Genomic DNA, 144179 nt, shown 5'->3' with positions numbered 1-144179 from the left:
AGGACAGAGCTTCCTGGGCCTTTCAGATCATAAGACCACAAATTATGCTTTTTCATCACTTAAACTCAAGCACATAATAGATAATTTGTAAGTTTTCTTTTAATTTGGGTATTAGTGGAAATTATTTAAAATTTTATTATGAATGAGTCCTCATATTAATGCTGACCATTTACTCTCTACATATCTAGTTTATATGTAATTATTTATGTTATTTTCTCCATTAGAATAGATACTCCTCAGGTATAGGTACTGGTTTTTGCCCTTTTTTTTTTCTATGGCTAATACTTAGCATAATGTTTGATTCATAGTAAGTGCTTAGTAAATCTTTTTTGACTAAGTGACATTGAATTCTCTCTCTCTCATATACATACATATGTGTGTGAGCTGTCTGTTTCTGTCCCTTTCTCTGTTTCTCTCAATTATTTTTTATTTATAATAGCCTTTTATTTTTGAAGATACATGCAAAGATAGTTTTCAACATTCATTCACCCTTGTGAAAAAAAAACTTTGTGTTCCAAATTTTCTTCCTCCCTTTCCCTCTCCCCTCCCCTCCTAGGTAGCAAGTAATCCAATATAGGTTAAACATGTGCAATTCTTCTAATTGTATCTCCACATTTATCATGCTGAACAAGAAAAATCAAATCAGGAAAGGAAAATATGAGAAAGAAAAAACAAGTAAACAAACAATAACAATAATAAAGGTGAAAATACTATGTTGTGATCCACATTCAGTCCCCATAGTCCTCTCTCTGGATGCAGATGGCTCTCTCCATCACAAGTCTATTGGAATTGGTCTGAATCACCTCATTATTTAAAAGAGTTGATCACAGTTGATCATTACATAATCTTGTTGTTGCTGTGTATTTTGTTCTCGTTTCTACTCACTGATTAGCATCGGTTCATGTAAGTATCTCCAGATCTTTCTGAAATCAATCTGCTCATCATTTCTTATAGAACAAAAATATTCCATTACATTCATAAACCATAACTTATTCAGCCATTCTCCAATTTATGGGCATGCACTCAATTTCCAATTTTTTGCCATCACAAAAAGAGCTGCCACAAACATTTTTGCACATGTAGGTCCTTTCCCCTCTTTCATGGACTCTTTGCCATACAGACCCAGAAGTGACACTGCTGGATATGCACAGTTTGATAGCCCTTTGGACATAGTTTCAAATTGCTCTCCAGAATAGCTAGATCAGGTCACAACTCCATCAACAATGCATTAGTGTCCAAGTTTTCTCACATCCCCTCCAACATTCAACCTCTTCCAAACAATCTGAACAAATCCCCTTGATACCATATGAATGAACAAAGGTTCCAGAGACAGCTGCCTATCCCAACTGCTATTTACTTCACAAAGCTTTTTTCACTGAGCAAATGCCCAACTGCACCATAGGTAAATTTAAAATAGAAAACAAAACAGCCCTTTTTTTAGTGGCAAGGAACTAAAAATTGAATGGATGCCATCATTTAGGGAATGGTTCAATAAGTTATGGTATATGAATATAATGAAATATTATTGTTCTATTAAAAAATAATGAGCAGGCTAATTTCAGAAAAGCCTGAATAGACTTAACATCAACTGATGCTAAGTGAAGTGAGTAGAACCAAGAAAATATTGTACAAAGCAACAACAAGATTATGTGATGATTAATTATGTTGGACTTGGCTCTTTTCAAGTGATTCAAGACAATTTCAATAGACTTGTGATGGAGAGAACCAGCAGCATCCAGAGAGAGGATTGTGGACACTGAAGGTAGGTCACAACATGGTATTTTACCTTTGTTGTTGTTTGTTTGTCTGCTTGTTTTTTCCTTTCTCACTTTTTCCCTTCTGATCTGATTTTTCTTGTGTAACATGATAAATATGAAAATATGTTTAGAAGAATTGCACATAGTTAACCTTTATTAAATTATTTGCTATCTGGGGAGGGGAGAAATGGGGAGAGAGGGAGAAAAATTTTGAACATAAGGTTTTGCAAAGATGAATTTTGAAAACTATTTTTGCATGTACTTTGAAAACTAAAAAGCTATTGCTATAAAAAAGAAATTATTGGAAAAAAAGGAAAAAAGAAAGAAAAAGAACATTCTGGTTTTAAATGATTTCTAGAAATGAAAATAAAGCTATCAATAGTAAAAAAAAAAAAAAAAAAAAAAAAAAAAAAAAGAAAGAAAGAAAAGAAAAGAAAAAAAAATAATTTTCCTCCTTAAATGATAAATGTTGGAGATGTGAGAATATAGGGACACTAATGGATTGCTGATGAAGTTGTGAAATGAATTGCTGTTCCCCATTTGGGGGAACAATTTGGAACTTTGATTTCCAAAGGGGAATAAAACTATGCATACCCAGTTATATCACTCTTAAATCTGTATCCTAAAGGGATCATTAAAGAGGGGGAAAGGATTTATTATGTACAGAAATATTTATTACAGATATTTTTGTGCTGGCAAAGAATTGGAAATTGAAAAAGTCCATCCATTGGGTAATGGCTGAACAGGTTGTGGTATATGAATATAATGAAATACTATTGTGCTGTAAGAAATGATGAGCAGAATGATTTCAGAAAAACCTGGAAAGACTTACATGAACTAATGCCAAGGGAATTGAGCAGAACCAGAAGAACATTGTACACAGTAACAGCAACATTGTGCAATGATCAACTACAATTGGCTTAGCTTTTCATAGCAATGCAATGATCCAAGACAATTCCAAAAGGTTTATGATGAAAACTGCTATCCACAGCCAGAAAAAGAGCCATGGAACCTGAATGAAGACTGAAGCACATCATTTTCACTTTCTAACATTTTGTTTTTCCTTTTGTATAGGGTGGCCCACAGAACAGTGTATGGATTAATGGGAGTGGGTAATTAGGAATAGGATAAAAAGGGAGGGAAAAAGTGGAGAGAGAAGATAAGGGAGAGGTCCATGGGGGGAGGGGAGTGGTTAAGTAATATCAAGGGAAATTAAGGAGTAGAATTAAAGTAAAGAGTTAGAAAGAAAATAATAGATATATACTCTTAGGGGGCAGGTTAATTCTCCAAGAGCCTCCACAGTTGTGGATCGTAACATCTGAAGACAGCCTTTGCTGACACAGGTGTTGCGCACTGGGAATGAGACAAATTGGAGGCAGAGGGAAGAGGGGGAGAAGTCAGACAACACAATGGCCTTTCAGTTGAGAGGTCAGAGAACAGCAACTGCCTCTCAGTCTTCTTGTTTCATCCCTTCACAAGAGGAGATCCATTCTGGGTTGGATCTCCAGCAGCCACTGCCAGGTGGCTCCGGTGTATTTCCAACAACTCCCGTATTCCAATACACAAATACCATAACAAGGATCAGAAAGAGAATTCCTTTAGGAAAAAAAGTTGGGTTAAGCAATCCTTGATCTGAGACAAAGTCACACTTAGATTCAATCTAAGAGACTGAAATTTATATTATATATAATAAGAGAGAGAAATTTACATTGTATGTCAGGCATATTAATATTATTTTAAATGCATGTCTACATATTTATAAGTGTATATGTATATATGTGTGTAGATCTGCATGTAGGTGTATGTATATGTGTATAGATACATGTATGTGGGGGGTTGGGCATTAATATAGACACACACACACATACATAATATAAACATACCCATATGTAACCATGGGGAATGTGGGAAGGGTAATGGAAAAGGGGTTAAAAAAAATAAAGTAAAAAGTACTCAGCACAGAACAAAAGAACATTCTACAAGGAAGCAAAGAAAAGATGGATGGTCATGAATATAAACTCTCCTCTATAATTATATATGTTTTTTGAAATGGAAATTTATTGTTACAGATTTTGAATGCTCCTTGATGTCCTCCTGGACATATGACAATGTTTTGTTTTGTTTTCCTTTTCTGTCTTTTTCTATTTTGTTTGTTTGTTTTTTTTTTATTTTGCATTTAGTTTTAGATTTTTTTTTAAATTCTCCTTATTCACAGTGATTAAAGATAATTTATCCACTCCTCTCTGTTTTTTTATGATGAGACTTTTTATATTCAGGTTTTTGGGTCATTTATTGTAACACATGGTATAGAAAAATGGGCTAATCTTTTTTTTTTTTCCCTTTTTCTGAGACTGGGGTTAAGTGACTTGCCCAGGGTCACACAGCTAGGAAGTGTTAAGTGTCTGAGACCAAATTTGAACTCGGGTCCTCCTGAATTCAAGGCTGGTGCTCTATCCATTGCGCCACCTAGCTGCCCCGCTGAGCTAACCTTAATTTCTGTCAAACTACTCTCCAGTTTTTCCAGCAGGTCTTACCAAACAAGTCATTCTGGAATTTACATTCTTGGATTAATTAATACTGGTCTAGTATTTGCTATTACTTCTGGGTCTTATTTATCTGGCATATCCCACTTGTCTACTTTTAAAATTTTTTCTAACCAGTACTAAATAGTTTTTGTGGTTAGTCTTTAACAGTATCTTCATTCTTACTTTTTTCCATTAGGTCCCTTGAGATTCTTTCCTTTTGTTGCTCCAAATGAATTTTGTTATTAATTTGCTTAGCTCTATCAATCCCCTTGGTAGTTTGATTGGTATAGCACTAAAGCTATAAATTAATTTAGGTAGCATAATTTTTATTACCTGGACATGTCCTATTATGAGCATTGAATCTTACCAATTATTATCCTCCTTTATTTTCGTAAATTGTGTTTTGAGGCTATTTTTAATCTTAATCTTGTAAATATGTTGATAAATCAACATCATATCCATTATTATCAATATCATTATCAATTATCAATTATTATTATCAATAATTTTGAATGAAATTTCTATCATTATTATTTCCTCTTCTATCATAAAGAAATACTGATGATTTTATACATTTCTTTTGTGTCTCTTAGGTTAGATTTTAATATTTTTGTTCTGTTGTTTCCACAATCAGTAAATAATACATTCTAAGTATTAGTCCTTTTTCAGGGGCTCCCTAACCATGTTTATAACTAGTGGTCTGCAATAACTAATAATCTAACGGGGGTTTCGATGCCCTCCATGATCTCAGAGGGCAACTGAGACAAACAGAGAGATTTTTAGCTAAATGTAGGCAAAATTCCTATCCTCAATCATATCCTTTGAGGGCAATTTAATTATTACCAGTAAATTTTCTCTTCATCATGGGCCAATAAATTGAAGGAATAATTAATTGGTATAATGTTGAGAACATAAGAATTGGAGTTCAAAGACCTTAGATCAAAACCTGCCTTCGTTATTTACTAGCTATAAGATGATGGATAAGTTATTTAACCTTTTTTAAGCCTCAGTTTCCTAACCTGTAAATTGGAAATAATAACAGTACCTACTTCATAGGTTTGTTGTAAAGATCAAATTATATAAAGGCAATTTGCAAGTTTTAAAAAGTTTTAGATATTAGCTTTTATCATTATTACTTCTAATAATGCCCTCACCATTACATAATTTGCAATATGTGCTAGAAACTGTTAGGGATGTATTTTACAATTTATATATTTTCTTTTTTTCCTCAATAGTATTTTATTCTTCCAAATACATGTTAAGATAATTTTCAACATTCATTTTTAAAAACTTTTAACTCCAATTTTTCTCCTTTCTTCCCCCCCCCCCAAAGATAGTAAGCAATCTGAAATAGGTTAAATATATGATATCCTATTTATGTATTTTCTAAACTCTAGATTTTTTATCATCTTCATTTGTTCACCAGCTGTTTTTTTTTGTGTTTTTTTTTTAGGGGATGTATACAAGGATGTGCTGGAATGAATTCTAAGTGGATATGGAAAGCCAAGGATTAATTTTTAGAGTAAGCATTTTCTATGAAAATGAGCTAACATTACAAACTAAGGCTTAATGTATTGTTTTGTTGATTGTACAGGCCTAATAATGTAATGGAGAAAAATTCAATAATGGAGATCAAACTTTTCAAGGAACTGGCTTTTTAATTTATCATATTCTTGGATTATGATAAATCAAGGAGATGAAACATAAATCTTATTGAAATACAAAGTATAATTGTTGACAGCTTAAAAGATGTGTATGTTTCTGGTGGCGTTGTCATGTATTTCTGTCTTCTTTTCCCTGTTTAAATTTTAAACTTCTTGAGGAGAGAGAGCATAATTGTTTGCTTCTTTTCTGATTACTCAATAAATTTTGCTACCTAACAAACTGACATTATTCACTTTTCCAATGATAGGACAGGTGAAGAGAGAAAATGAGATTTGGGATTTTCTGTGGATTTTAAGTATACCTATAATCCACTTCTCATTGCCATGGAGACCTGAAAGTTGAATATAAATTAATACACATTCCAAATTGATTGTTTTCATTTAATTTTTATTAACCTGATGGTTGGGGGAGAGGGAAATAACCAAGACATACTTTCCTTAAAGAACTAAATGAGAACAGTTGTTCTAAAAAAGAAAAAGAAATCCAATACTTTTTCTTCCCTCCCCTCTCCAAGAACACTGATTCAGAACTGGTGTTTTATAATCTAATTAGGTAGAGACATCTATGGATTAATTTAAGGTTTGAATTATAATCTCTATGTGTGTCTCTCTCTCCTTCCTTCTCCCCCTCCCTCTCTTCCCCCCACTTCTGTCTGTCTCTGTCTCTGTCTCTGTCTCTGTCTCTGTCTCTCTCTCTCTCTCTCTGTCTCTCTCTCTCTCTCTCTGTCTCTCTCTCTCTCTCTCTCTTTAGTTTTCTTCTCTGCTACCTCTGGTTGAACCTAGCTCTGCTTCTCCAAATTCAATGTTGTCAAACCAAGGGGGAATAGGTCAGAGACACTGCTGTCCCTAACAACTACTAGCTAGGGAGGCTTTAGGTCTCCAAAGACTAAGTTCAATTCTAAAGGGTATATTCTCGTCTCTGCATGTGATTAACTGCTATTAACACTAATGGGAGTTACGCATGAGCATGCAGAGAAGTCTATACCCTTAAGATTTGCCCAAGCATGACTTTCATGGTGCCAAAGTAAACATATTTTTTCTCTGGCATTATTATCCTTTCTTTGTGAGCTGGGAATGCTCATACTTGAATAAGACAAAATGTCAATGGTTGCTCCTTCTGCCTGGGTCACCCAGAAAGTGGATTTGGACATGGGAGTTTTCTTTACCTATTTGACTTTCAGACATAGATGTTTTCCCTTCATGAGAGATGTAGAAACAGTTTCAGACCGCAGGGGTTTTCTCCAGATTCCTATTACCCTCAATTTTTAAATAGGTGGAGAACTTAGTGGGTGTGTTCCAGAGTTGGTGGTTGATAGATTTTTCTAATGTTAAATCTAGGACTGAGTTACAATCATTCCAGATCTGGAGAACTCAAGTTCTGGGAATGCCAGAAATTGGCAATGCAGTCAATGTCAAGTATCTACCTTAAATCATGACTTGGGAGGACACTAGGTATAAAAAATCTTAAACTCTTCAAAACAAAACAGCAAGCTCTAAATGATTGACTCCATCTACCCAAAAAGTTGTATTAACCTTAGCTTCAGACAGCCTTGTTTGTGCAGCATTTAATGGGCCCCAGTGGGAAATAGGGCAGCTGTTTAATATGGGGATGCCTATCCAATTTTTTTTCTTCAAACTGCCTGCTCTATTCATCAATACCAAGGCTCAGAAGGATTGAAAATGTTTGGTGTGATGGTAGTAAAGGCTCTAGCATAGTCAGGCTCTCAAAATAAGTTTCAATAATCCCTATTCTGTTATGTAAGCAGCCATTAGTAGTAATAACAACATTTCCCATTTCATTGAACTTAGTCATGACTATTATCAAGTAAAGGACTCCTATATACTTAAAAAAAAAATCTTCACTTCAACTAGGATTGGAAAGCATAGACATAATGGTAGAGAGTTGTTTTTAATTCCTTTTACATATTTAATGATTTCTAAAATCACCTAATTCTCTATTTTGGAAGAATGTAATATATCCACTACCACTGAAGACTAACAATAATCTGTGAACTTAACAAAGTCACATGAAATAGTGAGGACTTACCCCAAGCTCTACAAATGAGTCAGAACAAAGTTTTGAACTCAAGACTCCCAATACGTAAGTGCAACCACTGACTAGAGCCACACTTCCTCTTTTCTGTTTATTTTGACATGCAAAGTACACAAGACAAGCTTGTACTTTCCTTTTGAATACTGTTATACTTGGCCCAAGTAGTAATATAAAGCAGTTCAACAGGTTTTACCATTTGAAAAATTAAAACTTTCTAAATAAAAAGTATCTACTAAATCTAAAGCTAGGAAATAAAAGCACACAAAAAACCAACCATAACAATAAAATTACCCCTAATCACAAGCTCCCAATTTTTTGAAAGAAAATATTCTCTATGCATCTTCTCATTGCAATTAGAAATTTTTCTTTCTATTCATTTCTGTGGAACACTGTGGCTCGTGGCATAATCCTTTTGCCTAAATAAACTGAATCTACAGAATTTGGGGTGAAAAGAAATAGCTTTAGAGCTAGATAAGACCTTAGGAGAAGTTTACTGAAGCATATAACTTTTCTTCTTTCCTGGCCACCTCTTCCACTGCCCATTGCCGACGCATCATAGGTCATGCTTTGAAGGAACTTCTATTGCCCATCCCATTCTCAATTAGTGATTTCTGCTCTCTGGAAAACTCTGTTTCTTTTCACTCCTTCCTCTCCAAACCAATCCCTTATAGTCTCATCAACCATTTTGGACCCTTACTTCTCCCTTTACGATGTCCTCTTTCAATTCTAATATCAAGAACCATGATTGGATCAGCTTTTCAAACTTACTCATTTCACATGACCTACTCCTCCACCCACTGTCAGCCACACACAAAGGTGGTTATATTCTTGTCTTGCCATCACCCACACTTCCATGTTTATGAATTCTGAACGTCCCTTATTTGATCACAATCTATTTTCATTGTGTCTCTCCTAGCTTGTTCTTTGTCTACATCGTGATCTGTAATCTGTGAATCCTCAGTTCTTTCCCAGACTATCATCCTTCCAATGGTAACATTCTCTTCCCTTCCTCATCTTAACTACGTGGTGAAACATTTTAACTTTACATTGTTCTCTTCTCTTGAGTCCCTTGCCTCCTTATCATTTTTCTACTTTTTAAAGTCAAGCCTCAGCTTTGGATCATTCCCATCATATGCTGCCTTTGCTCCCTACACATGTGCTACTAAAGGAAGCTGAAAAAAATTACAAAATCCTGCTGATTTGATCCATTATCAGTTTCTTACAAAAAAAATTCTATTAGATCCTCACTATTGCAGAGCAAATCTTTTACACCTACTTAATTAAACTCACCATCCCACTTAGTACAGTGGCTCTTTCAATTTTTTCATCCCTCCTGAAATATTCTATAACTCTAATACTCCCATTCTCTAAGCTAAGAAATTTGCCTCATGTTTTACTGGGAAAAAATTTGCTTAGAGCTCCCTTTTCTTTCCACCTTCACATCTCACATCACTAAATATTGTATGCCATCATATTCTTCATTCTTGTCTCAGATGAAAAGGTGGCCTTTCTCTTATTAAGGCAAACTTATTACATACACAAGAGGTCCTGTTCTATTTTATCTTCCTGATAAATTACTTCTTCCTTTATCCTGCTTCTCTCATTTAATTTCAATTTCTCCTTTTCTACTGGCTGCTTTCCAAATATCTATGAAATCATACCCATGTCTCCCCCACCCTCAAAAATCCTTCACTTCACCTATCCATCTACATTAGTTAGCACTCCATAGCTGCTTCTCCCCTTTGTGGCTAAATTCCTTGAGAATGTTGTTTATAATCAATGCCTTCACTCCCTTTCTTCTCAATCTCTTTTAATTCTCTATGGCTTATGCCTCATCATTTAACAAAAACTGCTGCTACTTAGCATGGTGCCTTGTACAAAGTAGAATCTTAGAAAATGTTTATGACTAACTAACCTATAAGCAGATATACCCAATAATTTCTTAATTACCAAACCTACTGATCTTTCTTCAATTTTCATCCTTCTTGATCTATTTGAAGTTTTTCACTATTGACAACTCTCTCCCTCTTTGTATCTTCTTTCTAAATTTCTATGACACTACCCTAGGCTGTTTCTCCAACTCTGTCTCACCTCAATCTCTTTTGCTTAGCTTTCAACTAAGTCACACGTGCTAAAGATTGGTGATCCCAGGGCTCTGTCCTGAGTCCTTTCCCCCCTTTTTTCTTTTTTCCCATTATATCATTTTATTTGATGATCTCATTAATTTCTATGGTATTCATTATCAACTCTGCTAGTAATTCTCAGATCTACTTATCCTAATCTCTCTCCTAATATCCAAATTCACATTTCCAATTGTCTATTAAATCTATCAAATCAGGAATTCCATTGAGATCTTAAATTCAACATGTCCCCATCAATCCTTCCTATTTCCAAATTTCCCTATTATCCAAAGCACCACTATGCACCCAGTCTTCCAAATTTGCAACCTAAGTGTCAGATTTGAATCTTGACTTTCATTTTCCACATCTAATCTGTTGCCAGGTCTTGTCAATTTTACCAGCCCTTACATGCTTCCTATTCTCTCCTTTGATGCTGTCTCCATTCTGGTGCAGGCCCTCATCACTTCATGCTAGATTACTGTAAGAGCCTGTTGTTAGTTTACACTTACTATAGTCTGTTCTTAGCTGCTAAAATGATCTTCCTAAAGTACAGAAATTGCCCCTCTGTTCAATAAACTCCACTGGTTTCTTGTCACCTCCATGATGACATGTAAAAATCTATAAAATTCTCCTATCTTTTCAGTCTTCCTCCATCTTATTCTCATTCGCAGTCCTAGAAACACAGTCCTCAAACATGACAATCCATCTCTAGACTCTAGATGTTTTCACTGGGTGTTCCTCTTCCTAGAATATTCTCCCTCCTTGTCACTACAATGTGGCTTCCTTCAAGTCCCAGCTAAAATCCTATCTTCTATAAGAAGCTTTTCTTGAACCCTCTTAATGCTAGTGCTTTCCCTATTTTGATTGTATTCAATTTATTATACTAGATCATATAGATATTAGATATCTGTGTAATATATGTGTGTATATATGTATATTTGTATATTGTTACTTTCATTTTGTCTCTTCCATTAGATTGTGAACTCCTCAAAGGAAGAAACTTTGTTCCTTTCCTTTTTTGCCTATTATTTAGCTTATGCATTGCACACATTAGGAGCTTAGGAAATATTTATGTCTGACTGACTTATAAGCAGGTATGGCCCAAATCCCTGAGAATAGCAGTGCTGTTCTGGGTTCAAAACAAAAATCAATTTTTCCAGACCACTCTTGAGGGGAAGATAGTGGCCCTGATCTTCACCTACTGGTTTGGTTCCTTCTCATCAATGCTGATCACCATCACAAGTAACAAATAAATTCACTTATCCAACAAAGGGCAAACAAATTAGAGAAGTAATACAAATTCATATATATTAGAATATACACAAAGTAAAAGAACTATTAAGATGGGAGCAAGAGGAAAACTCAGCTCAACCAAGAGAGAAGTCCCAATCTCACCCAAGGGAAAACTACCTAAAGAGAAGTCCCAATCTCATCCAAGGGAAAACTACCTAAAGTCTCCAGAGAGCCATACTGAAAGTCAGGGATGTGCTAAAGAACCAGCTTCTCCTAATGTCTACAATTCTAAAGTTTTTCTTTTCTTTCTTTCTCTCTCCATATGTCTGGAGTCATTCCAAAAGAGAGTTGGGAACAATGCATGTTTCTCTTTTGAAGAAAAAGAATATTTCTTCTTTCCAAAGCTCTCATTCTAACTCTACCTTTCAAATAGACATGCAATTTGGGTCACATCAGCATTTTCTCTAACAATTAGGAGAGTTTTATGCAAAATGTCCCAGGCTTTGTTAGAAACTCACATTATTCTTCCATATGAAATATCTTCCTCTAGTAGAATATGAGCTTTCTTAATTAGAAATGAATGGATAAGGAGAAAGCTGAAGCAATAAATGTGAACAATTCTTTCCAGGAGTTTGATAATATCCCTTTATTATATTTATCTATGCATATATCTACATATTATAGAGATATAAAGGTATTTTTGTCAGTTTGATAAACACACTTCCAAGTTGTGTCCTAAAAAGAGGGTGAGAGTTCCTTTATTGTATCTCCAATCCTTTGGCCATAGGAAATGCTTAATAAGTTATTTTTCATTCATATATTAAAATTACATTCAGTGATTACATTCAGTGGCAGAGTGGACTAAATATCATAAAACATCAAAGTAGAAAAAAGTCACATTCTTCTCAATTCAGGGGGCTCCCCTAATGCTACCTGAAACAGAAACATGCACCATCATGATGCTGCTCAAGACAGGGAATTCTCTGCACAGCAACAAACACCTCAAAGAAGTTGCTCTGGATGTGATGCATACCTCAGGGAAAATACCCAAAGGTAAAGAGCTGTTCTTGCAGTTACTTGCACCACTCTCCACTGGGAATGAAGGGAAGGACAACCTCTGTGGCATCTTTTAACTTCTGTGAAAGAAATCCAAAGGGGATGATGGACTCTGAGGAAGATCATCCACATTGAAGAAGTAGTTTATTGGTCTACAGAGGTCAGGCTGTAGCTTCTTTTTGTGCATGTAAACAATAAAACCATTTCTTAATGTACTTGAAGAATGGAACAAGTCTGAGCCCCAATCTCAATTCCAATATCTATTAAAGCAGGGCACACTCTCACTAACTGCTTGGGGATTATTACTGAGCTATGAGATTCTAGCCTTGTCCATTGGGTTTTGTTGTCATTAGAAAGCTTTTCAGGAGTCTCCCTGAGGGATTGAACTCAGTGCTTTAATCTGCTGCTGCTGAAAAATGCATTTCTACTTCAAAATTCCCTTAAGATTTTCCCTACGGAATTACAGAATGTAAAACTAGTCCAATTTGAAGAACAACTTAATCACATGTAGAAGTAAATGTTACTTTATAAACTCACTTTCACATATTAGTAGTTTCCATTGTAAGTTATTCTCTAAAATTTATTTAATTCAATTGCTTCCTTATCATGTTGGAGCTCTCTGCTTTCCATTCAAATCTTCTTGACTTTGGGTAAATCATTTGAGAATTTTCTGGGCTTCATTTTCTTCATTTGCAAAATGAAGAAGTTGAACTGAATGATCTCTAAAGTCTCTCCCAGATTTAGGGACTATAATTTTATTCCAAGTTTCAGAAGATAATTCAGCTTTTAAAGAGATTATAAAACATAAATGCACTTATCACCAAAATAGCAAAAATTTCTTCCATGAAAACTCCCATTTTTAAACTTAGTTTTATTTTTCTGTGAAATTAAGGGCATTCTTTGCATGAACAAAAATTATGTACCTAGGATACAAAGAGGGAAAAAAATCTTTCCATCAGGAACATGAACAAATATATAAAGCCAAGAGTCATTTTCCAATGAACAAATGGTCAAAAATATGAAAAAATTTTTTCAAAAGAATTGTAAACTATTTACAATCATATGAAAGATATCTTCATGTCATTAATAATATACAAATCAATGTAACTCTGAGGTTTTACCTCCCACAAAGCAAATTGGCAAAATGACAAAAGATGGAAATAGTTTGGAAATTAGTATGGCAGAAATTAGATATGGATCCACACTTAACACCATATACCAAGATAAGATCAAAATGGGTCCATGATTTAGGCATAAAGAGGGAGATAATAAATAGATTAGAGGAACAGAGGATAGTCTACCTCTCAGACCTGTGGAGGAGGAAGGAATTTATGACCAGAGGAGAACTAGAGATCATTGATCACAAAATAGAAGATTTTGATTACATCAAACTAAAAAGTTTCTGTACAAATAATACTAATGCAAACAAGATTAGAAGGGAAGTAACAAATTGGGAAAATATTTTTAAAAACAAAGGTTCTGACAAAGGTCTCATTTCCAAAATATATAGAGAACTGACCCTAATTTATAAGAACCATTCTCCAATTGATAAATGGTCAAAGGATATGAACAGACAATTCTCAGATGAAGAAATTGAAACTATATCCACTCACATGAAAGAGTGTTCCAAATCACTACTGATCAGAGAAATGCAAATTAAGACAACTCTGAGATATCATTACATACCTGTCAGATTGGCTAAGATGACAGGAACAAATAATGATGAATGTTGGAGGGGATGTGGGGAAATTGGGACACTAATACATTGCTGGTGGAGTTGCGAAAGAATCCAGCCATTCTGGAGAACAATCTGGAATTATGCCCAAAAAGTTATCAAACTGTGCATACCCTTTGACCCAGCAGCGCTACTACTGGGATTAATTATATCCCAAAGAAATACTAAAGAGCGGAAAGAGACATATATGTGCCAAAATGTTTGTGGCAGCTCTTTTTGTTGTAGCTAGAAACTGGAAGATGAATGGATGTCCATCAGTTGGAGAATGGTTGGGTAAATTGTGGTATATGAAGGTTATGGAATATTATTGCTCTGTAAGAAATGACCAGCAGGAGGAATACAGAGAGGCCTGGAGAGACTTACATCAACTGATGCTGAGTGAAATGAGCAGAACCAGAAGATCACTGTACACTTCAACAACAATACTGTATGAGGATGTATTCTGATGGAAGTGGAAATCTTCAACATAAAGAAGAGCCAACTCACTTCCAGTTGATCAATGATGGACAGAGGTAGCTACACCCAGAGAAGAAACACTGGGAAGTGAATGTAAATTGTTAACACTAATATCTGTCTGCCCAGGTTGCATGTACCTTCGGATTCTAATGTTTATTGTGCAACAAGAAAATGATATTCACACACATGTATTGTACCTAGACTATATTGTAACACATGTAAAATGTATGGGATTGCCTGTCATTGGGGGGAGGGAATAGAGGGAGGGGAGGATAATTTGGAAAAATTAATACAAGGGATAATATTATAAAAAATATATATATATAATAAAAAATTAAAAAAAAAAAGATGGAAATAGTTTTAGTGAGCTGTGGAAAAACAACATACTAACACACCATTTGGTTAAGTTTTAAATTGTTCCAGTCATTCTGGAAAGATATTAGGAATTACTGTATACTAAAATGAGAAAATGACTAAAATATCTGTATGCTTTGACGTAGATATACTGTTTCCTGGAATATACCTCAAGGAAAGCAAAGACAAAATATTCATGACACCATTTTTATGATTGCAAAGAACTAGAAACATCTATTGGGAAATGGCTAAACAAATCATGGTATGTGAAAGTAATTACTTCATCATGAGAAATGATAAATTTGTTTAGTTAACAAAAGATTGGGAAGATTTAAATGAACTGATCCAGAATGAAACATTTAAAAAACCCAGGAAAACGCAAATGATTGTAATTACGTAAGTAGAAAGAAAAAAAAAAAGAAGAAGAAGAAATGAATGCTGTATAATTATAATGACCAAGTGTGGCCTTGGAGAAAAGATGAAAAAATCACCCCCTTTCACTATACATAATGTCAGATTTGGTTGTGTTGTGTTTAGTTTTGAAGAGCTGTTGTTTTCTCTTTTTAAAAAATTTATTTGTTTCAAGAAATTTGCTAGATAGAGAAGAAAGTTGAAATATATTCAGAAATGAATGTGAATATTTTTAAAAGATATTATTATTTTAAAAGAAATTATGAATGACTTACATTAAAACAAAGAAATTAAAGAAGGTTTTTCAGGATTTCCTTGGAGAAATATAAGATACTAAAGATAGTCTTTCAAAAAATTCATCACTGAGCTGAAATAAAATCCTATTATTAATTCAAGATTTTAGGATATTGACTTGGAAAGAGATATTTCCAAAGAAGGACGACCCATTCATATTTGTAATTGGGAACTTTTGCCCATCAGCAAGTCAGTTTGATATAAGACAACACATTATTTCTAAATCTACATTATAAAAAATCTGTTGTAGTTTTCCACAGAAAGGTGAACATATTTTTCTTTGGGGCTAAAGTTTTGCATTACATATTTGTAATAATTATTATATGCTAGTATAAAAATACTATTTTCCTATTGTAAAAGCATTTCAAAGTCATTGAACTTAAAAAAATAAGGAAATGATACTGGACCATTGGGCATTTAATCCAAGTATCCAGACTCTAGGCCAGTCAGAGAGATAGCTATCTTGTTTTTAAAGCACTTCAAGGAAAGAGATTCTACAATTTCCTCTAAGTATCCATTATGACATTTAGCTTTCTTATTTAAAATTTTCTTCCAAATTATGCCCAAAGGGCTATCTATCAAAGTGTGCATACCCTTTACTCTAGCAATGTCTCTATTGGGCCTGTATCCTAAAGAGATCATCAAAAAAGAAAAAAAAGACCCACATGTGCAAAAATGTTTATAGCAGCTCTTTTTGTGTAACTGGAAATTGAATGGATTCCCATTAGTTGGGGAATGGCTGAATATGAATAGACGTAATGTATGCATGTACATGGAATGGAATATTATGTTCTATACGAAACATCAGCAGGATGATTTCATAAAGACCTGGTAAGAGTTACATGAACTGATGCCAAGTGAAGTGAGTAGAACCAAGAACATTATACACAGCAACAACACTAGTATTTACACCTTTTTGTTATTGTTCACTTGCTTTTTTTCTCTTTTTTTCTTTTTTGAACTGATTTTTCTTGTGCAGCATGATAAATGCAGAAATATATTTAAGACTGCACATGTTTTACCTACGTTGGATTACTTGCTGTCTAGGGGAGAGAAGGAAGAAAGAGAGGAAAATTTTGGAATACAAGGTTTTTGCAAGGATGAATATTGAAACTATCTTTACATGTACTTTGAAAATAAAAAGCTATTATTAATTTTTTATATATAAAGTAGAAAGATACCCAAAAAAAGTTTCCCATGGTGTTTCCAGGTATTGCCTTGACTCCACTAGTATAAATCCCAATCCCTCTATACCTTAACAGATTGTGACAGTCTTGCCCATGTTTTACCATAAATCACTTTTGTTGCTAAAAATATGGGAATAAAAATGTCTGGAGTACTGGAGATTACACAGTCCAATCAAGAAATATTTATTAAGTACTTACTATATGCCAGGCTCTAGGTGCTAGTAATACAAAGGCAAAAATTAAACAGTCTCTGGCTCACAGAGCTCATATTCTACAAAAGAAGAAATATTATTATATACAAAATCCATACAATTTTCTGGAAGAAGAGTTATTAGGAATCTGTAAATCAGAAAAGATTCAAACATCAAATGTTTATCATTTAAAGGAAATCAGATTATAAGAGGCAAGGATAAAAATATAGTACATTTTATGTATAGAAGAGCAGCTAATGATAAGATGTGAAAACAGGACATCAAATGTTAAATGAAGAATAGAAAAAAAAAGAACAAATTAGCTGGACCATCCAGTGAACAAAAAGAAGTAATATATAGTAATAAAGTTATAAAGATAAATTGGAACCAGATTGTGAAGGGCTTTAAATGTCAAGCAGAAGACTTTGTATTTAACCATAGAAGGGAATAAGAAGTTTCTGGGATTTATTGCAAAGAGTGACATGGACAGACTATGTTTTAAGAATAAATCTTTTAACACTGCAAGAACAATAATGAAGTATAAATCATCTACCTGTTATCCATTGTTGTTGTTATATGATTAATTCATTAGTAATAATAATGAGGTAGTAATAAAATCCATTTTAATTTGGTCTATTTCACAGGTTTTTTTATTTGTATCAAGTGAAAATTAATGAGCTTTATAAAGCAGAAATACTGCATATGCCTAATCCAGAGAAAAAGAACTTCTTGACATTCAGAAAAGTAGAGATCCCCATGCTAGACTTCCATAACTTCTCCAGTTACATAACTGTTTCTGTGGCTTGTAAACAAACAATCCCACTGCTTGACAATTCTGGGAGCTGTGCAGTTTTGTGCTGCCACAGATTTCTCTGAGGAGGTTGAGTTGCTGAGTATTTTATTCCTTCCCCACCCCCTCCATTCGTTTTCCTTTTTTTTTTCCTCTTTCTTCTTATGTGTAAGTGGGTTTGGTGAAAAGAAAATTAAAAAGGGAATTAAATGAAAAAAAGAAAACTACTGTGAATATAAGAACTGAGACTACCAATTTATACACCATAGGGACACAAATATAAAAATCAAAGATCTCATTGTAGCATTAATTCGCCCACATTGCACATATATTGTTGGGTTTTCCCCCAAGACCCTTTACATTCTTAAGTATATGCTTTCATATAAAGTAAGCTTTGGTTCTCATCTTTCTCCCACACAAGTAGCTCTCATTGACTTCAAAGAGAGCTCAGTATGCAAAAGACATGGGGGTGTAGTAAGGGATGAGAATCAGGGGTAGTAGGCAGAATGTGGGTGAGTTAACATTAGAGGCAGTACCTTCAGAGTTACCTTTTTCTGGCATATTAATATTTATAACCTGCACTGCAGGCAATTATAAGTTTTCTGTATTGGTAACTGTGTCTAGTAGATAACCTAGTTTAAAACAAATCTGATCCTTTTTTACAGAAATAAGTTAAAAGATTGAAGATTGTTATTATGAGTTTCTTAGCTAATATTTCTAAAAAGAAGAATTGATTTGTTCTTGGAGGGAATATCTATATTGACAATATCAATAATCCATTGGAATATTTAAAGTATAGGTTTTTAGATATGTATTTGGGCTGTAGAAAGCAAAGGATAGAGTTTAGTTCAGAGAAATGCCTGTGTGGAAAATTTCCTCCAAATGAAGACTGGAAAATGCTCTACAACTTAGAATCTTTGTGATTTACCAGAGTTACTGAGAAGGAAAGCAATTTACCCCTAATTAGTATAAGTCCAAGGCAGGACTCTTTCTCCAAGGTCAGTTGTCAATCTACTATAACAGATTGCCTCTCCAACAACCTGTTATAACACGTGTGTTGTATTATAAGTGTACTAGGATTTTTGTATTGCTGATGAAACTTCTAAAAATGTCTTAATCATTTCATGAAGCAACTAACACAACCTTAAACAATACTAAGCAACAATGAGTTGAGGTCCATAGCACTCCATATCATACTATTCTTTTTTCACCCTCCAGAAAGTTCTAGAATGAAAGTCAAGAGAATTGGTTTTGAATCCTAGTTCTGTCACCAAATGCCTTCTGAGTCCATTTCTTTATGTGTAAAAAAAAATTGGGAGAAAAATAATAGGATTTGTATAGCCTCTTCTACAAGGCTGTTCTGAGTAGAGTGTTTTGTAATTGCAAAAGCTTTATAAAAAGTTACTATTATTATTAACAGTATTATTACAGTTTCTAGAAGGAAATTTAAAACTGGAAGCAAGTTTATATTTTAAGTATCTCATTTTTAAAAATGAAATATGTAGACAAGACAGGTTAATGACTTATATGAGGTCACACAGATATTAGGGAGCTGGAGAAGGCATCAAACTCAGGTTGTCAAACTTCAAATCCAGCCTGCTATTTACTATAAACCCCTTTGTAATCTACCCCTCTCATTCTAGGCAGGAGGTATCCTTTGACAAAACTATAGGTGGTTAAGACATTCAAAAACCCATTTCCCTCTTCTGTATCTCTGGATCCCCGAGTTCCTAGTCTTGACAGATATAACAATTTGAGCAATCCAAAAATGGAAAAACCTTCCTAAGAGAATCAAGTGAGTCTCTGTCATTAGAGATACTTAAGAAGACAATTGATAACTACTTGGTATCCCTGATTTGAATTGAATTTAAATCAAAAGATTTTTTGAGGTCCCTACCATTTTTTCTCAAGTGTCTGTAATCCATAATAATTTTCCAAACTCCTAGTTTCACAATTGTTCTTTGAGACAAATAAATGTTGGTTCATATAGTACATAAAATTTTCTTCTCTTCCTCCCAATGCCTCCCATTCCTCCCATCAAAACAAGATCCTATCATTACACTAATTCCTATTTGTTGTCTGGCAAAATAAATAGTGCTGTTAAAGTAAGAAAATATAGTTCTGTAGAGAGTAGTTTTTAAGAGTTTAACATCATTACACATTTTCAAAGTCTTAGTAAGGCAAAGAAATACAAAAAAGCCTTTAAATATATTTTTGGAATTATATATTTCAGTTGACACTCATATTTTTTTTCATTTCAGATAAAAGAGGGTTCCTTTTTTCTTCTAATGTTTTTAGGCTATATTTCTTTTAATTCCTTGTCCCCTGGAATCCTTTATGCAATCTTGATACAAAAGGATGTTCAGCACCATAAGAGTTTTAGTGTCCTAGTGGCCTTTTGCTTGTTCTGCTGAGTGTAGTAGCTATATCTCCTGATCAGGAAGTGAAAGCAGCTTGCAATTGCATGAAGATAAGTGTAGTCTTTTAAACATATAATCTGAGCATCCCTTTTCCATATGTCGAATGTAAACTGTATCTCTAATATTGCTTCACATGATCCTAATTTGAGAACAAGAGCTGTTTCAACTTCTGGATACTCAGAAGGTTAAACTTGGGGGTGTGGGGTAAGAAAAACTATTTATTAAGAAACAACCATCTGCCAGGCCACAAATTCCCTACAAAGATAAAAAGGACTCAGGAGTTTATGAAGTAAGTTAGTTTATTTACAATTCTTACAAGAAGCAGACGATTGTCCAAGGGGAAAGTCACTGGAAAGATCTTCCAATACACAAGAAAATGAAACTTTCCAGAAACCCAAGACCCCTTCCTCATCACCTCACTGGCTGAGGATGGTAAAGTTAACAGACTTCTTGGCCCACTTGTCTCTCCTTAACTTGATCCACCTCCTTCATCATACAACAACATGCTCAAAAATGGCAGAAAGCTCTCTTTTTGGGGAAAAGTTAACATGCTTAACTCATTAAGCATGCTCAGTCAGTGTTTGCAATTATCTTTCACACCCTTGTTTTTGCTTGATTTTTATTGGTTTATCAGTTTAGTGGATCAATATCTCATTTTGTACAACTAGGTCAGCAGACATCACCTTTCTTGAAGTCTTTGTCCCAATATGGAAATACAATCCTATAAATTGCTCACACTAAGTGCTTTATAAATATTATCTCATGGATCCTTACAATAATCCTGTGAGATAGGTGGTATTATTACTTCTATTTTACAAGTAATGAAATTGAGGCAAATTTGCAATAGTTACATAGCTGAGTAAATGTCACCCTGGATTTAAAATCCAGTCTTGGCTGACTCCAAGCACAGGGTTTTATCCACTCTGGCTCTGTCACCTGGCTAGCTGAGATAGGATCAGGCTTTCTCTGACCAGACAGTCAGAAGTAGGAAGGCCATTCCCAAATTGATCCTTACCTTTGTGCACCACATCAGTCACATCTTTTCCTGCTCCACTTCCTTCCTTTCAAGATTATCTTCCATGATAGACAGACAGATATATGATAGATAGATAGATAGATAGATAGATAGATAGATAGATAGATATATAGCCATGCATATATTTATAAGTATATAATTATAATATGTACATTGTGTATATATAGTTATTTGCATATTATTTTTCCTACTCCAACCCCAATCCCACACAACTTGCCAAGAATATAGGCTGCATAAAAGCAAAAATATTTGTTTTTGCCTTTCTATCTCTAGTAATTAACATGGTGCCTGGCACATAGTAAACACTTTAAAAATTGTTTGTCAACTGACAAGAAAGAAAGAAAGAAAAAGTCTCTCTGACACAAACTACTTTCAAGTTCAAATTTATAGTCTTTTCAAAGAATAGAAAAAATTCACAAGAAGATAAAAAAATAAAACAGTAACAAGTTCAGGTAATAGTTTGATTCATCAGACAGAACATTAGTCATTTAAAATGTCGGCATGCTCTAAAGAAATATTTTCCTAAACTATTCAATCCCTCCAAAGATTATTTTGTCTGTCTATTCAAAAATGAACTTAGGAAATATTTCCATTAAATGAATTAGTCAAAAATATATTCCTTTTCTTATTCTAATCAGTTGTAGATCTCTGAAATAATGACCGTGCAGATACTGATAGTGTTGGAATCCCCACAGATGTTATGCTTGCCTAACTTTGGGGGCAGTTAGTCTTACCTGTTTAGTTACCAAAAGAATCTATAAACCAAGTTTATATCTAATAACCAACATGGCAGCATTTGGGACTATGGTAACAATAGCTCTGGACAGATTTGTTTGTCAAGTTGATAAAGTTCTAAGTCTCTAATATAGAGAAATGGGAAATTAACTGAAAAAACATCTATTGTTATTAATAGTATTTCTATCATAGCCCCAGGTCATTCAGGATACATGGATATAGATATAGATATATTCCATTCTTAAAATGTTATTTCTTATAATGCACCATATAAATGAACAGTTGCTAGGATTATTATTTAAGCTACATCAGAGTTTACTGACCTGGGCTGTAGATTCACTTTGACTATATATTGGAGCTACAAACCTGAGACCAGAACCTCTAGTTTTGGTTCACAAAATAATAAGGTAATCTGCAACAAACCAGGACAACAAAATTTTGAAGTCTTATACTTGATTTTCAGTGATTATATAGATCTTGATTTTGTGTAAGTGACAGGATATCATTGTTTTAAAAAAAAGTTTTTGACTCATTTGCCATGAAATGCTTCTATGGTGACAGACAGCCTGTTCCCTTTTTCATTTCACAAATCTTATTGTACTGTTTCTGATCCTTATTAAAACAGAACTGTACTATCTAGGAAAAGGTCAACAAAATTTTTTTTCTTTGCAAATATGTCTGTTTATTGATGTTTGTGAGGTAACAAAAACAAAAAAGGGAACTTCCCCTCTGGGTTGTCATGGATCACTTTTTGAGTTAGGTTGGCTGATTAAGTAGAATTCCATCTAATTATATACAGCCAGATTTTTCTATTTTATCTTCAAAAGTGTCAAAAAGAAATATTTCAATGCAAGCATAAAATCAGGGCCTCCACTTTTCATTATTTTATTTTGCCATAATGAAATTTACTTTGCTGACCAAAATTACATTGTAATTTTATTCAAATGAAATTAATTTTTATTGAATTTAATAATCTTTTGCTGAAATGGAAAATATTGTATGAAATGAAGCAGCATGAATAAAGTAGAGCCAAAGAAAATAATAGATACAATCATAGCTTTAATTATAGTGGAGCCACTACAATTTGCCCTGAGAACTGAAATTTAGAGAGTGCTAATGGTGCCTGTACTCTTTCTTAGGAAGGAAATTATTAGATGGTGCAGTTTCTTTCTAACCAGTTTCACCCTAGGTGAACTCCTATTGCTCCATCCCCTGAAAGTAGTTTTACCAAAAGACCTTTAAAGAGATTTTAGGTCTCCTCCTCACCTCAACTGAGTTTTTTTAAAGTTAATCTGACAACATCTTCCAGACACATCTTTTGGTCCTTTTTCCATATTTAAGAAGTTAGTTATCTGTTCAATAAGTGTCATAATGCAAATGAAGAATATAACAGAAAACAAAACACATTTTAAAAATGGATAAAGCAGTGCATATTTGAATGTTTGTTGGGCTATGTCAACTAGATGAATTGATAATTCTTTTTAAAAAAACAATTTTTATCATAAACTTGAAAACAATTTTAAAATTTACAGAAGCCTCTATTTAAAATAATTATAAAAGAAACATACCTGATCACCTTCAAAATTCTAAACTTAGAAATTTGTGGTTTTCAGTGGTCTAAGGATTTAATGAGCAGGTAGGTCACCCAGTGGATAGTGTCAGGTCTAGAGTCAGGGCTCAAATCCAATCCCCCAAATTTACTTGTTGTATGAACCTGGACAAGTCACTTAATCCCAGTTTCCTCAGCTATAAAATGAACTGGAGAAGTAAATGGCAACCTATTCCACTATATTTGCCAAGAAAACCACAAATGGGATAATCAAAAGTCAAATCCAGCTGAAATAACTGAACAACAAAATGGATTTAATACTAACCAAAAGAATACTTTCTTCTGCCTTGGAATTGTTAATGATAAATCTGTGTTTAAAAGAGATTGGATTTTTCTGGATAAGTATGAGGTTTACTCATAGGTTTACTTGGGAAGTAGATAATAGATAATATTAATTTCAGAGTTTGCATTTTTTTTCTATTTGAAATAACAGAATGGAAACTAAGTAGAAAATAATGTTTCAGATTTGCAAAAATCAGATGTCAATTTTCTGTAGTAAATGATGAACTTTGTGAACATTAAATATTAAGTAAACATACAATAGTGTGAAAAAGGTCTTAACCAATATTAATTCCAGATTTTTAACATAAATTTGAATTCAAGTGGATTGTTCAAAAAGTAAAACTACTTTCATGAAGAGCTCTAAAAGCAACTTTTCCACTGTTACTTTTACCAGGCACACATTATAACTTCTCCTTTCCCCATCCTATACCCATATTTGATGGAATATTGTGCTACCTACTCCCTGATACATTTGTATCTATTTGTTAATCATTCATAAAATTAAGCAAATATTCTTTAAAAGATAAAAAAAAGATCAGAGGAGATTATATAAGAATAAATATATGTTCTCCTCCAGGATGTCTCAAAAGTCTCAGTGCAGTTTTAAACTTTGATAACTTCAGAAATATAAATGCCACACAATTGCAAAAGTATTATAGGACTCTAGAGAGAAACATCAATAATTTTAAATTTTTAAATAATTAAACTTTTTAATATTTTTAACATTTGTGGCATACTCTAAACTTATTAAAGCATTAAACTATAAAGATATCTGGGATATCTTGAAATTTAAAGCCAGATACCTTAAATACAGATTTTATTCAAATGGTATTGTAGTTCAAAATTTTGTGTTATTTCTGCAGATCATCATAACTATCCACCATAAAATATAAATATAAAATGTAAAGCAGCATTTTGGTGGCCAGTGAGCTTAAGCAAGGAAAGAATATAATTAGAGTTTTTTAAAACAGTGGTATATATAATAGCCACATTCTTACTCTGCCTAGCTACTTCCTTTGTGTCATGGAGGCATATTTCTTAATTTTTTTTAATTTATATTTTAAAAAATTGTTTAAACTTGAAATTACTCATCTGACAATTCAGGTTTACTAAAAATAATATGAAAAGAATGGCTAGTATAATAGCAATGTGACACAGCAAAAAGAATCTAGCTCAGGAATCAAAGAAGCTATCTGTAATGCTTGCTCCTTATATTATTTTGAGTAACAAATCACTCAGTTCTTCAACTCAACTCAACAGTTTCCTCAGCTATCATATGAAGGAGACAGACAAGATGATCTCTAAATTCCCTTCAATCTTTAAATATATAATCCCATGATTGCTGAGTCAAATATCCAATAGCAATGACTAAGAATTTGATTCAAAAGAGCAATATGGCACCTTTCTATCTATATATCAAGATGAATAATTCTAAAATAAGTCACCTTGAAAAAAACTCAGCAATATCTGTGTTCAACAATCTGCTGATCATAAATTTCAGTTGAGGCAAAGAGTAAGTTAAAACTTAAATCCGTGAAGTCACAAATACATTTGAATAAGAACTTTACCTATTCTTGAGATACATTCTAAGAACCTTTCCTGTACCTTTTGAATCTCCTTACTGTTACAGCTTTTCCCTTCTTGATTATCTTTGTGTATGTTTTGTCATATATATATATATATATATATATATATATATATATATATATATATATATATATATACATATTAAGTGCTATCATTGGACTGTTAGCTCCTTAAGAGCAGGGATTGTTGTTTACTTCTTAGTGTGTTCATTTGACTCCAGGAAATCTAAGTATTATCCTGTGTGAAACTATTCTCTATATATGTTCAACGAACTTTATTAAATTGAACAATTTACATTCGTCTTAGGCTCTAGCTACATGAGGAAAAGAAGAAGTTAGACTAATGTTGGGAACTTACAAAGTTCTTTAAATGACTCCAACCTTCTTCTGAAACAAAGGACTACATTTTTAATATTGATATTTTACTGGTGGTATATGGCTGCAAATTATGTCTGAAAAACTGGAAATTAGTAGGACTCAGAAAACAAAGGAGAGGTAAATTATGTTAACAAGCTATGGCATATTACAAACAAGGAATTATTAGGGAAAATCAAAAATAAAAAGCTGTCAACTAAAAAACATGGTGTTGCAGAAAGAGTGTTGCATTTGGATTCAGAGGCCCTGAGTTTAAATTGGTTCCTCTGTCACTTATTATCTATGTGACACTAAACAAGCACTTAACCTCCTAAGATATCAGTTTTCCCCAATCTCAGCTTCTCCCAAACCATTGACTACATGGCTTCAGAGATTCTTTTCATCTCTAAATTTAATTGATTCTATGACATTGTAGGGGTGAGGATTCATGGATGAACATGGATTATGCTTTACCAGTATCTTTACAATGTCAAGAGAAAGCAACAAAAGCTGGCAGCTTTTGGATGGAGTCTCTGCAGTCATTGCCAGGGAACATGAGAAAGAGTGCCCAAAAAGTAGCAGTAGCATTAGAAGAAATATCCATGGATGAGATAGAAGAGCTCCCAGATTCTGTGCATTGGAATACTGTAAGATTAATCTAAATTTGGAATTTACATTTCAACAGGTTTAATCTTAAAGAGGGTGGGTACAAGATTACTACTCAGAATCTTGATTTAAATAAGACCTAAGAGAAGAGGAAACTCAAAGCATGAAAATAACACACAATTAACAAACAGAGTGGCCACTATAACAAAAAAAAAAAAAAGAAAGAAAGAAAGAAAGAAAGAAAGAAAGAAAGAAAGAAAGAAAGAAAGAAAGAAAGAAAGAAAGAAAGAAAGAAAGAAAGAAAGAAAGAAAGAAAGAAAGAAAGAAAGAAAGAAAGAAAGAAAGAAAGAAAGAAAGAAAGAAAGAAAAAGAAATAAGATACAATATATATCATTACTATCCTGAGGAAACACCAACATCTGAATTCCTTAGCTGGGAGGATGGTCACAGCTATTCAGAGTCTAGAGTGGGAGCCATTGCTAGGCTAGCTGTATAGGACATCCTAACCCAAATCCTTAAAATCCCTTTCCACTAAGGGCTTTTTATAGGCTAAGAACAAAGAAGGCACTATGCTAAGTATTCTCATTTGATACATGACTCTTGAGATGTAACAATCTGCCAAGTATAGGATACTGCATCACAAGAGGTCCACCAAGGAGAATATTTGTTCATCCCTATAGGAGGACTGTGTTTACTCAGGAACTAGCCAAGTTTCTGGAATAAACACAGGCCTGCAATAAAGGGCACTCATTGATTAATGCACAAAAAAAAGATGGTCTTCCTTTCTTTATGCTTTCCTGGCATTCTATCAGATAACTGCAAATATATTCTCATGTTCTCAGCATAAAGAAGTTACACAAAAGATATGGCCGAAACTTACTTAAGGCTCCTTATTTACCAGGATTCCTTACAATTTGACTCTACGATTGGACTTGTCTCCAAGGTGATCAAATAAAACAAGAGGGCTTCAATTGATCAGGAGCATTTATTTATACATAGAAAAAGCTTTTGTCTAGAAGAAACCATAGTTGAAAAGACAATTCATTATAGAAGGTCCAAAACAGAGAACAAAAATTTTAAAATGACAGGGTATAGACATGATAAGTACTTCCATATTGAGTCCCGTACTGACACTGAAGGAAACAATTGTTCTCAAGTTTCATGTATCCATGTGCAATATTGTGAATATTATGTATGTTGGTTTCAATGATACTTGATTTATTAATGTAAACACAACATGAGGTATTTATGATCAGGCACACTCCTCTTTCTGAAGCTAATAAATAATCTAAGATTATTTGATTCTTAAGGATGACATAATGCCTGTTCTGACTACAATCCTCTTCTCCGTTTGAAAGTTTGCCTTGATCAACACCTGCTACAACTCTCCAGAGATGATAGTACTACTTGCATTCCTCAGTGTGTAGACCATGCTATGGTGGGGAAGAGGGGGGAAGGAAATAACAGCAAAAAATGAGGAATTGTTAAGGGACAAGTCAATTCTACGAGAGCCTCCACAGCTGTGGATCATAACATCTGCAGGAACTGCAGGGCAGCCTTTGCTGACACAGGTATTGCGAACTGGGAATGAGGCAAATTGGAGGCAGAGGGAAGAGGAAAGAGGTCAGACAACACAATGGCGTCTCAGAGAGGTCAGAGAACAGCAACTGCTTCTCAGTCTCCTTGTATCATCTTCTCACAAGAGGAGATCCATTCTGAGTTGGATCTTCAGCAGCCACTGTCAGGTGGCTCCTGAGTATTCCAATAGTTCTCCCATGTATTCCAACAATGTTGACCATGGATTCTCAAAGCATGCTAGTGAAGAAAAGATTTTTGTATGACCCTGAAAAGTTTTAAGTATGATAATATAAAAGTTTCAAGTATAGACAATACATGTCCTTCAAGAAAAGAAGAGCCTCACTAAATCTGAAACAAAAGTCAAATACCAAATAATGAATCTTTTCAGAAATGTCATTTCTTGAGCATTCCATCTACCATCTTCCAAAGTTTTGAAAACTATCAGTAAGGGATTATAAGCACTGGTGAAATAAATTATAGATCCACGAATAAAAGAAAAATAAGGTATGGTTAGTCCCAGCAAGTACTTACACAAGTGATATCATAATTTCCAAAATTGTTCACATTTACTTGACACCTTAAAGTTTACACTATGCTTTTGAAAACTAATTAATTTTTATTAGCTTAGGATGTATACAATGCAATTAATGTGAATTATTCTTTGTGAAATCAGTTTCCTGGTCCAAAACCTGTTTATGACTATTAAGCATATCCACTTTTGATCACTGATTTCAACATTGTGCAGGGTTACAGAAAAGAAAGGAAACAAGGCAACCCAGACATTGAGGATGGGAGTATGAAATTTGGTTTAAAGAGGTATCTTTACAGATTAAATCTGAAAAGTGATCTAGGAGCAGAATATGAAAAGATAGAGGAGAATGGATAGAAGAGAATGGACTGAATCTGTTCCTTTAAGGTAATGGAGAAATTAATCTTTGAGCCTTTTCTAACAGACGAGCTCTTTCTATTCAACTATATGTATTATTTCTTTTCCCTCACTTTCTAAAGCTCCAGCTTGAATGACAGAACATCCTTTTGTTTGACAATCTGGGATTTTAAATTATTGAGATAAAACTTACTGGTGTTAGAGAAGACATTTCTGCTAATGACCTAGTGACTGTAAATGCTTTTTTGGTCATTATGATGCCTAACAGCATTTTATTTTCCTGACTTAGCCTCCTTAGGTTAAGTAAACAATGAATATGTTACTGACTTTGGACAAAGAACATATGCCTAGAAATGCTTTCCAAATGCCTGGTAGACATCAGCCTGAGAGAAACAGTTCTGGCATATAACAACTATCAAGGCTAATCAAACTGAATCTCCACCTGCTTGTCTTGGAGCTAAGGCTTAATATTTTCTCCCCGTGTATTGGCTCTGCACAAAAGTACTCTGCTAAAGAAAAACCTAGGATTTTTACTTTGGGGTTGCCATGTGTCAATTAGAGCATTTAGCAATATCTTAGGTAACTGAACTGTTTTATTGAGAATCCTGCTACTCACTACATGGAAAAGGGGGCTAGAAAATATGCTTTAAATATTTCCCATTTTAACCTGTTAAAGATCATGCCTGGGTATAAGGGGCAGGTCAATTCTCCTAGAGCCTCCACAGCTATGGATTGTGATACATGAGGGAATTGCAGGGCAGCCTTTACTGACACAAGTGTTGCTTGTGGACTGGGAATGAAATAAATTGGAGGCAGAAGGAAGAGGAGAGAGGTCAGACAAAGCAACTTCCTCTCAGTCTCCTTGTATCATCATCATAGGAAGAAATCCATTCTACAGATCTGAGTTAGACCTCCAGCAGCCACTGGCAAATGGCTCCTGTGTATCACAACATCAACCAAACAAAAGTTATTAAGCCAACATAACCCAGTGAAGTAACATACCAAGAATAACCATCAATAGGATGATCTTTACAAAGGAAGATGAAATGCACGTCTTTATGTAACTATAGGAAGGATATATTATATATACATTGAAGGATCTATATCACATCATGTGATTACTCCCTTTAGTAGTACCAATTGTAGTTCATTCACACCTTCATATGTTGTGGGACTCTTCCATATCCTTCTATGAATCCTCTAAAAGGAGTCCTCCAAAATATTATAGGATTAGATCTCTAGGTGGCACAATGTAAAAATACTGGGCTTAGATATAGTCTCAGATACTTCCAGCTGTGCAACACTGAGTAAATCATTTAACCTTTGTCTCCCTTAAGTTTCTTCAAATGTAAAATGGGGAGTGACCATATCATATCCCTATTCAATAAACTCTAGTGTCTTCCTATTCCATCTAGGATCAAATATGAAATCCTTCATTTAGCTTTCAAAGTCTTTTATAACTTAGCTCCTTCCTACTTTTCTAGTCTTCTTATATCTTCTTTCTCCATCAAATACTCTGCAAGCCAGTGACATTGGCCTCTCTATTGTTCATCATACAGAACAATATATCTCATATATCTATGTGTATATATATATGTGTGTGTGTGTGTGTGTGTGTGTATATATATATATATATACATTCATGCATATATATATATATATATATACACAGCTATAGACATAGATATAGATATGGATATAGTTATAGATATAGATACCATCTATACCCCAGACTTGGGAAAACTCTCCCTTCTCATTGTTACTTCCTAGTTTCCCTGATTTCCTTACAGTCCCAGCTAAAAACCCCATTTTCTGCCTTCCTTCTCTTCATTAAATTAGATTTACCCTTTTTATATCTTGTTTGAATGTAGTTGTTTGCATATTGTTTCCTTAATTAGACTGTTATCTTCTTGAAAGAGGGGATTGCTTTTTGCTTTTCTTTGTGCCCTCAGTGCTTAGCATTGTGCCTGACACATAGTAGGCACTTAACAAATAAAGGCTAGTTGACAACCAATAGCTCCACTGCCTTGTATTCAATTCTAATCCTAGTTCATTGACTTCTTCAATGTCTGTCCAAAATCTATATTTTAGACCTCAGATATGTCTTCACTGTCATCAGTCAAAAATGATGGAAGATTTCATAGGCTAATAAGCTCTTGAATTTAAAACCAGAAGGTCTTTAAGTAGCCATTATGTAATGCCAGAGAAAGTGAAGCAAGATAGAGATTAGAGAGTTTTTAATATTTTATTTGAAAGGGAGAGATTTACTGGGACCAAATGGATCCATGGTTTGGTCCCAGGGTTGAATGAGACTATTGTCTTCCAGAATCTAGCATCCAGCCAGCATCCAGCAGCCAATTGGAGTTCTCAATGATGTATTTATACACAGTAGCTAAACAAAGGCAGGGGGGTGGAGTCCAAACTCTGGTGAGTGGGAATCTCCAGGCAGGAACCATAAATACAGTTCTGACAGGTTGGGGGGGGGAGGGGAGCATAAATTCTAACAAACTGGGAGTTAAGAAAGTGTCTGACTACGACACTAAGTCTGGAGTCCCCTTTTCTGAGTTTACACATTGACAATTTATAACCTTAGAGCAAATAAACCCAAGTTATATCAGTCTTCATGAACCAGTGTGGGGGGGGTTGTAAGTAAGGAGATTGAGGCAGAACAATTAGGGAAACTAGGTCAGGATAATAAGAGAACTGTGGCACAAAAATTATAGTTGAACCTCCTCACTTAACAGATGAGGAAATTGAGGCTCAAAGAAGTTAAGTAATTTTCCCACAATTACAGAGCAATAAACGTCAGATCTGAGGTTCAAACCCAAGTCCTTTGTACATCACACATGGTACATACATATAGTATTGTGTCATCTTTCAAAATAATATACTCATTAAAATAATAATTTATACTAAACACATGGTAATGAATAAGTACAGTACATATGCTGAATATTCATAGTTTTGTTTCTACATTTAATAGACCTCATACTGGACTTATGTTTCTCATATTAGGTTCATTGTAGGTGAAATATATTATTTGAGCCACATCCAATGCAGATTCTATTTCACAGACCAGGCAGGAACTATTAATTAAACAGTAAAACATTTAATTGACACATACTAGAAAAGTAATTAAGGGAAAACCCAATAAGATCATTCATAGCAATGCCCCCCTCTGAGCCTTTCTTTTTTTTAAGTTAATTTAAAAAAATTTTTTATTAATTTTATAATTATAACATTTTTTGACAGTACATATGCATAGGTAATTTTTTACAACATTATCCCTTGTACTCCCTTCTGTTCCGAATTTTCCCCTCCTTCCCTCCACCCCCTCCCCTAGATGGCAGGCATTTCCATACATATTAAATATGTTATAGTATATCCTAGATACAATATATATGTGCAGAACCGAATTTTGTTGTTGTTGTTGTTGTTGTTGTTGCAAAGGAAGAATTGGATTCTGAAGGTAAAAATAACCTGGGGAGAAAAACAAAAAATGCTAACAGTTTACACTCATTTCCCAGTGTTCCTTCTCTGGGTGAGGCTGATTCTGTCCATCATTGATCAATTGGAATTGGATTAGCTCTTCTCTATGTTGAAGATTTCCACTTCCATCAGAATACATCCTCATACAGTATCATTGTTGAAGTGTATAATGATCTCCTGGTTCTGCTCATTTCACTCAGCATCAGTTCATGTAAGTCTCTCCAAGCCTCTCTGTATTCATCCTGCTGGTCATTTCTTACAGAGCAATAATATTCCATAACATTCATATAACATAATTTACCCAATCATTCTCCAATTGATGGACATCCATTCATCTTCCAGTTTCTAGCCACTACAAAAAATTTTGGCACATACAGTCCCTTTCCCTTCTTTAGTATTTCCTTGGGATATAAGCCCAGTAGTAGCACTGCTAGATCAAAGGGTATGCACAGTTTGATAACTTTTGAGTTAATTTTTTAAATTAAATTAAGTTTAAGTTAATTGTGAACAATTTTCACAATTGCATCAATGGGAAAAAGAAAAAAATGTGTAAAAATTCATATTCTGAGGCAAGGAATGACTACCTTTCATGGACGCTTTTGCTAACAATTGGCCTCTGATGCTATCACACTCAAAAGTCTTGCATATATTGATGTTCACAATAAGCAAAGACATTTGTGGTCCATAGTTTCCCAAGTTTATCTGCAATCATTTTATTGTTTAGTCACTGTTACTTTTAGTAAGTGGTACTGTTCTTTTATACTCTTTCTGTAGGGATATAGGTAACATTTAGACTAGAGTCAAGAAGACACAAACTCAGGGGGCAGCTAGGTGGTACAGTGGATGGAGTGCCAGCCCTGAAGACCTGAGTTCAGATCAACTCTAAGACACTTAACACTTCCTAGCTGTGTGACCCTGGGAAAGTCATTTAACCCCAATTACCTCAGCAAAAAAAAAAAAAAAAAGAAGAAGAAGAAGAAGAAGAAGAAGAAGAAGAAGAAGAAGAAGAAGAAGAAGAAGAAGAAGAAGAAGAAGAAGAAGAAGAAGAAGAAGAAGAAGAAGAAGAAGAAGAAGAAGAAGAAGAAGAAGAAGAAGAAGAAGAAGAAGAAGAAGAAGAAGAAGAAGAAGAAGAAAAAAAAAAAAAAAAAAAAAAAAAAAAAGAAGATCCAAATTCAGATCTGGTGTTACACTCTTACTAGTTTTATGACCCTGGGAAAGTCATTTAATCCTATTTGCTTCCATCTGTCATCTGTAAAATAAGAATAACAATAGACCCTATATTATGGGATTATTAAAAGAATTAAATGAGTTAACATTTGTAAAGTGTGTGCCAAAGTGCCTGACATATAGCAGGTTTAACACAAATGCTTATTCTCTTTCCTTCTCTGACCAAAGCCTTTATTAAAAACGGAGCCAGACTCCCTAGGCCTTGTGCTTGGGAATTATTCACAAGATTCTTAGACAGTCTTTTTTACCTGCTTTCTGTTAATTGGTTCTTTTCCTACCTATCTAGCTCCTCCTCCTCAGTCTCTTGAAGGCTCTTCATCAATGTCCTGACCGCACACTGTGAGTGCCCCACAGAGCTTTCTTGAGCCCTCTTATCTTCTCCCTTCAAACTATTTCATTTAGTGATGTCATCAGCTCCTGGATTTATTATTATCTTTATGCTGATGATTCTTAGATCTACTCACCCAGCCCTGAATTCTCTACTGACCTGTAGACTCACATCTCCAACTGCCCATTGTACATCTCAAACTGAATGTCTCATATGGGTCTTAAACTCAACATGTACATATCTGAATTTCTTATCTTTTCCCCCTACATCCTTCTCTCTTCATAATTTTTTTTGATAATGTTGACAGTATCTAAATAACTTCCTACCAGTTATTTAGGCTTACAACCTAGGTGTTTACTTTGTCACCTCTCTATATTTTATCTGTAACCAATGTTTCTACTTTTATCCTAATGTTTCTATTTTTATATGATCTCTCCCATATGTATTTGCCTCTTCTCTGATATAGCTACCACTGTGGTGCAAGCCCCCATCACTTTGTACCTAAACTATTACAATAGCTTTCTGATTAGTCTTCTTTGTTCAATTCTCTTCCTATTCTAATCAGTTATCAAATTGATCTTTCTAAAGCACAGGTCTGATCATACCACTCTCTTATTCAATTAACTCTTGTTGTTCCCTATTACCTGCAGGATTAATTACAAAATCCATATATGAGATGTATGGCACTTAAAGATCTTCATAACCTGAATCCTTCTTTATGTCTCCCTCTCCATACCTACAAACTTTGAGATCCATTGAAATTGATGTCCTTACTGTTCTTCACACAAGAACTCTATACTCTGCTCTACATATTTTCACTGACTATCTCCTATGTTTGGAATGTTCACCTCTTTATTTCCTTCACAGTCCAGCTAAAATCTTACCTTCTCTAGGAAGCCTTACTGAATCTTTTAAAAGTTAGTTATTTTCCCTCTGTTTATTGTTTCTAATTGATCTTATACGGTTATCTTTTTGGTATATGGAAATGTACATGTCTCCACTAGATTGAGTTTCTTAAGAAGAGAAACTTAAGAGTGAAGAAAGAAAAGAAAGAGAATTCTTTTCTTTTTATTCCTAGTGTTTAACAGAGTTCCTATCACATAGCAGGTACTTAATTCTTGACTTGTTGATTTAATTAGGCTTGATTTTTCACTCAGCTGATGCTCCCAAAAGGACATTCAGATGACAGAAAGACACTTTCCTAACCCCCATGAACAGAGGAGTCCCTACCTTCAAAAGTGACTTTGTTTTACTTCTTCCCAACTACCTGATGCAGACAATATGATTCCCCCCACTTCGCTTTTCATACTGCATTTTTAAGGATAAACATATACTTCTCTTCACTGTTTTTTTTCAATAACCTGTTTTTTTTTTTGTTTGCTTGATTTTACCTTTTAATTGAATATTAACTGTGTAGAAAACATGGTCAATGTTCCTGTGTTACAGAGAGCTTTGGACCCAATTTATTTCTACAACCATATGTATTGTTAAATAAATCATTATTTTGCTTACATTATATAATGTCTTTATTTCAGCCTAACAAATATGTGATCAAAGATTGAGAAGAAGAAAATGTAGTGGGCAGAATTTATAACATATGGGGTAGCTAGATTGCACAATGAATAGAGCACTAGCCCTGGAGTCAAGAGGACCTTAGTTCAGATCAGGTCTCAGACACTTAACACTGGCTAACTATATAATTCTGAACAAGTCACTTAACTTCAATTGTCTCACAAAAGAAAAAAAAAAAGATTAAAAAGTTTATAAGATGAAGATAATTTGGCATGAATAACTTTCACAAATTAGTAAAGATTCAATATTGTTGTGACACTAAACACTTTACAAATATTATTTTATTTGAATGTTACAACAATCCTTGAAGGGAGATGCTATTAGTATCCATATTTTACAATTGAGGAAACTGAGACAAATACAGGTTAACTGACATAATAATTTATAATAATAATAATAATTGACATTTATATAGGGTTTTTTGTATATGCTAAGCATATTATCACTTCATTTGATCCTCACAAGAACCCTGGGAGGCATATGATATTATTACCTCCATTTAATCAATGAAGAAATGAGTTAGGTGATTTGCCCAAGGTAGGGCATTTAGGTAATACAAGCAAGTATCTGAGGTCACATTTGGACCCAGGCCTTCCTGACTCCAAGTTCAGCTCTTTATCTGCTGCACCATTTAGATTATAGGGAAACAGTTGCTGATAAAATCAAAATGAAGCATGATCATATATAAATTTACCTTATAATGAAGTTCCCCTTTACCAGATAACTCCACAATAGCATTGTTAATACATTATTTTCCATCTTTGTCTCACAAATCTCAACTGTATTGTTGTTTCAGGAGCATTTATTTATAATATTTTTATAACATGGTGATACAGTGGGAAAAGTGCTGGACCTGGATTTAGGAAGAATTAAATTCAAATACAGCCTCATACCCTCCCTGTGAGACTCTAGGCAAGTCACTTAAATTCTGTTTGCCTTAGTTTCCTCATGGGAATAATAATAGTATCTGCCTTCTAAGGTTGTTGTTTAAATAAATTGGGATAATATTTGTATAGCACTTTGCACACCTTAAAGTGCTGTTCAAAAGCAAGTTATCACCATCATCATTTCTATGAAATTAATTTTCCACTTTAAAGAATGGAGTACTGAATTTTGAACCAGGAAAGATTTGAGATTACAACCTGCCTCTTGCATTTACTAATTGTAAGGCCACAGTCTTGTCTAAACCTCAATATCCTCTTCTATAAAATAAAGATAATAATATCTATGATACTTTAACTGTTAAAAGGATCAAATTAGATAGTATCTGTAAAATGATTTGTAAATACTACATATCTGAAACTGTGCATACCCTTTGACCCAGAAGTGTTTCTATACTGAAATTACATCCCAAAGAGATCTTAAAGGAGGGAAAGGGAACCACATGTGCAAAAATGTTTGTGGCAGCTCTTTTTTTATAGTGGCAAGAAACTGGAAAGTGAGTAGATGCCCAGCAACTGGAGAATGGCTGAATAAACTATGATATAGGAATGTTAAGGAATATTATTATTCAGTAAGAAACGACTACCAGAATGATTTCAGAAAGGTCTGGAGAGACTTATATGAACTGATGCTAAATGAAATGAGCAGAACCAGGAGATCATTATACACAGCAACAACAAGACATATGATGATCAATTCTGATGGACGTGGCCCTCTTCAACAATGAGATGATTCAAACCAGTTCCACTTGTTCAATAATGAAGAGAGCCATCTGCACCCAGAGAGAAGACCATGGGAACTGAATGTGGACCACTACATACTACTCTCTCTGTTGTTGTTTGCTTGCATTTTGTTTTCTTTTGCAATTTTTTTCCTTCCTTCTGAATCTGATTTTTCTTGTGCAGCAAGATAACTGAATAAATATGTATACATGTATTGGATTTAACATATATTTTTATCATATTTAACATGTATTGGATACCTGCCATCCAGAGGAGAGGGTGAGGGGAAGGAGGGGAAAATCTGGAACAGAAGGTTTTGCAAGGCCCAATGTTTTAAAATTATATATATATATATACAATAGATAAAAAGCTTTAATAAAAAAAATATGACTATTAGCTATTATTACTTCATCTATCATCAAATTATCCCAGAAACATTCAAATAATTGAGATGCAGTATTCCTGTGTTCTATGGGCTACTTACAATTATAGTATTAAAAAATGAAAATATAAATGGAAAAATTATGAAAACTTAAGTTTTCACACACAGGCCCATAGATATAGAGCTGGTAAGCACGTTATAAGGCCACCCAGGCCAACTGCTTAGCCCAATAAAAACTCATTCTGTGGCTCATTCATTCTTTGTAGGGCAGCTAGGAGCAACAAGACATGACTACCTGTTCACTATGCTTTCCAGAAAATCTCAATATAAAATCAAACATAAAGCTTGGAGAGACAATTTGGTCCAATATTCCCAAGCCTACAAAGGCTTGAAATGGCTCATTTAATATCACACAGGTAAGAAATAATGCTGGTATTTCAACTTAAGACTTCCAACTCTGAGTCCAGGTATTTTTCCATTACATTACACTGGAAGGAAGAAAGAAAACAAATATTTATTAAGTATTTAACCATGGTCTACTCACTTGAAGATTCAAATATAAGAAAAAAAAATCAGTCCCTACCCTTGAAGGGTTTACATTATAAAATATGGGAGTAAGAAGATAGTAGGTATTAAAAATTGGCCTTTTTACAGCCCATGAATTAAGTGATATAGTACATCTACTTATGTAGTGCCTTAAGGTTTACAGAGATTTACAAAAATGATCTCATTTGATCCTTACAACAACCCTATGAGGAAGGTGCTATAATTACTGTAGTCCCACGGGTATGCTCCAACTTGGAGAATGGATTTCTAAGAGCCAGTTGCACCAGGCTCAAGTTACCCTGTGGATTTATATTCACTACAAACCATATACTTTTTTGAACTCTAACAGTTACTTTTAATAGTCAGCCAGAGGAAATAATTAATTCAAAGTAAAGACATTTAGTGAAAAGCAAAGGAAAAGATCAATGAATACTTTTCCGTAAACCTAAAGTATTTTCTAACACAAATACATCCTCACCATCAACAAGAAGAAAGAACATCGGTAGAAAATGTTCATGGAGAAGCACATCTTGGTTGTTGTCCTTTGTTCATGAAGAAGACAAAAATAATGTTGGAGTTGGAGTTAATAGTGTGTCTAACTAGATGATCAATACAGCTCAGAAGGCTCTTCCATAGATCAGGAACAAATAGTTCACATGAACATTTGGAGTAGAAATATCTCTGAATTTGTGCATCTCACATTTCTTTTGAACTACTGCAATTCTGCTTTGTTCATAGAGCATAATATTTGCACTACACTAGGGGCATCCTTTGTAAGTGTCACTTATGGCACTCATGGCATCGATTTCAAAGTTCTTCAGAGAGACCTTGAGAGTGGACTTCTGACTTGCCTTGTGAGCACTTGTCCCTTGTGTGAATTCTCTGTAAAATTATCTTTCCGGCAAATGAATGTTTGGCGTCTAAACAACATGGCTAGCCCATCAGAGTTGTGCTCTCTGCAGTACAATTTGAATGCTTAGCAGTTTAGTTCGAGAAAGGACCTCAGTTCTGGTAGCTTGTCTTGCCAGGTGATTTTGAGAATTTTCCTAAGACAATTCATATGGAAGTGATTCAGTTTCTTAGCATAAAGCTGGTATATTACTTAGGTTTCATAGGCATTTGGCAATGAGGTCAGCACAACAGCTCATAGGCAGTTTAATACTTCTCTCTCACACTTTTCTTTGGAGCCTCCCAAACACTGAGCTAGCTCTGGCAGTGTGTGCATCAATTTTATCATTTATGCATACATCCCTGGAAAGTAAACTGCCAAGGTAAGTGAATTTATCCACAGTATTCAAATTTTCTCCATTTGCTGTAACAGATGGTTCCACATATAGATGGCATGGTACTGACTGGTGAAGTCTGTGTTTTCTTAGTGTTAATTGTTAGACCAAAATTAGCACAAGGAGCAGAGAATCAACCCATGCTTTGTTGCATTTCAGCCTCAGAGGCTATATTCAATGCACATGGCACATGTATGGGTCACATATCAGCAGGGTGGATAGTGCATATGCTCAGATGGACTATACATATATATATATATATATATATATATACATATATATATATATATATATATATATATATATATATATATATATATATATATATATATATATATCCTCAATGTGGTAAGGCCAGCAATATCTTGTGGATGTGTTATCATGTACTCTTATCAGGCTTCTATTTTCTGGTAACTGTTAGATCTGATTCCAATAGACAGGTAGTCTGTTGAATGCTGCTCTGCCAAACAAATCTCCACTGGATATATGTAATCTCATGTAGACTTGAATATTGACATGGTATATGCCAATCAGAACTCTCCTTATGCTTTCTTTTATTCAGTTGAAATCCTACAATCCTATCTCTATCTTTTAACACAATGTCTTTTATGTATATATATATATATACATATATATATGTACATATATATATATGTATGTATGTATATATACATAGAGGGAGAGAGGCTTATATATGTATATATATTTATCTCCTTAAGAGAGTAATTAACACACAGCAAATCTACTGAAATCTTGCCATTTCCCCCCATTATGAATGAATTTTCTTGCTCTCTCAGAGACTTGATTAAAAGGCAAACAGGAGATTCTCAATATCAAATGCCAAACTAAGAACTATTGTTCTAAGTCTCATATCTGTCTTTTTTTTGGGGCACCCTAATCATGGAGCTTGGGGTCTCTATGCACTTTAGCTCATGGTGTTTCCCATGTATATCCTGATTTTCATTCCTAAAGGCTACACTATGACCCGTGTTAGGACTCTTTGCATAATCACTACCAAAGAGCATTGGGATTCAGGGTTCCCTATTTTCCAACTCAAAACCTCTTAGTTCTTTCATATAGATAAAGGGGAGAAAAAAGCCTTACAGATAAAAATACTCTCCAGAGGCAAGGCCAAGGTCATTGCCTCCTCTATCTGCCAAGTCACACTCTTGGCCTACCACATTCAGATGCTGCCAGCAAAGTTCCAATAGGCTTTGGGCTCATTTTTGTAACATTATCAATTAATCAAAAGGCATTTCCTAAGCACTCACTCTATGCTCAGCACTGAAGATAAGAACAAAAAAATGTCACCGTCCCCAAGGTTATTTTCTAAAATAGACCATAACCACATTTACACAAATTAGTATGAAGGGACTCCTGCAGGAGGTGGCACAGAGCTGACTTTTAAAGCAAGCCAAAGATTCTAAGAGTCAAAAGTCAGGAGGAAGAGCATTCCAGGCACACTGACTTGGGATGAAGTATGATTTGTGGGAAAATGAAATAGTCCAGTATGGCAGACTACAGTGTGTATGGAAAAGAATGTGTTAAAATACTAGAGAGATAAGAGGAGGCCAAGTTGCAAAGAGATTTAAATCCAAGAGAGAAGAGTTTATATTCGATCTTAGAGAAAACATTTTTTAAGCACAGAAGAGAACAGAAGGAAGACCAGAAGGAATCACAGACAAATAGAACAATTTAGAAAGTTATATGTTAAACTTTTTATATACTTGTAAAGAAAGCTGTACATAATAGAGGTTCACAGTTTCTTGTAAAACTTGTTTTATTATATAAATGGAAATTTTTCTGTTTGTTTAGGTTCAGAATTTTTAAAAATTGAAAAAGAATAGGGAGTCATTGGAATTTATTCAGTAAGGGAGTGACATGGTGAGACTCATTCTTTAGGGTTCAGTTTCTTAAACTATGAGTCACAACCTCATATAAGGTCTCATAACTGAATGCAGGAATAACAAAATTATGATTTAGCATCAGTAAGTTTTGGTATGTAAATCTATTTTGTATACCTAAATATTCAGGGTCATGTAAAAATTTCTATAGAGAAAAGAATTCCTGCTTTAGGAAACCCAATTTAGTAAATGAATGAAATATAAATTAAAGTAAGGAAGGTTTTTGAAATGGGGAGTCCAACCAGAAAGCTATTATAAAAGCCTATGCAACATGGAATAAATGTTGAAATAGGATAGGGGCTATGTGAGTGGAAAGCACATGTGACAGAAGTTATAAGAGAAAGAAATTATAAGGACTGGTGTTTCATTGGATATGTGGGAAGAGTGAGAGAAAGTAGCTAAGGCTAATACCAAAATTGAGAATCTGATTGACTGAAAGGATAATGGGTTATCCTTGATAATTATATGGAAGTTCAAACAAGCAGTCATAGTTATCATCACTGACATTTATATACCTCTTTAAAATTTGCAAAGCAGTTTAGTACATTTCATGTGTGATTCACAACCCTATGTTATGGCTTCTACATAAGGACATTGAGTCCTTTGGAGACTGACTATTTTGCACATCTAATACTTGGAGATGAGACTTAATTCCAAATCTAACACTCTAAACTCAAAAGAAATAGGGGCCACTAAATCGTATATAAGGATCCCTTCGGGCCACATATTGACTTAGAAAAACACATATTGATATATTTCATTTTTTTTAATTTATCAACAAATTAAAATCAGAGATGATCTATTTTAATTTTGTTCTGGCCATATGCAGGTATGTTGTGTACTACATACTTCCCATGGGCTGTGTTTTTTACACTTTTTTTTCTACACTATGCCTCTGAATAACAATACTTTCTTCCATTTATAATTTAATAAGATAGAGCAACATTGTTTCATATTTCTAAAGTTAGATTTTTTAAGTTTATTTTTATGAGAAAAAGCCAAATCACAGATGAACAAGCTATTTCTATAGCATATTATTTATTAGGTCTGTATAGATTAAATTGAATTTTTAAAATACTCTGCATCTGTATAACTATAAATTATATTTATAGTCAATATCTCAAGTTACTGTAAAATAATAAAGTGCCATTGGAGATATCAAAAAATTTCAAATAATTTCCAGTATATTGTTTTATGAGGCAGTATTTAGAATGATGGTTTTAGGACTAGGACGATTCAAGCTCAAGTCTCATTTCTGACATACACTATGTTGTATAAAACAGCTAAGTGACTCAGTACACAGACTGAATTCATATCCAACTAAAGACACCATGCAATCCTGGACAAGTTAGTTAACTGATGTTTCAGTTTTCCCATCTGTAAAATGGGGATATTGTAAAATGGGGAATTGTACCTACCTCCCAGGGCAATTGGATTTTATGTTTGTTTTGTTTTTTAATTATAGTAGGTTTATTTATTTTTAATGCACATTGCTTTATGAATCATGTTGGGGGACAAAAATCAGAGCAAAAAGGAAAAACCATGGGAGAAAAAAAAACATAGAAAAAAGAAATGAACATAGCATATACTGATTTACATTCAATCTCCTTAGATCTTTTTCTGGATGCAGATGGCATTGTCTGTCCAAAGCCTATTGGGGTTACTTTAGATCACTGAACTGCTGAGAAAAATCAAGCCTTTCATAGCTGATCATTTCACATTCTTGCTGTTATTGTGTATAGTGTATTCCTGGTTCTGCTTATTTCACTCAGCATCAGTTCATGCTCCCAGGGTAATTATGAAGATCACATGAAATATTTGTAAAGCACTTTGCAAACCTTTAAAGCATTATACAAAGGATAACTACTACAATTATTATTATATGTTTATATAATGTACATTTTCATGCATGTGTATGTCATTAAGGCTGTAATACTGTATGGCTCTTTTCTCCACTATAGGGAGACTTTGCTAGGGCCTAAGGAACATAGTTGGGTTTTTTTTCATGTTAAACATGGCAAAATATGTATGTTAAGTCCAATATATGCATGCACATTTATACAAATATCTTTCTGCACAAAAAAATCAAATCAAAAAGGAAAAAAAATGAGAAAAAATAAAATGCAATCAAACAACAAAAAGAGGGAGAATGCTGTGTTGTGATCCACACTTAGTTCCCACAGTCCTCTCCCTAGGTGTACGTAGATGGCTCTCTTTACCACAAGGTCATTGGAATTGGTCTGAATCATCTCATTGTTGAAGAGAGCCATGTCCATCAGAATTGATCATCATATAACCTTGCTCTTGCTGTGTACCATGATCTCTTGATTTTGCTCATTTCACTTAGCATCGGTTCATATATGTCTCTCTAGGCTTCTCTGAAATCCTCCTGCTACTAATTTCTTAAAGAACAATAATAGTCTATAACATTCATATACCATAATTATTCAGCCATTCTCCAACTGATGGGCAGCCACTCAATTTCCAGTTTCTTGCCACTACAAAAAGGGCTGCTACAAACATTTTTTGCATATGTGGGTCCCTTTCCTTCCTTTAAGATCTCTTTAGGATATAAGTCCAGTAGAAACACTGCTGGATCAAAAATATGCAGTTTGCTAGCCCTTTAGGCATAGTTCCAAATTGCTCTACAGAATTATTAGATCAGTTCACAACTCCACCAACAATATATTAGTGTAAGGAACATAGTTTGGACCAAATTCAATCTTAGATAAGCCTAATAAGAAACGTTAGAGTCCTGTTTTTTTTTTTTTTGTTGTTGTTGTTGTTGTTGTTGTTGTTGTTTTTAACACTTTCTAACTCATTAAATCTCCTGGTTCTGGGAACAAGTTTACTTACAGTTCACGTTATGACTCATGACTAAGATTTTCCTAATAGGAAGAAAAGAAAAGGACTCAATGTATAATATAAATCAAGTATGGGACTGGTATTTATTTCTTACTCATAAAAGAAATGTTAAACAAAGCAAAAAAAAAAAAAGTACAATATACCTTTGACAAAAATAAGCTTAAAGCAGGATACAGTGACTTTACTTATAACTTGTTACAGTCTACTGGGAAGTTAATACTTAAATATCAGCAGAATATATTGCAATCAGTAGAACTATTAACAGGCATTTTACATTTCACTTTGACTCTGAACTATTCAAATGATAACCTGTATGTTTTTATTGTTAAAATAGCAGGCTTGGGCCAACCCTCTTCTCAATGTCTTTCTTTTCAATGTATAAGATTAATTGCAAGGGATTCTTTTTTTTTTCCCCCCTGAGGCTGGGGTTAAGTGACTTGCCCAAGGTCACACAGCTAGGAAGTGTTAAGTGTCTGAGACCAGATTTGAACTCTGGTCCTCCTGAATTCAAGGCTGGTACTCTATCCACTGTACCACCTAGCTGCCCCTGGGATTCTTTCCTAACACCATCCAACTCCCACTCCAAGGTACCTACCTAGAACCCCTGGATCCCCTGACCTATCATATTTGTCTCCAAGCTGGAATGGATTCATCTCAGGATATATATAAACTGACAGGAAATACAAAAGAGGCAGACCAAACTTGAGTTTAGGCTTGTCTACACTAATCTTAGTGATTCAGATAGATGCTATATGCTTGCAGTTGCATGGAGGTCAAGTTGAGGAACACAGAAATTCCTTTCTCCACCCCCATCTTAAGAAGTGGCTAAAAACAGTCCTGACATGATTCTCAGCCAGAAAGAAAAAGCAGAATATGAGGGTGAGATTACATTCTTTTAGATTAAGCTTAACAACCAATAAAAGGCTACTTTAACATCTCAAAGTGCAAATGAGCTCTCTAGCTGTGGCTCACCTATGACTAGAAAGAGACCCCAAAGCTTCCATGAGACTCATTGGAATCTGTAAGAGAAATAATTCTAAATTTAATCTATATAGGAAATATAATAGATTTCATACAAAATTAGGACAGAGCTTGAGTGAATGACAGGCAGCAACATTAGAATGAGTTAGAATGGGTTATTGTTGACATTCACAGCCAAGTACAGGTAGGGAGGTATAAACAGATGTATTCAGAGAGAGGTCTCTTTTGTCTTCACTCCAAAGGCAGGTGAAGGTGATGGGCCTTTCCACATCTGGCAGCTTCAACTGCCTTTCAAACATCTTGAATCAGATATCTAGTAGACATCTTAAACTCAAGAAGTCCAAAACAGAACTCATCTTTCCATCCCAACCTTCCCTATTAGTGTAGATGGCAACATCATCCTCCTAGTCCCTCAGCATCTCCTCACTATCTCTCACCCCACAGATGCAATGTAGTACCACAATCTCATTTCATCTTTGTAAAATCTCTCCAATACGCTCCCTTATCTCCTCTGACACTGACTCTACTTTGGTGGACCCCATGTTTTCCTGGACTGTTGTAAGAGAAATCACTTTAGTAGGTGAATGGTAGATGGGCCAAAGAGGGCAGAGATTGAAGACAAGGAAGACTCACCAGCTATTAAACAATAGTAAAAATCACTAAAGTAATTTCCCTCCCTCTCTCCCTCCCTCCTTCCCTCCCTCTCCCCCCCCCCTCTCTCTCTGTCAGTGTCTTTCCTGATTCCAGGCTCAGCACTCTATCTACTGCACCACCTAGCAGCTCTGATAATGCCTCCATAAAAGTCCAATTTTCATGCCTCATTATGGCATGGAGGTAATAAAGGCAATATAATCAGTTAAAATGTATGTCATGTCTTCTTGTTCAAAGAGATGTTAGACAAGATGACCACTGAAGTCCCTTCCAATACTTGGATTCTGTGAAAAGACAAGAAGGAAATAGTAGGCAGGCTTTCAAAAGAAAATTTCTACATAAACCACATTTTAAGAGTTACACAATTGATTAAAAGATATAGCAAATATAAGATCTCACATATATCTGTTCACCAATTAAGTTTGTCACTGTTACAGAGATATCTGGAACAGATTCCAAGTCAAAGATAAAGATCCCACATAGATAATGAAGTTTTCCAGATACCTCTCTTTATGAATGATATTGTGCTGGTTATTATAAGTCCTAAAACAGTGTGGAGACTTTTAGATGAGAGTCATAACTCAAAAGAGTTTGGCTTAACAATCTATACAAGCAAAGCCATGTGTATAAAGAATGCTTATTGTCAAAACTATAACATCTAGTATGATGGACAACCTATAAAGGTCATTCATCCGTATATATAACTTGGACAGACTTTAAATGGATGAAGAATTGGGCCCAGAATTCAACAGCAGAAAGAAAGTGGGCTAAATTACCTATGAGAACCTACAGAGCTCTTTTGATGAGACCAAACTTTTCCCTAAAAGGAAGACCCATCTTTTTAATATCAATAGTCTATGGGTATAGTGTGACTATGAGTTATGAAATACTGTAGTCAAAAAGAATTTATAATTAATATTATGCAAAGGACAATGAAAAGATACATGCTAAGTGTGAATAGGCTACAACATAAATAAGGAACTATGGATAATGCATTTATTATGAACGAAATATATAACTGAAAAGGAAAATGGGTTGGTCATGTAGCAAGAATGGTAGATAACTATTATATAACTAAAATATATAGATAACTAACCAATAGACTTGAGTGTTATCCTCATAATATCAAGAAAATGTGAGGAGAGTCCCCAGTTCATTGAGTAAAACTTCCAACTGCCTCTCAGTCTCCTTGTATCATCCTCTCACAAGAAGAGATCCATTCTGCAGGTCTGGGTTGAATCTCCAGCAGCCACTGTCAGGTGTCTCCCTTGTATTTCAACAGCTCTCCTGATTCCAACAATGATGATCTTACAGTAAGAAACATACAACATTGTAAAGGGCTGAAACTCTGAATAAATGCATTGGAATCAGACAATCGAGCACTTAAGGCTAATTACCAATTGGACAATACTGTATTAGAATATGCTTGGAAAATGGCCCTTCTCACAATTCTGCTGGCTACATCTTTTGGTGTATACAGAGAATTGTAGGAGGGATTAGGGGGTGGAGTAAGACAAGCCAGAGTCAGTTTGGAGGAGGACAATGAGAAGGGAGGTCGATCAGTGAAAAACATGTGGCAGTTTGTCAATCCCCTTCACTTTTCCCCCTAAAGACCAAAGACTTTTGCTTATCCTGACTCAGTTGATTCTGGGGCCTCCAGGGGGCTAACTTGGTCTTCACACAACAGTAATACAGGAAGTAAAGAAATAAATGGAAGGCTATACTCTTCATCATTTAAGAAAATGTCACTTACACCTGTAACAAACTCCATCCATAACTCCACTTGAAATATTGCCCTTTTGGGGCAGCTAGGTGATGCAGTGGATAGAACACCAGCCCTGAATTCAGGAGGACCCGAGTTCAAATTTGGTCTCAGACACTTAACACTTCCTAGCTGTGTGACCCTGGGCAAGTTACTTAACCCCAGCCTCAGAAAAAAAGAAAAAAAAAAGAAATATTGCCCTTTCTTTGAGGGGTTCAAATGCCACCAGTGCTAAATAGCCTCCTCTGATACCTTGAAGATACTTAATGAAGGATGGTAATAAAGAATCAAAGATACTGCTAGGATTTGGAGTCTCTGTGATTAAAAGAAAAGTGGTACTTTCAAAAGAAAAAGGGGTAGATGCAAGTTTCTTAAAAGGAAGATGATGGACTCAGTTTTGTACATTTTGTGTTTGAGGTAGTTATGCCTTCAGATGGAGAGGTACACAAATAATTGAATATGTGGGATTGGAGATTAGAGGGTAGAACTAAAGATAGATTTGGTAATCGAGTGAATAGTGGTAAAAACTGAAATTATAGGGTTTAAGGAGATTTCTCAGAGAGACAGAAATGAGATCAAGGACAGAGTTTTAGGGGATATTCACACTTAAGAGTAAGAGGAAGAGAAAATGAATTTTTGAAAACTACAGAGGAGTGGTCAGAGGCATCAGGAAAAAGGAGTGTCATAGAAGACAAGGTAAGAAAGAATAAGCAAGTAGAAAGAAATAAAAATATATTAAATGTTATAGAAAGTTCAAAAAATATGAAGACTGGCAAAAGGAATACAGAATATGGCAATTTAATCCATAAGGTAGCTGAAATACTATATGTTTCTGTTTCTAGATATATTCTAGATAACTAATCAGAATTTGCAACATAGTTTCTAGGAGATAATGTTCTGAATTCCAACTTGGAACTTGGGATGTTGGTAACTCTTCACCGTTGCCTAGCAAAAAAAGGATTACCCTATCTCCCCTTCCCTTCCTGGTCCTAGTGACAACTTGCCTTCCCCTTTCCCTTCCCCACCCCAACCTTTTTTCCCTACTGTTGAAAAGGGAAGAGCTGAGGTCTAGGAATCACCTGGTTATCACTTTCCCATCATTCCTCATGGCGAAGGCTCACAGTTCGCAAACCTATAAGGTTGGTTATTTATGGGACCCACCTATATTTTATATATTAGAAAAGGGCAATAATTTCTTTCAAGAGCTATAAAAGATATCTATTTTGTACATTTGGATTTTTTTTTTAAGCTGGAGTACTCCTTTTAAGGGCAGCTAAGTGAACACCAGGCCTGGAGTCAGAAAGATCTGAGTTCAAATCCAACCCTAGACTCTTATTAGCCATGTGACTCTGAGCAAGTCACTTAATCCCTGTTGGCCTCAGTTCCTCATCTGTAAAATGGAGACACAGTGGAGAAAGAATTGGCAAACTGCTCCAATATCTTTGCCAAGAAAACTTCACGGACAAAGTTCATGTGATCACATAGAGTTGTAGATGATTAAATGACAACTGCTCCTGTATTAAGGATCAACAAATAATATCATCAAAAAAAAAAATACGGCATTATTCAACTTAATAAGCATTTATTAAGATCTGTACCAAATATAGTGGAAAATACAATAGAAATGTTGATGAGACTAAAAGTTTTGATAAAGAGATTTAATTGTACTTCAGTAAATTAAATTATAAATACAGGACCATAAATAGAGGCAGAAGGATGGTACACTAACCAGAGCACTAAACTTTGAGTCAAAAAGATGTGAGTTCAAATCATGCCTTATACACTTACTCTTTTTTTTTTTTTTTTATTCATTTTTCCAAATTATCCCCTCCCTCCCTCCACTCCCTCCCCCCGATGGCAGGTAATCCCATACATTTTACATATGTTACAATATAACCTAGATACAATATATGTGTGTAAATACCATTTTCTTGTTGCACATTAATTATTAGCTTCCGAAGGTATAAGTAACCTGGGTAGATAGACAGTAGTGCTAACAATTTACATTCACTTCCCAGTGTTCCTTCTCTGGGTATAGTTATTTCTGTCCATCACTGATCAACTGGAAGTGAGTTGGATCTTCTTTATGTTGAAGATTTCCACTTCCATCAGAATACATCCTCATACAGTATTGTTGTTGAAGTGTATAGATACACTCACTCTTTATGGGAAACTGAGCAAATCATTTTATCCCTGCCTCAGTTTCCTCATCTGTAAAATGGGAATAATAGTATCTACCTTACATTAAGTGTTATGAAGATAAAGTAACACATGAAAAATGCCTTCCAAATTTTTATGTAAATATATAAATGATTTTATTGTTTTTAATGTCAAATGTAAAAATATATAATGATGACGTGTTACAGGAGCTGGTCAGAGAAAGGAAAAATCAGTGTGAATCTATAGAAGTGATAGAAATATATCTTGAGGAATGGAAATAATTGGGTCAGTGGAGAGAACTGACAATATTTTCATAACCCTGTGAGATATGCGCCCCCTAACTGTTAGCTAAACCAATAATATTATTTGTAAAAGTTGGAAGTTGTAACCACTCCTTTCTGAATTGGAATGCTGGTTATTGGTATGGTGACCATTCCTTCCCACTCAAGAATTGAGTATGAAGACCATGCCTTTTGAAGATAGGTTGAAGGAACATATTTAAGGAATTAATCTGTGTAAGGCACTGAGCAAGGTACTGGATACCTAGGATATTTAGACTGAAGACTTCAGAAAGAAATTAACACTGTCTTCAAGTATTCAAATATTTGTCAATTGGGAGAATAATCACATTTTCTACTAATGGGGAAAGAATAGTGGCAAAACAGTATCTCAAGAGAAGAAGAAAGAGGAAGGTAATTGAATTTTGATAAATCTTTTATGGTATCTAGATTCCCATTTAAGATAATCAAACAGAGCAGTGATACTCACCCAGAGAAGTGGGGGAGGGGGGAAGAAACAGCTTCCATATGCACTAGAATTTGGCAAGAATTTTGTAATTACAAATCAAAGGCAGCTAAGAAAAAGCTTCATCTGAAAAGAAGCAGCAGTAGACCCACCATGAATAAATTAACTTCATTGAGGAACTTCTCTGAAGCAACTTTACAAACAGTTCATTTAAGATTGCAATTAGCCATAAGAAAAACGACAAAGAGGTTTCATTTAAAATAATTATGGAGGAAAAGATAAATGTTACAGTCATCTGCAGAGAATGTGCTTTAATTTGGGTTTCTGCCCAGTGCCAAATAACAGTTAAATATACACAAAAGGAAGGTGTTTCTCCCTCTTAGCAGTCAAAGTGAAAAGGAAGTAAGAATCTCTCTCTTCTCTTTAAGTTACTGGGGAAATCAAACATTCCTTAAAATAATTGGAAAAGGGAATTTTAAATAGGAAACCGAGAAGAAAAAGGATCTAAAAAACTAAAAGGAAAGGTTGGAAGAGAGAAGAACAAGGCACAAAGAAGGAAGGGAAAGAAAGACATTTGTAGGTAAATTCTAAGAATAAGACTTTTGAAATTGAAGTGGGAATGAGACTCTCTCCCAAAATAGTGGCTTCATATGTTTCAAGAAATGATGGTATGGATCCATGGTGCTGATAAGATAAATCATCCAGCTAAGTCAGAAGAAGGACAGTTAAGTTGAAATGGAAAGTGGTTGTTTACTCTCTGCTTAGAGATTGCAAAATGGCTACCAATCTGACATAAAGACAGATACCCTGGGCATATGTCCATAAGATGATATAAAGCCATTGAGCCTTGATGAACTTGATACTACTCAGTCCTCATGAATCACAAATGATACTACCAAAAAACTCCAAAAGCATCGCTAAGGATTATAAAGTTCTGGGAAAGGAACTAAAGACTTTGGGAACAAAAGGCAAGTTTATATCACTACTGCTGTTTGAAGGTAAAGTTATTATAACTGAAGCGCAGAAAGTTATTAACATCCACTTTAACTATCTTTTCACCTTTGATGCAAGTAGAATTAGCCTGGGATCTTAGCTCCAAAAGTTCAGGGAATAGCAATGCCTCCCAGGCCACTCACATCATGCTTGCAAAAGTATAACCTGGAAATAGCTTCTAGAAGTGATATAGGTCCTTCTCCCACAGCAACTACAATGAATGAAGACATAGAAAAAAAGGTTCTTGCTCAGCATTATCTGAAAGCATTAGCTTTAAGAAATAAACATGGTTGAAAACAATATTAAATAAGGTGAATTACTATCTCCTTTGAGGCTATACCTTAAGGACTCTGGGAGTTAGAGGATCTATGTTCAGATCTCACCTCTGAAAGTAACTCCCTGTGTGATCTTAGGCAAATCATCTAACTTCCCTAGACCTCATTTTATTCATCTGTAAAATGAGAGTTAGACTAAATGGCTTCTGAGGGTTTTTTCCAGATCTACAGTTGTGATCCTATGTTCTTATCTATCATGTCTCCCAGAGCAGGGATTGTCTTGCCAATTTCCTATTCCTATGACCCATGCTTTGCACACTGTAAATACCTAAATTAATTTTCATTTGTTCATAGAATTGTTCCCCAAAGCCCTCTGATATAACAGTTAAGAGTAATAAATGAAAGAGTCAAGGAAATGGATTCTGGTTCCCTTTAAAGACAAACTTTCTAACATCCATATATTAAAGAGGTTACTTTGGGAGGTAATGAGCTCCCCTCTTATTAGAGATTTTAAAATCTATGAATAGGTGTCACAAATATTATACAAGGGATTTTTGAAAATATATAGAGTTAGATACTTTGATATTTTCTGAGATTCTGAAATTATTAGCATAAAATATATATATTCAATAGAAATAAACATGGCTTTTAAGTGATACAATTTTATACTCATATTGTTTCCTCTAAATTAAGTAGTTTTAAAATTTTTATTTTACTATGTACTATAGTTAAATGAAAAATTGTACATTATAAGGAAATATATGATGCAGCAAATTAAGCAATGGAACTGAATCCATAAAATACAATTACATATTGAGCATTTTATCTTTTACAAAAATAAATATTAACACTTTATTTATATAAAGTTCTGATCGTCTCTCAGTTGTAATCCTTCTCTGGGAGGAGGTTTCTTTTCTCTGTTAATCTTTTTCTCTGTCCTCTTCACTTGCAAATCCAGGGGACATCTTCTCCTTGATCCGCTCCAGAACTCATTTTCTAGACTCTAACTTCTTCTTTTATCCTCCCAGAGAATGGCCGTGGAATAACTCAGGGGCTTGTGGGAGAAATACTTCAACCAATAAACTTGCTCCTCTTAAACATGTAAGCTCCTTCCCAGAAGTTCAAAGGGGTAAAACTCCCCTTAGAGGCTGGAACTAGAGAATTGTTAAATACCGACTTAGCACTTAGTGAGAACCTAATATCTCATTATCTCATTAGCACTTAGTAAGAACCTAACAGTGGAAGAACTTAGAAATATAGTTCACCAAAATATATGCAACAATAAAATCATAGCAATCTTAGTACTTTAATGAGATTTAAAATTTTATGTTCAGATACAGAAGTCTTGTCTTATCTACTATGTGACCCTGGCAAGTCACTTAACCTTTTAGTACTAGAGGGAGTCTCCTTCTTTATATCAATGAAATAATAGATCCATTCTTGAACTCTACACATAGATATGTAATGAGAAATCTGCTCTTTATGTAAAAAACAACAAAAATTTAAAAATAAATCATCATGACTGAGCCCATTATCCTGCTTTTGTTTCAGAGTTCAAGTCTAAAGACTTGTTGCTTATTTTTGATTTTTTAAAGTCCAAAAGGTTCTCTAGGGAGAAGCCTGAGGCAACCTATATTGAATAAATAAGCATGGTATCTTTTCTATCTTTTTTATTTTTTTTCTATCCTTCTGGACTCTTTTTCAGGGGAAGGAGGGAGGAGACAGGAATACATGGTGAATATGCTGTCACTAAACATGGTGCTTGTAGAAAAAGTTCATTTTCCCAGAATTTTATAAACTAAACTGGCACAATGAGCTGGTGCAGTGAATATAGGTGGCAGGTAAAAAAAAAAGTCACTACAATAGAGGGTGTCACAGAAGATAGGCCTACAATCAGGAACATTCATCTGTGTGAATTCAAATCTGGCCTCAAGACACTTCATAGCTGTGTGACCCTGGGCAAGTCACAAAACCCTGTTTGCCTCAGTTTCCTCATCTGTAAAATGAACTGGTGAAGGAAATGGCAAACTATTCCAAGAAAATCCTAAATGGAGTCATGAAGAATCAGACATGACTGAAACTCATCAACTATCACCATTGTCACATTACTACCACCACCACCATAACAACAACAAGGGAGCCAGAATGGAGTAGGACTAGTCATGAAAACAGAAGAGAAAAGAGCTCTATGTTACATTATTGGCTGGAGATGGGAAGAAGGAAAGAAAAGACTTACTTTAGACATGTGGAGTTCTGGGCAGTAGTAAATACAAGCTGCTCATCTGGTGACACAAACAACTGGAGCAAACAGATGATACCTATGAAAACACAGACAGCAATAAACAAGTAAAACATTTGGTAAATGCGTATAAGGATACAGAATAATTACCATAGTATGAACAATCACAATGCATTCATCCTGTTAGGACCTCCCTATGAATGCTGTGAGTTTGTCCCTTTCTATTAGACTTAAGTCCAAGTCCTATTTATGTCTTATCTGTTTCATAATAAATATTTTTATATTCAAAATGCTTATTTGGTTGTTTCAAATTATAGCAGGTGAGCTGGCTGGAATACATCAGAAAGTACCTAAATTCAGAGATTTAAAAAGGGACAATGACTTTCTTTGCATGGAAATAATAGAATCATTGAACATCCTTTAAGATAAAATTTGTTTTGGCTGAGTAGAGTATGTGAATTCCATATCAATGCTACTGAAGAGCACCTCTTCTTATTATTTGATTTTTGTGTGTATCACAAAGGGCTTTTTGTCCTAACTGAACATTCTTTGTCTTTTATGATGCTGCTTCTTTGCTTTGCTCTCTAAATGTGCACATTTTTTAAGCTTCCTTTCTTCCTCAGTGATCCCATTCAAATCTCAGCTTCAACAAGCATCTCAGTGCAAATGGCTCCCAAATTCATACTTTTACTTCCAATTACATGAAAATTTTCATCTGGATAACCCATTAGCATCTCAAAATTTTCTAGAACCACACCAATTGCTGACCTCCCCCCCAAAAAGTTCTTTTTTTCTAACTTTAATTGTTAAAGCTATTACCATTGTCCAAATTATAAGGAATCAATCCCTACCCCCTCTCTCAAGTCATTTTTCATTCTTTTTTTTTTTTTAAGCTCCATATTTGTTCAGAAGGTATCTTCCTTTATAAGGTTTCATTGTCTGTCTATTCCTCTCTGGAATCAGGTTAGTGCTAGCAAAAAATTCATTTTTTGTATGGCACATTCCTTTAAAACCTCACCCAGATGAAATTGATCCTGAAGGTTCATCCATAAGATTCCAAATATTGAGCCAAGAAGGCTTTTGTGGTCTTTTTGTGGGTAACTGAGCTGCTTGCCTAATAGGCCACCTTGAAGTGTGGAGCTTGGCTCAAAACTTGACAAGTTAGAAGCATTCTTGCAAAGGTGCCAAGCCAAATTTGATGATTCTATAAAGTTCCGGAGTGCCAATCAATAGATCTGTCACCTACAGCTGGAGAAAGGATTCATGTTGAGTTAATCCTCCTTCTTAGTGCTGAGTCAAGGCATATTTTGGAACCTGTTAGCTTTTCCTCTTAATATATTCCTCTTCCTTATATAGATGGAAATAGCTGATACTCTGTTGCATTGATAAGACAATGTATCCATGATTAATACAAACTCTCCTCCTGACTAAGACTTTTGAGATATTTTCTATGCTGAATCCTCCCTATCTTCCAATCTCCACATCAAATATCAGGTCCAGACAGCCAGTTTATACAGAACCATTACAGTCTACGAGAGCAAAATTCTGGGGCGACCACACCTAAATTGTCTGTTCTGTTCTTCAAGCTAAAATTCCCAAACTAACTAATATTCTGGGTCCAGAAACTTTGGAAAAGTTCATCGCTATTAACTTGGTCCAGCAAAAACATGAACCTATTCAGTACTGGTTATCAATAATGGTGTTGCAAGTAAGAGACAGACATCTCCTGAGGTGAAGTTCAGTGATCCATAGGACCCAATTCCTATGATGATGGCATTATTTTTAATAATAGCTTTTCATTTTCAAAATATATGCAAAAATAGTTTTTAACATTCACCTTTTCAAAAACATGTGTTTCAAATTTTTCTTCCTCCCTTCCCCCACCCCATTCCCTAGACAGCAAGTAATCCAATACATGTTAAACATGCAATTTTTTCTATACACATTTCCACAATTATCTGCTGCAGAAGAAAAATCAGATCAAAAAGGGGGAAAAATGAGAAAGAAAACAAAAAGCAAGCAAAAAAATAACCAAATAAGTGAAAATACTATGTTGTGATCCACATTCAGTCCCCATAGTCCTCATGGCTTTCTTTATCACAGTCTATTGAAATTGGCTTGAATCACCTCATTGTTGGGGGGGGGGGGGAAAGGCATTGTTTTGGGCCTATAGAACTGACTCTCTGCAACTCAATTCTAAAATAAATGGATAATTTATTGTGGAATTCAGTGTCCCCTACATGGCTTTGGGAGTCGTTTCTCACAGACCACTTCATCCTCTTCCTTGACCTCATTCTGGACATACTTATTCCTCATTTGGAGGATATTGGCAACATCTGAAAGAAATGTAGAATTCTATCATTGTCCACACAGACTATAACAACTTAGAATATTTTCAGACAGTCCACTAATTCAATCAATGTCAAATCTGCTGAAATTTATTTTTTAGGAGGGTCAATTCCATCAAATTCACTAACATCTAGAACAGGTTATATCAGGCTGAGCCATTTGCCTTCCAGGTGCGCATAACACTTGAAACTCAAAGAAAACTGATCTTTTATGTAATCAAACAAGCTTTTATTTAAGAACTTACATTGTGCTAGACACTGTGCCAAGTGCTGAAGATAGAAAGACAAAAAAAAAAAAAAGAAAGAAAGAAAAGAAAAGAAAAAGAAAATAGTCATTGCATTCAAGGAGATTGCAGTCTAATGGAGGATGCAAACAATTATGTATAAACAAGATACACAGAAGATAAATTGTATCTCAGTGGAAAAGCCCTTAGATTAAGTAGATACTGGAAAGATTTCTTGTTAGAATGTAAAACTTTAGCTGGGACTTGAAGAAAATTAAGAAGTAAAAATAACAAGGGCAGAATCCCAGGCATGGGAGGAAGCTAGTGAAAATTAATGGGATTGATTAGAAGATATTTGACTAACAACAAGGAAATCAGTGTCACTGGATCACAAAGAATGTTAGGAGGAATAAGGAGGTGAAGACTGGAAGGAGTTAGTTGTGAAGGGCTTTCAAACCTAAAGAATTTTATATTGAATCTCGAAGGTAACAGGAATACAGAGTTTACTGTTGATATGATCAGATCTGTGCTTTAGGAAAACCAATTTGTCACCTAAGTGGAGGACAAACCATAGTGGGGTAAGACTTAAGACAGTAAGGTCAACCGGAAGGCAATAACTGCAATATCCCAGGTATGAGAATAGTGGCAATGTCAGAGGAAAGAAAAGGACATATATGAGAGATATTACAAAAAACAATGACTTGGTCATAGATTGAATATAGGGGGTGACAGTGAGTAGTTGAAGATCTCACCTACTTTGCTAGTCCCAGCCTTCAATGATAATACAAAATTAGGAAGAAAGTAGATTTTAGAAGGAAAAGATAACGACTTCAGGTTGAAGATGTTGAATGTAAGATGTTTATAGGACATCCAGTTTGAGATATTCAATAGGCAGATGAAGTTGTAAGGGGTTACAACTAGACAAACAGACCTAAAATAATCTGAATAGAGATGATAATTGAATTCATAGGAACTGATGATTTCATCAAGTAAATAGTAGAGAGGAAGAAGAGAGTCCAGACAATCTTGGGGGACACCCATTAGTTAGTGAGCAGGTGAAATGTGGAGGAAGATCTCATCAAAGGAGACTGATGTGGCCCAGACAGGAGAGAACAAGGAGATATCAGTTTCATGAAATTCTAGTAGAAGAAAATATGAAAGAGAAGAGAGTGACTGAGTGCCAAAGGCAGCAGAAAATGTAATGCCATGCCGGAGAAACTGAGGCAAGATAGAGATTAGAGAGTTTTTATAATATTTTATTAATTGGAGAGTTTAATTGACTGGACAGGACTCTCATCTCAAAGTATCCAGTAATGAATGGGGGAATGATAAACATTTTTATAGCTCTTCAGACAAAGGGAAGGAAAAAGAATGGGGAAAATCAGGTTGGAGGGGGAGGGAGTTGTAAATTTTTACTAAAAGCCGGAGTCAGGATGTTTGAATAACAGAAGTAAAGATGTCAGTGAAGTATCTGAGATAGTCTTATCTTTTGGAATATTTTAGAGGGGCAGTGTCATAAATTCTTGGGGGCAGAAGGAGGAAGTCTGATCTGTTCCTCATCTCCCATTGACAATTTATAACCTTAGAGCAAATGGTCCTCAATCTTAATGAAACGGGGGTGGGGGGGGGGATGGGGTGGGGGGGGGTTACGACTTAGGGGACTGAGGCAGAACAGTTAAGGAAACTGAGATAGAACAATTCATGGAAACTCAGTCAGGACAATGAGGGAAACTAGTGCAGGGAAACTGAGGTAGAACAGCCCAAGGAGACTGTGGCATAACATTAAGTCAAGAGCATAAGATTTTTTAAAAGGTCATTAGATTTGTAAATTGAGACACTATTGTAAAGGTCCTGTTGTCTTTCAATTGTAATTCTTCTCTGGGAGGAGGTTTCTTTTCTCTGTGAATCTTTTTCTCTGTCCTCTTCTTCCCCTCCAAAAGTATGGGATTGCTGGACTTGCAAATCCACGGGACGTCTTCTCCTTGACCCAATCCAGAACTCCTCCTCCAGGCCTCAGTCCCAACTCTGGCCCAGACTCGACTCTTCTTCCTCCAGAGTGTGGCCCCAACTCTGGCCCAGGGTAGACTCACTTCTCTAGGCCCAGTGTTGACTCTTTTATCCTCCCAGAGAAGGGGTGTGTGATAACTCAAGGGCTTATGGGAAAATTACTTCAACCAATGAACTTGCTCTTTTTAAAGGTTGTGTAAACTCCTTTTCATATGTAAACTCCTCCTTAGAACTTCAAAGGGGTAAACTCACCTTTAAGGCCGGAACTAGAGAATTGTTAAGTACCGACTTAGCACTTAGTAAGAACCTAACATCTCATTATCTCATTAGCATTTAGTAACAATCTAACACACTATTAGTTGCTTAACTCTTGCTTCTTGACTCTACTACCTCTCCTGGTGAGCAGGAGAAAAGGTAGAAAAGAGGGGTGTGATCTATCTCTGCTACAACACTGACAGATACATTGGATCTTCCACTGCAGCCAAATCTGCCCATCTTTTGTTGAAATTTTCAGGTTCCATATCATTCATTCTCACTCTACTTTCAGTAAGGCTACTTGATAATTCTTCTATTTTTAAACTGTTCTATTCATAAGCCATTCCCCAACATAAAAGTTCCCCTTTCTATGTCTTATCTCCATTCTGATGGGCAGATAATAGTAGAAGAAAAGTACTTCCATTACTAAAATTTCTGTCATTAATTTCCACAGCAGAATTTCATTTGCATAGCTTGATCCATAGATTTTCTCAGAATATACCCTTCTATATAAACTATAGTTTCTGTTCATATTTTTTCCCCCTTATACTCTTACTGTATAAGAGTCAGTGGTAAGACTGCAGTCTCCAAAGTTAATGATTTACTGAGAGAGTTGGAAGTTTTTTTAGATTCACTTGTACTATATATACTATGTGCAGTCAAAGCAGCATACAAGTAGGGACCTACTTCTACTGGTAGACTTTAAATATTACTATTAAATGCTGCTATTAACCTAAAGTGTCTGTATCATGAGATCTCAGAACCAAAAGGTCAGTAGGCACTTCTTGACTATTAGTTATGCTATTTTCATTTTTGTATTCATCATCTCAACCCTAAACTATATCTTCAATCCACAAAAAATGGATTGGCAGGAAGAATGTGTTGTGCTTCATATCTTTGACTCAAAGAAACACCTGAAATACCAGTTAGATTGACAGATCTGTGGGCCTGCAGAGAAGATATGACCTAGATTTGGTATTCTCCCACCAATATAACCCTTGCAATATAACCAGGCTTGAAGCCTGGGGAAACTTTGTTTATGGGGAAGAATGTACAACCTAGAGACTCAGCACATGTAGCTAAGCCATTAATTAGGGTGTAGCTGAACTCTGACCATGCTAATGAAGAGTATCAGTGGCAGCTAGAATACAGAATACAAGCCTCGGAAATAAGCCTAAACCTAATTCAAAGAGGCTGATAGACTTTGGATACAGTTAGTTTTCTCTTCTTCCTGAAGTTTAGAATCCCAGACTTCAGCATATTTCCTTGGCTTTGAGCCATAAGTGGCAAGCAACTCATCCCTTATCTTAGTGTTTGCATGTTGGTATTCTGCATTCACTTTGATAACTGAGTACAAAAGATAAAAAATACAGGTAACTAGCTTTTCTTTGGCCTAACCTGCTTCCCATTTTTTAAAAGATTTACATTTATAACACACTCTTCATAAGGATTAACCCTGCCTCTTAGTTTCCTTAACTATTGCCAATCTGGCCTCAAACTGAATCTGATACCTCCCACCACAATACCAACAATTTCAAGTTGTCTTCTGTGCTTAGAAGATGAGGTACTGCTTTCCCAACAGATGGCATGAATGTGCAATAAGCCTGAAACTAACCAAAGTGGTTATATTCTTCTACAAGATCTGAGACTGCCATGTTCTGAGAATTTTTGTAAAAGAATATATAAAAAAAAATTCTGCTCATCCTTCCCACTTACAGGTTTTCTTGTCGTCTTTGTGACAGGGAAGAAAAAAAAATATATCAGAGATCAATCATGATTACCAGTCAATGATACTGTATATGAATATATACTGTAATGAATTCCAGACCTGCTGGACCAACTGAATCAGATCGTTACCCTTACCAAGATGAACCCTTTATGGGAGAGAGATATGAATGGAGTAAGAGAAAATAAATAACTTCTTCCACAATTTAGAAGGTAGTGAGGATAGAATTCTAAATGTACTTTTGTCAAGATAAATCATACCATTTGGATTTGCATATCCTATAGTTCATGAACTCTTTTAGGGCATGTGGAACTGGGGAATAATTGTCCATTGGGACTATATCCCATTTGACTATCAGAATACTGACTGATGTACCAGTTCAAACTGCACTTTAGAGCACTGCCAACACCACTTCTTTGCCAAGCTGGAAATATGCCACCTAAAGCAGTAGGGAATAAATTCCTAGAGAATATCATAGGACAGCAGGGGATATGGAAGGAATTGTCTAATTGAGGAGGATCCACCCTTAATCTTATTCTGTTGGATATTTTTATCAGTGATTTGGTTGTTATAACTAATATAGCTATATCTATATAATCTTTCTCAGATTTGCAGATAATGTGAAGTTGGAATATCCAACACACTAGGTTGGTAACAGAAGTTCCTTGTGGGTAATAGCAGTTTGATTTTTGTCCTTGTATTTTCATTGTCTAAAGTAAATGCTATACAAATGTCAGTTTGAATTAGATGACAGAATCGGTATTCAAAAAGGTGTTTGCAGTCGAGAACAATGAGCTGAATCTAATAGGATGAAATTTAACAGAGAGAAGTGTAAAGTCCTCCATTTGGATACCAAAACTCAACTAAACCAAGAGCAAATGGTGAGCCGTATGTAACTAGTCTGGATGGTTAATAAATGTTGAATTACAATGGACTGTGAATTCAAAAAGAGTCAAAATATAAAATAGCCAAAAACTAATGCCAGAATAAGTTGTATTAATAGATGCACAGTATTCAGAACAAGAAGTGATAATATTACACTTATTCTTGGTTAGACATCTTGGAATCATCTCTTCTGCATGCCTCATTTTAAGAAGAGCACTAATAAACTGAAGCATGTCTAGAAAAAGTAGTAATAAGATTAGAGATTCTAATATACGAGGATTGTTTGAAAGAATCGGATGTTTTTAACCTAAAGAAGATATGGGGGTGGGGGGGTAGGTGGGAGGGGTTAATTGGGATTTGATAGCTGTCTAAAAACACTTGATGAGTTGTCATGTTGTGAAAGGATTAGAATTATTCTGCTTGTCCCCAGAGGGTAGGAGCCATGTGTGTGAAGGGGGTAAAGAAGTTGCCTAGAGGTAGATTTCAGTTTGTTGAAAGGAAAAACTTTTGAATTAGAGCTATCTTAAAGTACAGTGGGATGATTTGAGTTTCCCTTTGCTAGTGGTCTTAAGCAAAGGCTAGATGCCTAGTTGAAAGAGATGCTATAGAGGGGTACTCCTTTTGCATATAGCTTGGAATCAATAGTAGAGTGGAACAAATACTGGTACTGGAATCAGGAGTTAGGTTCAAATTCCAGCCCTGCCCCATAACACCCATATAACTTAGGGTAAATCACCAAAGCTCTCTGTGCTTTAAGTTGATTGATAAAATAAGGGGATTGAACTAGAATACCTCTAAGATCCTTTCCAATTCTATGCTCTAATGTCTTCTGAGATCCCTTTTCACAGTAAGATTCTAAAAAAACTGCATTCTAAGCATTGTTTCAGTGAGAACTTTCATTTCAAAGATTTTAATGGTTCCTCATGTTTGTGTATTATTACTACCAATTTATCCCTAAATTCTCAGTCCTGTCAACTGATTTCACTGGTTTATTGGGGTGTAGCTGAAGGAACTCTGCAGGATATAACAGGAAGAAATTGACTATGGCAAACTCAAGCATATATCTTTAATTTATCTGTTAACTTGACAAAACTTTCAAGTCGTTCTTATTGGTTAGTGATACTTTGCATATGGCAAAGAAAGCTATTCTCTCATAAGCTGCTACTTTTTATACCCAAGAATGTACTGGAATTAATTCACATTGAGTCAAAAGGGCTGTTAAATTTCAGTGTGAGTATTTGTATTTCAGAAATTAGCAAATGCTACAAATGGAGCTTTCATTTACTATTTTGTTGATGGTTTGGACTTAGGGAAGTGATAGAGTTTTTTGGGTACTTCTGCAAATCTCTTGGCTATAAAGACAATTTGATTCTTAAGGGCGACATTTGGAGATTTCACTGCATTGTATGTGAACCTCAAAAACCTAAAGCAATGTTTCTGGAATGGCCAGAAACTATAATTGCGATTTTCTTAAGCTGGTTCAACTTCTCCACAGTTTACGTCACAAGATGACACAACTGAAAAGCCAATACACCACTGTAGAAGCTGGCATATGGATAAAATATCACATGCTCAGCTACTGTTAACAAACATACTGGAGTCAATCCACCAACAGAGCATTCAGGATCCTCAAGCTGAGCCCAGTTGATCATCCTTCTTGAAGTTTCCAAGTTGAGAGAAGATCAATATCCTTTGTTTTCCTTTATTCATGTTCACTTCAGCATATTCCCTAGGAAGTTTCAAAGGAGTATGATGCCTTTGCCATCAAAGTCAGACAAACTGGATTGTTCCCCTTTCCTCAGCATGTTTTACTACACTGAAACATTTGCTCTTATGATTCCACATGCTTGGAATACCCTCCATCTCCTCACTCCAGTGCTTGCTTTCAGACATCCTACACCTGCTTCTGGATCAGCCTCAAATGTCTATCCTCATTAAAATGTGCATTCCAGGCAGAAGTGGCCTCTTCTTCCTCTAAACTTCTATAGCATTTGCTTTATTCTACTCCCAGATTTATTACAAATACTGCTGGTATTTGTGTACATGCCTTCAATTTCCTGACTACATTGTATACTTGAGGGCAAGGATTTTATACATATTGAATGTGTATCCATGAGAAAACAATTATTTGTTAAGTCCCGAATGAACAATCTTGTCATTAAAAGGCATGGGGTTTGTTTTCTGTTATGTCTTAATATCATTTTAGATATAGATTAAAATAATCTGTAAAGCCAAATAATTTTCACTATTTTGACATTTTGGGGGATTACCACCACATTTGTGAAATGTTACTCCAAGATTAAAACTCAGAATTGTTCATTTTAGTCCAGCCCTTTTTCCTCATCCTCACTCTGTCAATACAATGATAAAATACATATTTAAATTCCTTTAGTTCAAGGATTGTCCTTTGAATGTAAATGTCAACACAACACAAGTATATTGTCACAGTTACCTCTATGAAAACTAATAGACTTTCTTCAGCAGTGGTTGAAGGCCCTGTCTCACTTCTTGGTGTTTTAGTTTCCAATTTATATAGTGGCCCAACTCTTGTTTCTGAATGAAACCTATTGTAATTCAAGAAGTTCACTACTTAAAATATTAATACATACTCCCTACACATCTTACAAACATAGGGGACTAACTTATGCTTTATGCTTTTTTTTTTTTTTTTTTTTTTTTTTTTTTTTTTTTTTGGTTAACTACTTGTTGTCATTCCTGTCTGGCTCTTCCTGACCCCATTTGGAGTTTTCTTGGCAAAAATACTGGTTGGATATTTTCTTCTCCAGTTCATTTTACAGATGAGGAAAATGAGGACCAGGTTAAGTGACTTGTGCAGGTCACCCAGCTAGTGAGTGTTTGAGGTTGGCTTTGAACGCAGGTCTTCCTGACTCCGGGACCACTTCAGTGCCCTTTTTGACTCTAAGAAATATCATTCCACAGGTATATGAATTTTATAAGTGATTACAAAATGTGATATAAATATTTACATATTACGTATTTTGTTATGCTTCTGCCCCACCTCCTGTTTTAGTTTTCTTTCTCGAATTCAAACAACCCCTCTTCTTTCTCTTTGGATATGATCCCTATTGTAACAGCAGATTTAAGTTAAAAATGAAAAATACCGTTTTTTCTCTAGTGAGATCGGGGAAAGTTTGACTTTCTCTAGTTTGGCAGCTACTATCAGGAATAAGAGGACAAATTGTTTGTTCTAAGGAAATCGGACTAACTCACCTGTCGAGTGAATATTTTCACATCAGAAATAGGAAATCACCACAAATTAGGGCTTGAGTTATTTTTTTGGCTGCATTGTCTAGACTTTGGAAGGCGTTAGAAATGAAGAGTAAGCTTAAAACCGAGTGCCTACATCAGTGCCCCCAGCCAGCACATCCTTTTTACTAAGAACTTCGCTGAGCAGGAGCGCAGTGCGAGGCTCGGGGAATGAAGTCATCACGAGATCGGAGGCCTGGTGGGCACAGACTAATACTAATATTTGGCATTTATATACCCCGGGAAGGTTGCTTAGTATGGAAGAGCCATTATCTCATTCGGACCAAAAAGCAGCTGGATTCCGGATAATTGCACCGCTTTTCCCCCGGTCTGTCCACCCCGCACCAAACGGCCCTGCAGCCTGCAGGGGAAACAACCGCCCAGTCTGCGGGAGCCTTTTCCCGGGCTAGGAAGCGGCGGCCCCCGCAGCTCGCGCCCGCTGTGAAAGCTGCGGGTGACTCGGACACTTTGTCCTTCATCTGCGTGTTTCCGCGCGGCTCGAGGGGCTCATCGTAGGGTGTCTTGGACTTGCCACCTCACGCTGGCGCGGGGGCTGTGGGGTGGGGGGCGTCGGCTCCGGGGAAAACAATCAGGGGTGCTCGGTGCAAAAGCGAGTGCAGAGCCGCACCTGCGCCCCCCTCGGGGTGGAAAGTGGCAGCTTCCAGGCTGGAGGGGGGGGGGCTGGAGGCTCCGTAGGAGTCTGAAACCCTGAGGCAACGCAGCAGTTCAGCCAGAACTCCAGGCTTCCCACAGCGCTAAAGCAGATCCCCACCCTCTCCGCTACCCCAGTTCCCCTTTTCCTTCTGCCCTCTCTTCCTCCTCCCCCTCCTCCCCTCCCCCACGTGACAGGAAAGTCTACGACAGCGCGCGTCACCGGCACCGCCCTCCTTGTTTCCCAGAGGCTTCCTCCCGCGCACAGCACGCACGGGGGCGTAGACGAACGCAGGGACGGAGGAGGGAGGAGGGAGACGAGAAGGAAGGAGGATGAGAGAGGGGCGGAGAGTACACGTTACTCCTCCCTCTCTTCCTTCCCCTCCCAGAGGGAGCTCCAGAGCTTCGGGCCCGGCTCCTTCTCCGCCGTAGGTTCCCGGATGTGCGGCGGCGCTCCGCGAAGCTCCGCCCCCACCTCCCCGCCGTGCCCCGTCCGTCGCCCCCTCTCAGCCGCAGCATCGCGCTCTCTTTCTGTCTCTCCTCTCTGTCTCTTTCTCTCTGTCTTTTTTTCTGCCTCCCCTGTACCCCTCTCGCTCGCTCTCTTCCTCCCCCTCCTCTCCCGCCCTCTTCTTCCTTTTTCTCGCCCGGAGGTTGCGGGTCAGCGCGAGCCACCGCAGTGAGACTGTCAGCGCTCCGCCCCGGCGCGAGTGCGAGGCTGCCGCCGCCGCCGAGCCGCCCTCCCCCTCTCCCGACCCCGCTCTCCAGCCGCCCTCCTCCTCCTCCGCCCCCGCCGTCGCTGCCTCTCTACTTCTCTTCCTCTTCTTGTCCTCCTTGCGGTTAGTCTCCCCTCCGCAGACGCTCTCTCCCCCTCCCCCGCGCGCGGCCCTCCCCGGCGCCCCCCAGGACCGCGAGCCCAGGCCGGGCCACTCGGCCGCCGCCAGCTGCAGCTCCTCCCTGGGGATCCAGCCCGAGAGCCGACGCCCGCCCCTGCGACCGAGCCAGCCAGCGAGCGGCCGACCCATCCTCCGACATGGTGAGAGAACCCTGCCCCCCAAAGTCTGGGACCCGCTTATCTGGGCTTAAAGGCGGGGGCGGGGATCCGGGGGGCGGATGATTGGACACCCGTCCCCCCACCCCATTGTCCCTTCTGCTCCAGCCTCCCTCCAGAGACCCCTGCCGTATATCTTCGTGTACGCGCGCGTGTGCGTCTGTCTGTCTGTCTTGGTGGGGCCGAGCTCGTGTGGGCCCCTGCATGTCCGTACCTCCTTCCCCCGTCTCCGGGCCCCCAAGGCAGGGCTGCTACCGTGCTTTCCAGCCTCCTCCTGACTGCACCCCTGCACATCTCCTTGGGCTCCCCTAAATTTGCACCCTTTCTGGGAGGACACCCCACTTCTCTCCCTCCGTTGCAGCAACCTGCCGTGCCACCCACACTCTCGCTCCTCTGGTGCCAGCTTATGCCCCTCATCCCTCTTTCACCTCCCACCTTCTGGATCTTTATCCCCGGATCTGACTCGTCTTCCCTCTCTTCCCCTCCTGATTTCTTTTCCTTCCCCCGCTTGGGAATGTCGGCCTGATTACCTACATTAAGAAAATAAAAACAAATACTAGAGAGCGAATAGCCTGCGGTCCCTTTTAGCTGGTATTTCTCCACTGCCTTCAGCACTAAACAGGAAGACCCGTACCGGGAAGGGAACTATCTTTTCCTTTCCCATCTCCTCTTGGTATTTATTTTGATGTTGATTGCAGCCATACGGGGGTTTTCTGACTTGGCTCCTTTTCTCTCAAAATGAGCAAACAGGAAAGGTCTAGCACACATTTAGTGGTAAACCAGAGGGCAGACCCAGCCCCGAAGGACAGGAATGATTGTTTTGAATGTTTGCGCTTTACCACGATTTTTCCTTACTACCTCCAAAAATATCTCTCCTGCGGTGGTGGTTGTTTTTGAATCATGGCGATTTAAATTTGCCTTCCGAGCTCTAATGTTAATCCCCAGACAGGATTCAGGCTGTAGTGTTTCAGGCTGACGCTAGGGGTGTGTCAATTGCCTCTGCCGACTTTGCCAAGAAATCAACGCCCTGTTAGATCTACATTTTACTTTACCTGTACTTTTCTTTGCCCACTGCTATCGTTTATTTTTTTAGAATTAAAAAAAAAAAAAAAAACAACACTTATCAGTAGAAAGCAAACTAGGCACGTGATGCTTCTCTGGAGCAGCTTATCACTTTTGAAACCTCGAGTTTAGCAATGTTACTTCCCCTCGCTTTTCTCTAAAACTGAAGTTGTCTTTGGGGTTTTTGAACAAAATTTGATGCTAAGGAATATTTTTTGCTTTTGCGATTTCACAAAATGTGCTTAAGAGATGTTTTGCTATAGATATTTCAAAATGAGACAAGTATGTCATTGGTGATTTATTATAGGGAAGCACAACAAAATTAATTGCGAAGTAGGGGTTTTATCCATTTTAAAGGCTTGTACAAGTTTAAATGAACTCTCAGGGAACTCTGGACAATATAATATGAATATAGTTTATATAAATGCAACGCTATGACATGTAAAGATTTTGCCAATACAGTCATCAAAAAAAGATTTCCCCCCCCCCAAAGTCTTTGTGTTCCTTAAATAATCCAAAGTTGGATTTTATTGAATTTTTGTGAGAAGAAAAGTATATAGATCAGTTCCTTTTAATAGCATGCTGTTTTTTATCCGTTTGGTCACTGGGAGTCATGGTCAGGAATTTGTAGTTAGTGCTTTAGTAATTTCCTTGGATTTACACCTTTTATTTAAGGATCAGTAAAATGTATAGTTTAAGTGTGTTAAATTGGTTGCCTTAAGTTTGACCCAAGCATGAATATATACTACATTCATGTGGCTTTATTATGTCCTCTAGAGCAAGGCTGAAATAAACTCCCTTTGATATTTGATGAAATTTCAGGAATTGTATTTCAGTTGTTCAGTTTACTCCTTTTCAAATATAACATATCTGTTTAATTTTGCGAACTTTCTCATGCTCTGGTCCAATGATTATTCCCCCACTTCACAAATGATTCTGTCCCCCACAGAATATCCTCTTCAGTATATACTTCGTGATTCACTCTTCCTCCTTTTAAATTCTACCTAATATCCCTCCACCTCTTATTTTCTAAGCTATATTTCTAGTAGATTAGAAAGTGATTTTTTTTTTAACTTGGAATCATGCTGGGTGGATGCTGTAAAAGCTCAATTTCACTTTATTTCTAGAAGGACCTTAATACTTGGGAAAGGGGATGTCTTTGAATTAAGAAGGAACTTTGTGCCTTTAGGTCCTTAGTTTTTATTTTTCTGAAATGAGTTTACATAAGCCATTTTCATAGATTGATAGTAGAAACCATGGAAGTGTATCTAGGTGATTACTGGAGAAATCTTGGAGGTCTTTTAGAAACAGGGATGTCATGAAGTTCTTTGGCAGTCTGCTTATTGTTTTCTCACTATAATATCTTTAAAATGTCAATAAAATACATATAATTGCCCCAAAAAGGCAATTGTGTTGAAATACAGTTGTCAGAAAATTAAAAAAAAATCAAATTTGGGACTTCAGGTAGAGATCTCCTGATTTAGTTCAACCATATAATTAATGACCAGAATTTAAAGGAATTATCCATTATTAATACTTACTGTAGAGAGACAAGAAGGCCAAAGATAAATCTTGATGAATACCCACACAAGTTAACAGAGGCACAGATTCAGTATGGAAATGGGACTGGGAAGACCAGAATCCATGTTCTAACCAAAATACTTACAGGTTGTGTGATTTTGGACAAGTCACTTTATTTTCTGTATAATTATTTGTATTTTCTTGTCTTTAAAATGAGAGGATAGCACTAGATGGTCACTAAAGCACATCTAGTCTCCATGAGTCCGTGAAACTGGAAGATTGGATAGGATAGAGAAACATCCAGGACAATGCACTAAAAATTCCAGAGGAGAAAAGTTGATATATGAAGTGCATCAGTCATATGTCTTCACTTTACTGTTGAGGAAACTGAGTTGCAGGTAGATGAAATGACTTTGTAATTACATTAGTTGCCTTGTCCAAATCTTGGCAACAAAACAGGAGGTCTTCTGTCGACAGTAAAGGGGAGATGGATTTGAACATTTTAGATACAATTTGTCAGAGAGAAACAGACAGTCAGTATAACTGTAGGTATTGCCATAGCATGGTTAGGATTCTTAGGTATGGGTGAAAAGATTTAAAGGGTTAGGTGAAAAATATGTTGAGAGTGAGAGCCATTGCCCCCCCCCCAAAAAAAAAAAAAAAAAAGAAGAAGAAGAAGAAGAAAACTGTTATGTGCCTTCTGAAGTAGAAATAATTCCTCAAATGAGTGACTCAGGACCTGAAGATAAAAATTAGTGGGAGTACCTGGTTGGATGAAGATGAAGAAACTGTAGATACTGGTCACAGTTGACAACTGTCCCTTCCTAAAGATTCTTTCATGCACTGCTCTCTTGTGATTCCTATATACCTGGATGCTCTTTCTCTATTCTCTTTGCCAACGTATTATGTATCATCTCTTTTCTCAAATTCATGGGTTCTTCAGGACTTTCTCTTATGCCCTTTTCTCCTTTTTTTCCCCTTCATTGTTATGAGGTTCTCATCAGCTTCCACGGATACAGCTATCCTCTTCTATGCAGGTAATTTTCTCATTTGTATATCTTGCCCCCTGTCTTTCTTCTAGTCATCCCTAGCAGTCTATTGGACACCTCCCAATAGATTTCCCATAGGTAGGTAGGTATCTCAGACTGAAAAAAATCTACAACAGAACTAAATTATTTTCCTCCCAACATCTTTTCTTAATTAATTTCCTGATTTTTATTAAAGGCTCTGCCATCTTTCATCTTAAAACCTTTCCTTCTCACATTTAGCTAGTTTCCAGGTCTCATCATACCTACTTTTCTTTCCATTAACACAGCCACCAACCTTATTCAAACTTTGATCATCTCTTGCCAATTATTTTCTTGCTTCAAGTCTATATTCTTATATTTCTAAAGCACAGCATTGACTCTGTGCTTGAGTCAATTTTGACTCTGAGAAATTTTTTAATTTCTTGTAAAAATACAAGGATAGGTTCAGGACCTGGGATATCAGTAGTATAGAGAACTTCTAGATGAGGAAACTTAGCAATCCAGACTGGTACCTTCTCTGTAACATAGCATCTTAGACCCAAAATTGACAACATGTCTTAAGTCATGGACTCTGACAATGGCTTGGAGTTTCTGGACCCCTTCTCAGAATCATACTTATAGAGACATGAAATAGAAAACTAAATTCAATCATATTGAAATAAAAATGCACTTTTTTTTCTACTCAAATTTGTAGGTTCTTTGAAATCTATCCAGAGACCCTTGTTTAAAACCATCGTCTTAAAGAGTTGTCTAGAGTATTTTGAGGTAGTCCCTATGTCCTGGAATGTGTCAGAGCTAAGACTTGACCCCAGATCTTCCTGCTTTTGAGGCTAGCTTTCTAACTCCTAGGCCATATTTAGTCTTTTCTAACAGGCTTACTTTCTTTCATGTACTTTCTTCCTGACCTGCTTGCTTCTCTGCATACATGATATTCTATCTCTTTAGCCTAAGCTGTGCCCATGCCTGGAATGTACTCCCTTCTCATTTGAACCTTGTTGATTCTCCAGCTTCCTTCAAAGGACAGCTCAAGTGCTGTGTCCTAGAAGACTATTCTAGTTCTTCTACCACCTTCCCACCCCAAGTTGTTACTGCCCTACCTTAGGGAATTATTTTGTATATATGTTGTATTTAATTTCCTGTAGGTGTATTATTTATTCCTCAATAAAATGAAAGGTTTTTGAGAGTGTGGATCATTTTGTTTGGCCTTTGTATTCCCTAGTTTCTGATGCATAGTAAGTAATAATGCTAATTGAATGACTATCAGAATTGAAGCTTTAATTGGACAAGTATTTGAATGAGCAGTTTTGGGTTGAAATATCAAAGAGAGTAAAGAATATAGGAAGTGAAAAGGAAATGTTGGCAATCTAGAACATAGAGCCAAATTTAGAAATAGGAAATTTAATGGAGATAAATGCAAAGTCTTTACAGACCTTAGTTCAGAAAAATCAATTTCCGATTACAGGGTGCTATGATTAGATTGTAGCATCATTGGTCACAGCTGGAAGGGACCTTAGAGAACCTAGAATTGATCTTCCTCCTTTTACAGATGTAGAAACTGAAGTTCAGAAAGGTAAATGACTTTCCCAAGGTTGAATATAATAGCTCTCTAAAAGGGCAATTTCAACCAGCTGCCCTTCCTGCAGAGTCAATCTTGATATCAACAAGCAGGTGGATTTGGCAGCCAAGAAAGGTAATGCAATCTCCTGCTGCTTATAGAGAGCGATATTGTTCAGATCTACAAAGGTCTTTTGCTCTGCCCACATCACCTCTGTGGTATAGTTTACTTCTGAGGGCCACATTTGCAGACAGATATTGATTGATAAACTAGAGAGTATCTGGAGAAGGAATAATTGATAGAAGAGGCAAATTTAGGCTTGCTATAAGGAAAAATTCCTTGATAATTAAAAATATCCAAAATTAAAATGGGTTACATTGGAGGAAGGAGTGGGTTCTTCCTCATAAGAAATCTTCAAGTAAAGGCTCATTGACTGCTGAGGATTTTCTTTCCAAGTAGAAGTTGGACCAAATAGTCTCAGTGGTCCTTTCCATTTCTGAGATTTTTGTGATACTCAGCTCTAGACACTCTTTTAGGTTCTGTAGGGGATAGGGATAAAGATTGGATTTGTTATTTTTTTATTTTATTAATAAAGAGAATTCTTGAAGAACACTGTTGTCAGTATTGGTTAACACTTTCTCTATACTGTCTTCGAAAGTTACTTAGAGCACTGAGATTTTAAATGATTTACCCAAGGTCCTACAGCTAGTCAGTTTCAGAGGTTGCACTTGAACCCAGATGTTTGTGATTTAGAGGCTTGACTCTAGAAGATAAAATTGCTTAAAAGATACAGAGAAAACTAGGACATAGCCCCTCATTTCATAACCTAGAAGGGAAGGTAAACTGTATACATATAGCTCTTAATATTAGATATTATATAAATACAAAGTGGTTATTAAAAACCGACTGTGTGCCAGAGACTGAACTAACGTCTGGGAATACAAAGAAAGGTAAAAGCCAGATTCTGCTTTCAAGTTTACGGTCTAAATTGGCAACAACTTGAAAACTATATACAATCAAGCTATCTATAGGGGAGGGTGTAATTTTAAGGTGTAAAAAGATTGAAAAGGTGGATGATTAGGGAGCTAGATCATGAATGTTTGAATGCCAAACAGAATTTTGTATTTGATTCTAGAGGTGATGAGAGAACCTCTGGAGTTTCTTAAGTAAGAGGATAGATAACATGATTAGACCTCCACTGTAGGAAGAGTACTTTGACATCTGATTGGGAGAATAGGGTTTGGGATAGAGATTGGGAAGAGATTGTGTAAACAGTCAACCAAGTCTGATTATGGAGTGATGAGAACCTGGAGAAATGTGATAGCAATGTCAAAGGAGGCTGAGAGGGAGTGGGTATAAAAGAGATGCTATGCAGGTAAAATTGACAGAGATTGAATTGGGGGGGGGGCGAGGGATGGTAGCAGTGAGAGTGAAGAATAAGACTATCACTGAAATTGAGGTCACTGGGAAGATGATGGTGTACACAACAATAGTAGAGCTGAGAATAATCTTTGTAGAAATAATTAACTCTATGGAAATTAATGAGATCACAAAATGAAATAGAGAAAGAGAACAAGGCCCAGGAACGTCTTTTGGGACACTTAGAGTTAGAGATGGATGAAGATCTGGTGAAAGAGATTGAAATGGAACATTTAGAGAACTAGAGAGAATAATGTCATGAAAATCTAAAAAGAAGAGAGTATTAGAGATAAGAGGATGATCATGTATGTTCCAGGCTCTAGAGATGTCAAGAAAAATGAGGATTCTTGAGAAAAGACCATTGGATTTAATAGTATTTTGTTTTCCAAATACATGCAAAAATAATTTTCAACATTTATCTTTGCAAATCTTGTGTTTCAAATTTTTTCCCCCTCTTCTTTTTTTCCCCAAAGATAGCAAGCAATTTGATATAGGTTAAACATATGCAATTCTTCTAAACATTCCCGTAAGGACCAATGGATTTAGCCCTTCAAAGATCATTAATAGCTTTGGAGAAAGCAGTTTGGTTTGAATGATGAGGTTATGTAAGCCAGATGGTAGAGAGTTAAAAAGACTGGAAAGTTAAAGTGACTGGAAAGGAAGTGGAAGCACTTATTGTAGATGACCTCAGGGAGTTAGATCACTTCTGGCTAGGGAAGGGGACTACAATCAAGGAAGAGAGAAGTTGGTATTTGTACTGGGACTTGAAGAATGGGTAGGATTTAAATTGGGAGAATTGGGAAAGTAAACACAACGTCAGGAAACCACAGAGCCTATTTAAAGAACAGCTCAGTAGTCTAGTCTCTAGGACATGAAATTGAGTGAAATGCAAGACTGAATCTAAGATGAAGGAATTTGGGATTTCTTTGGTAGGAAATGAAGAGACAGAATTTTTTGACTAAGGGTAGGATGAACTAATAATATGATTTAGGAATATTAAATTGGCAGTAGTGGAAAGGTTAGTGTGGCATTGAGGAAGCATGGCTAATTTTGGATTTAGGCTTTGTGATCCTGAGCAAGTCATTTATCTGCTGTAATGGATGGTGTTATCACAGCAGATGTTAGAAATTCCGTATATGGATGGAATCCCAGTTCTATGTTCTTCCTTCCCTCTAAAAGACTTAACTATAAATATTTATCCAAGCTAGAGAAACCTATCATCTTTGACAGGTTCTCCTTCAACTCCTTCCATCCCCCTATATAATCATTATAGTCCTCTCATTTCTTTCTCCACAATCTCCTTTTATTTCCACCATCATCCTGATTCAGTCTCTTCATTATCTCACACTAATGTGGCAATCTCTCCAGTCCATTTCATATTTGTTTGTAAACACCTTCAATATTAAATCCTCTTGAAGAGTAAGTAATAACTCTTAATTTATCCAATTTATGCACCAGTTTGGACAAGTATGGATTAAGACTTAAGTATAAAACATTTATGATTTTTTTTTCAGTGCCCTTCCAGTTCTGGGACTCTTTGAATGCCCATTTCATTCATCCATCATATGCTCATGTGAGGGAATTTTTACAACTACTATTTATGAAAACACTGTTGTTTATTTTTATGTTACCAGTTCATTTAAAATAGTTCTAAATCTGAAGCTCTCCTTCCCCCCTTGTCTTTTGGTGTGCATTTCTTTTTTGTTCCACACCCACTGATTTTTCTCTTTCAAAGTGCTTCTAGCTATTTAGAAGTGGTTGAGACATCTGGTGGCACAGTGGACAGAATGCGTGGGAGTTGCGATGACCTCAGTTGAAAAACAGTCTCAGATGCTAATTAACTGTGTGACCCTAGGCAAGTCACTTAATCTCTTCATTAGTTTGCTCATTTTCCTCATAAAATAGGGATAATATAAACAGCACCCACCTTCTGGGCCAATGTGGGCATCACATGAGAATAGTGTTTGTAAAGTGCTTATACTTGTAAAGCACAGGGTCTGACACATAGGAAGTACTTCATAAATGCTTGTTTCCTCCCCCCCCCCTTTATAGTTGTGCTTACAAAAGATGATTACTAATTTTACTTTAGTTTTCTTCATTTGAAAATTAGTTTATGATTCTGCTTCATTTTCTTTATCCAAAATATGAGAAGCAATACTTGGGTTCAACTTCTACCCTTAGTTTCTGGTCATAAGACATTGACCAAATCACTTGACCTTCTTTTAGCTGTTTCTTTGTCAGAAGAATTGGGCTCACATTCTATTGTTGATATTTTTATCCGAGAGATCTTGGGCAATTCACTTAGCTTCAGTTTTCTCAGCTGTAAAATGATGATTTTGATACTCTTCAACCCACTTTTCCAGTGTAATTTGTTTCTCTTCTTTGAAATTATCAGATTGATTCTGTCTTTTTTAATTGAACCAATTTACAGTTTATTTTTTTCTTGCCTTTGAACTTAGTTCAGAGATTGTTAGCCTGTAACAAGTTAAAAATCTAGTTCTTTTGCTAATCAGTTTTCCATACTTTCTTTAAAAAAGTTTTCCATCCTTGAGTGATTGAGTGGACATCAGGAAGTCTTTAGTATCTACACAAAACCAAGTTATCCTTCAAGGATGTCTGGTTTGTTATCCAAAAAAGTCTAATCCACTATTTCTGACATACCAGGTGGATTCAAACAATGAACATTTCCTAGTAACAGAAGGGAAGGGGTTGTTCTAGCCCCTTATTTTTAATTTTTAGTTCTGTAACCATTCATAATGATTTCACCATTCATGATGTTGACTTCTTTTAACTATTCATAATTTGTTCCCCTATCAAGTCCTCTTTGTTCTGTTCTGTGTAAGGCATCTATAATCATTCAGGGTCTTAGCTTTGCTAGGAAAGTCGAGATCCTACTTACTGGTAAATTCATGTGTCACTAACAAATTGATCATGCTCAGAACTTTTGTGCCTCAGTTATTTTGAACATAATACTCCTTTATCTTTTTGAAGGTCCTCTTTTATTTTTGAAGTCTGTCTCAGATGCCTATTATCCAGAAAGTCTCCTATTGTCTTCCCCAATTCTCAGCTTCCATATAAAAGTAATCTTTTACTCAGTTTTTTTTTTTCCCCCCTATTGGGTTTGCCTGGATCTTTGCAAGCCTTTTCTCATTATTGGATTGTATGCTGTTTAAAAGTAGGGATTGTGTCTTATTAATCTATCCTCAGCAGCTTGTTTTTTGGTCCTGTTCAACTCTTCTTGACCCTGTGGACTGTAGCACTCCAAGCCTTTCTGTCTCCTCCTATCTCCCAGAGTCTATCCAAGCTCATTCTCTGCCATCCCCTTCTTTTGCCTTTAATCTTTTCCAGCATAAGTTTTTTTTTTTAATAAATTAATTTAATGAATTAATGAATCCTGTCTGCTCATTATGTAGCCAGAGTATTTAAGCTTCATCTTCAATATTTGTCCTTCTAATAGTGAGAATTAGTTTCTTTAAATGTTGACTGATTGATTTCCTTGCTTTCCAAAGAACTCCCAGAAGTCTTCTCTAGCGTCACAATTCAAAACTTTCAATTCTGTGACTCGGTTTTTCTGATATTCCGAGTCTCTTAGCTATGTATAGTCACTTTGATTATTTGTCAATAAGGGTGATGTCTCTGCTTTTGTGATATCTGCTAACTTGAGGTTGCTCTTTATTAGCTTGAGGCTACTCCTTGTATTATGGGAAAGGCTTGCTAATTGCTAGTTATTCTTATCTTGTAGACTAAGTGATTAGGATTGCAGATTTAGATCTAGAAAGGACTTTAGAGGTTACCTAGCTCTAATGCCTAATTTTTACAGATGAATAATCAGATCCAGAGAATCACACTGTGGCATACTACATATTTGAGTCACAGTTCTTTAACTTTAGCTTAACACAGCAAGTAGGTCTGTGGCACTCAAATCATACTAGCTAGCTAGGAGGGCTTACAAATAACAGAATCTTAATTTCAATGTAAAGAGAACTGTTATAATTGTCTTCAGATTGTTAGGCTATGTCTCTGCTTTTGTGCTTTTATTTTGCTACAGCTTTTCTTCCAAGGAGCAAGTATCTCTTAATTTCATAAGTGCAGTGATTTTAGCATATAGTCTACAGTTAAATAAGTGCATAATAGATGTTTTAATTTCATTGGATCTAGTGCTTTATTTTACACATGAATATGAGGTTCATAAATCCATATTGAGATTAGGGATGGAGTTTGAGTTTAAGAAAGCCTTAAAACTTGCTAAAATAGTTATTAAATTGTTATTAAAAAATAACCAAAATTCACACTATATTTTGCTAGCTAGTTCCTTAATGCTGTTTTGCTTTTTATACCATAATGGCAAAGTTTAGTGTCAAAGCTCCAGGAAGCCAAGAAACTAATCTCCAAGCATTTGGAAAGGAAGCTGATAAGATTCTGATAATCTTTTCAGAAGCTGCCAGGGAAACAACCTGATACTGTAGACATTGTGCTGTATGTGGAGGTCTCCTTAGTACCTGTGTGATCTTGGGAAAGTCATTATGCCATGCTTGAGTAATTTCCTTGTCTATAAAATGGAGGAATTGAACTCAAGAGGACTACCAGCACCACTTGTTAATCCAGATCTTATGTGTTCCAATTTTAAAATCTGTTGTGAGGATTTTAAAAGGACAGTGGGAAAAGAAAAACGGAAAGTTTCTTCTAGATATCTGCTAACTTGTGGCTGCTCTTTATTAGCTTGAGGTTACTTCTTGTATTAAGAGAAAGGCTTGCTAATTGCTAGTTATTCATATCTTGTAGACTGAATGATTAGGATAGCAGATTTAGAGCTAGAAAGGATTTTAGAGGTTACCTAGCTCTAATGCCTAATTTTTTTTTTTTAAACATCCCTTGTATTCATTTTTCCAAATTTTCCCCTCCCTCCCTCTACTCCCTCCCCTTGATGACAGGCAATCCCATACATTTTACATCTGCTACAGTATAACCTAGATACAGTATATGTGTGTAAATACTATTTTCTTGTTGCACATTAAGTATTAGATTCCGAAGGTATAAGTAACCTGGGTAGATAGACAGAAGTGCTAACAATTTACATTCACTTCCCAGTGTTCCTTCTCTGGGTGTAGTTGTTTCTGTCCATCATTGATCAACTGGAAGTGAGTTGGATCTTCTTTATGTTGAAGATATCCACTTCCATCAGAATACATCTTCATACAGCATTGAAGTATACAGCAATCTTCTGGTTCTATTCATTTCACTCAGCATCAGTTGATGTCTCTCCAAGCCTCTCTGTATTCCTCCTGCTGGTCATTTCTTACAGAGCAATAATATTCCATAACCTTCATATACCATAATTTACCCAACCATTCTCCAATTGATGGGCATCCATTCATCTTCCACTTTCTAGCCACTACAAAAAGAGCTGCCACAAACATTTTGGCACATACAGGTGCCTTTCCCCTCCTCAGTATTTCTTTGGGATATAAGCCCAATAGCAGCAATGCTGGGTCAAAGGGTTTGCACATTTTGATAACTTTTTGGGCATAATTCCAGATTGCTCGGAATTATGCCCAAAAAGTTATCAAAATGTGCATACCCTTTGACCCAGCCATACTACTACTGGGCTTATACCCCAAGGAACTACTAAAGAAGGGAAAGGGTCCTGTATGTGCCAAAATGTTTGTGGCAGCCCTTTTCGTAGTGGCTAGAAGCTGGAAGATGAATGGATGTCCATCAATTGGAGAATGGTTGGGTAAACTATGGTATATGAATGTTATGGAATATTATTGTTCTATAAGAAATGACCAACAGGAGAAATACAGAGAGGCTTGGAGAGACTTACATCAACTGATGCTGAGTGAAACGAGCAGAACCAGAAGATCATTATACACTTCAACAATGATACTGTACGAGGATGTATGCTGATGGAAGTGGATTTCTTCAACATAGAGAAGAGCTAATCCAATTCCAATTGATTAATGATGGACAGAACCAGCTACATCCAGAAAAGGAACACTGGGAAATGAATGTAAACTGTTATTTTTACCTTCTGAATCCAATTCTTCCTGTGCAACAAAAAATTCGGTTCTACACACATATATTGTATCTAGAATATAATGTAATATATTTAACATATATAAGACTGCTTGCCATCTGGGGGAGGGGGTTGGGGGAGGAAGGGCAAAAATCTGAATAGAAGTAAGTGCAAGGGATAATGTTGTAAAAAATTACCCATGCATATGTACTGTCAAAAAAATGTTATAATTATAAAATAAAATAAAAATTAAAAAAAACAAAAAAAAAAATAATTCCAGATTGCTCTCCAGAATGGCTGGATTCTTTCACAACTCCACCAACAATGTATCAGTGTCCCAGTTTTCCCACATCCCCTCCAACATTCATCATTATTTGTTCCTATCATCTTAGCCAATCTGACAGGTGTGTAGTGGTATCTCAGAGTTGTCTTAATTTGCATTTCTCTGATCAGTAGTGATTTGGAGCACTCTTTCATATGAGTGGATATAATTTCAATTTCATCATCTGAGAATTGTCTGTTCATATCCTTTGACCATTTATCAATTGGAGAATGGTTTGATTTCTTATAAATTAGGATCAATTCTCTATATATTTTGGAAATGAGACCTTTATCAGAACCTTTAACTTTAAAAATATTTTCCCAATTTGTTATTTCCCTTCTAATTTTGTTTGCATCTAATGCCTAATTTTTACAGATGAATAATCAGATCCAGAGAATCACACCTTGGCATACTATAGTTTTTCGGAGTTCTTTAACTTTAGCTTGGCATAGCAAGTAGGTCTGTGGCACTTAAATCATATACAACTAGCTAGGAGGGCTTACAAATAACAGGATCTTAATTTCAATGTAAAGAGAACTATTATAATTGTCTTCAGATTGTTACATGTTCATATTTCTGCCCCAAATAATCAATAATTGTATGTACTAAATGCAGATTAGGCTTCCTAAAATAGGAGAAATTTTTATTTTATTTTTTTAAGTTTGAAGAATGCCTTTCTGTTGTTCTGCTGAGCTCATAAGATGAAGTATTCCTTTGTATAATAGAAGAAAAAAAGAAAAAAACAAGAAAATGAAGTAGCAAAAGACTCCTGAGGCATATATGGTGAAGACTGTGAAGTCAAAGGGTAGAAAAAAAAGTCTTTTGAGTATTTGGAGCTGTTTAACTATGTTTGAAACTCTTCCCAGAAAGAAGGGATCTGAACTTGCTGAGGAAGTAATAAGTTTCTCATGTTCCATGAAAGGATAAAGGAGATTCACAAATACTACAATAAATAAAAACTTTAATTACGGACCTTAGTACATAAAGATTTGTCCTGGTTATATGTAATTCCTTGCTGAGAGGTTGGAAAATAGCCTTATAAAAATATGAAACGAACAATTAAGAAGTATTCTAATTTTTTAGGCTTTGTATTTGGATCAGAGGAGAATTTTTTGAGATTGATCATACTAAATACCATTTTCCATTTCTGGTGATATATCCTGTAACTGCCAAAAAGAAACTTGGAAATAGTTTCCAGATGATGAAGACCTGGAGAGGAAACTGAAGAATTGGGGGGGGGGGGCGTTATAGGCTATAGGAGAGCACAAAGATAATGGTTTATTACATCATAGGTGAAGACCATGAAAAAGAAAGTAGAAAATGGGAAGTGAACAAGAAGGTTTAATCAGAGAATGAGATTTTCCTTTCTGGACTGGTTTAAGATAAGGATACTAGGTAATACTTTTGATTAGAGATAGACTATTTTTAAGAGGACTAATTAGGAAAAAAATGTATTAAATGCAGGGAAAGGAAGCAAAGTCCTAAATTGCATAGTTGCACTGTCATAAACATGGTAGATATAAGAGAACAGCATTATAGTTACCTAATAAGTCACAGAAAATGATAATGGGGAAAAAGAATCTAAATAGTAGCTTAGATATCTCTATGGAAGTAGCAAATGGAGTATGTGTAATGAATTGAAGATTTCAGTGTGAGAAATAAATGTGACATAACACTACTGAGACTTGGTAGGATATGATTTAAAATTGTAATATGACAATGAGTAGAAATTCCTTCTACAATAGGAATGTTAAGTGGAAAGCACGAAAGACTGTTATGGTGTAGTGAAGCCACAGGTTCTGGGTTTAAATTCCTCCTCTAATACTACATGTGAAATTTTAGGCAACTCTCTTCCTCCATGGGCCTTGGTTTTCTTATCTGAAATGGATGGGTAGGTGGGGAGTTGGAAGAGTGTTAATGTAGATTATTTCTTTTTAGTTCTTTTTGCCCCATCTCGTATGAAAGATATTGAACATCAAGAAGATAGTCATCTAAGAACTCAAAGGAGAATCATGATGTAGAGCATTTAGTTGAGTATTCAAGAGAGAGCTATGGAACAAATAAGAGTAATATACTAGCTATCAGATCAGCTAAAGGGAATAGGCAATTTTCTGATATATAGAACACAAGGATGATACAGAGACCATATAATTATGAAAAGTTATTTGAAATCCTCATCTTGTTAATTTTTATCTTTCAAAAGGTGGAGGAATTAAAGAGGAGAGGTTTTATTCTAAAAGTCTTGATTCTGATTATTTTTTTCTTATGGGAACTTGTTGGAGAAGTAGGAATAATAGAAACCATGAATGACAGTAAATATGCTGAATTTATAATAAAGACTCGCTAAAAAGTCTGTATTTGGGACCATTGGTTTGCAGCCTTTTATATTATGAAAATTCAATAAGGTGTTTTTTTTTTTTTTTTTTTTTTTTTTTTTTTTTGACTAAGGCAACTGGGGTTAAGTGACTCTCCCAAGGTCACACAGGTAGGAAGTGTTATGGATCTGATGTCAGATTTGAACTCAGGTCTTCCTGACTTCAGGGCTGGTCCTCTATCCACTGTACTATTTAGCTGTCCCCAAAATTCAATAATTCTTAAAGTTCTCTCTTAGGCAGCTGGTGACAGATACAAAGTGATGCTAAGATGCTTCAAGAATGAAAGCCTAAGATTATAGGTTTAGAACTGCTCATGACCTTAGGAGTCATTTAGTCCAACTTGCTGATTTTACAGATGGGAGTGATCTGTCTGTGATATCTGTCACTCCTATTGAGTACCACAGTTAATTCAACTGTTCTGAGTTTGAGGGTGTCCTTTTCTTTGCTACTTTATGTGCATCTCTCTTGGAGCAGTTCATCAATTAAAGGTGACCCAGTTGTGGCCTACTATTCTTTGATCAAAGGTACAGAAGTAGATGTGCTCCCTTCCTGCAACAAGCTTTTCAGTGTCCTTACTGTATAACACTCAAAGATGGATACTCATACTAAAGTAGTAGTCTGATGAAGACAGAAAAGCATGATAAATATCGTCCTTGATTTGGACACTATGCTGTTTTATTTGTGTACAAATACAAATACACAAATATTTGTGTACAAATACAAATACACAAATATTTGTGTACAAATAAATTACATTAGTTTTTTCTTTAGTGTGTTGTAGTACAGAAATGTCATATACTCTGAAGGCTGCCTGTAACATTCCTGAGTAGGCTTGCACCAGATTAAAAATAAATACTTAATTTATTTAACAAATATTTACTATTTTATAAAATATTTTTTATTTAACAAAATAGATTTTAAAAATAGCACAATGTTTATTTTCTAAGTCAGTATATTTCTTCGTGGTGACCTCCATTTCTAATTAAATTTGACACCACTGGCGTATACACCAGTCAGGAATACTTGAGTTTAGGTTCTCCTTTTCTCTAACTCTATCAGCTTTGTCCTCATGGGCAAGTCCCATGCCTTTCTAAGAGTATAAATTACAGAACATCTCTACAGAGATGCTGATTTGCCTCAATAAGGGGAGTTTCCATTCTGGGGAAGTGTCTGTCTTAAATCAGAAGTCTGTATTCTCCCCTTTAAGAAAACAAACAAACAAACAAAAAACTGGAGTACATTAAGAGAAGGATGACAGGCATGCTGGAAGGATTGGGAGCTATGCTATCATATTAGGATTATTTAAAAGAACTGATGAGGTTTACTTTTGGAAAAAGGATGCTTAGCAAGGATAGATAAGATACATAGTTACTAAAAATAACAAGTTTTAAAATATTCAAGTTACTTTGTGACCTTACTGATACTGGTGTAGTTTCTTCCAATAATGCAGGTTACAGCCCACCCATACTGCTTATCCTCTGTAGCTCTTATTTATATAAATTCCATGTGAAGGGATAAGTCTGTGTATTGGGGGCTTACCTTGCTTTAGCTCATCTACTCTTTTCCTTGTGTTCCTAATATTAACTAGCTTTATTTGTATTTATTCATAATATTTATATAGCGCTTTAAGGTTTGCCAAAAAGTGGTTTTGTTTATTTTTTGCTGATATTTCATTTGATCCTCACAAAAATCCGGAGAGGTAGGTGCTGTTACTATGCTCATTTTATAGATGAGGATACTGACCCAGATAGGTTAAGTGATTTGATTAGGGTAAAACTGCTAGTAAGTATCTGAAGTTGGATTTGAACTTTTGTCTTACTGACTCCGGGTTCAGTGCTCAATCAACTATATCACCTACTGTTAACTTGAAAACATTTTTTTTCCCCACTTCAGTGTAGTGATTCCTTTTATAATATATTGCAGCCTGTTTACAATTGCCACATACCAGACTTGGTATTGTCTTCTGAGTCATACTTTCAGTTCTTTGAAGTTTATTGATGCTCCATGCTTTTAAGCCATACTCCACTAGAAGGATATTAATCTAAAAAGATAAGCCTTTGTTTTAGGAAAATGTGTGGGTCTATTAAAAGGATTTTTAAATTTGGAAATATTTGAAGGACTATCTGGTGAAAAAGTAATTAGATTTGTTCTCTCTGCTTGGTGTCAGAAGGCCACCAATGAATGGAAATTATAAGGGGAGGGGAACAGATCTTGACTTAATAAAAGAAAATATTCCTAATAATTAGAGTTGTCTTGAAATGGATTGGGTTACCTTGGAATGGGTATGATAGTGAAGATAGTATCATCACCAGAGGTTTTCCTCTGTTCACTACTAGAGTTCTTCAAATAAACATTGGATAATATCTAATTGGATATATTGTGTTGTGCTTTGGGTAAAGTAGAACTATAGTGCGTTTAGTGTGTAAGCTTCGTGTAGATAACCCATGAGAATTGTAGTTTCCTCAAATATACCGAAATCTCAGACCTTTTGATTCAACATTTTAGCATACTTTTCTTGGCTGGTGAATTGGTTACTCACCTGTTTGGTTGCTATTTTCACTTTGATGTGATGAATGAACAATTGCCATGAATACAATCAAACACAAATATTTAAAAAAAAAAACAAAAACCTGTATGTTTTTTTCAGTTAAATTATATATACTTTTTTTTCTTAGAATTCATATCTTAGGTGTTAATGATGTTAGAAGGAATGTAGCATACAATAGGTTAATTTCTTAATACTTTTTCTTAAAAAGAATCCTTTGATAATTATTGAAATCCTAACATTGCATAGAAAATTTATTAAAGCATTTCTTCTGCCATTCTTACAGTTTTCTAATTTGTTTACCACTTAGCCTGTGTATTCAATACTTATTTTATTTTTACAATTTTATCCCTCTGCCCTCCCACATCAGAAAGAAATCCCTTGTCACAAAGTAGCTTTATAAGGATAATACAGAGATTAGCTTGTAAAATCTGAATAAATTGACCAAACTGCACATTGCAGGTTGCAAGGTTACTTGAAATATGAATTATTGAAATAATTTGTTATGGCAAAATAAAATTTCACTACATTTAGGTACCACAATATGTTGGGCCATTCTTCATTTGGTTTTAATTTACTTTATTTCCAGTTCTTAGCTGTCACAAAACATGATGCTCTAAATATTTTGGACATTGAGGGGACTTTATTCTTACTGACAGTTTTCAGACACTGATGTCTCTTCTTTCCAGAATGGTTGTGTATGATTTCATAGCTCCACTAACATGTATTATATGTCTATCATGCTGTAAACCCTACCATTTTTTGGTCACTTTTGCCATTTTGCACAGTTAGGGTTTTTGTTGTTTGATTTTTAATTTGGTTTTCTCTAATTGTTAGTAATTGGGAAATTCTTTATGTGCTCATAAGTAACCATTTTTCTATTGAGAACTGTTTGTGAATAATCTTTGAACACTTGACTAATGGGGAATGATTGTTAGTGTTAAGTATATTTTTATTAATTGTTTATATATTTTGGATAACAAGCCCTTATTAAAGAAATTTGATATAAAGGTTTTTTTTTTTTTTGGTTGTTGTTTTTTCTGATTCAACTGGTTCCCTTGGAACCATTTGTTGTATTTTGTCTATGAAGAATTTTTTCAGTTTCAAATTATCATTTATTTTATATTTTATAATTGCTTTTAGTTCTTGTTTGATTAAGAATTCATTTCTTACTCACAGCTATAAGAGGTATAAGAGGTGACTCTTCTAATTAAAGGTTTCATATCCATTTAGAATGTGTTGTCTTGTGTGGTATAAGGTGTTAGTTAAAAAGACTAATTTCTGCCACACTGATTTTCATTTTTCCCAGCATTTTTTTTTCAGATGAGGAATTTTTTTTTCTACGTAATATATGTTTTCTACTTTATCAATCATTTAGCTATTGTTCTAGTGTTTCTAATTCTTGTCTAATCCATTTCATTGATCTACCTGATTGCTTTTGAACTACCTACCAGATTGTTTTCATGACTGCTGCTTCATAATATATTTTAAAGTCTGGCTGTACTATTTTCCCTTAATCTTTATTTCTATTTTTATTAATTCCCATGATGTTTTTTCAAATGATTTTTAAAATTATTTTATCAATTCCTATAAAGTGTTTTAATTGGTCATTTGATTTCCAGTAGCATGAAAAGTATAAGTTAATTTTGGTATTGTTATTTTTATCATATTAACTTGGTCTAGCCATGGATATTGAATATTCCTCTCACTATTCTGTATTTCTTTTAAGTAGCATTTTGTAATCAAGTCTATAAAAGGCTTTTATGTGCTTTCATGCTTTAGGCCCCAGACATTTTATGCATTCAGTAGTTATTTGGAATGGAATGTATTTTGTTGCTATTATATACAAGTTCTATTGATTTTTGAGGATTTATTTTGTAGCCTGTAACTTTGATGAAGCTATTGATCATATTGATAATCTTCAGGCATTTTTCAAGTAAACCATCATATCCTTAGTAAAAACAGATTATTTAACTTTTTTTTTTTTTTTTTTTTTTTTTAATCTTCATATCTTTATGTGAAGGTCTGGGCTAGCTCCTCTGAAGGGCTCAGAATAAGTCCTTGTCAGGATAAGCAAAAGTCCTTGCCCCACGTTGGGCACCAAAATTGTAATGTTTTGTAGTCTCCAGAAACTGCCGGTGGCTCTCTGGGAGGAGATCTGCTGTCTCAACTCAATCTCCCGGCCAGACTCTTCTTCTTGTAGAGAGCTGTCCCAACTCTGACCTAGAGTAGACTCCCTTCTCAGGGCCCAATGTTGTCTCTGTTATCCTCTCAGAGAAGGGGCAAGTGAGAACTCAAGGGCTTATGGAAAATTACTTCAACATATGAACTTTCTCTTTTTAAAGGTTGTGTAAACTCCTTTTCATATGTAAACTCCTACTCAGAAGTTCAAAGGGGGGGTAAACTGCCCTTAAAGGCTGGAACCATAGATGTGAACTAGAGGATTGTTAAGTACCGACTTAGCACTTAGTAAGAACCCAACTAACATCTTTTAATTTCTCTCTCATTGTTATTGGCACCTTCTCCAGATCTATGTGAAATAATATTGGGAAAGGGTAGCTAGATGGTATAGTGGATAGAGTACCAACCCTGAATTCTGGAGGATCAGAGTTCAAAGCTGACCTCAGACACTTAACATTTCCTAGCTGTGGAACATTGGTCAAGTCACTTAATCTATTCTAGAATCCAGAATCTCTACCTCTCTCCTCCTGGTCCTACAGTCAAGTAAGGTCTGGCCTTTGTCACCCCACCCTCTATGTTTGTGATTATCTTTACACCAAACATTGAGCCAGCATCAACTGTGAGAAGAGCCATTTATCCAAACATATGCTAATAGAGTCAGCCATCCCTGACTTCTCAGGGAGGTGAGAACTACGAAAAGGAGATTATCATCTCCCCCCTGACTTCTCTGGAAGGGTGGTGAAGGCACTAAAAAGGAGGTGATCATGCTCCCCCCTGACCTCTCAGGGTGGTGAGAACCCCAAAAAGGAAGTGATCAACACCCCTCCCCCCCGGACTTCTCAGGAAAGGAGGTGAGAAACACTAAAGGGAATTGGGGAGTCAAACAGATATTGCTAACAGGTTTCTGGGCTGAAGGGTCTTAGAAACATATGCACAAACCTATCAGCATGGGAGGTATTGCACAAGCACATAGCGATAAAGCCTAGGCTAGCAGTGATGACTCCCCACAGCCAGTGCAGGCTCAATGTGGAGTAACAAACATGAATTGTACGTGAAAGTAGTGATATAACAAACAATATGAATCAACGTGGTATTGTAAAAGATTTCCAGAAGTCCTAAAAGGAGGGTATGTAAACAACAATCACATATATTTCCTTCAGCAGCCAAGAGATAATCCAAAACCAATCTATTGTCCATTGCTTCACGAGTCAGGGAATCCAATGATCCTTGCAAGTTTTTGGAAGTCCTACAACAGTCTTTTTATGTGTTAGGGAATCCAATGATTCCTGCAGATTTTGAAGTCTTGCAAGTTTCATCATGTCTCAGAGAATCCAATCATTCCTGAGGGTTTTCACGTCCTACAAAAGTCTTATCATGTCTTAGAGAATCCAATCATTCCTGAGGGTTTTCAAGTCCAGCAGCAGTCTCATTAACAATTTTTGATGTCCATGAGTCAATTACCATAACTGCCATGTTCTTTTAGTAGTGGTAACAGTCAGTGATGGAACTATCTTGGGTCTTCTCCTTCCTTTCAAGTGTCTGCTCTGTTTCTCTCTGATGGACAAGGCGAATATGGGGCACCTATCTGATTCCTTCTCCATCTATAGAGATACAAGTAAACCCTCTCCCCTAAGCAATTAACTTATCTGGTCCTTTACACTCACCACTTTGTTTCCATCCTCCACTTGTCTTTGACTGGATCTCTACTTTTTGTTTTTCTTCTTGGCTCTAACCAATTTTCCTGGTCTCAGAGAATTTCAGAGTTAGTATGGACTACAATGACTATCTATAAGTGGCCTTAACTTGGAGTCCATGAACTTCCCTTCCTCAATATTTTGATACCTGTATTAATTTTACATATTTATGTAGAAATAGTATTTTGAGAAGAGGTCCATGGGCTTCATCAGACTGTTAGAGGCATTTATCACACAAAAACATTTAAAAACTTATAAAAAGAAAATGTACCCATATGTACAAATATATTCATAGCAGCTCTATATATAGTTGCTAAAAACTGGGAAATAAAAGTGTAGGAATGACTAAAAAAATTATAGTATATGAATGTAATATTATTGTGCAGTAGAAACAATGAAAAGGAAGGTTTCTGGAGATGAATTTGAATTCAGATTATCCTGACTTGAAGTTCAGTAGTACTTATATGTATGTTGTCCCATCCCCATGAGACTAAAGGGGACAAGAAAGGGTGAAAATATTTAAGAATTCAAATATTTCCACAAGTGCCTAATATGGTCAACTACTTTGGAATTTAACATGGCTAATTAACTTTCATGAAATTAATAAATTATTTGGACAGCTAGAAGGTGTAAAAATTAAATTGCTAGATATGATACTTAGTTTTGAGTTTGAATTCTACCTTTGTTGTGACCCTAGGCAGGTCATTTACTTTTTTTCAGCATCAACTTTCTCATCTGGAAAATGGTGATGACAGCATCTACTTCAAAGGGTTTTGAGAATTAAAAGAGATATGTGTAAAGTGCATTGCAAACTCAATGTACCACATCACTGATATTAACTATTACTATTATGGCCTATGGTGGGAAACTAATGTTATGGCCTCTTTATAGAAGGCATTAGAATTGAAAGGGTTTGGAGAGGGCTCCAAGTAAAAGGCCCAGAATGTTACTTAAGATATAAAGGAAACCAGGGAAATCAGGTGGAGCCAAGGAGGAAGAATATTCCAGTCATGGGGCACAGATAAAGAAGGTACTCAAAGCTGAGAGGTGGAGTATCTTGTTCATGAAATAAACAGGAGACTGGTGTCACATAGACTGGAAAGTATATGGTCCAGGTGGAAGAAAATTGTAAAGGTAGGAGGGGGTTCAATTATGAAGAACTTTGAATATCAAAAGGCATTTTATATTTGTTTCTGGAGGCAATAGGTAGTCACTGGAGTTTTTGTTGAGTAGAGGAGTGACATATCAGACTTGAATTTTAGGAAAATTACTTGTGACTGAGAAGAGGATGAAATGAAGTTGAGAGACTTGGAGGAGACCCATCAGCAGTCCCCATCAGTAGTGTATTACACAGGTCCAGCCTATGATCCTGAGTGATGGCTGTGTCAGAAGAAAGTAGGAAGCATATTTGAGAGATGTTACAAGGATGAAATTGATAGACTTTGGCAACAGAGTTAATGAGGAGTCCAGAATGATTCCTAGGTTGTTAGTGTGAAGAGCAGGGAGGGTGTTGCCATCTGCCGCAGTGGGGAAATAATGGGGAATAGTTTATAGGGAAAGATAAGTTCAGTTTTGGACATACTAAGTTTAAATTCATTTCAAGATGTCTGAAAGGCTTTCGGAGAGATGTACAATTGGAAGTCATTGGAGAGGTTGGGGAAGAATAGGCAAGATGATCCAAGGAACACAGTCTGCTTCATAGTTTTGCAGAACTCAGTTTATTCTTAAGACTTTGAAGATAAATGTATTTATACTAAACACTTTCTCCTTAAACTTTTTTCTTATAACAGCCTCATTTTAGTTATGCTTCTATAATTGCTGCTCCTCCCATTCACAAAGATATTTTGAGTGCATGATATAGATTCTAATAAAACCAGATGATTAGTAGGAAAAGTACTAGAATTTTAAAAGAGGTTGTATAGCATTTTTCAACCTTTTGTTGTTTAATTTATAAAGCAAGTACTTAGTACTGATTAAATATTAAGCATGTAGAGCTTTAGCAGTATATGATAATGGTATATCTTAAAGAAGTTTATAGAAAGTTGGAAAATATATCAACAATATAATTTTTGCCTGGATGCACAAGTAAATCTTTCCCACTTCCCTAGAATATTCCCCCTACTCTAAAATACTCTGCCTCGTTAGCTTAACTTCTTGAAATCCTTAGATCATTTCGAGGCTCACCTCAAATGTTTCCTTTCCTGTTCCACTCCATCAAATATCACTTTGTATCTTTTGTATCTTATTCATCTTTGTGCATAACCATTGTATCCTTCAATTATAATCATCATACTCAGAGACATTCATTTTTGTCCTTGTGTCTCTAGCCCCTGGCATATGATATGTATCCAATCAATAAGCTTTTATTTAATTTTTATTCTGTGGCTTATGTTGTGATAGATGCTGAGACTACAAAGGAAAAAATGGCAATCTGGCAAGAGACAGCATATTTATATAAATGTTTATGCATAAATTGTGTATGTGTCTAGAATGTGTAGAGGGGAGTAACATGCAATAAGGCAGGAAAGGTAAGGAGGTTGTGAAGAGTTTTAAGTTGGCATTTGATCTGAGAGGCAATAGGAAGCTACTGGAGTTTATTAAGCAAGAGAGTAATATGATAGAGATGGTAATTGAACCTGAGGAAGTTGAGGTCACCAAGAAAGTATGAAGAGAAGTTTATCCACATTTAAGGATTGCAATATGGGTAAAGGTCCAGGAAACACTGAGAAGGGGAATGTTGAAAGAGGTAGAAAGAGAAACATTAGTGTCCTCCCAAAAAAAAACTGGAGAGAAGAGACTCCAGGAGAAGGTGGTCAACCACTGTTACATGCTAAAGAAAAAATAAAAATCAAGAAATATAGGCATTGGGAAAAGGCCTTCAGAATCTGTAGAAATTTAGGAGGGATAGCATTAATTGAATTGAGAATTAGATTACAAAGTGTCAAAAAGTGCCTAGAGGTATGGTAAAGTGGAGGCAACAAAAGTAGCAAGTTTTTTTCTAAGAGTTTGTTAAGGGGATGAGAGAACTGTTTAGAACAAGGGTTCAATGTGAGTTTAAGTGAGGGGTTTTAAGTATAGGGGAGATAACATTTGTAGGCTGCAAGAAATTGAGCCAGTTGAATTCAACAAGAAAAATTGAAAATTGAGCATGGGAGATGATTTGGAAGCTTTGCCAATGGAAATAGGAGTTAGAATAAAAAATACATAGAAGTTGATCTTGGTGATAAAAGGACCACTCTCTGTCAGAGACCAAAGGAGAATATCCCTTGGATGATATCATTGAGTTTTGGAATAGAGGGAGAAAAGAGAGAGGTAAAGGTGAATGGCCTGTTAGATTTTTTTTTTTTTTTTAACATTTTAATAGTTTTTATTTACCAGATATATGCATGGATAGTTTTACAACATTGACAATTGCCAAACCTTTTGTTCTAATTTTTCCCCTCCTTCCCCTCCCCCCAGATGGCAGGTTGACCAATACATGTTAAATATGTTAGAGTATAAATTAAATACAGTATATGTATACATGTCCAAACAGTTGTTTTGCTGTACAAAAAGAATCTGGCCTGTTATCTTAATAAAGTATGAGATCTTTTTCTGAAAAGGGGGAGAGGAGGAGAAGGAATATAAGGTTTGAGAAGAGAATAGGAACTATTGGGGAAATGCAGTAGAAAGTCAGAAGGGAATTTAAAAATTGCCTTGATCTAATGAGTAAATAGTTGAGATTAGCTAATATGAATTTCTGATAGACCTATTTAGCACAGTTTTAGGATTTATTTTATTACTAAGGGATTAAGTTTGTTAAGTAGATGTTTGTAGGTGTGAGTAATCAATCAATCCTGCTACTAGAGAGTAAGGGATTCCAAAGTAGAAGATAGATTAACTATAAGGAAGAGAGGAAACTGAAGCTAGAATGAGGATAATGCATGTTGAACGATGAAATTATATACACATGAAAAAATATAATGAAAGGCAGTATGTATATATAATTAATGCTAAGTTTTATGAAGGGTTAAGTTTTATCTTCTGAACTTGTCTTTACAAGTGTCATCTGTAAAGTCTTGCATCAATTCTCCTTAATACATTTGCATTTTTTTCCTCCTGTCATCATCTTGCATTTATATATATATATATATGTAGATTTTGTTTTTCTCAGAATACAAATAATTAAATGTGTCAGCATATGATAAACTTTTATATCCTTTCACATCTTTAAAAACCTTTTAATAAAACTGTTCTTCTTTTGCTATAACCACTTGTTTTATATAACTTGACATTGAGTTTGAGATTTTTGACACCCATTCTTTAATTCTCCATCACAAAACCACACTGAGCACATTGGATATTAATTGTACCTTTAATAAACAGTATATTTTTCAAGTTTAGCCTCCTTGATTGTACTTAATGTCTTTTCAATGGGGCTTTTATTTAAATCAGGTAAATTATCAGGCTATTTACTTTTTCTTCTGAATATGTATCTTAACTTTTAATGATGAGTAGCATGGCACAAGATTGTGTTTTAGTATCGTCTCCATTTGGGAATTTTCAAAATTCTGTAACAGTTTTGCTTCTCAATTCATCAATATATTTATCAAAATTCATCATTTCCTTAATGAGGAAAAGACTTCCAGAATTTCTTTAAGAAATCACCAACACATAATTTGGGGTGTTTTTCAATCTAATGAAGATGCTTAGATCTTATAGGTTCACTTATATATTTTTTTCTGATAATATCTTGAATGAAAAAGTGGATTTAATTAATGAAAATGACCTTTTCCCAGTATTCAATACCCCAGTCTTACCAGCTTTTGTGTTCTGTTTACTGGATTTCTCAGTATTCTTTCTGTTTGTAGAGACCTATGATGCATTGGAGTAGAATTAAAAACAACCCCATCCAAGTGCCAAATCCCTCTGAATGTATTTATTTTCTTGGAATTAATTAAGCTTTTTTACATGACTGCTTTGCCTTGATGGTACTATTTGTTTTTATTTTTGTTTTGTTTTGTTGCTGAGGCAATTGGAGTTAAGTGTCTTGCCCAGGGTCAAACAGCTAGGAAGTGTTAAGTGTCTGAGTCCATATTTGAACTCAGGTCTTCCTAACTTCATGGGCTGATATTCTATCCACTATACCAGCTAGCTGCCCCTGGTACTATTTATTTTTAAGCACATTTTCCATTGGACTTTGGTGGGACTAATCCTGTTTTATTGTAATTTTGAATAATTCTTAAAATATTTTACTTTCTTTCTCTAATAATAATTAAGAGCTATAACTTTTATATATTTCTTTGGACTAATATTCATTCTTTAAAAAACATTTAAAAACTCAGTTCTCAACACCCAGCTGATGGATAGTTGGGGAAGCCAGCTTAGTCTAATTTCCTCTGCTCTACTGTTATGAGTCTGCCTACTTACTATCTGTAGTAGTACATATGACTATTACTAATGTCACACAATGAAACCATATTGAGGGGAGGGGCATGTCTCAGACTAGATTAGTCAGGGACGACTTAGTAAAAGATATGAGACTCCAACTAGATCTTAAAGGATGTACAGGATTTGGACAGGAAAGAGAAGAGCATTTCAGACTAGAAGAATAAAAGGAGTGAAATTTATTTGATTGAAAGGGCTTTGAACACAATGACTGACATTAAGATAAGACCTTATAAAATTCTTCGTTTATGGTAGGTGTTTTATAAACTTAGATTGAAATTAAATTAAGGCAGGGTAAAGAGGTTAGAATGAAGAGACCACTGACCTGTTCAAAGTAAAGAGTACATGGATAGAGAATGGAAAAAGGCAGGCAGTGGAAAAATTAAAGAGTTTAAACATATGCTCAAAACAGTATGTGTATATTCTACCTGCTATTCCTTAACCCCGTTCATTTCTAAGCTTCCTGCAAATTGGTTCCAAAATTAATTTCAGAAATTAACAATCACCTCCAAACTGCTAAATCTGGTCATCTTTTCTTAGTTCTCAGTCTCCTTGATCCTTCTAATCATTTTTGATGCTGCCAATCACTCTTCTTTGTTAGCCTCCTTTCATTGGTGTCAATGTTACATTTTTCTAACCTGTCGGACTGTTTCTTCTCAGTCTTCTTTGCTGAGGCATCCCCTTCCCATCCAACTCCCCTTTCCTAAATTTGAGTGTCCCTAAAAGTTCAATCCTGAACCTTGTTCTCTTATCAGCTCCTGTGGGTTGAGTTACAATCTCTACCGTGATGATTCCTAAAACTACAGCTGGCTCCTGAATTTCAGTCCAGTTTTGGAAACGGCATTCTAAATATCTTTACCTTGATGTGTACTGTAAGCATTTCAAACCTAATATGTGCAAAATGAACCAATTACTTTAACATAAATTTTTGTAATTTATTAACACCACCATCCTCCAAGTAGTGTAGATTCATAATCTCAATAGTTTTAAAGTTCTTCCTTTTCTTTTCACTTCCTCCCTTTCCCATATCAAATCAATTGCCAAGTCTTTTTGATGCACATCTCTCTTGTGCTTTCCCTTCTTTCCATTCATATTGTAATATCCTATTTAAAGTCTTCCATCATCTCATACCTGGATTAGCTTCTCCCATATTCCACAGAGGTTCCAAGATTTTTTTTTTCTAAAGAATAAAGGTTTGACCACGTCATTCCCCTGCTCTAAAATTCTCCATGCCCCCCTATTGCCTCTGATGGAACATTATTTCCACTTGGGTTTTAATTCTCTGTTTCCATCCTTCCTTTCTTGTCATATTATTCCCTTTCACATAACTTATATTCCAGCCAAGTAGGATTAATGACATTTGTATGTCAGTTTATATTCAGTGTGGTTTTTTTTGTATTTGCACAAGCCATGCTCTTGTGCCTGGAATTAATTTTTCATTTCTGATTATTGTACAATTCTTTACTTGTGAATTTCAGAATCTTTTCAGGTGTCATGTTCTCTATGAATTATCTAGTCCTTTGTGATTTTCCCTCCATAATTGCATTGTGCTTACTATGTTTTAAAAGCTCCTTGGGAGAACATATTATTCTTGTATCCTCAACTCTTCAATCATAATGCTTAAAATATATATATGTATATATATTTTAATTGAAGGAGGAGTCTGGACCAGTCTATGGAGTTTCTAGTGCTTGTTCTTTCAGTACAGATTTTTCTGTCCATTTGTAATTTAGGCTTAGAGTTGCCCAGGTCTGATTGCTTGTTGTTGCTGCACAGCTGGTTTGTTTGAGATAGGCCTTGAATTCAGATCTTCCTGACCCACCCCTTGTTCCACTGTGCTATTTGGTTTTTTGCTTTATATATAATCATGTTAATAAGTGTTTAAATTGAATTGAACATACTACTTTACTAAGTGAAGTTTATCTTTGGCCTGATTTTTGGCAAAAGATTTTTTTTTTAAATAGTTAATGCTTAATATTGAGTATTTAGTATTTTAGTCTTCCAAGCAAAGTCTTTTAAATAGGGGAGACATTTAACACTTTACCTCCAAGTTGTTTTGACAAGTATAGACCTGCTATTGGCTAGAAATTTTTTATAAGTAATAACAATCTATTATATTAGCATGCATGCCCGAAGCATATTTCATTAATATTTGTTTACAACTTTTAATATCAATAATAGGTGATTTAAATGGTCATCTTAGATTTAACATGTCAAGAGATTTTAATCAGTGGGGATATTTTGCTTATGAAAATTTCTTTTTGTTGGTAAGAAAACAATACTGTATGAAAATATACCTTTTATCCCTCCAGTATTAAAATATGTCCTGGGGAATTTCTTCAACATAAATGGTATTTATTTTTCATTCTCTCCTCTTTTTTGCCCTACTCCTCCCCCCCACCCCCCAAATGAATTCAGTGCTACTTATCTGACTCATCATCTCTAGGACAAATTACAAAGTAACAGGAGCTGATCTAGGAGGGGACTCCCAGGACATGTAGTTCATCTTATACCAAAAGAATTTCCTTTACAACATATTCAACATGTGGTCACATAACTTCTATTTGGAGGTCTTTACTTCTGCTAATACCATGTGTCTCATCTCTTTGTCCCTAGTTTGGAAATTCTTGCTATTAATGAGACTTTTGTGTGGATCAGATACATTTGATGAAGCTTTTAGTCCTCAGACCTTTTCTCTTCCCTGGCCTGGATTCAGCACTATCTTCAATTTAAGAGTCTTGGAATTTAACTTGAAAATAACAGGAGAGATTCTCATGAGAGTTCTTCTCATTTTATAGATTAGGGAAATGAGGTTCAGTGAGGTTTAAGTGTCTATCCAGGTTACACAGTAATAGCAAAACTGAGAGTAGGAGACATTTCCTACCTTCTTATCCCAGTCAACTTTATACCACATCATTATATAGATCTTCTTTCCTTCCCAGCATCTTCTTTGCAAAGAATTTAAGCAATGCTAATTATTCTCTTTAAGCCATTTAGTTATGTGTAGAAATGAGAATTGTATAGTAGACACTGAGAGAGAAATAACTTCAGTAAATTACAGAACAGAAGATAATTTGTGATAGCCAAGGAAGGTATTGAGGATGAGGCAGTTGCCCTATAATAATTGGAGTAAAAATTTAAAAAAATATCTTTCTTCAAGTCAAAATAATTTCTCCATCAGTATATATGCAAAACTACCAAGAGGACTTATCTGTGTTGTCATCAAGCCATAAAAATAAATAAAACTTATTTTCAATTGAAAGAATGTATATTTTTGGCCAAGAAGAGGTAAACGCTCCAATCCCCCTTCAAAAAACATAACAAAACGTGATATTCTTTCTCTTCCTACTATTAACTCTCCAATTTTGTTAAGTGCTCCCTTCATTTTTAAAGTATCAGGGTTAAAATAAGTAGAAATAACTTTTATAGAGGGATACTGTAAACTTCTGAATGCTTTCAAAGGGTATGTTTTCAGAAGATTCAATAAAATCTATTTATTAGATTTGATTGAGGATAGCATTACCATATGTGGTTGTAGTTTTTAATACTAACAAGCCCTAAGTATTTTGTTAATAGAGGACTTCTTGTTTCTGTAATTTACATTTGTATGTCAGTTTATAAAATTCTTGGCTCTTTTTTCTTAATATGTGGAAATAATTGCTACATTAGAGCTTTTTGATTCTTATTTCGATTTTATGAAAAGTATAATTATATTCAACATCATTTAAATTCTTTTATCTGTAATTTGGCTAAAAATAACTACAATTTGTTGTAGTTAACTATATTGGGTAGAGCTTAAATCTTTTACATATGGGTCTGTAATATATAAAAATTCAAACATAAAAGTTTGTAGTTTGAAATGCCACATTGTCCCTAGCACTTTCATGGTTATCATAAAAGGTAAGTTTAAAGATAAATCTGGAAGGATTTTTTTTTTTTTTTTTTTTTAAGGAGTGACTGAAATAGAAGGGTTGTAACACTAACCCAGTAGAAGAGGTCAGAGGATTATAGGTGATCCCTTTTGTGTGTATGTCTGGGGGTTGTTTGCAAAATACTGGATGGAGTAGTTTACTGTTTTCTTCCCTAACTCATTTTATAGATAAGGAACAAAGACAACCAGTTAAGTGACATGCCTGTAATCACACTAATACAAATGTCTGAGTCCAGATTTGAACTCATGAAAATGTCTTTCTGATTCCAAGCCCAGTTCTCTGTTCTGTGCCATTTAGCTACCCTATATAGGTAATTAGTTGTCTTAAAATAAACTTCTGTTTACCTCTTCTTGGTCAAAAATATACATTCTTTCAATTGAAAATAAGTTTTATTTTCTTAAATTTTGCATTGCTATTGTTGTTCAGTAATTTCTTCTGTCCAACCTGACCTTTATTTACTTTTTTCATTTTCTTCTCCTGAGTTTTACAGAAGTTAAACTCAGTGGGAGGTTGAAGAAGACTAATGCTTTACCAAAAAAAAAAAAAGATGATATATTTATATTATAAGTCTCCTAGAGTAGCAGTGAAAATGCACTGCCTGAATCTGGTGACTAGGTCAGCCAAAATGAGCTTTGTTAGCTATCAGGCAGGGCCTCATTTCTATCTCTCTCTTAGGAGGAAATTGGACTAGATTTTAAGACTGTTTGACTCTCCCTATCCCAGAGTATTCAGTGAAGTCCTTTGTTTAGAGAAATGATTAATCTTCTAGCAGATCTTTGTTAAAGGAAACAAAGATTTAGATAATCTTGATGGGAATAGGTTTAATTCTTATATACTTTTGGATTGTAATATTACTCTTTACAGTAGTGCAGAATACAACCCATCTTCCTTTAATTTTTGAAAGAATCTACCCAGTGCCATTTTGTAGGGTGTGAGATGAAACTATACTGTTTAGTTTTGTACTTTTATTATTGATTCATATTTTTGAACATTTATCGCTTGGAGAATAATATTCATAAGTATTTTTCTGTTTGTGTGTGTGTGTGTATAAATTATGTATTGTGAATACCAAATTTTTATCAGAGAAATTTGATAAAGATTTTTTTCTCATTCAGCCACTTCCTTTATACTAAATGCATTAATGTTGTCTGCCCAAAAGCTTTTCATTTTTAGTTTCATTTAATCAGTTATCTACTTTAACGTTTTTAATTGTCTCTATTTTTTGGCTAAAAGTACATCTCTTATCCCTAGCTGTGAGAGGTACATTATTTCTTTTATTTTGTTTTTTGATCATTAATAATGTCACTCATCCTTTTAGAATGCATTGTGTAATGTGATATCAGGTGATGGTCTAGGCCGAATTTCTGCCAGACTATTTTCTAGTTTCTCCAGCACTTTTTATGAAATAGGAAATTTTTCTATACATAACTTAAATTTTTCATTCTATCAAACACTGGATTAGTAGATCATATTGTTTCTGAAGCTCTCTCATCCAGGACATTTTATAGATTTATCTGTTTTTAAAAGCAGTACTATATGACTTTGATGACTGTCATTTTATAATATACTTTGATGTGTGTTCTTTCCCCTTCATCCTTCTTTCATCATTTCTCTTGATACTCTAGATCCTTTGTTTTCCTAAATGAATTTTGTTATTAATTGATCAAACTATAAAATGTCCTATTGTTAATTTGGTATATCAATAAGAATAAGCAGTAATTTTATAGTATTGTTGTTTTTATTATATTGGTCTAGTCCCATCATGGGTACTAAATATTCCTTTAGTTATTTAGATTGTTATTTAATTTTTTAAGTCGTGTTTTGAATCAAATTTATAAATATGTCTTTTCAATTCATTAGGAACTTGAGCCACAAATATTCTAGACATTTTATGATTGTTCATAATGGGACTTCCTTTTCTATTATTTTTTTTGTGTTTTGTTAGTGATATAAAGAAATGCTATTAAATTTTGAGGATTTTGTAGCCTCCAACTTTACTGAAGTTATTGTGTCAATAATATTTTCAGTGATTCCCTGGGAACCATTATATCATCAGCAAACAAGGATACTTTTATTTCCTTTTTACTTATCATTATTCCTTCAGTTTTCCCCCCTCATCTTAATTGCTGCTGCTAGCATTTCCATTAACATACTGTATTTATTGGAAAAGATTCTAGAATATCCCCATTGTATTTTATGTTTGCTTTTAGTTTTAGATGCTTAAAAAAAAAAAAAAAAAAAAAAAAAAAAAAACCTCTGCCAAGGTCTTTTTCTAGCAATTATTGAGATGATCTGTTTTGGGATGTTTGAGGTTTTAATATGGAACCATCTTTCCATTTCTGGTATAAAGCCTGTTTGATCATTTGACTTCATAAAGAGTTCTTTCTCGGTTTTTGAGAACAGTTTGTGAAGTTTGGCCATTACCTGTAATTTAAAAATTTGATAGAATTCTTTTGTGACCCCAACAGGATTCCCAGTTTGTTTGTTTTTTCTTAATTCTTTTTGGCTAGATCTTTTTCTTTTTCTGAGATTGTCTAAAATCTATTATCTAGAATTCTGCATGGTTTTTTGTATTTTTGAAGGTTTTTAAATTTTATTTTGTGTTCTCAATTTTCTAAGCATGTATCATGTTTTGATTATTTTTTATTCTGGTTTTTCTGTGATCATTTTGCTCATGTCCTATTTCATATATATATATATATATATATATATATATATATATATATATATATATATATATATATATATATATATATATTGCTTTTAAAAAAAAAACCAGAATAGCTAAGAATTTAGCAATTTTAATAGTCTTTGAGAATCATCAGTATTTAATTTTATCATTTCTATGGGGTTTTTTATTCAATTTTTCTAGTCTTCTAATTTTTAATGTGTCCTCTTTTGTGCTTATTTTAAGTTTTTAATTTGCTTCTTAATTTTCAAAAGTGCATAGTCAACTCATTTATGTCTTTTCTATTTCTATAATGAATATATATGATCCCTCCCCCTTCCTCTACTTTTCTTTTACATAATTATAAATTGTTTCTGTGATCTGTTCTTTAAAACACTAATTATTTAAGATTTCATTGTTAAAACTCCATTTAGCTCTGTATCCTTTGTTGGTAGCCTAAGCCAATTTCTTTTTTTAATTGCGTTTTCGTGTATGTAAATAAAGAATGTTTTATTTACAGCATTTCTGTGACCTGTTCACATGGTTATTTTTGTGAAAGTTTCATTTTGTGGTGGAAAGAAATACATTTCTTTATTTACTATCTTTTAAGAAAGTGTCATAAGTTTTTTAACTAGTTATTTTCAGAAATTTGTTCAGTCTATAGTTTCCCTTTTGCTTATCTTTTGTTAGATTTAATCCAAAACTGATAGAGAGATATTGACGTTTCTTGGGATTGTTATGTTACTCTTTATGTCTTCTGAAGCTTTGATGTTTTTCTTAATGAATTTGGATGCTAAAGCATTTGGAGCATATAATTATTTTACTGATACTGGTTTGTCTGCTATATCAGGATAATACAGTTTGCTTGCTTATCCCTTTTTCTTTTCTTTTCTTTCCTTTTTTTTTTCTTTTTTTTTTTCTTTTTTTTTTTGGTTGCACGGTTGCAATTTCTGCTTTTTTGATTTCACTTTATATATAGTAAATTTTTTTCCATTAATTTTATTTTGTGTATGTGCCTTTAAAAAAATGTTTCTTGTAAATAATAGATTGTAACGTTTTGTTATCTTATCTAATCTGTCTTTTTATTGTTTCGTTATTAGATTGTTTAACCCATTTACATTTACAGTTATAAAAGTTAGGTTTATATTTTATTCCATTTCTAAAATTGGAGTTTAAGTTATTTTTCCCCCTGTTCTGCTGCAAACATAATATTATGTTCTCTCAGTTACTTTACTTTAATCCTTTTTTTCTCACTCTTGATCCTATCTTCTCGTTTTCCTTTTCCTTTAGGATTTTGTTGATTAATTTCTCTTCATGCTTTTTTCATATGGTTAAATATTTCTACCCCCTTTTCTCCCCTTAGTTATTAAAACACATTTTCTCTTCCTCTATTCTCTTCAGTTTATCCTGCTTTTTTTTTTTTTTTTTTTTTCATTTTTTTAACCTCTTTTGAAAAATGATTTCTTTTTCTCTATTATTGGTCTTCTCTGTTTACTCTAAAGCCTCATTCTGTGACTCATGTCCCCTATAATCATCTGTCCTCTTTTTTTTCCCTCTCTATCAAAGCTTCCAAAATATTAATTCTAGGCTTTCCCTTTTAGGTACTTTTTTCCACTGCCTTAAAGAGCTTACTGTATGAATTTTGCTTTTCACTCTCAAAAAAAAAAAAAAAAAGCCAAATTATTGCAAGTATCTGAGGGGATGCTGCATCATGTTAAGGAACTTCCCCTCCAATCCCCAACCATTTTTTTTCTTGTTGACCCCTTCCTTTCTCTCTGGTGGACATTTTTCATGGAACAATACCTTTATTCCTCATAAAGTGTAATGTTCTCATTTACATTCACCTGAAAGATCATTCATCAGTTGAACCTTCTCCCTTCTCTAAAGTAAGACCTTTTTCTTTTCCTCCCCTTTCAAGCTTTTCCCCTTTTTCTTCCCCTATAAGTTGTTCTCTAAAACCAAAAGGTTACTTTCCCTCTTTGATAGCCCTTAATTTGACTCCAGTGCATAATTTACTCCTCTGCATTTCTTCTGCTCCTTAGTTCTTTGGCCAAGCATTAGCAGTCCAGAGCTGTCTTTCATTTTAAAAAATTGGTGTTTTTGGAGTATAGTTCCTGTCAGACTTTTGCTACTGAAAGGCTGTGTGACTAAATTGGCTATTGAGGCCCAAGAAAACTTCTGCAGCCTGAAATCTAGGTCTTGATGGTGCTGCATGGAGGAAGGTAGGACCAGGATAGAGGGATGGGCTTTGATGTTAAGCCTTTGTACTGTATTTGAGTCTGTTAGTGTAGCCTCGCCCCGGTAATGGGGGAGGGATACTGAATGAATTGGTCAGGGAACATAATTTACTAGGTTTTTTTTTGTTTTGTTTTGTTTTTTTTACCTTGTTTCAATTCTTGTCATCCTAGGCAATGGAAACAATGAAAGTTGCTTTATCTTTGGCACATGTTGTAGGGAGGAAGGTTGAGAAATAATGGGGAAGAGGAAAAAAATTTTTTTATAGTCCTCCATCTTGTTGCTCCATGACTTGGAAGTGCTTTACCATTTCTTAATATTTTTGCAGCAATTCACACATATAAGTTCCTCACCTCTGTAAAGAAAGAAAGCGAGTAATTTTCTTGTGTCTTGGTCATAACAGTTATAGAATGTTTAGGGGTTTGTATGTATCTGTGTGTTATTTTCCTGATCTTGCTAATTGCCTTAAGATTTATCTGAAGTTGTTATTTTAGTATTTCTAAAATATATTTACTTTGGTTATAGTATGCACACTCCCATTTTGGGCATTGGAAGAATGTAGAATCTTGCCATTTCACCCATTTCACATGATCTGAAGTAAAATATTTATATTTAGCATGTCAAATGACTAGTTTTGACTAATCAAACTTTTTTTTTTTTTTTTTTTTTTAATTTCAGGGAAATGAAGCAAGCTACCCCCTGGAAATGTGCTCACATTGTAAGTAAAATTTATTATTAATGTTTTGACCTTTTTAAAACCAAGCTAAGCATTTTAATTGTTTAAAATGATACTAAATTTTATGAGTAATTATAAGCTGTTAATATATTTTCTTGGGTTTATTTTTAAAATGCAATATGATTTGTGGTAGTTTGATTTCTGGATTGCTCTCACTAATTATGGATAGAAATGGCTCTCTGTTTTAACAGGTTAAATTTGCTTCCATTCATATGATAGAAAGCTTAGTTTTAGTTGTACCAATTCAAAGATTAGAACACAAATAATAGCATTCTGAATCATGCTAATGTAATTATCCAACCTGTTACTGCCTCTGACACACAGAGGGTTAGGAATATGAAGTAAAAATAGGATGGATGAAAATACACATTTAATGTTGACAACTATGAATGGGATAGACTCTTCTATAACATAGATAGTAGTTAGATTTTAAAAAGCAGAAGTTGACATTGTGTTATTTCAACAACATTATTTGTAAACAACACACTTAAAAAACAAATCTTCACAGAATTATAATAAGGAACTGGAACAAAAATCTGTTGTGTTTCAGTTGATCTGAAAAAAACAGGTATCACAAACAATACACTTGGTTAAAAGGTAATTAAGGAAGTTACATAATATTCACATACAAGCAGGCAGTAAAAATGTAATACTTTATCCGAGATACATGGAAGTAATTAACATATTTATATAGATAAGTCCATATTTACGTTTGTATGTATATGTAAGAACAATCACTATTTCCCTGTGGATACGTAGTCAAAAGATATGAACAAATAGTTCTCAAAAGAAGAATTTTAAAGTATTCAGAAGTACATGAAAGAATGTTCCAAATTGCTAACAAGAAAAATGCATGTCAGAATGACTCTTAGGTTTTTTACCTTTCACCTTACAAATAGGCAGAGATGATAATAAGTCACAGTAGTCAGTGTTAGAAGAGATGTAGGAAAATTGACATATTGATATATTACTGGTAGAGCTATAATCCTATAGAATAAAATCAGCATAAATAGTCTTCACATAGCTAACCAGGTGACACTTTATCAGAATTATTTTGGTTTTAATGATTGTAGATTTTTTTCGTAGATCTCAATAGTTAAATAAATCTCAAAATCGTAAATCTCAATAGTTAAAAAGATAACGTGTGGAGGTTTTACTTTATCCATGTAGTTGTTTTATGTTCCCAATAGTTCACAAGTTTTTGAGGATGTGAAATGTCAGAAGTGTCTTCATAGCTCCATCCCTTAGGGATCTAGCACACTTTCTTCCTTGCACATATATTGTCATTTAATTCATAGTTAAATATGTTTACCTGAAAATTTTTTAAAATCCTCTTAATATTAGGAGTTTACTAAGAAAATGTTAAATGGGGAGAAATACTATTAAGTAGTAATTAAATATGGCATTATAACAAGTTTTTTAAGACCAAAGTTTTATTTTCAGAGTTGTCTTAATTGAAGTAATAGTTTATCATCCTGGTATAGGATATATTTCATCAACAATTTGTTTTATTTTTGTTTTCAAAGAGATCACTGGTAGTTTTATTACATTTTTCTCAATTATTTTGTGTTTTTTTTCCCCCATGTATAAAAAACTTTAAACATTTGTGTTTAAAACATTTTGAGTTCCAGATTCTCTCTTCTTCCTCCATCCTCGCTATCCCTCATTGAGAAGGCAGATGTGAAATCATGTAAAAAAATATTACTTTTAATACTATTCATACTTCTACTGGTGGCTGTATATGCCTACAAGGCATAGAACACACTGTATGAAGAATTAAGCTGCATACTTTGAGGAGAAAAAAATCTGCTTTGCCTCCTGTGTTCTATAGAATGCAACATAGTAATTTATCAAAAAATTATAATTATATATCCATATAGGCAAATTTATACTAGTTTAGAAAGCATTGATATTATCTAAATGGTTTCCTTTGTATGTTACTTTTGGATTTTCATTGTGTTGTGGGTACGATATGTTGTGATGTCTTGTTTACTTGAGTCTTTTGGTCTCTGTGGCCAGTAAAGGAAATGTATACTCTTGGGGTGATTTCCTCAAAGCTGAGACTTTGGTTGTAACTTGGCATGATAACTTGGAGGAGTAATTGAGTGTAAGATACTACTTTAGATAATATAGGGGATAGATTAGATTGGGTCACACCTACACATTAGTCTTGTTGCAATGGGAAACCAGACTTAAGACTTTAAAGAAATTTTTCATAAATCATTATTTTTCTTTTTTAGAAAAAGTTGCTTATTATATGGTGCAAGAAAGTTTTCTGAAGATACATTTCTTTGGAAATTTGGAAAGTATATTCTATGTGGAGAGACTTTTTCATTTTAAAATCATATATCTTACTTTGAAAAGTGACCCAAGAAAAGGTCATAAATTCAGAAAGAATGTTTTCTTTTTGCAAAATAAGGCATCTTCAAAAACTTTATTCAACCAACTAAGAACAACAAAATGATGAGGTTCAGCCCCTTACTCTGAAATTTATTTGCAGGTCAGTTGAAGTGATACCTATGTTTTTAAATTATTTTCTTGCTCTTCCCTGTTTTCAACTACTTTGTCTTAGAGAAAAATGTGAAATTTATTTATCAATGTGGACACATACAAAAGAGCCTTCCTCTGTCTTTAACAAATTCATTTCTGTAGTTGATAAATTAGCAACAGATTCACCAGTAAATAGCAAACATTGTGTAGAAAACTTAAAAGCTCTTTCGTCTTCAAATTTCCATGTATTAGCCTTATCTATATGACTATAAAATGGTGAGTTTGTTTCTCTAAAACACGTACAACGATTACTCTCCTTACATCAGATTTGTGAATTGGAAGGAACTTCAGGGTCCAACCAGTGCCTGAGTAGGAATCCTGTACCTGTGTGTTATGATTAAATTTATCAACACAAAAATAGTCCCCGCATGTATAACTATACAATGTGATAAAAAGAAAGATCCAACAATAGCAGCAGGTCTGTTCTTAAGGAGCTCATGGTCTATTGAAAAGAGATAACATGGAAATAACTATGCATAATTAAGATATATTCAGAGGAAAGTAGAGCTTATTAGTAGAGGGAAAGCACTAGTAATAAGGGGAGTGGGGAGAGATCATGAAAAGCTTCTTTTAGAATATGGAATTTTACTTAGGAAGAGAAGGAAATCCCAGAAGCTGGGAGATAATGATGAAGAGGGGAGAGAATTCCAAACATGAGGGACAGCCAGTGAAAATGCATGGAATTGGGAGGTGAAGAGAATGCGCTTTGAGAAATAGCAAAGAGACAGTATCATTGGATCACAGAGTAGTTATCAGAAGACTCAAAAGTTTGGAAGGGACCAGGTTATGATGTTCTTTAAACAACTTTCAGAATGGTTTTATATTTGATTCTCAAAATTATAGGATTTATATTAGAGTACTCTAAAGGAGAATTCTTTGAGAGAAGTACATGTGGTTCTAGGGATAAATTATCCAAGTATTAAGATACCTGGATTTAGGGATGTCAATTATTATTACTAATCAGCCTTTGGGGTGGGGGGGAAGGTGGGAAGGAAGATAATTCTTATATTTTGAATAGATGAACTTCAGATTTTAAAAGTAATTACTGTATTTATACTGCCATAATTCTGTACAATTTAGACCATAATATTTTATCACTATTAAGTATTTTTAACATTTATCTATTTTTCTTTTATGTGATTTCAAAAGGATATTTTTCATTGTTAAATATTACATATGAGACCAAAACTTATTTAAGCCCCCCCCCCCAAAAAAAAAAAACCTGTTCTCATTTTATAATGAAACTCAGTGGAGGAATTGAGCAGGAGATGAGATTGACTTTATAGCAGATTCACCCATTCCATTTTGATTACCTTTATGTAGATGGGCACCTGCTTTTTCAAGAAGTAGGAAAAAAAGGTTCTGTTTCTAAGTTTTTCCAACTAGTGATCTTCATGTTACACAAATAATTCAATATATTAGAGCAAGATTAGGATTTGAGATAAGATAATTCAGCTTTAGCCGTATTATTTTATAAATCAAAGTTTTGAATATATCTGTTATTTTTCATAATCCCAAATACCCTGTTCCTTGTTTTTTCCAAATTGGAGAAGAGTCGCAAATGCTGGTAGTTGCTCCCCCAGCCCCCTTTAGTAATCTTAAATATAATGTAATTTTTTTTTCCTTAAAATTTGTTTTAGAGAAAATGAAAGTGGAAACCAGAAATCTTATTCACTTGAGGGATAGACCTATGATAATTTTTTGATGTTTGAAATTAATATTTTAAGATTTAAATTTTTTGTTTTTTTTAAAACAGTAGGTTATTGGGAAGGAGAGTGTTTTTCTAATTTCCTTTAAAGATGTATTTGGATGCTTTACTGGAACATGGAGATGAGCTAGGGTTCTCAAAAGTTATATTAGAAGAGTGCAATTGTCTTGACAATTGACTTATGGAAGAAAGGAAAGGAAATCTCCAACTCCATGCCAGACATTGTGCTAAGCACTTTACAGATATTATCTCATTGATTTTTTTTTTTTTTTTTTCCCAACAATCCTGGAAAGTAGCCTACCTGAGGCAAAGCAACCTTGATTTGCCTAGGATCACAGCTAATAAGAGTCTGAGGCCAGATTTGAAGTCAGGTTATTTCAACTACAGGCCCAATTTTCTATTCCTAGCTACCCTGTAGTTAGAAATGTCCAGAGAGGCTTATTACTAAGTGAAGGTTGACCTTAAGGTGAAGTTTTGAGGGGAAAGGAATTCACAATTCATGACCAATCAACTAAGATAGGAAACGGTTCTTTATACTGTGAGAATAAACAAGGACCGGGAAATTACACAGAATTACCTTACTTAAAAGATAATTTAATTGATTAAATCTGTATTGAGAGAGGCGGTACAGAGTTAAAAACTGTTATGTCAGAAGGTGATGACAATTTTGGGCATGGACGATTTGATTTTTCTCTAGAACCCAGTTTCCTCGTCAATAAAATGAAGGGGCTTGATATAGATACCCTCTAAGGCCCATTCCAACTGTAGTATATGATTTTTAAAAAGCCTAAAACTGAGCATTGCCAAGCAATATTTTAAATTTGCATTTGACTATACTTTAAAAATTTGTATTGACAATGTACTTGATAATTCAATCCTTTACCCAACATTTGTTTGTGATTTCATTTTGTGAAGTTTATATCACAAGAAAATATCTGCCCCTAAAAGAATTTTTTAAAAGAGGAAATTTTAATTCATTTAACAATTTTAAGGTCCGGGGAGAAATTGTATAAATTCAAAATGATGGTGATATCTCTTTACTATTTGTGTTTTCCTTAATGTTTGTGTTTCCAAATGTTATAGACATCTACAAAAGAAAGTATGCAAAAAAAAAAGAAAAAAAATACCCTGGCAATTAACATGATACTTTCAAAAAGTCTTCATTCTACCTTGTGAGGTAGAATTTGCACTAAGCTTAAGGTTATGATTTCATGTTTTCATTTGACTTTCATAGCAACTCTTTTTTTTTTTTTTTTTTTTTTTTTAGAGCTTGAAAGATGGCTTTTTTAAAAAATTAATAATTTTTATTATATATATATTTTTTATAATATTATCCCTTGTATTCATTTTTCCAAATTATCCCCCCCTCCCTCTATTCCCTCCCCCCGATGACAGGCAATCCCATACATTTTACATGTGTTACAATATAGCCTAGATACAATACATGTGTGTGAATATAATTTTCTTGTTGCACAATAAACATTAGATTCCGAAGGTACATGTAACCTGGGCAGACAGATATTAGTGCTAACAATTTACATTCACTTCCCAGTGTTTCTTCTCTGGGTGTAGCTACCTCTGTCCATCATTGATCAACTGGAAGTGAGTTGGCTTTTCTTTATGTTGAAGATTTCCACTTCCATCAGAATACATCCTCATACAGTATTGTTGTTGAAGTGTACAGTGATCTTCTGGTTCTGCTCATTTCACTCAGCATCAGTTGATTTAAGTCTCTCCAGGCCTCTCTGTATTCCTCCTGCTGGTCATTTCTTACAGAGCAATAATATTCCATAACCTTCATATACCATAATTTACCCAACCATTCTCCAACTGATGGACATCCATTCATCTTCCAGTTTCTAGCTACAACAAAAAGAGCTGCCACAAACCATAGCAACTCTTTTAAATGGATATTACTACCCTCATTTTATTAATGAGAAGAAAATTATGGTTCAGTGGATTCAGGTGATTTCATAATGGTACTATAGTAAGTATCTGAGGGTGAAATTGTAAAACAGTTCATCCTGACCACAACTCAGTAGCCTAGTCTGCCTCCTTTTTGCAGTTGAGGAAACTGAGATACACACAGGTTAAATAGCTTGCCCATGTTCTAGCTAATAATTGATCCAGTTGGAATTTGAAGTCAGATTTTTTTCACACTTTGCTTAATAATTGTTGATTTATTCATTATGTTGTCTATTTCTAACATTTGAGAAGAAATAAAAATATAATTAAATTTCCCAAAATTTAGCCATATTTTATTGATAAGGTCAACACAGGGAAGTGAGAAACACTTTAAAAACTTACGAGACACCAAAGACTAAAATGAATAATTATAGAAATAAGAAAGAAAAATAGAAATTAAATATTTGACAACTTCCATCTTTAGAAAACAAATTTTTATTTGGTATCATTTTTTGCTTGGCACTCTTTGAATTGAATGCAAATTTGTACAAAGCCCAAGGCTATATTACATTTTCATAATTCAGGATTGAGCAATATGTTCCTTTTTTTTAAGTGTTAATACAAATATTGACTTTTATATTGTCATTTATCCCTTCATTTTTTTGTTTTTCTATTTAAATTAGTTCTTTTGCACTACTAAATCAGTTAGGTTTTAAATATCCTTAATTATTTGAAGTATAGGATTTTGATACTGTGCATATAAAATTATAAGCCAGGGAATGTGTTCTGTACTTTTCCCAGGTTTTGATCTAATATGTGGGGCCTTACCAGCAAGTATTAAATTAACTACTCTCTCCACTTTCTTTATTTTAATGTGGGAATGGCATGACTTTACTGACAGATGACTTTTTTACTGCAAGAGCTTGGATTTGGAGTCAAAAGATTTGGGCTAACCAATAAATAATACCTTTATTAGGAATCTCAATAGTGTCTTCTTTTTAGAAAAAATAAAAGCTACAGACTTTCTATTTGATTCTTACCCTTTTTACCTCTTCCAAAGAAATGTGTAAAAAGATCACTTTTTGACTTTGGAAATGGTCAAAGATTATAAACTAATTGAGGAAATTTTTACTTCTTTCCACTCCAACCTCAGTCTCTCCCGTCAATTTTTTTTTCTTTTCTATTTAATTTCAATTCAGCCAGTATGTATTAGATATTTGCCCTCCATTAGAATCTTGGAATATAGAAACAAAAATTTAGGATCCCTACCTTCAGAATATTTATATCGTACTAGAAACATTTAATGCACATACACTAGATGAGGTAGTTTGAGGAGGGGAATAATAATTAAAATGGCTGGCATTAATATGGTGCTTTAAGGTTTGCAACTACTTTTCCTGTTTTCATTTGACTTTCATAGCAACTCAAGTGGATATTATGATCCTCATTTTATAGATAATAAGTATCTAGGGGTAAAATTCTAATGAAATTTTTCCTGACCACAAGTTTAGCATTCTGTTTTCTGAAGAACACTTATAGTTAGGGGGATCACAGAAGCTACACAGGAAAGTTGACACCTGAGCTAAGCCTTCGAGGAAGATTAGAATTTTGAGAAGCAGAGATAAGAATGAAATGTATTCCAGGCCTTTGGAACAATCTATACCACTACACAAAGGTAGATGTCTGACCAAGATGGCTGCCTGGACCCAGGCAGAGTCCTAGCTTCCATGTACCTGGTTCTGTCAAAAACCTGAAATTGATTTCAGATTAAATTTAATCAAGAAATCCAATGAAAAACTACAATAAGTGATTTTAACTTCAGAACTATACAGAAAATCAGCCTGAATCCCATAGGCAATAATACTCATTTGAATTTTATACCAACTCTTTTTAAAAGTGGTATTATGACCCTTGCTTTATACATAAGGAAACTAAGGCTCAGTGGGTTCAGGTGATTTCACAGTGGTCATATAGGTAATAAGTATCTGGGGTGAAATTCTAGGGTAATTCTTCCTGACTACAAGTGTAGTATTCTGTCTTCTACATTGCATTGCTAAGCACAGGTCATCCCCAAGAAAGCTTAGATGGTCCAAAACCCACACCAGGTTCTTCAGGAAGTTCTAGGCAAATGACCCTGGTACTTTGTCTTGAGACACCATAAAAGACCTTGAACATTTAATATTTCTGAACTCTTGAGATGTAAGGGAGCTTGCAAGGTAGAAGTCAGTACAATATAGGAATCCAGATGACCCAAGACAAGCTGAGAAACAATCAGCTACCCCATCCTGAAGCATAGGATGAGCCTAATTCTGGTATAAAGCCACAGTTCAGGAACTAAAATTGGAGAAGTAAAAAAAAAAAAAAAACCAGACCAGAGTAAATTATTATTACAGATCAAAGATGTCCAGAAATCTAGCCTAGAAGAAGTGAGTAAAAACAGCAAGCAGAAACTCAAAGGAAAAATAGATTTTCTCCAAAGACTAGATAAATACTTAGAAAAAATGAAGCAAGTCTTTTTTTTTTTTTTCCTTTATTGAAATAAAAGTCCTTGCGGAAAGAATTGGGAGAATAAAAATCTTAGAACATTAAGTGGTAGATCTTTATTTAAGTAATAGGCTCCCCTGAAAAACAGAGTAGACTGAACGAATCAGTAACTTCATACATAAAACAGCCAGAAGTATTAGAACAAAATAAAAAAATTGAAAAAGATAGGAGAAAATATAAGATAATGAATATCAAAAATAACCGATCTGGAAAAAAGTGAATCAGAGAGAATTTAAGAATCAATGGATTTCCTAAAAGCTATAATTAAAGAAAAAAATCCATAACTACTCAACTGGTCATATTTTTTAAAATCAGAAAGCAAAGTGAATACTGACAGAATCCACCAATCGACTCCTGCAAGAAATACCCATGAATGGCCATAGTGAAATTCAGACCTTCCATGTAAACATTGGGGGTGAAGGGAACAAGTACTAAAGAGTCACTGTCAGGAATACACAATACCTAAGAGCAGCTGATATTATAAACAAAAGGAAATTATATTCCAAAAGGTAAAAGAATATAGATCTATAGCCAAATATCACTTGACTGCAAAGCTGAGTAAATCCTTCAGGGAATGGCCCTTGCAACCATTTCTAATGAAAAAACTAAGACTGAACTTTAAAATAAAAAACAAGAGTCCAGGGAAATCTGAAAAGGTCAGTTTATGTGAGTAATTAGAAGGTGCTATGTGATGTGATGCAGCACTAACCTAACAAGGGGAGAAGAAGTAAATACTTCTGAGCCTAAATGTCTTTAAAAGGTATTGAGGTAGCTAATAACAAGATAGAACAGAGAAGCAAATCTGAGGATTTGAAGGGGAGGAAAAAGAAAGGGAAAAGGTAAGGGTGTGTGTGTGTGTATGTGTGTGTATAGTTATTATTTCTCACTTGAAATAAAAAGAATACATGGAAGAAAAAGGGAAATTTCACACACACATTATTTGATGTTGAAATGTGCCTGATGAAAGTGAAGATTAGCAGTGAGGAAAAGGGACAGCTATATGACCAGGTGGATAAGTGCCGGCCCTGAAGTCAGAAGGACCTGAATTCAAATTCAGCCTCAGACACTTAATACTTCCTAGCTGTGTATTATCTTGGGCAAGTCACTTAAGCCCAATTGCCTCAGCTTTAAAAAAAAAAAAAAAAAAAAAAATAGAAGTGAGGGAAAGCAAGAGAAAGAATAAATGTGGATAGGGAATAGTCTCAGTAAAACAAACTTCTTAATGCTGATGGGGGGTAATAATGATGCCAAAAAATAGAAGAACTTTGATCCTTTATTTATTTATTTATTTAGTTTTGATGTGCAGAGAATAGAAAAGAAATTCAAAAAGGAAACATAGATAAGCAGGATAGTTTAGAAACAGTTTAATTTATTTATTTATTTATTTTTTAAAGCAAGAGATACAATTGTGTGGAATTTTTCCCTTTTTTGGTGTTTTATTTCTGAATTTTCAAAAATACAAAAGAAGGGGGTGGAAAGTAGTTTGGGAAAATTACTTTCTGGATAAAAAGTGAAGTATTCGAAAAGGGAATGATAATGAGCGAACCTAAAAAGGTAAATTGTAACCAGATTACATTTTAACTTAGACCTGTCAAATCATCTTAAGTGGTCTTCAGAAAAATCCTTTGAGTTTAATTATTTATAAAAGGCACATAATTGGTTGGTGAAGTTGAAGGCCAAGAGATAAAGAAGTAAATGGATAATAAGATAATATAGGTGGCTTTCTAGGAGTTTGGTTGTTAAAGGAAAAAGAAATTAGTAGACTAGCTTGAATTAATTAATTTGCCACGGTCAAATTAAAGTTTTTAAAAATAGAAATTTAGATATGATTGTATTGGGGAAGGAGCCAATATATAGGAATAGATTAAAGATTAGTGACAGAGGAGAAATGATTAATAGGACAATCTCCTGGAACAATTAGGAAAATATGGATTGTAGGGTATAAGTAAACAGACGCTTCTCTAGAGATTATAATGCAGAAAAATAAATTATCTGAGAGCAAGGTCTGTATTGAATATTATTTTAATATAGCTAATACTTTCAAGTCTCCTAATTTTTTTATGTTGAATTTATAAATGAAAAATGCTGGTATTCTATTTAAATAATCTCTTCATTGTTAGCCTGATTCTCTAAGCAACCCAATCCAAAAACTGATGTGGAAATTAGAAATCCTTCCACAAATCCAATATAGGAAAGGAAGGAGGATGGCACAAATGGTTCTAAAACTTACTCGTAAGGCAAGCAAGACCCTATAAGAGAGCTTTAAAGTGACCTGTGTAAATTAATAATCAGAATTTTTTTCAATTATTTAACTTTTTTTCTTTTATTCACATCTCCACTACCCCTCACGCCTTCTCTCCACAAAACCAAAAATTGTCAAATAAAGTAAATTCCCATATTGACCACATCTAAAAATATCTATTTCCTTGTGTATATTAGTCTATCATCTGTCTGTTAGCCTTCATCATCAGACCTCTGGAATCATGGTTAATCAGAGTTTTTAAGTCTCTCAAAATTGTTTATGTTTTATGTTTAAGTATAAATTGTTCTTCTTGATCTGTGTATTTAGTTCACCAAGTCTTTTCCTGATTTCTCTGACAATCTTTGTTCATTTCTTACGGTACAATAGTATTCCATTACATTTATATATAGTAATTTGTTCAGCAATTTCTAAATTATACAAAATTATGTTAAAATTACTATACATATTTTGGTACATATGGGATATTTTTCTGTTTAATTTCTTTGCCTGGTAAGCGGTATTGATGGGTCAAAGAATATGCAACTTTAATGATTTTTTGAACATAGTTCCAACTTATTTTCCAAAAAGGTGATATTAATTAGTAACTCTACTAGCAGGGTTATCAGTATGCTTGTTTTACTGTTGCCTTTCTAGCATTTGTTATTTTCTCTTTTTTTTATGGGTGAGCTTTGTCAAATTGATGAGAATGAGGTAGATCTCAGAGTTGTTTTAATTTACATTTCTCTCATTATTAATGATTTGGAACATTTTTTCACATGGTTATGGATAACTTGAATTTCTTGAGAACTGCCATCAGGACTTTCAAGATAATTCTTTTATAGCATATACTCCTTTTTTTTTTTTTTTTTTTTTTTTCCCTTAGAAAAACAAAGGGAAAATTATCTAAGATCAGGATTATTCTAAACAAGGTTATTATCTCATTCTTTGGCAATCACAAAATTACAGAGTATTATATTTGGAAGGAACTTTAGAAGTCATTTCATTTTACTGAAACAGGCCCAAAGAGGTGAAATAAAACTTGCTCAAATTGACAAGTAGTAAAGTTACTGGCAAAACTGAGACTACATCCCAGTTATTTATGTTTTCAATTATCAGTTATTATGTTTTCCACTAAACCACACAGTCCCAATGTGACAGCCAAAGGACATTTAGAATCTCAGAATCCTACTGTAAATCCCAAGAGTGGGAAATCTGTGGCATAGCTCAACCAGACCAATCAATGTAGCTTCTTAAGAAGGAATTCTTTGGATCTTAGGGATCCATTCAGAAGAATTTCCTCGGCACTCCATTTTGGGCATGAGTGGGTGGTGATACAGCTGGCATTATGTAACTTGGTGAGGGTTAAACAACTAGTAAAGTTATTAGTCAAGTGTTTGAGGCTGTATTTGAACTTGGATCCTCCTGACTCTAGGGCTGGTACTCTGTCCACTGCCCCACCTGACTGCTTCACCTTTGTACATCTTTTAAAGAAAATCAGAAGGCTCTCTGACAGTAAAAAGATAATTAAGTACAAATTGATTACAGTAAAGAATCTAGGTTTTATAAGTGATCTGGATGTTAATAACTTTAGATCTTCTCATAGACCCTAACTTTGATAGGAATGAGCAGTATTTCTTAGTATCCCGATATCTAAATTGGGATAGTTTTTCCTAAGATGTATCTAACTTAGGCTAGGCTTTTTTTTTTTTTTTTTTTTTTTTTTTTCCTTTAAGGTATTGTCTTCAAGACTTAATTGGGGGAACTTAGGACAAAAGATCATTGTTGGACTGAAGAGAAAAAAGCCACGGCTTCTCCCTTAGAATCCTAACCAGTGGATCGTCATGAACAACAGAGAGCCAAGAAAACTGTACCCACTTGACTCACTTCTGTATTCCTGAATGAATATCCCTCTTTTCATGGCTAAGAAAATATTTTGTTAATTATAAAATATTTTCACAGTATCTTTTCATCATAATTTTGACCTATGCTACAAAAGTGTGGTAGAGACCCTGCAGGAGATCAACAAGATCAAAACTATTTTCACAATAACAAGTGTTTATTTTTTTTTTAATTCTGTCTCTCAGAATACCATGGAGCTTTCTAGAAGATGACTTATGAATTAAAATTGACTTTTGACTTACAAATGGATAAATCTGTAGAGATGGCTGGATTTAATGCATTGCTTATGTTTGTCTTGTATAAGTACTAAGGAATCCATGAAGATCTTTTATTGGAATGTTTAGCAACAGACACAGTGGTACTAAAATATTCAAAGTATGGAATAACTTTTAAATCTATAGTTTATCCCAGGGCAATCAGATTAACGTTTATACTGATAATGCAAAAGCAATTTGTAGTTTACATTTAAAAAGATCTAAAATTGACATTCTAACTGAAGTTTTGTTTTGGAAAATACAGTTTTCTATAAAATTATGTTATATTAACATCTATTTATTGATATTTTAAATGAATATATATTTTTTTAAACATTTTATTTATAATATGGTAAACATTAATAGCTATAACCCCTGTAAATAAAAGCTCTTTGGGCAGAGGAAATTGGGGTCCAAAGAATTCAAGTAATTCCTTAAAAAGCTAGAACCCAGCAAGGTTATTTGGTCTGGTGAGATGTTGTAAATCTTTGCTCTTGGGAATCACAGTGTAGCTTTGAGAATCTAATTGACGTTTAGTTTTATAGTGGAAAATGTAACGAATTGCGAAGTGCTTAAGTTTTGCTTTCAGCTTTGCTTTGTAATTTCCTCAATTTGAGCAAGTTATTTCACCTCTCTGGACCTGTTTCTGTAAAAATAAGATAATTTCTAAAATCCCTTCCAGATATAATTATATGCTCAATAATCTCTAAAAGTGTAAAGATGTCCTGAGACCAAAATATTTGAAAACCACTGCACTAAACTCACCTGCCCCCAAACACCAATTTCCACTACAGCATTCTCGAGAGTTGATAATCTGCCTTTGCTTGAAAATCCACAGTGAGGGAATACTCAGGCTGCCCTGCTCCATTTTGATATTCCTCTGGTGTTTGGGAAATGTTGCCTTTTATTAAACCTAAAATTGCATCTTTGAGATCTAGAAATAGTAGATTTAAAAATGGGAAGAGATCTTAGAATCATTTATACCAGCACCACTATATTTTACAGTCTAAAGCAGTTGATTAATTTGCCATAGATCACACAATGGCAAGGGTAGAGATAAGATTCAAACCAGGTGCCTTGGCTCCAAATACAGTGTGCTTTCTACTGTACTTAACATTATTCTTTCTGTAATGGGAAGCTAAGCATAACAAGTTTAATCTTCCTACGTAATACTCCTTCATGCATTTTAGGATATGTATTATGCCTTCTCAAAGTCGTCTTCATACTAAAACATCACCAGTTCCTTTAACTGATTTTTCATATGGTGTGAATTTAGGGCCCTTTCTATTGTTCATATTCTTTCGATAATTATTATTGCCCAGATTTACATTGGTCTAGCAAAAAAAAACAAAACAAAACAAAAAACAAAAACCAACAATCAAAAAAAACCACCTTAATTTTTCCCCCTATGTATATTGACCCATGCCAACCTTATTATCCTTGTGAAGTTTAGTTTTTGAATGCAGGTGTAAAGTTAAGGCCTATTCCTGTTTAATAATATACTTTCCTCAACTTGAGATCTTTTTGGACTCTTACTAGTATGATAGTCTTCTCATTTTGTATCAGCATCTGCAAATTTTATCAGCATGCTATCCAAACTGTTATTTAACTCAGTGTGACAAAAGTGTTAAAACACCACAGGTCCAAGAAGGTTGTGTTTGAATCTGTTCCTTTCTGAACTTGTTGGGGAAAATAATTTAATTTTGCTAGGCCAAACACTTGATCTGCTTCATAATTTTTGTGTCTATCTTGTACTTCCATTGAATTGAATGTAATTTCTATTCTTTTCATTATTTTTTTCAGATTCCCATAATGACATTAGTAAAATAATATATTATTCTCTTCCTAAGATATTTCCAACTAATATATGTTGGTTACATCTGCTATTCATTAATGACTTCAGAGCAAAGATGAGTTTTGACATATTAGCTGAATTTTTTACTTTCTCTAGTTTCCTTCTTTGGAAACAGTGACACTTTCCCATACATCTTTGGCGAAGATACACACATCTCGCCCCAGATAAAGAAGTAAACATTTGGGTAGGTATGATCTTTTAAGTGGGACAATAGCGCATATTTTAAAATTAATTTTTAAAAAATGTGGTAGCAAATTGACATTAAAATTTGGGGATGAAAATATTCTTTTTAACAACCTTTGAAGATCCTTCTAAAGTTATTTCAGTTGGTTTTTATTGATTAATATATATTACTATTACCTAATAGGTTTGGTCCCAATATTGTATATATGCACTTTAACTTTTAAAAGTGACATATCAGGGGCAGCTAGATGGCGCAGTAGATAGAGCACCAGCCCTGAAGTCTGGAGGACTCAAGTTCAAGTTTGACCTCAGTCACTTAACACTTCCTGGCTATGTTATCACTGGGCAAGTCATTTATCCCCAATTGCCTCAGATAGAAAAAAAAAAAAAGTGACATATACTTTAAAAAACCACTTGTGTATGTGTGCATACTTTTTAAATAAATTACCTATCTGTATATATGTTGTTTCCCCAGCAGAATACAAATCATTTGCCATCAAAACTGTTTATTTTATTCCTAGCATTAGAGTTTGGCACATAATAGGCACTTAATGTTTGTTGTGTTTTGTTTTGTTTCTTTTTTTTTTTTTTTTAAAGAAAAATAAGAAACCAGAAAAGTCTTATCTGATGTTTTATTGCATATATTTTAAGAATGGGAATAATTGTTTAGCCCATATAGGCTGTTGATATTAATCTTTGTTTAAATATACTTATGAGTACTCCAGAATGGCTTAGCATAGTACCTGGCCCATGGTAGACACTTAATAAATAAATATTTGTTGACTGCTAATACTTTTATAATGTCATTAAACGTAATTACTTGTCCATGTAAGATTGAATTCATGTCGTCTGGAAAAAAGCACTGGATTAGAGATATTCTTTCTCTAGCTTATTTTACAGATGAGGAAACTGAGGCAAATGGGTTCGAAGTGTTTTATCCAGGGTCACACAGCTAGTTAAGTGTCTAAGGCCAGATTTGAATTCATGAAAATGAATTCCTGATTCCAAGCTCAGTATTAACTGTACCACCTAGTTATTCTTTAAAATATTGGTTCTATTAATGGGCAGGATGCCACTACTGATCAGCACAAGATTTCCAATCTCCCCCATTTCCAACTTAGACCAGTTTGCCACTCCATCTCCTCCACCCTCCCTTAAGCAACTCAGTAGCACACTCCAGTACCTTTCACCCTATCAATGAGAAACTTAGCGTAGACAACCAAACAGAATAGTCCACTGCAGGTTGAACTTCTGAACTTAAAGAATTCCACCATTCTCAGATTTCCAAGTTTTTTGGGTTACAGATTTCCACTCCTGTTTCCAGTAGGAAATAAAAGATCTCTTAAGAGCTCCTTATAATCATGTCCTGTTATTCCTTGTACCATTAAAAACAATGTGTTCATCATGTATAAAAAATGGTGAATATTTTATAATTCCCAGTGTAGAGTCAAGGCCAGCTTGATATGTGATCAAAAATATTTTAGTTCTTAGATTTTTTTTTCCCCTAGGAAATACTATTCTTATGAGTTCAGAAAAGTATTTTGTCTGCTGTAGTTTCAGATAAATGTCCTCAAGCATAAAGGCCACAGCCAAACTATGTGACAAAGTGGATTTTTAGTTTAATAATTAATTGCTGTGTTAACTTCAGATTTGCTTTCCCCCCCCCCCCCCCCCCCATATTTTATATGGCATGTAGTTTGCAAATCTTTAAATGCTTTGGATTTCTTATCTTCCTCAGCCACCCCTCCCTCCAGCATTTCAATGATCATTGTCAGACTGTTAGTGCTGCGCCCCCTAGTGGTTCTTTTTCCCCCTCAGAAACTTTAGTGGATATTTATTTTTAAAGAGCATTGGACTAGGAACCAGAAGCCTGAGTTCCTGTCTCAAATATATCACTAACCTGCTATGGGACTTTCTTGGACTTAAGTTTTTGTATCTTTAAAATAAGCATTTTAAATTTACAGAATAATGCCTCTCTGAAATATTAAGACTACAATTCAAGCTTATTTTTAAAATCTTAGAGTTCATATTTTTCACCTTTACAGATGGCCTTTAGCAGAGTATTTAGCAATATATTAAACTGTATTGAGTTTAATAAAATGCTTGTTTCTTATGGTGTTTATAGAGTTCATCTTCAATAAAACAAAATAGACCATAATCGTGTTTTATGCTAGTTGTCATATAGTTCTAGTTTACAAAGCACTTTACATAATTCTTATTTGAGCCTCATATAAACCTTATAAATGGGGAGAGGAAAACTATGAAGAAAGTTAATACAGCTAAAATAAGGAACATTGTTGATTGAGGATAAGAAAGAATGTTTGCATTGACTATCTTTTATGAGGATTTGATCATCATATATACAGAATACACACACACACACACACACACACACACACACACACACACAGCCATTCCCTAATAGAAAAATGGTCAAAGGATATAAACAAGTTCTCAAAAAAACCTGCAATCCATTCAGTGACCTTATGAAAAATTGTTCTGAAGCACTAAAATAAGTGAAATATACATTTTAAAAATCAGTTTTATCCTATATTCATAAAAAAGATAATAAAAGGTAGGAATTGATCAGTAAATATTTATTCTTGACTAGATAATGAGATACTTTGCTATGGTCTTAGAATACATATACAAAGAATGAAAAAAAAACTCACCCTTGAGCTTAGATACATAACAGGAGAGATTAGGTCATAAAAAATAAAAGAGAAACTAGCTGGCACAGATAATCAGGAGGACTTGAGTACAAATCTGGCCTAAGATACTTCGTAGTTGTGTGATGCTGAGCAAGTCATGTAACACCAAGTGTATGTGTGTGTATATATATATATATATATATATTCACACATATACATGTACACATTTTGAGAAGTGTTTTTGTTTGTTTCTTTTTCTTCCCACTGGGCTTATTTTGAGTTGGGAGAGGAAAATTAAGGAGATTTAGTTTCCCTCCTAAGGTTTAAGTCTTTTAATGTTTATGTACAGCTAAGTAGCACAGTAGATGAGATATTATTGGGCTCAGAATTAGGAAGACACATATTCATGAGTTCAAAACTGATCTTACCTGTGCAATTGCCTTTGGGCAAATCATTTAATCCTGTTTATCTCAATTTCCTCAGTTGTAAAATGAGCTGGAGAAGAAAATGGCAAACCACTCTGGTATAGTTGCCAAGAAAAACTTAAATGGGGTCACAGAATTGGACATGACTAAATTAGTCAATAACATCTTCTCTAATTCTTGAAAGATTATTGATTCTAGAAGCTCTGTACAAAATTATTGAATTCAAAGATTGACTTTGGGCAGATTCCTTAATCTCCCTGAGTCTCTTTGCTTCACCTATAAAATTTAATAATCTTGTACCCTCCTAAAATTAGGGAACAGAACAGATTCTTGAGATCGCTACTAGCTTAAATTATAAGTAGAAATGTTTTAGTCCAGGACAAATAGTTAAGCAGAGTATATATATGTACTGAGGATTATCTAATCACTGGTACGGCAGCCCAGGAGAGGGATACTTGAAGAGTACCTTGAAAGGAGACTCTAGAATAGGGTTGCCCTGAAAAATAAATCCACAATAGGCCCTTTTCAATATCTTTTTCAGCTTGTAAAATGTGTCAATCTGTTTGTTCTTTCTTCCTTACCTAAAGTCTTAGCATTCTCTTTAAATACTGTTTAAATCTAATGATTGACTTTTTTCATAAAAATTTCTTGCACATCTCATCCTTCAATCTTGACCTCTCTGCAGTATTTGCTTGTTTCCCTATCCCATCTTTTAAAGAGTTCTTCCTGCCCCACTCCACTCTTGGATTTTCATCTGGTTCTCCCATTTATCTGGCCAGTTTTTTTGTTTTGTTTTGTTTTGTTTTGTTTTGTTTTGTTTTGTTTTTTGTTTTTGTTGTTGTTTTTGTTTTGTTTTTGGAATTTTTTCCTGGGTCATCATCCATATCTCCACTTCCTCTCCCTTCTCCAAACGTGAGTGCCCCTGGAAACTGTTATAAGCACTTACTATTTATTATTCCAGCCTATATATATCTCACTCAATTCTCTTTCCTGAGCCCAGACTCATATCTATAGCTATTAGATATTTCCAATTGGATGTCCTTTAAGTAGCAATTAACTCTTAATATATTATAACTCATATTTTTTACCAAGCCTATCCCCCAAACCCAATCTTTTTTGGTAACTTTTCTATTTCTTTTGATGATACTATCATCCTTATAATCTTCCAGGTTTGCAGTTTTGGAGTCAAGTAAACATACATTAAAGCACTTTGGTGTATTAGGTAATGTGTGCTAATAGCTGGAGAAACAAAGAGAAAAATTGAAAATCTAGATTATCAAGGAAGCAAGGGTCTTCCTTGACTCTTTAGTTTCACTCATGCTGTAGCTTTTCAGCTTCTGTCTTGTTTAAATCATCTCAGCTGCACCCTTCACATCTGTTCTTTTTCTTTACTCCTGCTGTTGGAATAGCCTCTTAATAGTCTCTTACTCTTTTCTCTCAGTAGTCTGCCCCCTATCAAATTAGTTTTCAATGAAGCTGCCAAATGGGTATTCCTAAAACAAGTTTTAACCATGTCATTTCTACTTAAAAGTCTTAAGTGGTTCCTTGTTGGTTCTCCTCTTTTATTTGATATTTAAAGACTTTCATAATTGTCCATCAGCCACCTTTCTAGTTCTCTTTCATACTACTTTTTTTCAAGTTCTTTTATTATTCTAGTCAAACTGGCCTGCTAGTTATACATACATAACATTTTATCTACTGCTGTGCTTTGCTCATATGGTATCCTCATATCTAAAAAGGACATCTTTTTGCCTATATTTCATTGATTCCTTTGTTTCTTCAAAACACACCTCAGATAATACCTTTCCTGGCAGAGACTAATTTCCCCCCCCCCTTTGTATGTGTGTGGCCCATTTATCAAGAAATTACTACTAATAGTTACATCTCATACTGTTCTTATTAACACTTTAAAGATTTTAACATGTTTTACATGTATTTATCTCATTTAGTACCTTACAAACCACTGTGAAGCAAGTGTTATTTGTTATATATGAGGAAACTCAAGCTGTGAATGATTAAGTGACTTTGCCAGGATCATACAGGTTTTGAACTCATCTCCCTGCCTCCCAAGTCTAATTATCTATTAAACTATCCTGCCTCTTGGAAGAATCTAAGAAAGCCTTAATGGCCCTCAATCTAGTTATTTGCTAGTCTTGTCTATTATTGAAATATTCTTTTGAAGGAAAAGATGTCTAACTTTAATAAATCACATTTTACTTTCATTGTCTTCATAAAATTTAATAGCCAGTTGGGGATAATGATTTTCATAATAGCCTAGAACTTGTCCAAAGCTTTAGAAAGCTGAAAATTATGAGATATGTTTGATAAACTAAGTAAAAATTAAATATATGGGCATTAGGTTTGAGCAATGGTTTTAAAAAATCACTCTCTTTATTCTTGTAAACTGTGGAAAAAACAACATGGTTCCCATTTGGCAGAATTTTCACAAAAACAGTATCTCTGAGTCAGAAGATGAGTCAAGAAGGGTGAGGCTTGTTTTTTCTTTTCCATCTGTTTTAAGGGAAGGGAGTGATCCTAAGTAGTAGGAAAACTTGAATGGAAGATTATGCCAAAGAGGTGGTTATCTATACTTCAGCATTTAACCATAGTTTCTTAAAGTTTATATATTTTTCCTTTTTAAAATAAGATTGTCACCACCTTCATACATTTTATGTAAAATAATTTAATGTAGAACAAAATAATTAATGTGCAAGTAGTTCTCAGGTTGTTTTTTTTTTTTTTTTTTTTTTTTTTTTTTTTTTTTTTTACAATTCTTACATTTGTAGTTTTTTTTAGTCATATGATTGAGTAGGTTTATTCTTCAGCTCATAGTTATTTCAAAATTGTCAGGAGACAAATCTGCTATCCATTCTTGTTTACATGAAGGGAAATCAACTATCATTTGTCTTATCTCAATACAAGTAATTTTGAGGCATATGGTATGTCCAAATTGCATGAAGATCCAAATTTTTAATTAGTTCATGTTTAGTTCATTTTGTCCTTATAATGGTTGATTGCTGTCAGTGTACACTCCAGTGTAATTCTCCTGTATTATATCATTTTCATATTTCAAATCTGTCTGTTATATTGAAATTTTCTTTTGATAAAGCATTACTAGCAATATACTAACAAAGTAGAAATCCTTTTTACCATCAGTTTCAGCAACATAATGTAACTACATCTGTGGTTTCATCTGTTGTTACGTCTACTTGGAATGCAAAAACACTTAAGATTTTCCTTTCCCAGTTAACATAACTACGGATCTAATAGCTAACAGTATTTTAAAGTTTGCAAAGCCCTTTATAATTTTTCATTTTATCCTCACAACAGTGCTGGGAGATAGACACTATTATTTTTCCTCATTTTACAAATGAGGAACTTAAGAAGGCAGAAGTTAAGTGACTTGTCCAAGGTCACACAATTAGTAGGACAGTTTAAATCCTGGTCTTTTTGACTCTTAAGTCCAGAACTCTTAACTATTGTTCCATTTAGCTGCTACATATAACTTGCCACATCTTATTTGCTATGAGGCTTTTTAAAATTAGTGGTTTTGTAAACAGCTGTGTAATGCAAACAGTCCATCTGATATTACAGACTTGATTTGAAAAGTTATTTTTGTTTATTAAGAGCATCTAATTTTATTTGGAAAATTTCAGATTTCTTGTGCATATACATATTTCAATTAAGCTTCATGGAGTCTGCAGCTAAAGCATTTATAAAAAGCAAACAATTGTCTATTTGTGTATTGATAACAGCATTTATAGAACTCAGTGATCAGTATAGTAGGTCACATTTTCTGGATTTGGGCTTTTTACTTTGTATTCCTGTGTTTCCACACTTTTTAAACTATCTTTGCTTATAGCTTTAGGTGTTATTACAGAGTTTCTCTTTAAATTTTTTATGAGCTTATTTGAATGTCATTTTTAAAAAATTAGAGACAGGATTTTAAATTGTTGAAAATTTCAAACTTTACTGACCATTTTTATTCTTTAATTTTTCAAATTAAGGGGTTTTTTGAAAACCAAATTATAGCTATCAAAAGCATAATGTAATTTCCAGGCATTGGAAATTCAAGGATACACATGAGACAGTTGGTTTTACACTCTACCTGTCCCCCATCCCCATGAGTTTATATTGCAGCACATACATATAGAAAGGTGCTAAGCCAAGGTTTTTTTTTTGGTCTAGGGAGCCACAGATGAGGGATTGATCCATTGGGTAGGAAGTCCTTGTTGAAGCAAGGTAGTATTGATTCAATTACTGTAATTAAAGTAAGAGATGGAAAGTGGAATTGGGATAAAGAGTAGGTGACAATATGATTCAAGGGGTGGCTAGATAAGATGAAAGGAGAAGATGAAGAGGCCTCGAGGACAGGTATGCCCCCTACGCAGGAGTCCTAAAACTGAATTGGTTTATTCCTCTAGCCATAGTTTCCAGATGGCACTGTGAAAGTTCTCATCCTGAAATAGAAAAGTAGCAGGCAGCAAAATGGCTTAATGAGCAAGTCATTTAATCTCTCTGGGACTCAGTTTCCTCATCTATAAAATTAGAAAAATTAAGGGGAAAAAATGATAGCCTCTCATCTTAGACCTTCTCAGGTCTAGACCTGTGATCATATGAGTCTTGAGTTAACATACTCCCTTATCAAATGCTGAAGGCAGTTTGTAATGTGGTGACAAAGTTATGAGCCTGTAGTGACTATAGTTATAGTGACAGATCATACCTGTATGAAGATTTGACAGGCACTGACTTAATCATTCAGATGCTGCATAAAATAATCACTGTCTTGTAGTCACTGTTAGATGATAGTTGTTGTTAGTATTGCTCTTGTCAACTTTTATTTGCTCTCTTTTAAAAACAAATGTTATTAAATGATTAATCAGTGGGTGCAGAAAAAAAGGCATTTGAAAAAATAAAACTCATTTGTTTTTAAAAACCCTACAAAGCAAAAACATAAGAGGATTCATCTGAAAATTTTCCTCAGTGACTAGAGCCTCCTTATCCTGGAATATCCAACTATCCTGCCACCTTTCAACCTGGAATATCCCTCTGTAGGCCCTGCACTCATCTCCAATTGGCAATATCCCTATGATGGGTGGCAGGCATCCTGTAGAGAGACCCAGGCCATCCTTCATTCCCTCCCAAGTCTTTTGTTCTCTGACTTTCACAATTCAAAACCATGTTTCTTGGTTTCCCCTTTATGTATAATCTTTATCCTCATTAGAATATAAGATTCTTGAGTACTAGCTATTTGTTTAAATTTCTATCTCCATTACTTAGCATAATGCCTAGTACATAGTAAATAAATAAATACCTTCCTCCCTATTTTGATTATTTTTTTCAATCTTGAGATTTCATTGATAATAGTTCCTAGTGAGGAAATTCCCTCCACTAGTGTAGATTACCAGTATTCTATAATTTAGTCTTGAATTATTTGTGGTTGGTCATATAACCAGTTTGTTTCCAGAGGCAACATTGGAACACAGGGCTTTAACTGTTTTTGGCCAATTTTCAGTCGCTTGCAGTGTTGTCTGGATCTTGACAAAGTATGCAACTAAATTCAAAATGGATATTTGATATGGATATCAGGGGTTCTACCATTAAAAAATATATAGACTCAAATCACACATTTGTGTGAAAATGTACTTATATTTAGGAGATTCTTAACCAACCAAAGAAGAGAGGTTATTACTAAAGATAAAGTAGATAATTTTACTTACAGAAGTTGAAAAACTTTTACATGAATATAATCAGTGCAGCTAAAATATCCAATGTTTATTGGCTAAGTGCCCTCTTTTATAGGTTCTATGGATCTAAAGAATGAAATAATACTCTCAAGAAGATTACTTTGTAAAAAGGGAAGCATTTAACTGCAGAAAAAAATTTCATTAAACATTTTTGAAAGACTGATATCCAACTAATAAAAATATATAAAACCACAAGCCATTCCCTAATAGATTAATAAGGAGGGAAAAAGTATATACTAAGTAATTATTTAGTGGCATATATTTTGCTAAAGCACTGCTAATGCTTACATATAGGAAGACAACATACAAGAAGTATTTGAAGAAAGATATCCAACCTGGGGAATGGTGTTAAAAGTTTAGACTTATATATGCCACACCAGAAAAGGAATGGAAGTTAGCTGCTCTGGGCCCTTCTCCACCATGGAGGCTCTAGGAATAACTCACCTCTGAGAAAAAGGACTAGCTTGGTTTAGAAATGTTCCAGGATAAACATATCTGAAATATGGAGGGAAGTTCCAAAGTGACATAAATAGTTCTCCAAAGAAGAGTTGTAAACTTATTAATAAGCATTTGAAGGAATGCTCTAAAACTCTAAAAATAAGACATGTAAGTCAAGACAACTCATTATATAATATGAAACAAGTTGGAAAAGAGATCAAAATGCAGAAATACTCATTATTAAAGAGGTTATTGATAAAAAGAAAAGCCTCTAAATATTCCAAAATACTGATATATTGTACTTTTGTAGTAGAAAAAAACAAGAAACTATAAATTAGTGAATGGTTTACCAAATCAGGAAATGTGAATGTAATGAAATATTGGGACAACTTCTGAGTCATGTGACATTTTTTCTAATTTATATGACCTCTCAAACTGTTCAGGAACAGAAAATTTGCAATTATTATCTAAGGATTAGAGGGCTTGATAAGACCACTCATCCTAAATTGAAAGGGGAAGGTCAGAAGTCCTATTGGTAATTGGAATCTGAGGGAGCTGGAGGACATGAATCAAGGGAGGAAATTCTGAGGCAAAACAGAAAGGAGAATGATCAGGGGAGAATGTAAGTCAGAATTGAGCTGCACAATCTGGGACTTGGACGGAACTTTGCCTTTCCCCACCCCACTGAAAATGAGGCACAGTGGAAAAAAGGGAGCATGTTGAGATGGCGGTAACTTCCACAAGGCAGTGACTTAAAAGAAAGAGTACCGCAAAACTTTTGATTCTATTAAGAATGCAGTTAATAGAAAGGTATTAAATCATAGGGGCTATGAAGGCTAAATAGTGAATAGAGGAAGGGAGAAAAATCCTCTCTGGAAAGGATCTAAAAAATGTAAATTTAAAAACTAATGAACTAGTGAAGGGGAGCAGAGAGGGAGAATTTCCTTAGCTAATTTAGAAAGGGGAAAGAATTAACTGGAAAAAGTAGCTAATAAGCAAAATTCAAAAGAGAAAGGGGTAAGAAATGGGAGGGGGAATCAGAAGAAAATCAATAAAAATAGAATTTCCTTTTTAAAAAATTAAGCTACAAGGACTGAAGAGATGTGTTTATAGCAGGAGGAGAAAAAAAGTCATAATTTATTTAAAAAAAATTAAAGACAAGAAAATATAAACCTAATTCTCATAACTTTAAATGTTATATTTAAATGTGAACTTTAAATAGTTCAGTAAAAATAAATATGTGACAGAAGAAAAGAGAATCTCACAATCTGTTGCTTAAAAGAAAAACATTTTATAGACATGTGCATAATATAAAACTGAGGGAATGGAAAAAAATTCCCTGTGCATTAAGTGAATCCAAAAAAAATCAGGAGTCACAGCTATGCTGTTTGACATAGCAAAAATCAAAACGAAAAAATAGGGATAAGCAAGGAAACTATTATGCTGAAAAGAACCAACAAACAAGCATCACTATTAAATTTATATGCTCTATTTGTCTTGCCATCCAAACTTACAACTAAATAGTTGTACAGACAGTAACATAATAGTGACAGGAAATGTCAGTGTTCCTCTTTGTTTTAAAAAATAAATAAATTGCTAGGAAAAACTAGAGCTAAAAGACGGCATCTTCTAAATGGAACTGCAGAGGAACACACATATTTCTCAGCACCAGATGAACCATGTGTTAAGAAATAGATATTTTGAAAACAAATATAAAAAAGCAGAAGTAATAAATACATCTTTTACAAAACATAGCACAATAAAATAAACATTGTTTCAAGGACTACAAACAAAAGAGAACCAAATGAAGACCTTACTGAGTGAGTTAAAGAAGAAATATAGAAAATAATTATGTGAAAGAAATCAGTGATGATGAAACAGAACAGCAAAATCTCTGGGATATAGCTAATATGATATTGGGGGAAGAAGGGGTAATCATTTCTTTACAAACATGATAAAATAATTAACATTAACAGATTTTTTCAAAAAGAATTACCAAACAATATGCATTTTTAAAAGTAATTAATAATAACTTCAAAAAAACATTAGGATATAAAAGTGGTCAAATGGGGGGAAAATATTTTTCTTACCAGTATTTGATAATCAAAATATATAAACATTTTTAAAATGTATAACAGCCATTCCTTCATACATAGTCTCAAAGAACTGCTAAAGAAGAGTTGCAAAGTCTTCACAACAACATTAAAGCATGTCCAAATTCTTGGCTCTTTTCAACAATGAGGTGTGATTCAGGCCATTTCCAATAGACATGTGGTGGAGAGAGCTATCTGCATCCAGAAAGAGACCCGGGGGCACTGAATATGTTTCACAACATAGTATTTTCACTTCTGTTTTTACTTGCTTTTGTTTTTGTTTTTCTTTTTGATCTGATTTTTTTTAGTGCAGCATGATAAATATGGAAATATGTTTAGAAGAATTGCTCATGTTTAACCTATTGTTGTCTAGGGGGTGCAGGGGATTAGGAGGGAGGAAAAATGGAAAAAAATAAAGAGCACAAGGTTTTGCAAGGGTAATATTGAAAACTATGCATGTATGTAATTTGAAAAATTAAAAGCTTTTAAAAATAAATAAATAAAAATAGAATGTCCAAATTTACTGATGACTGGAGAAATCAAAAATCCAAAGCCCTTTAAGGTATTACCTCACACCTTACAAAATGACAGAGATGACAATAATTGGCAATACTTATTGTTGGAGGGCAATGTTAGGCACATTAGTTCATGTATTGGTGAAGCTCTGTGAAATAAATAGCACTGTTATTTTGGAAAGCAATTTGGGGTTATGTAAATGAAGTGACTAAATTGTCCATAACCTTTGAACCTGAGATTCCATTCCTGGGCTTTTACAACCGAAGAAAGCCGTCAAGTAGAAGAAAGTCCTTATATACTCTAGAATATTTATAGCAGCACTTTCTGTGATAGCAAAGAAATGGAATGTGTTATATATTTCCCATCTATTTTGTGAATAACCAAATTGTAGTACATTAATCTAATGGAATACTATTATTTTGTTATAAGAATTGATGTGTGTAAGAAACACAAAGAAGCATGTAAAGCTGCATGACCTCAGGAAAAGTAAAGTAAGCAGAGCCAAAAAAATTATTCACAGTAACTACAACAGTCATTGTTAATGGAAATAAAAGGACAAATCAAAGAAATCATGAGTGAATATACTCAAATTATAAAGAATGATTGAAATGAAGACAGGAGAAGATACTCCTCCTTCTTTACCCCCCAAATTCCTTTCCCTTCAGTAGATAAGAAGTGTTGTGCTGATTCCCTCACCCCTCCTTTTTTTGGGGGGGGTCTTTATTACATGGGATGGCTTTCTGGGATAAGGAAGACAGATAGTTACTGTGAAAATAGTAATGTGATATAAAAAAAATAAAAGACATTGATTTTTAAAAAAAGACATGGAGTTAAAATGATGAATATGGTCAATATAGAGGAAGACATATAGGAACTTAGAGCAGGTGCTGGGCAAACCCAGAAAAAAGAATATTCACAGTGACTAAGAGTTTAAATGGAAAGAGTGAGGATGAAACAGTTGTAACCAAATGCTACAAAAGTATAATTATATGAGAAGGCAGCTGCTTCTCTGTAGAAGTGGACAATTCCAGATGGGAAACTCTTTTTTTTAATGGGTTGATTAACTTTGTTGAACTTTTTATTTTATTTTTTTATTCTTTCTTAATCTTAATTTTCTCAGTTGTTAAATAATAATAGCACCTAACTTTGCAAGGTGGTTGTGGGGATAGAATAAAGTATTTATGAAGCATTTAGCAGAATGCCTGGCATAGAGGAGGCAACCTGGTAGAGAGTGCCAGACCAGGACAGGAATCAGGAATGCTCATCTTTCTGTGTTCAGATCTGGCTTCAGACACTTGTTAGTTATGTGACCCTGAGCAAGACATTTAAATGTTTGCCTTGGTTTCTTGCCTGTAAAATGAGCTGAAGAAAAAAAAAATGGTAAATTTTGCCAAGAAAACCCCAAATGGGGACACAGAGTCAGGCATGACTGAACAACACCTGTACTTAGTTTGACAGATTGATAGTCATTTGAGCATTTAAATTTTTTTGAGGAATAAAACTATATAATTTATTTTTATTTTGTAATCTCAAAAGCTTTTAGCACATAGGTGTTTAAGTATTTCTTGGGTGAATGAAACAACTAGTCTTTTCTGTTTACTAAGGAAAACGGCATATAGAGAGAGCCCTAGATAATGTGCTTTTTCTTTTAGAAATAGGATTTGAATGCTGTCTCCTGAACTCGAGGGCAAGCTTCTCTGACCACTAAATCCTGGCAATTTCTTGTTTCCTTGGGTCTGTAATTTTCAGGTGTAGCCAAATTAGTAGGTAAATTTACTCACTGTCTATAGATCATATAGGGTTGAAGAAATGATGGCACATTTAAGAGAGAGGAATTAAAATTATTTTGCTTCCCTAACTGAAAGTAGAATCATAACAATCTTGAGGCATAGGAGATGGATACTAAATGCTTCTACAGATTATTTCCCCTTAAACATTTAAGTAAGATACTTGAAAAATCAAAGAAATCTTTAAAATCATCATTTTACATTTCTCTGAAACAGTGAAATAACAAAGATATAGAACTAGAGCATTGGTGCTCAAATCATTGTAGTAGGGGATGTATAGAATATTTAGAACATTCAGACTTTTCTGAAATAATTTTTTTTCATTCTTCAAATGAGGGTTTTAACTGATGGGATAATCTTTCCAATAAGACTTTCTATAAATAGTTAGCATCCCATAGAAATGAACTTAAAGCAAACTTATTTATGTATTGTGGCAGAATTTATTTAAATTCAGACATTACAAGAATCATATTTTTAGTTGTTAGTATTTGGGAATTAATTATAGCTTCTGTTTTTGAGGTTTGGAAAGGAAGAAGTGTTGTGATGCATAATCTGCATCTTGGTGTCTGCATTTAGGTGAGTTCAGAGACCCTTGTCTGAGAGATAATTTAATTTAAAAGCTTAATTATGGCTAAATTTAGCTCTTAAAATAGATTTCTTTCCAGATTGATTAAACGTTATTTTGATTGAATACTTACTACTAAATCATCTACCTCATGGACACAAAAACCTTTATCATCTAGGAACCCAGCCTTTGCAAAATTTTTTATTTGAAATTTGTTTAGAAAAGGAGAATAACCATTTTAGGACAGAATATCTTACCATATAGGCATATCATAACATCTAAAATGACATCTTGGGAAGGTAAATCCATTTGCTGAAAATGACATTTTTATATATTTTCCCTCAAACAAAGCCCCTATGACAAAGTAAGTTTACTGACCTCCTTCTCAAAGAAGGAAATTATTAGAGATCTTATAAATTTTTCTACTTTTAAACAGTTGGGAGGGTAGTTTAAAAAAATTTTTTTATCATGTTTTATGTATAGCAGAATTGCTTGTTTCATTATTGGAAACCACAAATAAAAAGTGCTCAACTTGCCGAAATCCAGTAGGACTTCAAATAAGTTAAACAGATCAAACTGAATGGGCTTTTTTTGGATCTTGGCTTATAAGAGATTGATTACCACTGATTGTGGAAGACAAGCCTAGTTGCCCCCTTAAGTCTTTTTTGTTCTTTTTTTGCTTGGGAGTGCATGGAAAAAGCAAGTGTGTAGATAGATATCCAGGTAGTCCATGAACTTGGACAGAATTACATCTTTAATTTCATTATTATGAATGCAGGCAACCAAATAATTGTTTTGAGAAGAGCTACAAAGGCTTCACTAAGGTGCCAAAGGGATGCATAACACAATTAAGAAAAAAAAAAATTAAGGGACCTCTGTGTAGAGGTCTGAAATTCCAAAAAGGTATGCTTGAATCAGAAAACCGATCACTTAAGGCTAATTATCTATTTTATGTGACATAATGAGTCTATTAGCATATATTTGGATAATGGCTCTTCTCACCCTAGATGCTTGCTGAATGTATGGTGTTAAGATAATCTTAGGCTAGAATTGGAGGGTGGAGGGAAAGAGGCCAAAGGTCACTTAGCAGCAGGATGAGGAAGAGAGAGGTTGGTGACTGTGAACTCCAGGAGCCAGGATTCTGCTTGCCTGCCTCCTTCACTTCTCCCCCTAAAGACCAAGGACTTTAATTTATCCTGACTCTGGCTGACCCTGAGGCCCACCAGGGAGCTAGCCCGCACTTTACATCTCTGCTTTTAGAGAATTTAATTTAGATTTTTAATACAGTGTCTTTCACTATTGGTCAAGATATTAATAACAAAATCTTTGGGCATGAACCAGCCTTTGTTATTTTTTCAAAGCTCAGCATTTAATAGAAAACACTATCAGTAATACCTATAAAGCCAAAAGTCTTACCTTCTTAGTCATAGTGTTGTTGTTATGTATATATAGATTAAAAAATAGTTCTAAGACAGTATTTCTGACAGGAATAAAACATTGATATTTATCAAAATAATACATCATCAGGCTCAAAAGGACAAGAGCTATCAGTTAAACTATTATGTGAAAAGCAGAATTGTTAAACACAGCAGGCAATGGGTGTCAGAACTAGAGTTTATTTTGTGTCTATCCAGGCTACTGACTATCAAAAAAAGGTAAAAGAGAGTCCTTGTCTTCAAGGAAGTCACAGTTTAATGGGGGGGGAGGGGGACGGACAATATTTCAACAATCAATAAACAGGATAAATTCAGAGTAATCTTGAAGGGAAGGCACTAAGATTAAGGAGGACTGGGAAAAATGTCCTTTTTAGTGGAATTTTAGCTGATCCTTGAAGGATGCTTGGGGATTGGTCAGTGAAGATACACTGCAAATTAGTGCTGGAAAAACTGGGACAAACCTTCATTAGGCAAATGGTGATTGTACATTTGTTCATCTCTTTCTTTCCCAAAAACTAATCAAATTTTGCAACTATCAAAGACTTTTAGCGATATTAGTGATAGGAAAAGTGCCCCCTACCCCAGAAAAAAAGAAAAGCACTATAACTTTTAGGAATAACTATCCTAATGTAGTAAATAGTACATTATGAATTTGAGGACCAAGTGCCCACATTGCTAGAGTAGATGTGAATGTTCAAGTGCCAAAAATAAAACTTTTCTGAATATCTTTACACGAAAATATATAATTCTAAGGAGAATAAATTATTCAGACTGTTTCTTAGTCTCATTTGTTTGTTTATTTGTTTGTTTTTTTTTAATTTATTTTTGCTGGGGCAATTAAGTGACTTGCCCAAGGTCACACAGCTAGGAAGCGTTAAGTGTCTGAGACCAGAATTGAAGTCCTCCTGACTTTGGGGCTGGTGTTCTACATGTTTTAATATGTTTCGATTAATTCTATTGTCTTACTTCTTTGATCTGTTTAAAATCTAAGCCAAGAAAGGAAATAGGATATGAAAGACAATCAATTCTCAAAGAATTTTTTTTTTTAAACTAAGCCAAACATAGAGGTTGTAACTTTGACTTTCTAGGTTTTCTAACAGTTATTATTATTATTATTATTATTATTATTATTATTATTATTATTATTATTATTATTATTTTGTTACATCTAGAAAAGTTTTTTCCCCTTCTGGATTTGGGGCTATTCATATTTGCATAGGGCTTTGGGAGGGGGAGCAAAAAGAGAGCAAGGGAGGGATCAAGAGGCCTTTCAAATTAGAAGGTATAGGTGACTTTTACCTAGAGGGCTTGTCAGAGAAGAGATTCTTTGTTCATCAATGAAATGGAAATGTCTAAGATTGTAATTGTGACTAGCCTCAGGTTATACAGCTAATTGGATCAATGAGCTTGTATCAGAATCCAGTGCTTGCCTAAAATTTCATGCTCTTTTTTCCCTGTATTACACTGATGACATGATATGCTTTTTATTATTTTAAAAACGATTTAAGAAGCTTGATCTGGACAACTCTGGTTCTTTGAGTGTGAAAGAGTTTATATCTTTGCCTGAGTTGCAACAGAACAGAAAATTATTTTAAAAGAAAAACAAATTGGATTAAGAATAAAAGGGATAGTACTTTCAGACAGTGTAAGGGATTTACTTGTCTTAGTAGAAAGCCACATGACCATCAAGATAAGATAAACATCTAATCCTTCTGTGAAGTCCTGGGGACTCCCACACACTATTATTAAATTACAGATTTTATGTTATTATGGCAGGCATTGGCAAACAAAAAGGTAACAACTATAAAATTTATTAGTAAAACTTTATCAGAGTGGTATTATAGGAACACGTAAAGTTTATGCTTATGTCATAATTGCAGATTGTTACTAAATTTCCAGAAGAATGTTCTACGATAACTTTAGTATATTAAAACTGATTTTTAAAAATCATTTGCCACTATTTCTTTCTTTTTTTTAGTTGATGCTGATGAAATTAAAAGGCTAGGAAAGAGATTTAAGAAGCTTGATCTGGACAACTCTGGTTCTTTGAGTGTGGAAGAGTTTATGTCTTTGCCTGAGTTGCAACAGAACCCATTAGTTCAGCGAGTAATAGATATATTTGACACAGATGGAAATGGAGAAGTAGACTTCAAAGGTAAGAAAATTATTTTAGTATAGAATCTTAAGAAATGTGTGTTTCCTTCATTAGTTCTTATGTGTCTTTTTGTTAGTATTAATTCATATTGCAAGAAGATAGTTTCCATATACATCAGGACTTGAATATATTGAAAATTTATTTGTGAAAATACATTAAAATTGAATATGTCACTAAAGCTTTAAGAGGTTTACTTATTGTTACAAAATTAGTTTGAGGAAAATAAGAACTGATATTTGACTCTTCAAAATAAGTATTTTGACCAAATTGTTTCCTTGTGCATAGAATATCCTTGTTTAACTTTAAAAGTCAATCTCACTGTTGATTAAATTTAAAAGCCAATTTTTAGCATGTGGGAATATATGATATAAAATTTTAAATGGACTACAGTTAATAAGGGTAAGTGTGCATATTATCTTAGCCAGGATTATTTTACCATATTATGGATTTTACAGTGACAATCTGCTAGTTCTGAAGTTGTTTTGTAAATGGTTATTATAAATTTGTCTTCATAATTTTATGAAAATTTGGATATTTTCACGTCCTTTAAATTTGACAATTGTGAATATAAAATTCATCCACTTTTGTTTTGTTGTTGGTTGTTTAAAAAAAAATAGCTTTTTAAATGAGAAACCGCTATATTAATTTAGGGTTTGATGCCATCAACACAATGTCATCTGAGGAGCATCTGAGGGGCCCTATTATCTATAAGAAATCTCTACCACATAGGAGCTGAATTGAATTTTTATCATTGTTTCTGTTGGGAAAGCTCTTGTTAGGCAAGGTATGATGTATTTCTGTGCTTACTATCATGTTCAGAATGTTAGGCAATGATCTTAATCACACTCTTAAGTTTTTAAATGTAACTCCTTCCATGAATGTTACAATGTCCTTATTTATGAAAGCGTTTTCATATTCTGAAAATGAATGGAAATCCTTTTCTTTATGAATATGTAAAATAGTCATCATTTCCAATGAGAAAACATTATGATCCTCTGATTTATAAATGCTATTTTTGTATTTTTTGCATTTTAGAATTCATTGAAGGAGTTTCTCAGTTCAGTGTCAAAGGAGATAAAGAACAGAAATTAAGGTGTAAGTATCTTAATTTTTTCACATTGTAGTAACTGCTTTTATAATATACATTTATTATGTATTTTTAAAAAAGAAAATTTCTTTGTCTAAACCTCTTGGTGTAAATATTAATACTCAAAAAACTAGTCAGGGATTTTTTGAGGAATGTATACCTAATACTTTTTAATCATAGAATTTAACACTGGAAGGAACTCCCAGGGATCATATTCCTCAGTTTTATAGATAAAGAAATGGTGGTGGAAAGAGGTGAAGTGAATTTGTCCAGTTGTCCAGGTAGCCAGTTTTAGGGCTGAGATTTGAATTGAATTCTAATTGACTCTGGATCAAGTGAATCTTTTTTTCTTGTCTACTGTACCACTTTCCACTTATTTCAATTTTTAGTTAGAAAGAAGTATATGGACAAATTTCATTTTCTTCTTCTAAATACATTTCATTGTATCAGTTCTAATATAGTATTTAATGTTTTAACTGCCTGGAGGAGTGAACATCATATTTTAGGATACTATAAACCTTTTTAAAATAGTATTTTATTTTTCTAAATACATACAAAGACAATTTTCAACATTCACCTTTGCAAAACTTTGTATTTCCAATTTTTCTCCCTCTCTTCCCACCTCTTTCCTCCCCTTTACCCCAGGCAACAAGCAATCCAATACAGGTTAAAAATGTGTAATTTTTCTAAACACATTTCCAGAATATTATAAGTTGTTGATACTAATTACAAGTTTTACTATGCTATATAAGCCCTTAAAAAACCCTTTAAAAATAGTTTAAATTTTGTTTCTCTGTTAACAGTTTATTTTGCCTATTTCTTTTATGTGAGCAGCTTGTTTGTTGCTAAAGCTAAGCTTTACCACAGCAGTGTCTTTGTTTAATAATTGACTGGGTTTAACTATGCAATCTGTGATTGAAGGAATGATGTTTGTCTATTATTAGAGATACCTTAGGGAAGAAAATAGTGCTGAATATGAATCAGGAGATGCCTAGGTCCCACTTTTAACTCTTTATATTTACTAGTAAGGTGATTATGAGCAAGCCATATAACCTTAGTTACACTTTGTTTCTGAAAGAGAAAAAAAAAAAAAAAAAAGAAATACCCATACTGCTTTAGCCTCATCTTTTGCAAAATAAATATTTTTACAAGAAAGAAAAAATTATTTTCATATTCTGAAATAAATATCCCAAGTTTTTACTGATGCATTGTGCCCAGTGAACACGGATCATTGTATTTTGGGAGAGAAATAGAATAAAACTTTCTAATAGTATTTGTGGAATAACAATGTATATGAGACCTGAGAATTTTAAACCCATAGTTTAGTATTGGTAATTAAGTTGCTTTCAGATTCTTATCAAATGTTATAAATGGGGATTCTTTGGAATTGTTTATATAGTATTCATGGTGTGTGTGTGTGTGTGTGTGTGTGTGTGTGCGCGTGCGCGTGCGCGCATGCGCGCGTATGTGTGTTTGTGTCTGTACACCATATTGGCCATTAACTATTCCTTAATTTTTTTAAAGTTGCTTTCCGAATCTATGACATGGATAAAGATGGCTATATTTCCAATGGGGAGCTCTTCCAGGTGCTGAAGATGATGGTGGGGAACAATCTGAAAGACACACAATTACAACAAATTGTAGACAAAACCATAATTAATGCAGATAAGGACGGAGATGGAAGAATATCCTTTGAAGAATTCTGTGCTGTATGTATATGTATTACAGATTTTATATTTCTGCTTTGCCATTCAATATAGATATCTTATTTTTTACATCAATTTTAAGTTGTTACAGAAGTAACTTTAAACTCTTTTAAAATTAGTTATTTTACTAGGGGCATTAAAATCAAGAAATTAAAATTTTTTATAGTTATGAGTAATTAATATTATCATGTATAAACTAGTGGCACCAGTAACTGAATTCTCATTAAGTAAACAAAACCTCTAATCATAAAGTCAAGTAGAATAATAATAGTTTTGATTCTGTTTCTCTGTTAACAATTTATTTTGCATGTTTCTTTTATGTGAGCAGCTGTTTGTTGCTAAAGCTAAGCTTTACCACAGCTGTATCTTTGTTTAATAATTGACTGGGTTTAACTATGCAATCTGTGATTGAAGGAATGATATTTTTCTATTATTAGAGATATCTATTAGGGAAGAAAATAGTGCTGAATATGAATCAGGAGATGCCCAGGTTCCATTTTTATCTCTTTATATTTACTAGTTAGGTGATTATGAGCAAGCCATATAACAGTAGTTACACTTTGTTTCTGAAAGAATAAAAAAAATACCCATACTGCTTGCCTCAAGGTGTATGTAGTATCAAGTGAGATAACATTTGCAAAGTGTTTTGCAAGGTTACTTTGGTAGAGAGCTAGCCTCAGTGTCACAAAAATCTTACCAAATATATACATAATTGTGAGCAAGCCATTTAAATGCTCAGTTCCTCCCAGTGCATTTTCTAAGACTCTAGAAGCTGTACAACAAGATCCTGTCTGCTTTGGGATTTCCTAGCCAATGAAATTACAGGTCCCATTTTTTAAAATGTATGTAATTGTCAACTGTTACAGTAGTTTGAGTCCCTGTCACTACAGGGAGAGATTAGAGAAAATTAATATAGTTAATTAACTAATTAAGTAAATTAAGAAATTTAATATAGTCACCTGTTCACAAAGCTCTATATTTCTCAACTCTACATAAAGTAATTTTTTAATAGATACATGCATTCTCTGAATCTAATTTATAAGGACAGATAAAACATAGTTTATTTTTTAAGGGTTTATAAAGTGTATGTGTAAAAGAAGCACTGTTAAGAATGGAGGCCTAAAGTGACTTGCCATGTCCAGGAAAGTGCAGAACTAATCACTGACTGCATAGCAGAGGGCATGGGGAGTGGGGGAGCAGTTGGAGACAAAGCTCAAGAGTCAAGCTGCAGCCACTTCTTGAGCACCATCTATTATCCTTCCAGCCTCATCCTATTTCTCCATTTTTCACTGCCACTGCAAAGAAAGCTTGCTGTATAGGTGTAGGTAGACTTTTATTAGGTCTGTGGGTACAGAGAATTGAAAGAAGATTCTGAAGAAAAAGCAGGTTCAAGGAGCATGGGTAGTTTACCCCCAGAGAAAGAATGTGTTTCCGAGGATGAGAAGCAATATAGGGCTAAGGAATATGGCTGAGGCCAGAGCTAGATACCTGCTGGAGAGGGAAGAGGGGAGAAAGAATTTCCTAGAGCAGCTTTAGGGATTTTCTTCTTATTACCTCACACAGGCAACAGTAGTCTAAAAAGAGAGGCAATTCTCATCAGCATAGGCAGATTATAGCCACTAAGTTTACCCAAACTGGGGTTGCTTTTATTTTCATTTGTCAGGTGGTTGGTTACATGTAAAGGAAATGTATTCAAGTCAGTAACTGTGGCTGTATTTGGGGTACAGATGATTTTATACTTAGCTTATCTATTTTGTTAAGTAATATAGTATTAGCTTTCTTATTAGATAATAGTATCTTTTTATATAAATAGCCATTTTATTAAATAATTTATAGCTATGATTAAAAGTAATTTTGTTAAACAGTTCTAGATGATTTATTTAATTAGTAGAAGCAGTTCTACTAATAGTATTTTTATTAAATAATAGCTATTTTACTAAATAATAGTATTTATATTTAAGTCCATAAGAAAATGATAAACATAATTTTCACTCATTTAGCAGTGTTTTGTTAAATACATTAGCTGTCATTAAATGACAGCAATTTCACTAAATAATAGTATTATTGGCTATCTATCACATAATAGAAGTCCATAAGAAAATGATACACAGTAATTTTCACTCATTAATATTAATATTACCTGTCAATAAATAACATTAATAGCAGAAGTTTTATTAAGTAATAGTAAGTAGCATTAGATATCTTATGTAATAGAATTTAGGTCCATAAGAAAATAATACACAGTAATTTTCACTCATTTGTCATTTTATTTCTTAATAGGTTATTCTTCTAGAATAATCAGGGAAGCTGTATTGGATTTTCAGAACAACTTTTAAAACTGAGTTTAACCGTCTTATATTAAGTTCCCAGAGCACAAAGAAAAGGCCTGTAAAGTTAGCTTTTCAAATATAATTAAGTGTCATTTTTATCCGTATTAAAAACTAATCATCTGTTGACTTGGGGGAGGGGGAGAAGAGAGAGAGAGAACCCATGAGAAATTGTAATTTGAGACAACTTTGTGAAAAGTTCCGGTTCCTGAGAGTAATAGATTTGAGGCAGCAGCTTGTTTGTTTATATTGTAACTTTGGCAAGGCTATTGCATTAATAAAGAGAGATTTCTCAGCTTGTGTTAAGCTTCATTTGTTCATGTTTGTTTCAGGTTGTAGGAGGCCTAGATATCCACAAAAAGATGGTGGTAGATGTGTGACTCTCTTTAGAGCACCACCCAACACTTTTGCTTTCTTCTCCATCTCTGAAGATCTGCTCAAGACGTCCAGCAACGCTATCTGTGTATTTAAATGGAAGTATTTTTCTCTGTGAAGCCACATTTTCCAACATGAGCCTCATGAAGCCAACTAAGTGTTATTGAACTCTTATTCTCTCAATAACTCCGTGTAGCACTTTAAAGTCTGAAGGACAGCAAGATGGAAAAGAGCATTATCAGTGTGGTGGAGAAAGGGAAGGGTTGGCTTTTTAATTTATTTTTTTTTCATCTTTTATAACAAGGAAATATCTATATATACATATGTAAATATTTATATATAGATATATGTAGCTTTCTATATGTAGTAGGTTGGCTTTAATTTAAATATACTTGATTCAGAAGCAAAACTAGAATACAAAAGTGCCAAGCAGAACATAAACAGTTCGAAATGGATATATACTTACTTTTATTTCACACAGTTTTATATATATAGTAGAAGTCTGTAAAATTTAAACTGGGTGTTAGGTTATCTGTTTTCCTTTTCCTGTGATATTCAAATGTCTCTTGACAGATAAAGCGTTGTTAAATTCCTGCTATTTACCTTAATTACTTTTTTGTAACACAGGAGTCTATAAGTTTATTTATACCTGTTAATATATTACCAGGGACTGTGTCTCTTTGCTGAGCAGCTTTTAATATACTTCTGATGAATGAAAAAAATGTTATTTCCATGCTAATGCCAAGAACTAGTCCTTGTGTTCATATAGTAACTGCATTGCTTATGGCCACTTCATTCTGTTACTTAGTAACTGTGGAAACAGTTACATTTATTAAAATATCCCTCAGTAATGTAAATTATCAATTGTAATGGGTTATTTTATACATGACAGCTAGATTTGTCTTGACGCATTGCTTAAAGATGAGGATTTGAGAATATCAGGCAATTATCCAGAGTTCTCACTTTTGATATATTGTGTAGTGAGATAAAATGTTTGTCGTTAAACTTAATGTTGGAATCATGTTTCCCTTCTGCACTAGAAGAATGCAGGTAATGTAACCTATTGTAGGTAGCAATTGATATTTAATGCGTGTATATATGTATTATGTACACATATTTATACACGTATATTTCATACAAGGGGAAAATCTTGTTAACCTATGCCATAGAAAGTTTCCATTATCCAAATTTGTACTATATCTCTGTAAGAGGTCTAGAAAGTGACATTTATTTCTAGATTTGCCCAAATCATGATTTGTAATGGAGGCTAACTTGCTATATTTGTGTGACATAAAAGTAGTGAATCATGTTCTACCAACTACCCTTCCTTTTCTGCAATGGTACTATTGGCTGGAAAAAAAAATTCAACTTTTAGGGCAGTACTGTCTTTCCTAGTTTTTCTATTTAACTGGTTTTATAATCAGCAATAGAAAAGTAAGGTTGTATGAACCTTCTTAAATTGAGCACCTATCTGCCATAGCTGTTCCTTCAACTGAGTGCTGCACATCATGGGCTCTGTCTGTGAGAGAGAAATCCAGGTGCTTGGTGTCCTTGCATGACATGGAGTTTTGCATGTAGATCGATTTGAAATGTACCTCTTGTTTACATAATTTGCATAATTTAAAAAGATAATGTTGCCAAACTTTGGTAAATGTTAATGTTCAAACTGAAAATCTCCACTACATGTAACTTTCTTCCTCTGGATCAGTACGTGGCTTATAATCCCAGCCAGTGGTTTGATCTGTTCCAGTGTCAACTGCCATGTGCTCTGCTTCAAGGGGGAACTAGTCTTTTGTGAATTTTTTGTACATAAGTATTTGTTACAGATATTTTAGCAAATGCTTTCTATTTCTCTTGCTTGTGCATATCTTGGCTGGCGTTATAGAAAATAGTGCAAACATTTCCTTATTGGGGGATTTTTGTTTTGTTTTGTTTTTTAGTTTGTGTTGGGGGGGGGAATGGTTTATGTTGAATGTTAGTTTTTCTTCTGCATGCTACATCATGTTGTGTGGGATCTTTAGGAACCTTCATACTATATGAATAAAAAAATAAAATATTTGAAACTTGCTACCATGTGTTCAAAATTACCTTTGTTGTGCAGACATTAAATTCTGTAGTGATTAAAGGGAAAAAACTATTTCCTACTGTATCTCTTGATAATCCAGTTATAAGTCATGTTAAAGGAGTTGCTGAATTTTACTTAGGGGTGAGAAGACATAGAATTGATATTAGTCACAAGAATCTAAAATGTCTAGTTTTTTGTCATGGGGGAAATGTCATTTATCTCTAAAATATAGAAATTCTGATTTTGTGTTGTTTTTTTTAAAATAGTAATCAATTGTGTAGAAATCCTATACACTTCCTGACATAGATCCTAAACTATAGATAAGCTATCTTTAGACATACTCAGCTTTAATTATGCATGGATGAGGACCCCTTTTCCTGCCCACTTTTTTTTGACTAGGGTCTACAGATTTGAAACAGGCCAAGGTAGTCATGTGGTCTTTTCTGAAGGGGATTGGGAACTGTAGAAATAGCTGGTCTATCCAAGTCAAAAAACAAAAGGGCTCAGTTCCTTTGTCTCCAGATTTGAGCTTTGTTTTCACTTGGATGTAAAACAT

At 34.5% G+C, this 144179-nt stretch overlaps 1 protein-coding gene across 3 annotated transcripts; it reads left to right on the top strand.

Annotated features, from left to right (window-relative positions):
* The first annotated feature begins 48533 nt into the window (after positions 1-48533).
* Positions 48534-143626, top strand: PPP3R1 (protein phosphatase 3 regulatory subunit B, alpha). Of its 3 annotated transcripts, none has more exons than XM_074287103.1 (6): positions 48534-48711; positions 103053-103092; positions 135887-136063; positions 137099-137158; positions 138675-138859; positions 141516-143626. In XM_074287103.1, exons 1-6 carry the CDS (start codon positions 48679-48681, stop codon positions 141561-141563), a joined length of 543 nt encoding a protein of 180 aa, XP_074143204.1. In that variant the 5' UTR covers positions 48534-48678; the 3' UTR covers positions 141564-143626. The 3 variants fall into 3 exon arrangements, with proteins under 3 accessions (XP_074143204.1, XP_074143202.1, XP_074143203.1); XM_074287101.1 differs by lacking the exon at positions 48534-48711 and adding an exon at positions 65622-66379; XM_074287102.1 differs by lacking the exons at positions 48534-48711; positions 141516-143626 and adding exons at positions 65622-66379; positions 141137-141478.
* The last annotated feature ends 553 nt before the right edge of the window (positions 143627-144179 follow it).

This window comes from Sminthopsis crassicaudata, chromosome 2 (assembly GCF_048593235.1).
Source record: "Sminthopsis crassicaudata isolate SCR6 chromosome 2, ASM4859323v1, whole genome shotgun sequence".
NCBI lineage: Eukaryota > Metazoa > Chordata > Mammalia > Dasyuromorphia > Dasyuridae > Sminthopsis > Sminthopsis crassicaudata.
This window is presented reverse-complemented; position numbering and strand designations above follow the sequence as displayed.

Bases quoted from the DNA above. Each gene is read 5' to 3' on its own strand.
- PPP3R1 (XM_074287103.1), top strand. From the start codon at position 48,679: ATGGCGAAGGCTCACAGTTCGCAAACCTATAAG. The intron at 137,159-138,674 runs GTAAGTATCTTA...ATTTTTTTAAAG, and splicing joins TAAAGAACAGAAATTAAGGT to TTGCTTTCCGAATCTATGAC. The intron at 138,860-141,515 runs GTATGTATATGT...TGTTTGTTTCAG, and splicing joins CCTTTGAAGAATTCTGTGCT to GTTGTAGGAGGCCTAGATAT.